Below are 121,896 nucleotides of genomic sequence, written 5' to 3'. Positions count from 1 at the left end.
CAGCCAAGAACCTGGGACTAGATAGGGAACTAGGGAGAAACCACCTATTACTGTTCTAATAATACATATATGTATATAATTGCATTATATAAATATTATATAGATAAATAATAAACATTATATATACATAAATATATAGATATAGATAGGCAGATCAATAAAATGACTCCAAAGACATTCTGTTATACTCACATTTCAGTGTTCTTGCTCAGCCATCCTCAGAGAAACTACCTTCTTCATTAGAAGAGAACAAATACAGAGACCCATAGCTGGACAATGTGTAGAGAGTGAGAGAGCTCCAAGACTCACTACTAAATGGGATGTCTCTAATTCCTTCCCTCAGGGAACCCTGCAGAAAGGAGGTGAAAATGATAGTGTGAGCTAAAGGGAATGGAGGCACAGGTCTGGGCCAGATGGGTTCCCAGTACTGAGACAGGCAGGACACAAGACCCACTCACGCCCAACCAGAAGATATCTTCCATTTAATTGATAGTCACTCACAAATGAAGAATTGGTTTTCTCCAGTGGGGGCTAACTCACTATACAAACCGTAGGCAAAAGGGGCCAGCAAAATAAACACACCCTGAACAGAGCCAAAAGAAACACACTTTGGCCCTGCAACCAGAGCCAAATCTGCCCCTGACTAAGCAGAAAACCAACCAATCCCATAGCACGAGATCTAGCCAATCTGAGCTCAGGGACTGAAAATCTAACCCTGGAAATCTGACTCTTGAAAAACTCTGTCCCTAAAACGCCCTATATAAACCCTGTTCCTGTTCAGTTTGCTACTGTCTTCTTCAATCCTGGCAGAGGCAGCCACTTATCCGGATTCTTCCCTCCCAAAAACTCTCTTGAATAGAGTTTGGCTGATCTCTGAGAGTTTGAGGCCAGCCTGGTCTACAGAGCGAATTACAGGACAATCAGGACTATTACACAGTGAAACCCTGTCTCGAATCCCCTTCCCCCTCCAAAAAAGTCATTATTTCAAATAGTAACAAAAAGAAATAAGAAAAATGCCACCCCCTAGGAATGCAGACAAAGCAAAAGTGATAAAGTTGTCACTGGCTGAGCGTGGCAAGTGTTCAGTACTTACAAATCAACCAGACTGCACTGGGGTCAGCCGCTCATCCCAGGTTTGTCCCTGCCTCGTGTAGCGTGTGACAAATTCGGTCAGGTGAAGAACTTGAGGAGGTTCTTACAGAGGAGTAGAAGGCGTGGTGCAGAGATCTGCACGACCGTAACGCAGCTTTCAGCATCTCAGGTCCTGGCTGGCTGGATAAGCATCTTGTTAATGAACCATCCCGGCTACATACCTAAAAACTCCAAAAGGCGGTTCAGAATCGGAATCCCAGACTTTGGCGTAAAGATACACAGCAACATCTGGCACGACTTCTGGAATCCGGAGCTGCAAGCCCTAGCCACAAGGGGCGGGGGGGCGGGGCTCCGAAAGGGGAGGGGATAATAGGCGTGGTTTTGGGAAAGGCCACGAAGTGGGTAGGGGTTGTAGGCGTGCTTTAGTAAAATACAGCGAGGGGCGAGGAATAAAGGTGGGGTCTTGAAAAGAGGCGTGGATGGAAGGCGGAGCTTCAAAGAGGTGCAGGGGCCGAGGGAGTGGCTTCGAGGAGCAGGCGTGCGGCGGGGGAAGTAGGTGGGGGATTAAATAATCCGCACGAGGCTGACTTTGTGTCGGGGAGGCGGGGCTATAGTATCGCGTGTCCTACAAACTTGTCCGTCTTCTCTTGCCTTAGTGCGAAACCGGAAGTTCTTATGAGGAGTGCTCTAGAGTTCCGGAATCGAGCCGGCACCATGTGGGAGCTGCTCTGAAGAGTTGTTGGTTGTGGAATCTTGCCGATATCCCGAGTTCAGGGTGAGGAGGAGCTCGTTCCGACCAGGAGCGTCCGTATCTTGGGACTGGTAGCCAGGGTGGGCTTTGCAGCCGTGGTCCCCGCCTGGGGAAAGCATGCGCTGCGGAGGTGTAGTTAATGCTGTTACCGGGTGATTGAGCTTGGGGGTTCTGGAGTGCCTGGGCGGCGGGTTTCTGTGTCCTCGAGAGTACTGAGTGCGGTGTTCCACGATGTTTGTTCTTAGCCCCTGTTTTGAGGCATCCTCTCCTTTGCAAGATGACGTCTTTAGCCCAGCAACTCCAGCGACTCGCCCTCCCTCAAACTGATCCCAGCCTCCTAACTAGACATGAAGTTGCCTCTCTGTTGTTTGACCCTAAAGAAGCGGCCACCATTGACAGGGACACCGCCTTTGCCATCGGTGAGCTCCCTTTCACTTAGTTTTTTCTGTGAGCTGTTCACTTCCCGAACAGTTTCTAGCTTGATTTGTCTCGTTAAGGGAGAGGGGGAGCAGTCTTGCTAGATACTTGAATGTATTTAAAGTAGTGGTATCTAGAATTTCACAAAGCAACTAATATGTAAAAGGGAAGAAAAGTAAGGAGAACTGAGCCGATGAATGGGGTGTGGGAGGAGTCTTCCAGAACTGAGTGTATTTATAATAAGTATTTAAAAGAGGGGTCAGGATGGAGTTCTTGACATGAAGTACTTTATTTTCTCCTAGTGAGTGAGATCAGATTTATCTTATACATAAAAACTAAAACCAGCGTTTGAGAGTGCATTACACATTATAACAGTTCTTGGACATAGGGGTAAGGAAAACTGTAAGACATCTGTTGAGTTTGCTTACAAAGAGGTTATAAGTGACTCTTTTTCTAGGATGCACTGGCCTGGAGGAGCTTCTTGGAATTGACCCTGCCTTCGAGCAGTTTGAAGCACCATTGTTCAGCCAGCTAGCAAAAACCTTGGAGCGCAGCGTTCAGACCAAAGCAGTGAACAAACAGCTGGATGAAAACATTTCATTGTTCCTCATTCACCTGTCTCCTTATTTCCTGCTTAAGCCAGCACAGAAGTGTCTGGAATGGTTGATTCACAGGTAGCTAACCATGTTAATCCTTTACAAACTTAAATATTTGCAAATACGTCTTAAAGCTGTGTTGTTAGCTGAAGCTGACTTAGAAGATTAATATGATATCTAGAATGTGAAGTGGACATACTCTTATATTAAACATGCTGATCTTGAGTAAAATGTCCTATTTAGTGTGTTTAGGTTTTTGGTTTTATGGTGTGTGTTTGGCTTTTGAGATCTGGTCTGGTCTCACCGTGTATCCCTGGTTGATCTCAAACTCATAGGCATCTGCCCCTTTCCTCCCCAATGATGGGATTAAAGGCATATGTCATCTCTTGTGTAGTGATACGTTATTTATGATTTGTTAAAGCTTGACTGAGGATTCAGTCACCTTTAATCCTTGGATTCAAGGTTAAGAGATAGACAGATCTGTTAGTTCAAGGCCACCCAGATCTACACAAGAGTGAATCCGTCTAAAAGAGAATTATAGCTCATACCTTTAATCTCAACATTAGGGAAGTATATAAGAGAGAAGCAAGGTCTCAGAGAGGCATTCATTTTCCAGCCATGCTGAGGAGAGTTTACAGTCTGAGGCTTGGGGAGAACTCCTGAAGATAGGATTGGCACGTTTAGCTAGTGGCCAGCTGCTTTTTTGCTTTTCTGATATTTCAGCTTGAAGCTTGAACCCCAATATCAGTCTCCTGGGGCTTTTATGTGTTAGTGTTACACTCTTGTCTAGTTTTGTTTAGGGATAGGGTCTCATTATAAAGCTTGAGCTGATTTTTTAGCTTTTTCTCTATCTTTTCTTTTTTCAGAATGTGTGTTTGTTTGTAGCCTTGACTGGCCTGGACCTGTGTAAATCAGGTTGACTTCAAACTCATGAATCTACCTGCTTTTGCCTCCCAAGTCCTGAGATTAAGGTTTTGAACTCTTGCCTCAGTTCTATGGTTATAGGTGTGTGCTGTCAGACCAGACTTAAATTTATCAGTCTGAGGAAAAATGTACTTTGCCATGCAGATTCATTTACAAGGGCAAAACTATTAAATTTCTTTCTTATCACACTAGAGGTTAAGACTATCCTTTAAAATATCAACCCAAATCAAGTATTATTAGTGATGTGTATTAAGCATCTATATACCAGGCCCTGTACTAAGCACTATGGATACTAGGAACCAAACTTTTGACCTCTTCATATAACTTTTATTCAGCAAACTTCATTAAGAGTGATAAAAACATCTGTAGGATGCTAGGCGGTGGTAGGACATGCCCCTAATCTAGAGGCAGGAGGATCTCAATGAGTTGAGGCCAGCCTGGTCTACAAAGTGTATTCCAAGACAGCTAGACCTGTTACACAGAGAAACCCTGACTCAAAAAAAAAAAAAAAAAAAAAAAACCCTGAAAAACTTACAACAACAAAAATCTTTAAGTTGTCCTTGGTGGCTGTCTTTAAATATATGCCTTAATAAAAGTTTATACAAGATTTAGAGAGGTAGCTAGCTATACCAGGATTTGTTGAGAAAGTTTCATGCAAGTAATGTCTTGGTTAATATTAAAGCCTGAATAAAATTATAGAAGGCAAGGTCTGGCACTATTAGAAGTACTTGTATGAGCTAAAGAAATGGCAGAGTGGTGAAGCCTGTTTTCTCAAAGAGGGGTCAGGTGGTTTTCTCAGAACTTATATCAGGGCCACTTACTGTTAGGATATACAGTCACATGGTGAACCCCAACTTCGCGTTTGCATTAATTAAATAAAATTAACCTTGGGTCAGAAGGCTGCACTAGCAACTAGTTGACAGAAAGTATTCAGAGGCCATCCAGGAGAGACAGAGAGACACGGGGGTTTGGAGTGGCGCAGGTTTTTCTGGTTTGGTGAAGTGAAAACGGCTCTTTTGGAGACACCAGCAAGGAGGAAAGGTTAGCTAGTTGCAGCCTAGCCCCTCTGAACTAGCAGGTTTTCACCCCAGCCTTTGAATCCTGAGTCTTACTTGGTTAAAGCTACCTTTAGAAGCAATGACAAGAGCAGGTGCCTTCAGGAACAGGATTCCCTCCTTAGTAGCTATGTCACTAGCAGCCATAGAAACAGACTGGTAACTTTCAGAGTTGCAATGACTGGCTGAGGTAGCAGTAGATTAAGGTATAGCCACTGTGCCAAGGGTAAAACAACAACTCATAACTACCTGTAACTCCAGTTCCAAGGGGTCCAGTGCCCTCTGACCTTTGTGAATATATGCAGGTGATACACAGGCTCATGTGGGCACTACTTTTTTTTTTTTTTTTTTTTTTTTTTTGGTACATGTAAAAGAACAGAATAGCTCAGATAGATTGGATTGGAGCGGTCTCACTAGGTGGAAACAATCAGGAAAAGCACTAGAAGGAAGCTGGATTATATAGATTGGGAAAGGTTCAATGAACCTGACAGAGATAATAAATGGTTCTTAACATAGAGGAACTGACAAATAGCTTTTTCAAGTTCATATGCAAATTGTATGTGATTATCATTTTTTTTCTATCTGGAGAAATTAATGCGATTTTATTAATCTTTTGGTTTTCATAGGGTGGTTGAGTCCCAGCACTTGGGAAGCAGAGACAGGCAGATCTCTTGAGTTCAAGGCCAGCCTGGTCTACAAAGCAAGTTCCAGGACAGCCAGGGCTACATAGAGAAACCCTGTCTTGAAAAAAACAACCAAAATTATTGTCATTGTTATTATTTTTGAAATATGGTGGTTAGGAAAGCTATAGAATGAGACTAAAGCACAGATAAACTCCACATTGTTGTTCCATTAGCCAGTTAGTTTTCTGTGGTTTGATGGTGATCACACAGTTTCATTGAAGTTGAAAGTGAATAGGGTATAAATTTTGATACTGAATATTCAAAATGTTATTACTTCAGAATTGATTGAACTATACTGAATCAAACTTGAATACAAAATAGAGGGTTTATCATCTAAGTACTGTTTATCTTGTGATTGATACTCATCCCTAGGTGTTTGTACTTCATTGATACAGGATCTGGACCTTTAGAAACATGTGCCTCCCAGCATGCTGATGCACTCTTGGGAAGGCAGGTGGATATCCAAGTTTCTCTGTGAGGCAAGGCCATCCTGGTTGTGTCTACATACCTAGTTTAATGCCACACAGGGCTACACAGTGAGATTGTGTCAAAAGAAAGGACAAAAAGCGAGTACCTGTGAATTTTGTATTTCGCGTTGACTTAATTGTTTCATATTTTTCTTAGGTTCCATATCCATCTTTACAACCCTGATAGTCTCATTGCTTGTGTTCTGCCATACCATGAGACACGGGTATTTGTGCGGGTGATACAACTTCTCAAAATTAGTAATCCAAAACACAAGTGGTTTTGGCTGTCTCCTGTTAAGGTAAGCTTTTCAAATGGCATATTCATTCATGTATATAATTCTTGTACATCATGATTAAGGTTTTTTGTTTTGTTTTTGCTTTTTTTGTATTTTTTTCTTTTGAGACAGGGTCTCACTATGAAGCCCTTGCTGGCCTCAAGTCACAGAGATCCACCACCTTTCTCCTTAGTTGCTTGGCTAGTTTTGTTTTGGGGGTAGGGTCTCAGTATACAGCCCAAGCTATTTTTGATCTTTATCATTTTGAGAAAAGTTCTCTCTGTGTAGCCCTACCTGGCCTGAAAATCACTATGTAGACCAGGCTGTCCTCAGAGTCACAGACCTGCCTGTAGCAAGAGCAATCAGAAGGAGCAAGAGGGAAAGAATGGGGGGTTTTGAATTCAGTCCAATTTTCATTTAATCTGGGAAGAGTAAAGCCCTTAGTAATCTTGGGGATAGTCCAGTATCATCTATACCATTTGTTTCCTAGCTTCCTGTTGAAACTCTTATTTATGACATCAAGTATTTATTTAGTACCTGACATTAGACTAGGCGTTTTACCTCATACTGTCTTGGAGTTTTATGAATTCTTTATAGAGGTGAGAACAGACTCAGAAAATTGAAGCTACTTACTAGAGTTCCTATAACTAAAGCAGGCACAGTTGTAATATTAACCCAACTCTTTGCACTGCACAGTGCTACTTTGCATTTGTAATTTTGGTACCAAAGAAATTTTTTAAAAGATGGGGGGAATGTAACTTTTAAAATACTTGTACAAATTAAAGGGATAAGAGCCAGGTGGTGGTGGCATACACCTTTAATCCCAGCACTCAGGAGACAGAGGCAGGCAGATCTCTGTGAGTTCCAGGCCAGCCTGATCTACACAGTGAGTTCTAGGGTGGCAAGGGCTGTTGCACAGAGAAACCCTGTCTCAAAAAAAAAAAAAAAAAAAAAAAAAAGAAAGAAAGAAAGAAAAAGAAAATAAAAGGGTGGGGGAATAAGGATAACTTGTAGAGCATCAGGAAATTGTTAAAATTGAATAATGTGTTTGAAATGAAGGGAGAGTTACCTGAGAAGAAGGGCCTAGTAAGATCTGTCTGCAACAGAGACTGCAGTAGGCGATTGTTGAAGGCAGGGACTTCACTGCATGTGAGTGTGCTAATGGGGCTGGGAGACAGCTGATCAGGGTGAAAACAGACCAGCAGACCGTGGGTCTCACCAAGAGCTAATGACAGGTGGTAGCTGAAGTTAGCAATCAAAAGGAACTAATGGGAGGGAATCCCCAGTTTTGAATTAAAAAGATTTTAGAATCTGGTTGTAAATTAGTCAGGCTAACTGAAGTTCTTAAAGTCTAGTCTATGCTAAAGCTACTGCTCAAGCTGCCTTGCCCAGCGTTCATGCTGCTCACAAAATCAAGACCATTTTCTACTGGCCTTCCACAGACTTCACCATCTAGAAACTCTTTCCAGGTAGCCAAGCCTCACTCTCCCATTAAAGGTTACTTGCAGTCTTCATTTAATTGTTTTATTAATGTTTCCTTATAGGCCATGGGCAGTAGTAGTTAGTGGGAATAGCAGTATGGGTTGGCCAGGGTCTGGGTCTGTTTCTGCTATTAGGTATGGTGAGGCAGAGACATAACAATGTGTCTTGAGTCAAAAACCAAATCCAATTGTGGAATGATTAAGAGCTAGAGAATTGAGATTAAATATATACATAAGTGACACATTATGAGTTTTTCCTTCACCGTTACCCTGCTCTTTGGAGTTTCTAAGCATTTATGTGTTAATTTCATCAGCACCAGTAATAAGGAGAGATTTTATCTGTGTGCATGACTTGCCACAATATACACATATTACTAGATAGATACTTGGAGTAGCAGTCAGTTGGCAGTTGTTTCTAATAGTTTGTTCTTTTTGTCAATAACAGCAATCTGGAGTGCCCTTAGCTAGAGGAACTTTGGTTACCCATTGCTACAAAGACCTTGGATTCATGGATTTTATTTGCAGCCTGGTGACCAAATCTGTGAAGGTGAGCCATGAGTGTGTTGTTGAGTGTGTGAACTCATAAATGATTGCTGGATCTGAGAAAGACATAATCAGTGGAACTTGGAAGAAGTTCCTATGTTGAATGGTCTGCTCTTGAGCAGGTGGAGAGGCAGTCTTTTCACCAAAAGGTATTTTCTCCAAAAATAAATAGTCTATTGCTTTTCAAATTTCAGCTATAGTGATTATGAAATAGAAACTATCTAAAAGTGTCAGGAGGCCTGCCATCCTTACCTAGTGTTGCATGTGATGCTTAAAGAGCCAGAGAGTGCTACATGTGTGCTGTGCTCCCTATTTCAGGCATTCGCTGAGTATCCCGGAAGCTCTGCCCAGTTGAGAGTGCTTTTGGCTTTCTATGCATCCACCATCGTGTCTGCTCTGGTGGCTGCTGAGAACCTATCAGACAGTGTAGTCGCCAAACTGTTTCCCTACATCCAAAAGGTTAGTGAAGTAAATCATTTTATACATAAAGTAAATTGCTTGCTTTTGAAAATTTCATGGAGAAAAATCACATTTTTACATTGATGGTTTTTTCAAATGGATGATAAGGTTCAATCTTTAGGTTAAAATAGACATCAGTTATTAAATGGGTATCTAATAAATGTTAGCTTTCTTTCTATGTCCCAGATTACTATTTTCGATTCAATAGTTTTTACTCCCTTCCATAGATGCGTGCTTACAGGTGAAGCAGAGATTGTTGCCTCTTGTTGGGATGTGTAGTAGATGTCTACGTTAGGAGACTTTTCTGAAGTTAGTCCCTTCTCATCCCTGTGTCCATATAGGAAAGGACGCGAGATGAATATCTTAATTTTCCACTTCTTAAGATTTATTGGTTGTCAGTGTACATTAGCTTTTATTGATCTTTTTTAACTTGTTTGAGCCTATTCTATTCTAGTATGTGTGCCTAAGGATTGAACTTAGGTCATTAGACATGCCACCGTGAACCTATACCCACTGAGCCATCTTGCTCACCTTAGGTTTTGTGTTTGTTTTTGAGAGCCTTTTGCTGTGCAGACCATGCTAGTTATGAACTCATGTTCATCCTGTCTCAGCTTCCTGAGTGCTGTGAAACCTGGCTTAAAATTTGTTTTTCATCTTATACACAGAAGCATAAGGATTGTGCATGACTGGTATACCATGTGATGTTTCAATATGTGTATTTACTGTGTTTAACATTTAAATCGGGGCAAACATTGACATTTGTAATTTGTTGCACTTAAGTAACATGTTAAGTAGAAGAACATAATTTTATAATTTGTCATTTTCCTTATATTTTAAAAATATTTAGGGGTTGAAATCATCTTTACCAGATTATAGAGCTGCCACCTACATGATAATCTGTCAGATTTCTGTGAAAGTAACGATGGAAGATACCTTTGTGAACTCACTGGCATCTCAGCTCATCAGAACATTGACCAAGGTTCCTTCTCAGGTCAAAGATGGATTGGGTTGCCTGATAATTCTCTTACAGCGACAGAAGCCAGAAGCACTTGGGAAAAAGTATGTATTGTTTTATAGTGGGAGGCTAGTGAAGTTGTTTTGAATAATTTTTGGTAAGATATACTGCTTTTTAAATTGCTACTTGTCTAATTTGTTGCTATCACGTATGCTTGCTCTTTACAGACCATTTCCTCACTTGTGTGGTGTTCCGGACCTTATAGAGCTACTTCACGGGATCTCTGAAAACTATGATGTCAGTCCTCTTCTGCGCTACATGCTTCCCCATCTGGTTGCCTCCATTGTTCAGCACATTGCGGGTATGTGATTTGCATTTGGACCTAAAAGCTTCCTAAGTTTCAACTATCTTCAAATAGGACAGGTACTTTAAACTATTTAAAAATTCTTCTATTCAATTGTTTCTATATAACTTGTCCATTAAGTGAGAAATCTTTAGGGTTGGACAGATTCACTGAAGGGGGAGGGCCATCATTCTGAGAAATGTCTCAGAATTGTGTTCTTTACATAGGCTTTGTAAAGTAAACCTTTGCTTCCCATCTAGATACCTTAAGTGTCTAGATGATCCCCAGTGTTTCATTCACAGTAAATATCCAGCTTCCAGAAAGTAAGCCAAGAAGATTTCATACATAAAAATCTAAATTATGAAAGAAAATGATAATTTACATTATTTCTCTTTGCTTCATTAAACAAAAGAAAGTAAATATTTAGTTCTGCTTAGAGAATACTAACAAAACATCTCTAAATTATGTTAAATTTGATGGATACTAAGAAAAGCATCTCTAAAATTATGTTGAGTCTGTTATAAAAAGGTTTGTGCCACCAAGGCTTGACTTAAAGCTTTCATTCCCGTAAAGTCTCAGAGATGGCATCCTTGGTTTAGTCCAGAGGCACTGACATGAACATGAAGCCTGCTCTCAGAGACCTAGGTTATAGCCCAACTTCACTAACTTTAGTGTGGTCTGGGAAAACTATAATTTCTGCACTTTTGTTTTGTTCTTGATACCTGTGTGGTAATTATGGTTATTATAAGTATAGAGAATTTCACGTGAAAGACGAATGAGTGCACAAACACAAAAATGGCTTGAAAACTGTACATTACTCAGTAGATGAAGTGGGCATATGAATATATGTAAAAGGAGGCTGGGAGAGACTCAGCAGTTAAGAACTCATACTGCCCTTTTGTAGTATCCCGGTTAAGTCCCCAGCACCCACACTGGACAGTTCATAGCTCTCTCTGACTTCCAATTCTGTAGAGAGCTGCCAAGTGCTGCGCCTTAAAGATGGCGCTGGCTTCTGTCCTCCACCTTCCTGATAGTGAGTGCTCTCTGTATTAAACAATTCCATATTTGGCTAAAAGCTGAGAATCTGGCTTGCTTCTGTGTATGTGGACCTGTCTGTTTTTGTTTTTCACCGCATGGCATTCTGGGGTTGACTGTCCAAGGGCTTTTAAGCTGTGGGCTGGGCTACCCTGGGGTCAGAAGATTATACAAGGTTCCTGAATAAACTGCTTAAAAAAGAGTCTGGGGGTTGTGTTTTCTTTGCTGGTCAAAGTAGACATGACACAGTTCCAGGGATCTGATGTCCTCTGGCCTCCATAGGCATCTGCATATATCTTGTACACATAAGTTCAATGCAAGCACATAGTCATCTACATAAATAAACAAACACTTTTTTAAGAGGTAATTGGTAAGAAGCTAGATATATTAGCATATGTTTTTAAGTTATTAATAGAAAAGTTTTCTGCTGTAAGTAAATTTAATCATAGCATACCCAAAAAGAATATCCCTAACTCAGCTTTCATCTGTGTACATATTAAGGAGAAGAAACTGAAGGGACTGACGGTCAGATCTACAAGAGACACTTAGAAGCAATACTTAGAAAAATACCACTGACAAACAACTTAGATCACCTACTGGCTAGGTAAGGTTGCTGTTAACATGCTTCTTTCTTATTTGCATATTTATGACTAAGTATTCATTTCAGGATTCATCAGTAGTTTTCTAGTTCTCTTTTTAATGTATTTTGTTTGCACTGTCTGTATCATTTCACTAATTTGGGGGTATTGAATCTAACACTGACAGCAAAAAATGCAAAAGTAAACCTTGATTGTCTTTAATGCTTATAGAAGAAAATGAGAGGATAGTAGCCCAGCTAAATTTGAGTTGTAACTAAGATTACAGGTGTTTAAATTTTTCTATTAATAAATGGGCCACAGTGCCTGAAATAGTGCATCAAAGCTGATACTTAGTAAATGTTGTTCAGAGTCTTAATATTTAGAGTAGGTATGCAGTGCAGATTATTTCCTCCTTTTCTCTGAAAGCTATTTCTGTCTCCCCCTTTCCATTTCCTATTTGATTGACACTTTGATGTGATGAATAGTGTTTAGGTATTGCAGTTAGACATAGGTTGGAATCTGGCTGAACACCACTTCAGTTGGAACAGAAGCTTTGGGAGTCAGTCCTTTTGGACCTGTTTTTGCCAGTGTGTTAGGTGAGAAAGCAGCCTGTCTGCAGGTGTGCCTCATTTGTATGCATGGAGGCTTAGTTTACGCGCTGCAATCAGAATGGCCTTTCAAATTTACAGCCCTCCTCCATTCTTTCTGGCATAGAAAGGGTTGCTACACGTTTGATTTCTGTTTGTTGTTTCATTTGACCTCAGGCAATTTGGAAGCTTTCTTATGCCCTAGTTTGTTTGTTTGTTTGTTTGTTTTTGTTTTGTTTTCCATCAGCAAAATCAACAAAATTTCTTTCCTATGGAGGTGTGATAATTAGAGATATGATTTGTAAAGCACTTAGTACATAGCAGGGATTCCATGAATGATAACACATGCCTGCTGGTGTTCTTTCTTTTGCAGCCTTCTTTTTGAAGAGTATATTTCATACAGTTCCCAGGAGGAAACCCATGCTAGTGAAGTAGCTGTGCTTAATGAGCAGTTCCTTCCACTTATCAGACTCTTAGAAAGCAAGTAAGTTGGGGGGGGGGGTGTTCATCTTCAGAGATGATCTGTTCTGCAAAGGAGAACTTGCAAGTCTTAAAGTGATGAATTGCAGATACTTTTTCTTACTTTTCTCTTTTCTGAAAAGGATAGTATATATAGAATGAGATATATGGAAAGACAAAAGGAAGTAGAGGTTGTGGAGGGTCTGTAGTCAGTATAATTTTTGTAAACTAGAAATTTTTATTGTCTTCATATTGACTGTTGGGTCTGGGGACATGCAAATAACAGAAGACAGGCCACTGAAGCCTATGAAACCAGAGGCAAACTTTATTCCCAAAATCACCTCTGGGCACAAAAAGATTACCAGCTAGTTGAAACCACAATCAGAGTTCAGGCTTCTGAAACTGGTTGTGGGAATGGTTTTGGGCCCCCTTTTTTATGGTAAGAAGTAAGTATCAGGCATGGAAAAAGAAATTTTACAATCTTGAGGTAAAGCTTAGAGTCACATGACATTGGCTTAATGGTGTTTGCAGAAGCCTGCAGCTTTTCTGGCACAACTGTTCTCCCCATAGCTTGGAAAGACACAAAACAATGCAAGGCAGACACTCACATGGGAACAACTATTAAACATTAACTTTGGTCCATGGGCTGTAAGGGGCAGGGAGGTTATCATTAGAAGTTAACCCCTGGCTGCTGACAGAGATGCTGGCTGTAAGGCAAAAAGCCATTGCTAAAAGTTAACAAAGCTGCTAGCTGCCAGTTCTTATTTCTCTAAGTTTATAATTTTATATTCCTATATTTCTAGACCCTTCAGTGACAGACTTGATCAATATTTTCCTTTATGTATGGTATGTGTTTTGTTCATGTGGTATTAGCTTTATCAAGAATACTGAATGAACTGTAATTCCTTCCTAGGTACCCCAGAACTTTAGATGTTGTATTAGAGGAACACCTGAAAGAAATTACAGGCCTTAAAAAGCAGGAGCTTTTCCATCAGTTTATCTCTCTGTCTACAAGTGGAGGGAAGTATCAGGTAGGTTGTCCTTTCCCAGCACTGCTAAGACCGGAAATGGTATTGTGGTTATCTGAAGAGTACTTGGCAGTCATTTCCTGCTTCCCTGCAGCTTTGAAAAACATCAGAGAGCTGAGGATTTATACAGTTTGTGTAGTTACTAGAAACAGAGCTCTGGGGCAAGAATCATAACTGAAGAAAAATGTAATATTCAGAAAGCATTGGGAATTTCATATGATGTTGGTTGTCACCAATGAGTGGCTTCACAGGCTTCTAGTCTGCCTTGTCACTCAAGGTGTGCACTTACCAGTGCAGGAGCCTGCAGTCACATGATCATGACTGTGACAAATCTTAAGACATTTTCTGGTGATTCAAGCATAAATACTAAGAAATCAGTTCTTATCATTAGCCTTGAAAATGAATATTGTAAAGGTAAATGCCCTTTTTTCTCCTCTGACACTGGGCTATTTTAGTGGTGTTGCATTTCCAAATTGAGTAGATGGGTAGATGTCCTTTGTAGTTTGATCTCATAAGCTGTCACCAGTTCAAGCATCTCTTTGTGATTTTTCTGGATTGCACTGTCTTCAGTGAGGTACCAATTTAGTACTGTCACTTATCATATCATAAAAAGTACTATTACTTTATGATGCTATTTCACTAAACTGAACCCATTCATCCATCCACACAAATACACACAACACACCATGTACAACATGTATGTTTTCATGTGTTGTAACTCATACTGTTTGTAGAGATGAACTTACTTTCTGTCTCTACATTTAGATGGTTGTTGCATAGTATATTGGGCAGTGTAAGGTGTTTTCTGTTTTCATTTTAGGTTAATGTTACACAGATTAGGTGAAATGATTTAATTGTCATGTTGGACTTAGTTTTTAGAAGACTCTGACACATCTTTGATGCTCAGTTTGAATCATCCCCTGGCTCCTGTGAGACTTCTGGCCATTAACTACCTGAAGACTGTCATGAAAACAGCAAAGGTTTGTGTTAGCCTTTACTTTCCATCTTTCCCCCTTATAATGACCAACCTAATTCTACAGTAAGAAATTGGAATTTCCATCAATAATTTATATTGGATAATTACAGATAAGTCAAATTTTTACTGTTTTTACTTCTTTCAAAATATCCACCTTGTTGAGTTTTGGGTTTGTTTTTGTTTTATATTGTTATCTTTTAAAGGTCATAGTTAATTTTTAAAATTACATTATTTATTTATTTGTGCTTGTGTATGTATACAAAGTGTTTGCACAGAGGTCAGAGAAAAATTTGTGGGTCAGAGAACTACCATGTGAGTATGGGAGATTAAACTCAAATTATCAGGTGTGGTGGCAAGGGTCTTCACCCATAGAGCCATCATCTCACTGGCCCATCATCTTTCTCTGGGCTCTTTATTTTAGCAAGGTCAACTCCTTAATTTAAAAGATGGCGTTTAGATTGTACATGTTGTGTTCAGGAGACTGGTTCTGATTTGTTGTGCTCTCAGAGCTGGGCCACGTCTTCACACTGCTGTTCCCAGGTGTCTTTTCCAGTGGAAAAGCTTGTGAGCCTTGTTGTAGTTGCTAATTTGCCTTTCTCTTACTCAGGAGGGCATTGATGAGACTTTCATTAAAGAAGCTATTTTAACCCGATTGGGTGATGATAACATAGATGTCATTTTGTCGGCTCTGAGTGCTTTTGAGGTGAGTAAATGCGTTCTGTGTGTGTGCAAATTTTGTTTGTAAATACTTAGTTTTTCTCATATGATGTTTGACTCTAAGAAATTAATTCATTGAGAGTAGTTTGGTGATGAGTCTCAAAGGCGTAGCCAGACTACACAGTTGCTGGCTAAGGAAGTACTGCAGAACGGAAATGTACTTTGTGAGTTCTTGTATTGTTGTAAGAACTTTGTGTCAGCAGGTAAAAGAAATCCTAAAAGAGAAATGTTCTCATAGAAAAGACATTCTACTGGGATTCTTTGGCAAAATTCTTTACAATTAATAAAAAAAAAAAATTTTCCAATTTTATTTTTAGAAACACAATTTGGCAAGTAAATATTTACTTGTGTTTTCCCCCCACAGATTTTCCAGCAACACTTCAGTGTAGAGGAGACCATTTCACATCTTCTGAATCTCTTCCAGAGGGCAGAACTTTCAAAGAATAAGGGATGGTATGTGCTTGTTCTCCTGTGTTCATGCTGTGTGATAAGGGATGGTATGTGCTTGTTCTGTGTTCATACACTGTGTGTCAGTGAAACTCTCAAGTTCACACTGCTTTTCTTCCTTTTTGATGAAGGACTTTAATAACTTAGTGATTGACTGTTCAGCATTGTAGGAGAGAGCTTTAAAAAAGATTGTGTGTGTGTGTGTGTGTGTGTGTGTGTGTGTGTGTGTGTGTGTGTGTGTACATATGCCATTGCATATGCTTGGAGAACAGAGGACAATTTTGTGGTGTCGGTTCTGTGTGGGTGCATCTGAATCTCCACTGTCTAGTGGGACTGAGATAATCTGATGTAATGTATTTTGTTACAGGTAAGGTTTTTGGTTTTGTTTTTTAAGATACCTGATAGAACAACATTATTGGCTAGATAACTCCTTTATTGGCATGGATTTGAGGGTGTGTCCTGGTGCTCTCTGAGCAATATTTTTGGTTAGGAGAGCAGGCAAGCTATTGCCAGTTGAGCCAGAACAGTGTAATATCTGCTGACTTGAAGTCTCTGAAACAAATGTGCTGTTATGTCTTCCAGGTACAGGGTGCTTGAGCTAGCAGCAAACATTCTAATTAAAGAAGAGGTACTGAGTAAAAATGATCAGTTGTCAAATCAGGTGGCAGTCCAATTGTTGCCTTTTATGGTCATTACTAATGATGACATAGAGTCTCCTGATATGAAAATTGCTGTGCATTTGTCTAAATCAGGAATCTGCTCTCTGCATCCTCTATTAAGAGGCTGGAAAGAAGGTAAGAAAGCCAGTTATTAGATAAAACAGGTATCTATTTTATAAAGAAGATAAATCAGTTAAAATTTGGCTCTTTGCTGTTTGCAGTTATATTTGTTATATGTCTGCATGATATTTTTATTTTTACTAAGTGTCTCAAAGACAAATTCAGACTTGGATTAAAAAGGAAAATAGAAAGCAAGGCTTTGAAGAGAACTAGTAAGAATTTTGTCTAAATTTAGCTAATTCTTTATATGAATGCGACTGATATATAGCTGTCTGTGTTTAAATTTTATAGCTCTTGAAAATATTATTAAAAGCAGAAAGTCAAGAGAAATAATTGGTGTAGGAAATCAGAAGATGGTCCAGTTACTGGCCAGCAATATAAGTTCAGGAGACCACTCTTCGATGCTGAAGCTGGTAGGTGTGCTGTCCACCTGTACGCTGTGCTTTCCTCTCATGCTCATTAGGTGCCCAATTCTGCCCTACCAGACTTTTTTTCTGTCTTTTTGTTGTTGTTACATTCTTTTGGCTTGTTTGTTTGTTTTTCGAGACAGGGTTTCTCTGTGTGTAGCTTTGGCTGCCCTGGAACTCACTCTGTAGACTAGACTGGTCTCAAACTCACAGAGATCTGCCTGTTTCTGCCTCCCAAGTGCTGGAACTAAAGGTGTGCACCACTACCTCCTGGCATTGTTGTTCTATTCTTAAACAACTGTTTTACTTTGAACAAATACAAAGGTAGTTTTGGGTATTCCTTTGAGGGCCATGGCCTAGAGTTACAGTTTAAGCTGACCTGGAACTCAATATGTAGCCCAGGCTAATCTTGAATTCCCGATCTTCCTGCCTCAATCTCCCAAGTGCTGGGATTATAAACTTGTACAGCCACTAATTTAGCAGTTCTACAGATTACTGTTTACTACATTTTTTGAACTAGTGAGAAACTCTGTTCTTTTTAATCTTTATTTTTCCTCATTTATATATAAAATATTAAAGTCTTTTCATTGTTAATGTAGCAAAATGAAATTAAAAGAAAATACTTTTGTAAACCTTTTAATGGTATTAGGTGTCTTGATTTATTGATTTTTGTTGCTGTTTGTATTTTTAGTATGTGGTTTAAATGCATTAACTTGTCAAGTGTATTTATGTACGTTATAATTTCTAAGTGTTTGCATAATTACTTAGTAATCAATGTCTACTGCTTTTTAAAAGTCTGTTTGCTGTCTTCATGTTATACATGATGCATAGATAGGCCTGCAACAGATAGAAAAGTTTGTTCTGGGAAGATCATGACTAACAGTAATGGAGTGTCTTCATTTCCCAAGGTGGAAGAGTTAGTAAGTGCTGGAGAAAAGGAGTCCTACAACCTGAAGCAGAAAGTGTCAGTTCACGTGACTGTGTCTGCACTTATCGCTTGCTGTTCATCATTTAAAGAGACCTGCTTTGAGTTTGCTGTACGGGTGTTCAGTTTGTTGCAGAAAAAAGTAAAGAAGCTCAAGAGCATCATCACCGTTGTGGTAAGGAGTCGATATCTGGAGAAAACTGAGTACTGAGTGAAGTTCACTGTGGCCTGTTGATCCCGGCAGAGCTGAAGCCCCGAAGCTGAGCTCTTGTGTCTGGATCTAGCTTGGGGAGTAGGAAGCAGTGATAGCAGTGGGTTTTAGACAAGGCACTCTCTTGCTTTTTTATTCAAATGACAAGATTTCAAAGTTGGAAGGTTTTCTGCCAGGTCATTATCCAAGTTCCACTCATAATTACTCTGGTAATGACAAACTCACTTCCAGAGTTAGTGCTCGAACAAAACGTGTTGGAGTATTAATTGAAAGCATAGTCTGTATATTTATTTGTGTTTATTTTGTGTGCATTGGTGTCTTGCCTGTGTGTATGTGTGAGGATGTCAGACTTGGAATTACAGACAGTTGTGAGCTGCCATGTGGGTGCTGGGAAAGGAACCCAGGTGTTCTAGAAAAGCAGTCAGTTATCTTAACTTCTAAGCCATCTCTCCAGCCCCCTGTGCACTTGAAGTTGTTGAGTGTTCTGCTAGGTCTGGCTGTCCTGCCGTTGTCTCTGACAGTGTTACTAAAAGTCATGTTTCCATTTGTATCTAGTGCCCTGTTTTGAGTTAAAAGATTGTTTTAGTCTCAGCTGTTTGCAGCAGTATTTTTATTTTATTTATCTTCTAAGCTTCAAAGGGGGCTGCCCATTACAGGATTTGCTAAGTGAATTACGATTTCTTCATATTTATGTATACTCTTAGGATTTTTATAAATTCTAATTGTAGTCATTGCTAGCTAAAATGTGAGCTTAGCACGCTTCTTCATACTTTAAAAAGTGGCCCAAATGAGCCCCTCGTAATGTCTGATTGTCTTCTGTAAGGTGCAGTAACTGGAGCTATTATTTGTCCTTGGTGTTAGCAGTATAGAGCAGCAGTGTGTAGGTGTTGGGTTGTTCCACGTTGCCCTGTTAATGCCCTTTCTGAGGACTAAGCACCTTTTCAGCTGTAGCAGCATATCCATCCATGTACACTTGCAAACAATCTATATGTCATTGTTAATTCACTCTCCCTATTAGGATGCACAATCTATGCATAGAGCATGTTCGGAACTTCCAGGATGTGCTAGTTTCTGTTTCCATTAATGTTTCAGGAAATCCCCTCAGAGTGGCACCTGGAACTGATGCTGAACAGAGGATTGCCAGAGGAGCTATGGGTGCATTATGTACAGCAGCTCCGCAGTGCCCAGAGGATTGCTGTGGAGGACTCTGTTTTACTTGTCTTTTCCCTGAAATGTTTTATTTTTGCACTGAAGGCTCCAAAGTCTTTTCCTACAGGTAAGGCATGGTCATAAATCTTTAAATGTGATGCAACACTGAGTTCTTAAGTCCATAGTTCACCTTCACTTGAATGAAAAGCTCCCCTAGCATGACTATGTAGGTTTACTTATTGCTTCTCTTTGTCACCATGTCTCTGCAGGTGCCACATGGTGGAATCCTGAGCAGCTAGATGATGACAGCAGACACTACCTGCACTTGCTCATTGGTGTCTTTGAAATGCTGCTTGAGGTTTCTGACGCCATGCATTTCAGGGTTCTGATGAGGCTTATAATGAAGGTATTTGGTGCTCTGCTCACAGGCATTTATTTCTGCTGTAGGTAGTGTAGGTTATTTTACTACTACAGTTCTAATACTAATGGAAGTATATTTCGTAGCAGTGAAGAGTGTGTGCTGATAAACATTCCTTCCAAAGTAGTATAGTAATCACCTCCAGGCAGCACATTGAGTAGAGCGTAACACTGCAGTATTTCTATTGATGGGCTAGTGTGTTTAAGAATCAAAGCAACGGTCTGGAGAGCTCTCAGGTTAAGAGCACTGGCTACTCTTCCAGTGGTCCTGAGTTCAATTCCCAGCAACCATATGATGTTCACAATTGTCTGTAATGAGGCCTGGTGCCCTCTTCTGGCCTGTAGGCATACGTGCAGACAGAATATCTTACACATGGTAAATAAATAAATCTTTAAAAAAAAAAAAAAATCAAGCAGCCCAGTTTGCATTTTAAATGCCATTTATAGCTGAGGAAAACTGGCTAAGTGCTCAAAGATGATATTCAGGAGACACAGATTTACTCGTGAAACTTATCCTGGGTTTTGTTACCTCCATTCTTTGAGCAGCGTGTTCTTGCCTTGTCTGACTCGCTCTTTCCATGGCAATTAGCATTGCTGGCATTGCTCATACCTTTTTTGGTAAAGTTTCCCAGGGCCCGTTCTTGCCTTTGTTTTTAATTAGTTCCCTGTCTTTTGTTCATTGTTTTCAAGTACAAGGTTATAGTAAGGCTTCTTAAATATCATTCTTCAGTGTCATCTTTCTAAATGGTTAAAATTTCAAATATTGAAGAAGTGATGCAACAAGGCACATCATTAAATCACTCATGTCTTGTTGTTGTACATTAATGAAAAGATCTCTGAGTGGTTTATCTGGGCAAGAATTAGACTTCACTTTGTTTTGCTTTCTTTTGATTAGGTGCATCTACAAGATGTTCTTCAGTTGTTCAGGTTCTTTTCTGTTTTGTGGACCTATGGTTCTAGCCTTTCAAATCCACTTAACTGCACTGTGAAGTCAGAGCTGCAGACTCAGGCTCTTTACATAGGCTCTGTGATGCTTTCTTCTCAGAATACACAGTATAAACAAAAGCTGGCATCTACTACATCTCCAGGTATGGCAAATTATATTTCATTTTTAAATTAGTACATTGTAGACATATAGTATATGGGGAAGTATAGCATATACTCTTAATTAGTTGTATAGAAATAACATAATTTTTTAAAATAATTGACTGTGTGTGGGAGATGGTGCTGAGGGTGAAGGCACTTGCTACCAAGACTTACAATAACTTGAGTTTAATCCCGGCCCACATGATGGAAGGAGAGAACTGACCCCTGAAAGTAGTCCTCTGACCACTACACTCAGCACATTAGTGACCACACACTACCACATATAGATACAGAAAGTACCTTTATTTTTATTTATTCATTAAAAAAATGTAACTTTAAAATGTAATTAAAAATTTACATAAAAAGCTGGGTGTGGTGGCACATGCCTTTGATCCCATCACTGTGGAGGCAGAGGCAGATGGATCTCTGAGTTCAAGGCCAGCCTGATCTAAAGAGCAAGTTCCAGAACACCCTGGTCTACACAGATAAGGCATACATATTTGTTTAGAACTCAGCATTTGAACTTTCCAGCTTGATACACATTTTCCATCCTTTGTATCAGAGGTAGTGGGTAGCCCCTACATAGTGTATATCACTCCACAAATAGCAGGGCTGAAGACTTCACTCATTCACTAGTGTTACTATTACAGGCTTGCTGCTGCTCTTGTTCTCTTGTGATCTGTCTCTTCCCCTGCATAAGTACTTCTGAACTTCTGCTGTCTAGACTATTCCAGAACTTCTCAGAACAATGGGGAAATGTACTTGTTCCATTTAGAAGCTTAAATCCTGACAGTAGAGGCTTCTTAGGATATCACTAGTCGTCACTGGGAGTATGTTCTGCTTCTAGACATTTCTGCGTGTGAGGAGTCCAGGAAATACTAGCTGGCATCTTTTTGCTTTGTTCTTTGTTTGAAGTGGGATCTTTCAGGCTGTCCTTATCATTCAGGCTGTCTTAGAACTCACGAGTAGCTCAGGCTTGTCCTCACACCTACAATAGTTCCTCTTTTGTCTCGGCCCTCCCAAGAGCTGAGATGATAGTTGTGAGCCACCACAGCCAGCTTTGTTTTAATATACTTACAAAAGTGTTACAACATTCAGAAGTAAGGTACAGAAAGTACTGTAAGAGTTGGAGAGATGGTTCAGTTGTTAAAGGACACTTGTTGCTCTTGCAGAGGATCCATGTTTAGTTATCAGCCACATGGTGGCTCATAACTGCCTATAATTCCTGTTCCAGTGGATCTGACACCCTCTTCGCCTATGGGTACCAGGCATGCACATATTGCATATACAAAAATATGAAGGCAAAATACTCATACACATAAAATAAGTAATAAGTCTAGAAAAATAGTGAAATATGCTTTTGATGCAAATAAGATTAATTGGGAGAATTGTGTCATATACATTGTTTAAATGTAAAGACATTCCAAAAAGCTGTTTTTTTTTTTTTGTTTTTTTTTTTTTTTCTTTTTCTTTTTTCTTCTTTTTTTTTTTTTCTCAAAACAGGGTTTCCCTGTGTAGCTTTGGAGCCTGTCCTGGAACTAGTTCTTGTAGCTCACAAAGATCCACCTGCCTGTCTCCCGAATGCTAGGATGACTGCTAGGATTAAAGGCATGCACCCCCACCACCTGGCAGAAGCTGTTCTCTTAAGTGGCATAGATTTAACATATTTTGGGCTCTAGAACTTGATTCAGATATGGTGCCCTTTGTAATAGCACTTTGAATGTCTTAAGATTGGAAATTTTTATAAGTTCTGCTTCACTATACAGGGAAATTGGCTTGAAACTGCCTCTTGAATGAATTTTAATTTTTCCGCTATTTGCTTCTGGCTTTGTTTTATAAATTGACCTTGGTGCAACTGATTTATTGCTTTCATAGTATAAGTGTTAGAAATAAAGCATGAGGAACCTTGGCAGATTCCATAGCAGGTGAGGGTGACCGAGGCAGGTCGTGGGGAACACAATGAGGATGAGGACAAACATGCCAGCCAGAGGAGAGCTTAAGTGAGAAGTTTTATTAGAAAAGGAAAGGGGAGGGGAGAGAGAAAAGAGGTAAAGAGACAGAGAGGACAAAAGAGAAGACAGGGAAAGTCCTGTCTGCCCCAGGGGAACAGCAGGAAAGAGAACAGAAAGAGCATAAGTGGCTGGAGGTCTGTTTTTTAAAGCGTCCTTTGCACCTGGAGTGACCAGGGTACTCTGCGTAAGTTTTTCTGCCAGGTGACAGAGACAGGCCAGCATAATGCCTGAATCCTTACAGTAAGAGATTTATAGGCAAGTCTGAAAGCTTGCCTAGCTCCTCCTCGAATTCTAGAAGTGGAATATTCACATTGATCATTTTTCTTTCCTTTTTTTTTTTTTTTTTTTTTTTTTTTTTTTTGATGTGTTTTGGTTTTCTTTTGTTTTTCAAGAGAGGGTTTCTCTGCATAGCTTTGTAGACCCGGCTGGCCTTGAACTCATGGAGATCTGCCTGCCTCTGCCTCCTGCCCGAGTGCTGGGTTTAAAGGCGTGTGTCACCACTGCCTGACCACATTGATCATTTCTATTCATGTAACATGAAAGGGATGTTGATAGCTTTTTATCCTAAATACAGGCTTGTTTATTGAAACAGGGTTCCACTTTATATCCCTGGCTGTCCTGGTACTTAACTGTGGTAGCACAAGCTGGCCTTGAAATTTCACAGCAGTCTTTCTACCTTTACCATGAAGATGTTATGATTATAAGTGTGGGCCAATGCCTGACTAATACATCTTTTAAAAACCCAGTGTAGTTGGTGTCATAATAGCCATCTTGTTTGTGCTGTTAAATAGAGCAGTGTGGTGATATCTTTAAGAATTCCTTTTACAGAGCAGTATATAAAATGAGAAGTTTCCAGATTTGTTCCCAAAAACTAGCATAGCATTGGAAGCTTGTGTGTAGAACAACACAACCACAGGTCTTTACAGTCTGTGAATGGTGCTCTGTAAGAATCCTGCACAAGGTTTTAAATTGGAAACATCTTCCAGATAGCATTTATATGTAAAATACAACATCGGTTTAATATAAAGAACTCTGTGTTGAAGGGGAAACCTCTAAGAATGTCCAAAAATCTGAAAAGGTATTAGACAAAACAGATAAATTCTTCTTGTTCAAAGGGCAGCAAAATAAAAGAACAGAAAAATATTCCTTGCCTGGGTGTTGGTGCATACCTATAGTCCCAGCACTTGGGAGGCAGAGGCAGGCAAAGCTTTGTGAGTTCAAAGCCAGCCTGGTTGTACAATCCAGGATAGCTAGGGCTACAAGAGAAAACCTGTCTCGGAAACACAAAAACTATTTAGTTATTAAAAAACAATAATAATCCTCATATCAAAAGCTAGCAGTTTTACCTCACAGTTACATTTGAGGTGAGGGACCACTCTTGGTAAACTCACTACTGTGAATTTGCTGACAGGAATAGGTAAATTTTAGATGTGTATGGAATGAGTGGATGGTACTGATACCCTCCTAGCCCTGGAATGGTTTTGTGGATGTTAAGATGGACTAACCATTACAAAATCTAATGCCATCCTCATTTCTTGTACAGAATCCCACCTAAAATAAAATGTAGCTGGCATTATAAGAAAACAGAATGCGTATGATCTCACTCTAAATACAGAGATTGATAACTTTTTTTAATGTTTTCAGAGTGGGCAGTACCTTTCCAAAACAAAAGTAGTAAAGTTTTTATAGACCAACCTCAGTATATGGATTATATTGCAGCCTTATCTCAAGGAAGAAAACAATAAAAACCCCAGCCAATCAAACAATAACCCTAGAAGGAAAAATATATATATAAATTGTAAGGTTTCTGCACTAAAAATAGAGTAAAGTATCAGGGAGCTAGCTTTGTTTGGCTAATGCCTGTAATCCTAGCACTTAGAAAGTAGAGGCAGAAGGATCTGAGGTTTCAGGCCAGTCTGGGCTACATAGCAAGACTTTGTTTCAAAGGAACAACCCCACACCAATCAGCAGTGATTTAAGTATTTGCAAAGCACCCATATAAACACTGGGTAACTTCCTACTGCTCCTAAGGCAGAAATAGATTTGGGAGCTGTTGCAACATTGTTCTGAAATCACTTAACCTTCACTACCATTTGATATCTTAAAAGTAAAGATACAATTTAGCTGGTTGGTGGTGTGGGGCACACCTTTAATCCTAGCACTCATCCTGGTACTTGGGAGGCAGAGGCAGATGGATCTCTGTGAGTTTGAGGCCAGCCTGGTTTACAGGAGCTAGTTCCAGGACAGGCTCCAAAGCTACATAGAGAAACCCTATCTCAAAAAACTAAAATCAAAAAAGTAAAGATACAATTTACATACGTGTGTACGTATTAGAGATGAAATGACAGTTGACAAAGAACAGATGTACTGGGCTCATTTGCATGCTCTGAGAAAACATGACCATTTTTCTGAAATGAGTAGTCAGTAAACAGTCTTCAGAGGAGGTAGTTTGAGAGTGATCTGCGTGCGTGTGTGCGTGCGTGTGTGCGTGTGTGTGCGCGTGTGTGTGTGGTGCAGGGTGGGAGTAGTGTCAGTGATAGTAAGTAGGCCAGATGCATGCTATGTGACTGAGCTATGCTCCCAGCCCCCAAAGGAAACCTGTGACCCTGTACCTTTGACACTGTCTTCTTCCCCCTTTGGTTTAGTGGTGCCATCTCTACTCCTCAATCTGGGAAGTCCTGTAAAAGAAGTCCGCAGAGCTGCTATTCAGTGTCTCCAGGCCCTCAGTGGAGTAGCCTCGAAGTTTCAACCAGTGATACAACACCTGGTTCCCAAGGCTGAAGAGATCACTTCAGACCCTGCTTATGTGGTTCAGGTAGACAGACTACTGTTAAAGGCGGTTGAGACAGAGGGACTGTGGAACAGAAATAGCCTGCTCCCTTCCTGTACCTTGTAGGAATTTGTGTGGACTAATCCACTAATTTAAAAATTTGTGTCAGCAACTGCAGTCTTTCTGCCATTTTTCAAAAGGTCACATATTACGTTTCAGTTCTGCTGTTCTTTCCTGCATGAAAGACTAACGCTCACCCTTCCACAGGGTGATGTTGATACTCTTCAGTTAGGACTTTATTTGAAGAGCAATTAAGAGATGTAAGCAGTGTCATGTCATTTGGGAAAGACTTCTATAATTAGAACAGGAGTTCTTAAACTTCCTTTTTCCCCTTTTAATGCAGTTTTCTTTTTTCTGATATCCTAGGATTTGGCTACATTATTTGATGAACTACACAGAGAAGAGAAACAGAGATCACATCAGAGGTTGTCTGAAACCCTGAGAAGCCTTCTTCACTACATTTATGGCTGCCCATCTTATGTTGCAAAAGACTTGATGAAAGTATGTCAAGATGTGAACAGTGAGGTATGAGCGATTTACCCAGGATGCAGTGGATTGGATGTTCTGTATGACTTTCCTGAGAAGTAACTGTCATATGAGGAAACAACTGTGTGCTCTCAGAGGGAGAAGTTCTTCACAATTTGGAAGGAAGAGTTATAGAGCAAAGAAGGATACAATATGCAAAAAGCACATATTATAAATGCCCATTCATTTTAAAATTAACTATGTTATCTCTCATCAGCTTTCAGATGTTTTCGTTTGTGCCCATGGTTCCCCCCCCCCCTTTTTTTTTAAACACTTTTTCCGTTGTTATTTTTTACATTCCAATTCCAGTTCCCCCTTGTTGTGTCCATGTTTTATTGTTTTGTTTGTTTTTTTTTTTGTTTTGTTTTTTGTTTTTGTTTTTTGTTTGGTTTGTTTTGATTTGATTTTGGTTTTCCACACAGGGTTTCTCTGCAGCTTTGGGACCTGTCTTGGAACTCACTCTGTAGACCAGGCTGGCCTTGAACTCACAGAGATCACCTGCCTCTGCCTCCTGAATACTAGGATTAAAGGTGTACATCACCACTGCCTGGCTTATGTCCATGTTTTAAGGAGAAATCCGCTACAAAGAATATTTGGAGTCTCTGAAATCAGAATTTTTTTTTTCTCATTTATAAAATACAGGGTTCGTGTATTTTCAGAAGGGAAAAGCACAGCCTCTGTTATGTCCTCAAGGAAGCCTGTGATGTGAAGGAAATGTCAGTTCTAACCAGGAGAATTTAAACTCCCTTCTTTCCACTGTCTTGAATGCCCCATATTCCCCATCACTCTTGACTGACCACAGATTCAGAAAATTTAAATGGGTACAATGGAATAAAAAATATTTGGATTATATATTTCTTTCAGTTATCAGCCCTGAGTTGTCACTGGCATCATTTATAAGTTGACAAACTTCTACAAAGGAGTAAATAGTGAATTTGGTTCACATTCCTACCTGTGAGGTTCATGTCTGGTTCAACCAGGCTCAAATTGCAAATGTTTGGGAGAGAAAATTTGTTTATAGTAAACAGGCAGGGTTTTTGTTTTGTTTTGTTTTCCCTTGTCCTTATATATTAAATAAGCGTGATTATTATAGTTAACTTCGAAGTGATTAAAAGTTTTTAGAAAGCTGTGACTAGATTACATGTGCACATTTTGCCATGTTATATGAAGGGCTTGAGTATACAGGGTTTTGTTTAAGGAGTGGCTCTGGACACTACTTTGTAGATATCAAGAAACAACTCTTGGGCTCTGTGGACCATCTTTCTTTGCAGTTGCTCAGATCTGCCAGTCTGAGGAGAATAGCCACAAAGGGAACGTAACTAGATGGTTATGGCTGTTGTCAGTGAACAAGTTAAAAAGGATAGGGCATCCACTGGATTTGTCATGATTTTCTGGCTTACAATTTAATTATTAAAGCTTTTATATACCTAATTTGAATTAATACTAATTATACCAAATTGGAAATGGTGGTTGAGGGAAATGCAGTACTTTAGCAACTGCTAAACTGTTGCTGTACTGATAATTCAGTTTGTAATTTCTGTTCTCAGAATGTCTTCAGCTCCAGTAAAGAATGTAGGGAACTGTCAGGTGAGCTGTCAGAGCAGACCTGAGCAAAACATGATCCTTGGTTACTACTAATAACCTTCTCTATCTTTAGACAGTGCTTGCCCAGCTGTTGCCTATGGCAGAGCAACTCCTAGAGAAGGTGGAGAAGGAGCCCACAGCCGTCCTGAAAGATGAGGCCATTGTTTTGCATCTCATTCTGGGAAAATACAATGAGTATTCGGCTTCACTTTTACATAAAGACTCAAAGAGTCTAGACCTGTTTATAAAGGCTGTGCACACAACAAAGGATCTTCACCCAGGAATGCCAACCATACAGATTACTGCTCTTGAAAAGGTCAGTGGCTTCTTTTAGAAACCCAAGCTTGATCATGCATGTAGAGAGTTGTAAGTTATTAATGGGTTGGGCATGCTTTTAAAGGCACAAGATAAAATTTACCTACTGTACAAAAGTTACATGCAGGGTGCAGATCATTAAAAAGAATTACATTTAAAAGCTGGTGAGGTGGCCCCACAGGTAAAGTTGCTTGCCACCCAAATCCAACAACTTGAATTTGATCATCAGAATCCATAGTGAAAGAGAACTGATTCCCAAAAGTGCTCTGACCTCAACATACATGCTTTACACACACAATAAATAGTCTTTTAAGCATCACATTTTTTTCTGCTCCTAGATTACAAAGCCATTTTTTGCAGCTATATCAGATGGGAAGGTACAGCAGAAGCTTCTGTGTGTGTTGTTTGACTTACTGGTGAACTGCAAAAACTCACACTGTGTTCAGACTGTTGGCAGTGTTTTTAAAGGGGTAAGTTGCAAACTTGTAACTTGTAAATGTTTGCTTTTTCCAGTTGACTGATTATACAACTATTGTGCATTTTACAGTGTTCCTATGGGGTCAGAAATGTTAACAAGATGCATAGAAAAGTATGTGCTCAAGAAGTATAAAACCCAAATCACATGTCTTCACCATTTTCCATTTTGTGTGTGGTGTGTGTGTGTGTCTTTGAAACTTTAAATTTTTCATAGATTATACAATGCATCTTTTTGTTGTTGTTGTTGTTGTTGTTGTTGTTGGGTTTTTTGTTTTGTTTTGCTTTTCGAGACAGGGTTTCTCTGTTTTGCTTTGGAGCCTTTCCAGGAACTTCCAGGCTGGCCTCGAACTCAGAGAGTTCCTCCTGCCTCTGCCTCCTGAGTGCTGGGATTAAAGGTGCGCCATCAACGCTCATCAGATTATACATTGCATCTTAATCATATCCACATCCTATTTCTTTTGACTCTCCTGCTGCCCCTGCCAATATATATTCTTTCCAGTTTCAAGCCCTCTTTTAAAAAAAGAACAGTCCACTGATTCCTGTTAGTTCTGCCCATGTGCAAATGGCTGTAGGGTCATACACTGGGGCATAGACAACCTGCTAGTGGCACCCTTTCTCAGAAGCCATCAGCTATCTGTCCTTATCCAGGCAAGGGGCCTCAGGAGCCCCTCCCCATTCATGCTGAATTTTTTTTTTTGTTTGTTTTGTTTTTTGTTTTTTGAGACAAGGTTTCTTTATGTAGCTTTGGCTGTCCTAGAACTCAATCTATACACCAGGCTGGCCTTGATCTCACAGAGATCCATCTCCCTCTGCCTCCTGAGTGCTGGGATTAAAGACATGTGCCTCTGCTGCCTGATCTTCATGCAGAAATTTTTCATGGGCATGATACTGTGCAGGTAACCACAGCTGCCATGAGTTCACGTGGAGAGGACAGCATTCCACAGCATGCTCCATCTTCTCGGTCTTAGATTATTTTTGCCCACTATCACAGTGTTCCCTGGGCCTTGTTATGGGGCAAGTCAGTATAGATGTCACTTATATGGCTGAACATGCACAGTCATTTACTCTCAGTATTTTGAATGAGTAGGACTCTTGCAATAACCACTGCCTACTGTGTAGGAAGCGTCTTTGAACAAGATTGAGAGCAGCACAAATGGTTGCAAAGGGAGAGTCCATAATGGTGAGGGAGGTATGGCAGCAGGCAGCTAGAGAAAAAGCTGAGGGATCACACATTTCCATCCACACGCAGGATATAAGATGGAGTTGAAGTTCTGCTTGTTACTTTGATTTGTATATTGAAACCTAACCATTATTGGAAAGGATTATTCCATTTCTTGAATTGACAATAGAGAATGGTAGGGGCAGTGAATAAAGTGATTGCCATAGAAGCATGAGTACTGGAGTTGTAGCCTACATAAATCTTAAAAGACAAAAACAGGATCTTGAGAGCCAAAACCAGACAAACCAAAGAAGACATGTTTTCAAGCATGCCATATCAGCTAAACATAAGCTCGACCTTGGTTGTAAGGCAAGTGTGATTACCAAAATACACTATTGTACACATCTTTGTACTTTGTGACAGTAAGTAAATATTGTATGATGAAATAAATACATACTGAGATGAGTAGATTTCCAAGGTACCAGAATAATTTTTTCAACTGAGTATTTGAAAACATCCTAAATAATATATATAGAGTCATTAGTAGTGTTTATATTTGGGGCAGGCCTCAAGTGGCATAATGACATAAAAGTGAAATGCTTTTATTGACCTGTGTAATCCTGTTTATTGAAGTAAAATTTTGATCTTCTTTTATTTTAAAATTGATAATTTATAACTATTGTTGTAATCTTTTTTCATTGAATTATATCACTAGCCATCCTTTCAATATTTCAGATTTCTGTAGATGCTGAACAAATCAGAATAGAACTGGAGCCACGAGATAAAACTAAATCTTTGGGCACAATTCAGCAGACAAGAAGGCAAAAAATGCAACAGAAGTAAGAGCTCTGAACACACCAAGGGGCCTGATCTTGTTCTTCCAGCTTTGACTGCTATGATTGTGATTTCTAGGTACCCACAGCTTTTTCATAAACAAGCTTTGCATTTTCAATTTTTTGTCTCCTCTGTTGACCAGAAAATCACAAGATGTAGAATCTGTCCAAGAAGCTGAGGGCCCTTACTGGCAGAGAGTCACTCTTATCCTGGAGTTACTGCAGCACAAAAAGAAACTCAAAGGCCCTCAGATACTGATTCCAACTCTCTTTAACTTGCTGTCAAGGTAATGACTTGGCTTTGATCTGTGAGATAATGGGGTGGTAAAAATTTGCCGTGTTGATTTATCTTCTTCTTTTGGAATACTCTTCTTGTTTACACTGTCTGTCCATTAAAGGAAGTTGAGATACTGTTGAAATACCAAAGAATAGCTTTAGTTACCCTTTACCAATTTCTGTAGCTGACCTCTCTATTGTGTAGTAGCTGACCTCATCTTTCTGCCTGTTTTCCTGCTTAACTTGCAGTATAATATCTAGGCCACCGTCACTTGTATTTTTTAAGGGTGCTGTGTGGCACCCTTATTAGAAAGCATAACAGTAGAATTTGCCACTGAGTAAGGAGTGTGCTGTCATTAGAGAAGTAAAGTAGTTATCCACATTGTTAGAAGGTTGCAAGTAGGTTAGTGGAAAGTACATAAAGAGGAGAAATAATCTGTGAGTTCGAGACCAGCCTGGTCTACAAGAGCTAGTTCCAGGACTGCCTCCAAAGCCACAAAGAAACCATGTCTTCAAATACAAAAAAAAAAAAAAAAAAAAAAAACAAAAAACAAAAATTCTGATATAGTACTTTGCTGTATGAGGTAAAAAACTAGAGCTAGAAATCTTACATGTTAGTCTGTTTAATGATAGTATTTTTTTTTTTTTTTTTATTTTATTCCTTATTGAGTAAGTTTTGGACAGTAGTCGTTCATGTGACTGGATTAACTTTTATGTTCCCAATCGTTTTTCTTCTGGGGTTCCTGAAGGTGTTTAGAACCTTTATCATCGGAGCAGGGGAACATGGAATACACTAAGCAATTAATTCTGAGTTGTTTGCTCAACATCTGCCAAAAGCTCTCCCCAGATGGTGGCAGAATACCTAAAGGTATGCACTTGGTGGAAGGGCAGGGCCGAATAACTATCTGCTTTGCGCATGAGTGTATTAGACATTTTCCTTTCCCTCCACCGTAGATGTCGTAGATGAGGAGAAGTTCAATGTAGAATTGATAGTGCAGTGTATCCGCCTCTCGGAGATGCCACAGACTCACCACCATGCCCTTCTACTCTTGGGTACCGTTGCTGGTATATTTCCGGTAAGTGAAAGGTATAAGTACCTGCTTTAGGGCTTTTATTCCCCAGAAATGCATTGGTGTGTACTGACTTTAATTCATTAGCCAGAGGGTTGGGGCTCAGTCTGGCAAATGTAAGACCCTGGGTTTAGTTCCCATTGTTGCCCAAAAAAGAGGAAGCAACAGCTTCAGTTAGTAAAGTAAAAATGGTAGTAACTTTCTCACTGGGACATGGTAAAGCTTCAGCTGGATGGTGTGTGATTAGTTCTTCATACAATATCTGACACACAGTAGCTACCCAGGAAGATTAGCCAGCCAGTCCCCAGAAGATCTTAGACAAGACAAAAAAAAAAAAAATGAAGAAGTGATAGCTATCCCAGTGGAGAACTCCTAGCCACTGTAATGGATGCAAAGTGTGTTTTATCATTTTATATCAGTCTCCCAGTCATGGATGGTGCTACATGGATGGTGCTTCATTCTTATGTACTTTGACCATTTGTGTGTTTGAAAACTTTGTTGTATGTTTTTATTTCTAGTGGTATAGGGAATTAACACTGAGCAGGCACTCTGCTGTTGCAATATAGCCCCAGCTCCTTGCCTGTTTTTGAGGAAAGATAGTTCTGTTTTTATTGTTGTTGTTTTTTTATTAATCTTTGTTATTTAAAATATAAAAATGATGACAATTTGTACTTTATTTCAGGATAAAGTTCTTCACAATATCATGTCTATCTTCACCTTCATGGGAGCCAATGTCATGCGCCTAGATGATGCTTATAGTTTTCAAGTTATTAGCAAGACGGTGAAAATGGTCATTCCAGCACTTATTCAGGTGAGCTGTGTGGATGCCACCATCATTGTTACTCTTTTTAATTTTTACAAATTTTGTGTAAATGCCAGTTGGAAGCACTCAGAGTCTTCTATATCTTGAATTTTACAAAGGTAAAGCCAGCAAATGGGCTTACAAATTAACTATGTTTTCTGGTACTACCGTCAAATATGTTAAATCTGGTTCCACTGAACGACAATAGTGTAGCCATGAAAATGTTTTGACATCATAATGGTTAAATTTATATTGGCTTTTTTATAATTTGATAATGAACTTTTTAGATTGAGAATACAATAAAGAAAAAATAGGAAAGAACTTTTGCAACTACAATGTCAAATTATTAGATTGCAATTTACCACAGGTTTTTAAAGCATGGTCTGAGAGCCAAGACTCAGAATGTTATCTGTACTAGTGAGATACAAAACTGGAAAGTGAAAAGAAGCTTCAAGCAAAAACGGGTGGTTATCTGTTACCCCTACTTTTTAATATCATTTGTCATGCTTTTGACTCTTGTGGGGGTAAATATATTCACACTTCTCCTTTTAATTCTTGGTGTCAGTTTGGTGTTCCTGTGTTCAATACATTGGTATCTATATAGGGTGTATGCCTGTCATCTGTTTCTGTGTGTATACATACATTATTTGCTAAAGGAATAAGTAAAAGCTAAAGAGTTGAGAATAAGGAAATGTCTACATGGTCTAAGGTAACCAGAAAAATTCATAAGAAGCAGGATCTGAACCAATGAAAGGGAGGACAGGGTTTGTACAGAAATATGAGAGCCATCTGTAGTATGAAATAGAGCACATGCACTGTGTATGTAAAGAGGGACAGTGCAGGTCAGCAGGGAAATTGCTGATGGAATTAGAGGGCATTAGGGGTTAGTCTTTCAGTTCTTTATTTTATTCTCTCACTCAGTCTCTTTGTTTTGATTGTGGGTACCAGAGTGATGTTAGTTGAGCTTGCCTCTGGAAGCAGTGGGAAGCTATTGACCTCCTCTGTACTATGCTTTCTTAGATTCTGCCATATGAGGATGCTTGTGCGGCTGTCTGTCATTTCCTGCCTTCTGTTGTCCTTTGTGTGTGCATCTTGTTTTGTACAGATGATAGATAATTCCAGGGAGGCAAGGCCAGCACTTTACATATGCTGTATTCCCCTTAGAGCCAAGTAGTACCTGAAATAAGACAGGTGCTCACTGAACTTTCATTGAGAGGCCTAGTCCCTTTGCAAGCTGCTTTTGAAGAAGAAGGTTGTTTATCTTACTCAACTCCCTACTTCATCTTTTGCAGTCTGATACTGGAGACTCTCTAGAAGTCACTCGAAACGTTGAAGAGATTGTGGTGAAAATCATCGGTGTATTTGTGGATGCACTTCCACACGTGCCGGAGCACAGGCGCCTGCCCATCCTTGTTCAGCTTGTTGACACACTAGGTGCAGAAAAATTCCTGTGGATTCTCCTTGTCCTGCTTTTTGAGCAATATGTCACTAAGACAGTGCTGGTGGCTGCTTATGGAGAAAAGGTCAGGATATTGGTGGGATGGTAAAGAAGGAATGGGTGGTTTCACATGGGCTTTGGGGTATTGTTCAGCTTACGTATGGAACTAGCCTGCTTAATGTGCGTTATTTGACAGTGCTTGTCCAGAAGCCTTTTCAAGATAGTTTCTGAATTTCCTTTCTTTCTTTCTTTTTTTTTTTTTTTTTTTCAAATTTATTTATTATGTATACAGTATTCTGTCTGCATGTTTGCCTGCAGGCTAGAAGAGGGCACCGGATCTCATTACAGAGGTTGTGAGCCACCATGTGATTGCTGGGGAATTGAACTCAAGACCTTTGGAAGAGCAAACAATGCTCTTAACCACTGAGCCATTTCTTTAGCTTTCTTTAAGCTTTTAGGATGTGTAGACCCAGAACATCTTTAAATAGCAGCCAGACATCCTCTAAGGGCCCTCTGGAGCCTCACTAGTGGTTCTTTTTTAAGCCCAGCAGAATGAGCTGTTGAAACATGCCCTCTGAAAACTGCCTGTGGTGGCACTATATGAAGGGAGGACCTGGCCAGTCATTTGGAAGAGTCAGAGCTTACAGACCCAAAATTGATGGTCCTAGAAAGAGGCAAACACCTCTTGTACCTCAGTCATCCTGTGAAGTTCCTCTGAGGTCTTACTGCATGCTGTCCTGGGTTCCTGTGCAGTTCTTCACAACTTTCTCATCTGATGACAGCTTATACGGAAAAGTACACTTTGCTGAAGGCTCTTTTCTAGCTGTGTCCTTAATGTATGTTTACTATGTGCTTGTTAGGCAGTTTTGTGACCTTTCCCCTTTCTTTCCAAACAGGATGCTATTTTAGAGGCAGACACTGAGTTTTGGATTTCTGTCTGTTGTGAATTCAGTGTCCAGCATCAGGTTCAGAGCTTGATGCATATCCTCCAGTATCTAGAAAAGCTGCCAGAGGAAAAAGAAGGTAAGCATGGGCCAGGTGTTGGTTACCATCTGATCTGAGAGCTGAGGAGGAGCAGAATGAGGCATTCCTTGGAACCCAATGTAGCCGTAGAAGGCCAAGAGCTATGGATTTTCAGTGATCTACCAGAGACCCCTGACCACTGTACCTCTAACACTATTAGCTATAATGGAAGTTTGAGGTTCTGAGATACACATCTTCAGTTTTTAGACCAGTGTTTCAGGTGGAGGTGTCCTTCAGCCTCTGGGCTCAGCCCTCTGGAACTCATGCAGAGCCAGGATGTCTGATTGTCTCCACTTTCCCGTTTTGTTGTATTTTCTGCTTTGGCTGACCCACTCTTCTTAGGCCTGTTGGTCAGTGTGCTCCCATTGCTCATTGATCTGGCAGAGAAAGAGTTTGCTGTCCTCACCAAGCACTGTTTTCCCTTTGAGAAGGTGTCCATTCACCATACTACACCAAAAGCTCAGTGGGCAAATTAGTCCTTGAAGATGAATAAAGTTCATTATGTTTTTGTTGCTGTTTTCCAGACGCTACTACCAAGACAGTATCTAGTAAGAGTGAAGTACAAGAAGAAATGTTACCAATTTTTAAGGTGGATACTCACACAAGCAAGCAACTTCGGCATTTTAAATATTTGTCAGTGTCCTTCATGGCCCAACTCCTGGCTTCCAATCATTTCCTTAAAAAGGTGATATGTTTTTAAGTGTGTTTATGCTAAAAAGTGGTCTTTCTTTTGCTAAAGAACAGTGTTTAAGCTTGGCAATGTCTTGTGAACTATGGGGCATGCCTAGAAAGATAATGAAAAACAGTACACTTCTCCATGATGGCCTGTTGGACTCTATCCACCAGAGGTGAGACCTGGGAACTTCATTCTCAGGCAGTATGGGCTCAGCAGAGGCATGTGAGGATGTACTCCACCAGGCATTTCCAGGCAAATGGGGATAGCATTGGTCATGCCAGCCCCAAACTGCTAACAAACCAAGTGTCTGCTAGTGGAGTGCATAAACCACCTGTTTCTGAGGGGACATGGTGAACAACACAGCCATCCCTCTCTTAAGGAACTATGGTTCATATCATGGTCATGGGTAAAGTGTTGGTGTCTCTCTAAAAGTCAGGAACTAAGGTACTGTCTGTCGTCCTTTCTGTGCAAGAAGAGAAATGGAGTGTGAGAATCAGGAAAAAGAAGGATCAACAGTCTCTTAGACCTACGCCTGAGCACTGTAACTTCCTGGTAGAGATGGTGTGGTGGGGTTATCTCCACAAGATAACCAGCTCTCTCACCCCTATAGAATGTTGTTACTGTTTTTAAGTTGTAGGGAAAGAACTTCATAAGCATAATAATAGAGCATAAATAAGGTACTGAAATGTTGACAAAAATATTCTGAGAGAATTTTTAGGATTTTTTCCCCTCTTAGAGACAGTTTTGCTGTGTAGCTCTGGCTGTCCTAGAACTTCCTCTGTAGGCCAGGCTGGCAGGGAACTCAGAGATCTGCTGGCCTCTGCCTCCCGAGTGCTGGGATTAAGGGTATGTGCCACCACCACCCAGCTAATTTTCCAGAATCTTAAAGGGCACAAAAGGATACTTGAAAAACAGGCTGTGTACATGCATATGAGCTGGCGATATGGATCAGCTGGTAGACGTTTCCTACCAAGCCTGATGATCTGAGTTTGATCCTGGGAACCCACATGGTGGAAGCAGAGAACCCACTCCTGCAAACTGTCCTCCACATGTGTGTGCACTGTAGCACATGTAAGAGCACATGCACCCATATCAAATGTGCTTTCCCAGTTGACTTTTTAAGAAATGGTCTTGATATGGGGAGAGTGTTAGAGAAAGAGTAATCAGTGAGTCAGTAGAATGACCACCAAACTGAGAAACGCAGCTATGTGGAGGTAGACAGGAAAGGTAGCAGGAGGTTTACAAGTCCACAAAGAAAGAGCTGTTCAAGTACTAATGCTGTCATGGTTTGTTTCTGTTTACGGGGAGTCTGTTTTCACACCATGAACATCGAATAATTTTGGTTATAGTAAAAACTTTGATGTGGAAAGTAACACCTAGAACCTTTAAAAGAAAATCAAGGAGAACAATATTGTGATCAAAGGAGAAATAATTTTTCTTTCTTTGATTTAACAAAATACCACCATAAGCAAAGTAGAAAGAAAGCTGTATTTTTTGGGTAAAAACATCTGTTTCCACTGACAAAGAATAGTTTTGGTGAAAAGGAACCACAGCTGGCTAGTTAATACTCGGTGCAGTTCAAGTGCCCTAGTGAGCAAAGCACGAATGTACACTAAATGAGAAGCTGCTTTGCTACCCACCAAAGGGGCAGAAATGACAAAGCTGTTCATACCAAGAGATGCAAGGCTACAGACAAGACGTGCAGTGGTGGGCAGTGTGTATGTGTGCGCACGCATAGACAGCCATTCAGAAGGCAAGCACTTGGCAGATAACAGTGAGGTCAGAGGTGAGTAAAGCCTGCCTAGATGCTTAAGAGAACTATAAAAACATTCCCAAGCTTTATTAGTTAGTGCAGACATCCCCTAATCTGAACTTGGCAGAAATGCCTCAAAACTTTCGAAACTACTTACTTGACACTGTAAGTAGAAAATTGCACTCCTGACCTCTTGTGTCAGGTCACCATCAAATCAGAAGCACACAAGAAATACAGCATGAAATTACCTTCAGGCAATAAGTTAATTTCATGTTTAGACATATGTCTCATCACTATCATTTGTATGGAAATTTTCCAAAATAAAAAAACAATTGAAGTTGAAACAGGCCTCAAGCATTTTAAGTAAGGGGAAGTATTCATTCTATGAAAGGAAAAAATGGACATAAATTATCTAGCTGTAGAGGGAAGTAGATAAATGTATCTACAGAGGACCAATATGAATCATTGGCCTGCAGGAACTAGAACAAGATAGGTTTCCATACACTGGTCTTAATAACCTAATATATGTACTGTATAGAAACTTATGGTTTGGTTTGGATGTTTTGGGAGATTGGGGTTGGTTTGGTTGGTTGATTGGTTGGCTAGTCTTTGAGACGGTTTCTCTGTATAGCCCTGAATGTCCTGGAACTTGTGCTGTAGCCCAGGCTAGCCTCCAAGTGCTAGGATTTAAGGTGTGTGCTGCCCAGGCTCTGTTTAGAAACTTAATGGCAGATTCAGGCTGTCTTTGGTTTGGGATACAGGAAAGGTGGACCAGGAAGCAGTTACATGGTGGACAACAGCTGTTTCCATAACTGGATGAGCTCACAGGGTCACATTTCCATAAAAGAAGCATTGCTCGATGCTGTGTATTTCTGAATCTTGCTGTGTTAGGAATAGGTTTTCTAGTCCGGTCTGGTTCCAGAGTTGTGCCAGCCCCAAATTACATACTGAGACATTGTATTTGATATAATGTTGTTAGCCTATTACTAGTATTTTTTATTGGCTAGCTATGTCTTAAATATTAACCCATTTCTATTAATATAAGTATTTCCACGTGGTCTCATCTTAGCAGAGAGCTAAGTCTCTCTGTTCTCTCAAGTCTCTATCTACATCTTTACTCCTCCCTACTACTTCCTCTCTCCTCCTCTTCTCTTAGTCCTGCCTATCTTGCTTTCCTATTGACCAATAATGCTTTATTCATTAACCAATAAGAGAAACACATTTACAGAATGACATCTCCCATCACTGCTGTGCTTTGTAGATATGCAAACCCAATTAAGTGGCTGCAGCCAGTGAGGGTGATCTGAACTTAATAACCTGTAACATGAGAAGTTTCAGGGGAAAGTTTGTGAGAATAGTCTGTTTCTTTAACCTATGTCAAATGATGTCATCGTCAGCATCCATACTATTTTCATGAGCTCCTTTCATTTGTAGGTGGTTGAAAGTGGTGGTCCTGAGATCCTTCACGGCTTTGAGCAGAGGTATGTTGATTGAGACTTGCAGAGGTACTGGGAGAACATAACAGACACACTGGCCATGTTCACTGCCACTTTGCACCTGTGCTTTTTCATTCTTGCTGAAGACATTCTTGCCCTGAATGCTCCAAGCCAGCGTGAAGGTTTCCCTTTACTGCTTACCGTCTAGATAGCCTAGTAATGACCCTGCCCCTCCTATCCCTCTGAGGTAACTCTGAAATACTAAATTGCCTTTTCTGGGTGTGCCTCTGTTTTAGGTTGCTAGAAACAGTCCTGGGCTATATTAACACAGTAGCACAGTCCATGGAAAAGAATGCGGACAAACTGACTGTGAAGTTTTGGCGAGCCCTACTCAGCAAAGCTTATGACATGCTGGATAAGGTAGTCTTTTACTTTTCCTTAGTATCATGTTTGTTGCTAGTTTTCATGCCATTGTAGAATTATTTAACTTAAACTTCCATTTTAATAATACACTTAGAACTATATTTTTTCTTGATATGAGAATTTCTTTTTTCTTGTTGGAATCTCTTAGTGTCTAGAAACAAACTTGTCTGAAGAAAAGTGTTTGCCTACCAATGATAACAAGTGCCTCAATAAATCTGATGAAGCATTGATCACGTATATATAATGCTCTGCTTCATTGAAGTGGGATAATATAAAAGGCCACTTAGGTGTAATAGATGCATGATTGGCTTTGAAGTTAGGGCATGGCCTGGAGTAGTTTACTTCCCTTTAGTGTTGGGTTTTCAGTTTTGTGTGAGATTAGTAGTAACTACCTGAGAGCTGTTGTAAAAATTATGTATGAAAGAATGTATAAATAATGGCTGGTACCACAGGGCTTATAAAAACAAAGAGTCTGAGTTGGACATTGTGATATATGTCTATAGTCCCAGCATTCAAATCTGAGTTCAAGGCTAGCCTGGACTGCATAGGTATACTTTCAGTCAAAATAACAAAAATTCTATATTACAGAGTTGATTTTTCTCTTTTTCCCCCTTTTGTGTTAAATACTCCCTTCTCTATAGGTCAATGCCTTGTTGCCGACAGAAACATTTGTCTCTGTGGTTAGAGGGCTAGTGGGCAACCCCCTGCCATCTGTTCGTAGGAAAGCTCTTGATCTTTTGAATAATAAGCTACAGCAGAACACATTCTGGAAGAAGAAAACAGTAAGTGAGGACCCTTTTGCAAACCCATATCCCTTCCTCTGCTTGTTAGAGAGCCACATCTAACTCCCCAACAGTTCCCAAGTACACCATTTAAAATGGAAGGATATTACTAGCTGGGTATTGTGTATGTGTGAGAGACAGAGACATGCGTTCATTCTCATGCTATAGCTGTGTTAAGGAAGATCAGAGGATGGAATTCAGCCCAGTGCACTTCTGCTTGCTGTGACCCATGCAGCCATTAGTGCAGCATAATTTGATGTTTTCTCACTGGGATGCTGTGTGTGGATCAGAAGTAGGTCAGGCAGCATATGCACTTGCTTAGCAGTGAGGAACATAGATGGAACTAGGAATAGTGGCACTTAAGAGACCAAGACAAGAGACTCTCAAGTTCAGGTCCTATCCAGACTGCATAGTGAGTTCAAGGTTAGTCTGGGCAATTTAGTGAGACCTTGTCTTAAAAGTCAAATGCAAAAAGAGAGCTGGGGATGTACCTCCATGGTAGAACATTTATTTAACATGATCAAGGCCCTAGCTAGTGTTGCTAGCTAGGGGATTGGGGAGGAACAGTCACTTAGATGTGGTTGTGTGGCTTGGAATTTGGTCTGGATTTTGATCAGATCAAACAGACCCAAGCAGGGGATATGGGAAAGGAGACAGCGCCTTCTTGTGGTTCTGATTATTGGTCATTTTGGCCGCCTCTTCAGGTTCACCGCTTTCTAAAACTGGTCCCAGTTCTTCTGGCCATTGTGCAGCATAAGAAAAAAGAGGAAGAAGACGAACAAGCGATTAACAGACAGACAGCCCTATACACTCTAAAGCTCCTATGTAAGAACTTTGGAGCAGGGAATCGAGAGCCTTTCATACCGGTTCTGAGTACTGCAGTGCAGCTGATAGCACCAGAGAAAAAGGAGGAGAAAAATGTCCTGGGAAGTGCCCTGCTATGCATAGCAGAGGTGACCTCCACTCTGGAAGCGCTGGCCATCCCTCAGCTTCCCAGGTAACTTGGAACAGGAGCCACACTACAGCAGAAAAGGTGAAGTGCCTTGTGGACTTTGTGGCTTCTTGAATAGAAAGTACATGAAAGTCGACTGGTGAAAGAGTTGATCTTGTCTGCTCAGTGGAGAATGCACCATTGCTGTGACCTGCAGACACAGATGCTCTTCCTTTGTGGCATCAGCCTGCTTAGGGTGCCATGGTGTAATTCCCTATTGAGAAGCAGGACCAGGGCAGCTTTTTGCTGCCACAGGAGGAGGCACAATGCTCCTGACTCTGCTGTTGGCTCTGACCATAACCAGCTGTGCAGCTGTGGCAGGTCACATCTTAAAACCCTGCCCGTCATTGTGCAGAGGTGTTCCCTACCTACCCCTCAGGGTTTTTCTTTATAGGGCTTGCCATACTTTGTACAGTCTTGACACCTAGCACATGTTCCTTGGTTGAAAACATCCTTCAGTAGTTACCATTGTGTGAGCACTGTTGGCACCAAGGATTTCTTTTCTGAGTGGTATAAAGTATGTAGGCAGGATTCTGCTTGCTCTGGGTCACCGTGTTGTAGCAAGCACAGCTGCCTGAGGGCTTCTCTTCGTGTCCCCAGCTCCCTTCCTCAGTGTGTGTCTGAGGTGTAAAGCTGCACTAATGCACTTGCTCCTTCTTGCTAGCCTGATGCCGTCGCTGCTGGCAGCCATGAAGAGCACCAGTGAGTTGGTCCACAGCGAGGTGTGCCTGCTCAGCGCCCTGGCTGCCCTTCACAAAGTTGTTGAGACTCTCCCACACTTCATCAGCCCCTACTTGGAAGGACTGCTGACCCAGGTAGGCTTTGGTCGACTATGATTTGCTAGGTGTCTAGGGAAAAGGTTTTACCCATTCAATCCTTTTACTGGCTCTTTCTTCATTTACTGTTTGACAGACAAGATTCTGTTTGATGAATATGTATCTTCTTTTTTCTTTCATTTTGTTCCTTATGCTTCATCATGAAACTAACAGGCAAGGATCCTTTTTTTTTAGTAGGGTGGTTCTGTTTTTCAGCAGTATAGAATGTATTGCTTTTATTTACCTCAGATCTTTGGGAATGGCAGAGAGAGTTGCCTACTTACTTTTGGAAACCAGTATGCTGTGGTTTTGATGGAAAAGTTCTTAACTGTAAGGTGTTTCGTGGACTTCCTCCGCTATAGGTGAAGCGTTTGGTTGCCTGTCAGCTACTTGTTGACAGTGTTATTACTGTTTAATATGTTATCAGTTGCCGTTTGTAAAGCTCAGTCTTGACTGCCATTGTGCTAGTGACTTAAAATTCACTGACTACAGCTTGGGGCTCAAGGTTGCTGTCTCTCAAAAGGCAGCTAGGCTGCTGGAATCATCCTCAACTGTTTTCAGTTAGGAAGAAGCTTAGTTGTAGGAAAACCATCAGGCCAAGAGTCCTTTGTGTTTTTGTGCTTGTTCACCTTCTTCCCTGGCTTCCGGTTAGGAGAAGCATTTACCTGGTATTATCTGCCGGTAGTCAGTTTGCTCTAAAATTCTGTGCTCTGGCATGTGAGCTGGCTGCATGCTGTCACCAAGCCTTGCTGTGAGTGTGGTTATCAGCACAGTGGCTGACAGTTTTTCATTTCCTACAGGTGATTCACCTTGAGAAAATCACTAGCGAAATGGGTTCTGCCTCGCAGGCTAACATCCGCCTGGCATCTCTTAAAAAGACCCTAGCTACTACGCTCTCACCTCGAGTTCTACTGCCAGCCATTAGCAAGACTTTCAAGCAGATCCAGAAGAACTGGAAGGTGAGGTCCTGTTGACTGTTGGACTTTGGATGGGGAATGTGGTACTAAAATGTAGAATGTTCTCTTCTGGGAACATAGTATCATTCACTTCCTGTGAGGATTCACTGAGCTCTAAAACAAAATTTGTATTTTCTGCTGCATTCATGGTAGAATCACATGGGCCCATTTATGAGCATCTTGCAAGAGCACATTGGGGTGATGAAGAAGGAAGAGCTCTTGTCTCACCAATCTGAACTGACCACCTTTTTCCTGGGTGCCCTGGACTTCCGGGCACAGCACTCAGAAGTAAGCTGGTCCCTACTCCCCCTGCCCTAAAACTGTCATCTCCCTGTCTGTGCAAGAGGCAGATTAACATGAGCTGTGCAGCATTTGTCCTTGTCAGAGCATTAGTCCATGCTGTCTAATTAGTTCCTTCATTTTCAGGATGATCTAGAGGAAGTTGGGAAAACAGAAAGTTGGATCATTGATTGTCTAGTGGCCATGGTGGTGAAGCTCTCTGAGGTCACATTCAGGCCTCTCTTCTTCAAGGTGAGGCCTTCTTCCCTGCATCTCCTGCTTACTGTAAGTACTAGAACAAGGAGATGACATCACTGTTCTCTTATGGTTTTAGCTGTATGATTGGGCCAAGACAGAAGATGCCCCAAAGGACAGGCTGCTGACATTTTACAATCTAACCAACTGCATTGCTGAGAAGTTGAAAGGCCTTTTCACTCTGTTTGCTGGCCATTTGGTGAAACCTTTTGCAGACACCTTGAACCAAGTAAACATCTCCAAAACAGGTTGGTGTAGCTCTTTTGGGCCAGTACCAGCCTTGTCTATGTGTCTGACACAGGCAGTTAGCATGAGACCTGGAGCTCAGAAAAGATTTTCATGTCCCTTTTCTGCTAAGGATGGTGAATTGTTACTTTATTATATTTTCTACTATATTAGAACAAACAGTAATCAGTTAACACAGAGAAAGAATAAAGTGGACATTACTACTCATTATTGGTAATGACTTTGTAATAGTAAATCTGAGGCTGGAGACAGTTCATTGGTAGAGTGCTTCTGCGATACAGGTGAGATTGTGGGTTGTATCCCTAGGTTTGGATTGGTCTATTCCCCACTAATACACAGCTAAAGTGACTGAACTTGCCCAACTAAGCATCACAGTCTTCACTGTGAAGGAGAGCCCCATCTCTGAAAGGCCATTGTTTGTAGCTCACAAACTACAGCTTCTAGGGCATTTCCACAATCTCTTCTGGTTGTAATTGTGACAGTGTTCATAAACACCAGGAATTAAGTAATGTTTTCCACTTGTACTCTTTCCCTGCATACAGATGAAGCGTTTTTTGACTCAGAACAGGACCCTGAAAAGTGCTGCTTATTGTTGCAGTTTATCTTAAACTGCTTATACAAGATCTTCCTTTTTGACACCCAGAATTTTATGAGTAAAGAGAGAGCAGAAGCTTTGATGATGCCTCTGGTGGATCAGGTAACCTACTGGATAGTCTTTGGTCACTGAGGCTGCCTGGACCATTCTTGGCAGTTCTATACATGCTGCATGTTAGCTTGCAAGGCTTTTTTTTTTTTTTTTATAAGGTGTTTTTTTAGGGGAGAGATCCGTTATGAAAATATTATTCAAAAATGGATTTTTCATGGTATGACTTGTCTTCATTGTGGTATTCATTGAGTTTTATTTGGGAATTTTTCAAAAGGAAAGAAATGGGATTTCATTGTGTTTCCCATTGAAAAGGTGTTGACTGTCAACTGAGACTCGCTGGGCATGGATGCCCTCACAGGAAAGTACCGCTTCCCAAGTCTTCCAGAGGGAGAGCTTGCTGCTAAGGCCTTTTTTAGCTATTTGAGCTCCAGAGGGAAGAAATTGGCCATAGAGACAAGGCTAGGGTGGGGGAACCTACTTTTGAGCCTGCTAATATTATGAAAGGTGGTAAAACACACACCAAGGGTGTGTTCAGGCACAACAAAAATGTGGCCTGTTGCTGACACCATGTGTCTTTCTTCCCAGCTGGAAAATAGGCTTGGAGGAGAAGAGCGGTTCCAGGAACGGGTGACCAAGCACCTAGTACCCTGCATTGCACAGTTCTCTGTGGCTGTGGCAGACGACTCCATGTGGAAACCACTGAACTACCAGATTCTGCTGAAGACAAGAGACTCCTCCCCTAAGGTGAGGACATGGGTCACAGTCTCTGAAGCTGAAGCTGCATCCCATGGGTGTGGCCTGAATGCCCACCTATAGGGCACTGATAGGGAGAGCCTGGCCCTAGGCTCGTTACTAGAGGTCTGAGCTACTGTATAATAGAGAATTCTAACCTTTAAAGAATTCTTGGGCTGGGAAGATAGCTTAGTTGATGAAGTGCTTGTTATGCAAGCACATGACTCAAGTTTGATCTCTAGAACCTACATAAAAAGCCAGCATGCTGGCGTGTATCTCGAGTTCCATGTAAAAATAAGAGACTTGCCCGAAAACATTAAGGTGGTGGCTCCTGAGAAACACTTGAAATTGGCCTCTGGCCTTCAGGTGCACGTGCACACAGTGTATATGGCACCTACCACACACAAATTCATATACCCACATATACAATAAAGAATTCTGTGTTTCTTCTGCAGGTTCTTTATAAATAGCTGAGTTTCCCAAACCCCTAGGCATGGTAGGCATAAGCATTAAAATCGTTTCTTAATACCTCTGAGTCTTAAGTAGTAAAAACTCCAGGGGTTGGAGAGATGATTCAGGGCTTAAGAGTGGTGCCTGCTCTTCAAGAAGTCCTGCATTCAATCCTCAGCAATTATATTGTGGCTCACACCATCTATAATAGGAATACCTGCATGAAGTACACTGTATATGTGATAGATAAATCTTTAAAAAAAGAAAATTCCAAATTATTCCTTTTTTTAATGTCAACTGTGCCCTGAGATAAATAAATACTCTTTACTTAGAGCAGAAGTAAGTGCCATAGTACACTGGGTGAAGTTCACATTCCTTACCTGGAATTTTCTAGCAGTTTTATTAATAAATCACCATCTCACAAACTTTCTTATGACAATCTCACTGGGAAACAGCCCAAGCAGAATTTTATTACGTTTATTAGGAGTTCTTACACAGTTGTAGAAACAAATTTATTTTAGTATTTTATTTTGATTACATATTAAGAAAATCTTGATCAAATATAATTAGGAAAATTATTTCAAACTAGAAAAGGGACTGTTTTATTTCAGTAGTCTGCTGTCGATACCTCATAGTTAACTTGCATTGCTCATGATAATCAAGGTATGTGGAGAGAACACCCAAACTTTTATTCAGTGCTGAAATGAGACTAGCCAAGTGGGTCTCTTGACATACAGGCACTGCTACAGAGGGCCAAGGTCTCCCATCACCAGGTTGGTACCATCTCTGGCAACCCAACAAACTACCCCCAGTTTAGTTACATTTATGACTTCCTTAAATTTGCATGTGTTACATGTGTGGAGGTCAGAGGCCAACTTGCAAGAGTCCTTTCTCTCCTTCCCTCATTGTGTGGTCCTAAGAACTGAACTTGGGCCACCTACTAAGCTATCTTACTGGCTTTTGCTTTTTGTTTTTGTTTGTTGTGAAGGTTTTCACATTTTAAAGTGCTGCAGTACTAGAACACAGTTTGAAAGCACTAAGAAGCCGATTACCCATATTCTAAATAGCTCTCAAATGGGCACATGAAGTGTGTGTGTGTGTGTGTGTGTGTGTGTTGCACACTGAGCGATCACAGTGAGGAGGTAAAGCAGTCCTCAGTGTCGGTCAGGTCTTACGGCAATGGACATCAGCAAAGGACAGTTGAAACGGCCTCATTCTTGATGCCTATTCCTTCCAGGTCCGGTTTGCAGCCTTGATTACTGTCCTAGCAGTGGCTGAAAAGCTGAGAGAGAATTACATTGTTCTGCTTCCAGAGTCCATTCCTTTTCTAGCAGAATTGATGGAAGGTAAGTCTGAGGCCAATAAACAGTGATGCAAAATCCTGTGGCTACAGGCTCCCTGACACAGCACAAGTCAGGAAGCTGTCACCTCACCGTCACTGAGAGCAGCCTGCAGTACATGACTGGTGTCTAGCCCTGTGTTTGTACTGCTCATGTGGGCCATGGTATTATTTATGAAATAACTTCAAATATTTACATGAATATTTGTGCCATTACATCATAATCAGTTGTCCACTAGAATGACAAGCTGTACTTATTAGTACTCGGTGTTAGGTACTGACATAATCTTACAGTAGATTCACACTGCCCCTCTAAGAAACTAGAAACTCAGAAAGCTAAAGACGTTGACTGCACTAAGTGGCAGGTGGGGCTTCTTTAACAGGAACACCTCTTCACTGACATGCCTCCTCCTCATCCCTCCTAATGCCTTTCATATTAATTGGGGATGGAGGAAGGAGAGGTAATTTTGTGTCTCACTGCCCGTGCATCTGGTGTCTAACAAGAGCTCTAGGGCTTGGATTTGAATGTGGCCCCTTTCTTGTGACTTGATCCTCTTTGGCAGCCAACAAGAACATGCCTGTGGAGGAGTGGGGGTCAGTGCTTCTGTGCCCAGTGGAATGGTCTGTTAGGCAGGATGGCTGCAGGCCCACTCATAATTCTGGGTTTTGTGTGTTAGATGAATGTGAAGAGGTGGAGCATCAGTGCCAGAAGACCATCCAGCAACTGGAGACCGTGCTGGGGGAGCCGCTGCAGAGCTACTTCTGAAGCAGACTCGAACCTGCGCCCTTGTGCTCTGTTACAGAGTCCACCCTCTTGTTCTTATGTGGGGGGTGTGGTGCCATATTACTTTTGGTACTTTCACATCTGCCAATATTTAATGTTTTTACAAAATCCCTGCCTGTATAGGTTCCCACAGAAGCCTCTCCTGCCTTTTGTACAGAGTTACTAAGGAGTAAATGGGATGGTGTTTTATATGAACTATTTGATATTTGTCTTTGTCCTGGCTGGTGTTCCGGGTGAGATAGGTGTGTTTAATTTCAGTACTGAGATCTAGTACTTCTCTGAAGCACGGGATCTCGCTGTCCCTTGCAGTGCCTCGTGTGTGGTATACGTGTTGTAAGTACTACCACCCACAGTAGCGGTCTGGGTGGAGAAAATGGCATCATGCCACAACATTCATTCAAAAAGAAATTTTTGGTGAAGATGCAATTTGACTCGGGGCTGTGCTTGTCTCCACTGTTCATCTTTTGTGTTTGTAGGGAGATAAAATATGCTGTTTAGGAAATAGCCCACACCTAACTAACAGCTCTCAGGAAGGATAGCAATGTCATCAACAGTTTTGTAGTTCTCTATCTAGTATTGTTACAGTGAGGCTGAAAATGAGAGTTCAAATAGAATTAAACCAGTTTGCCTTCAGGACCTACAGCATGGATGAACTATTCTATAGAGTATTCATTTTAATTTAATATAAAATTTTAATGTAGAATTATGATAAACAAAAAATATCATTTTGCACTTTAGAGATAAAACTTAGAATTATACAATGAAACTTAAATTAAATTCCAGCAGCTTTTTTTTTAAAGACCAGAATCTGGGAATTAAGATTGATTCTATTCAGAATCAGTCCTAATAGCTTTGTGTAAAACAGAAATGAAAATAAGCTTTTCTATGAATGGGTTTTATTTTTCCCCCGAGTGCTTTTCAGAACTGGGAGGTTCTAGAGCCTCCTGGGTTCCCCACGGATTGCCCAGTTATACCCACCAACCCATATCTAGAGCCTCCTGGGCTTTCCACTGATTATTTGGCTCTATCCCCTCCCCGTCATAACTTGAGGTTTTCAATAGTCAGCATACTGAATTTCCATGAAAAGAATGAAGGACTAGCAGTTGCTGCATTGAGCCCTTCCTAAAAAAGAAAGAAATGATGACAATATTATTTCCCATGTATGAATACATCTGTCTGGGAGAATTGGCTGTGAACACTCCTCAGCCCTGACAGAATTCCATCCTGTGGCTTAATAATAAAATGACCTGATGAAACTAGCTCTTCTCCTCTTCACACCATAACTTTGAAATCTGTAACAAGATCAGAACTTTAAAGACTTTATGTAGGGCTTCTCCCAGGTCCAGTCAAATAGTAGAAGTTACAGGTGTGTGGCAGTTGAATTTGCTGATGCAAGTTGACTTAGCAGACAGAGCAGTGCCTGACCTCACAGCTGATGTAGACATGTCTTCAGACCCAAAGGGGCAAGGGCTGGTTTACACACCAACTCAACATTACCCTCCAGTGTAGGTTTTGCTTTGATAGTGCCTGTTGTACACATTCACTAAGACTCATTTTGATGTCAGTTACCCAAGAAGGTTTAACAAACTACATTTATCCATTCCTTCCTACACTTTGCCACAGGCACACACAGACTTTAGTGCCAATTCAGATTTTTTTTTTTTTTTTTTTTTTTTTTTGCCTCAGTTTTTCTGCCATGTTCAGCATATTAATTATTTTATAAAGCTTAAAGCAACAACAGCTAAATAAGGGTTATTTGGTAGTCTTATATGGTAGGATGTTGATTATGAAAAGGATTACTGGGGAAGTAATGTTTTCTATCCATTAGTATATTTTTCTGACCTAACTACACATGCCCCCTAATGTGGTTAATGCAATGTCAGCAGAAAGACCCTACAATGGGAGATCTTGAGTACCAGAAAACGGGGTCCACACTGGTTCTGGGCACCTCTGTGTCTATGCCCAGCTCAGAGAACATACACAGGAAATATGCCTTCCCTACCAATTAACTAGTATATTAAAGTAAGCACTTAAATATTTGTTGACTGTGATTTTACAAGAGGGGACTCATGTGCAGAGCCTCACCAGCGGTAAGTTGAGATTGTCCCAGATTTGTTCCTCTGAACATAGACATAGCCACACTGTGTGGCCAGACCTGAGAATACCAGGTAGAACATTGATGTTGTATGAGCTCAACTTAACAACATAAACAATGTGGTAAAAGCCAGATGCATTTGACATGGCCAGTATCACATGAGCCATTTGTATTTTAGGGTTTTGGCAGCCATGGTAGCTACCAGCTCCTTACATCCAGCAAACGGATATCACCATCAACTGCTAATGTATCAATACTGCTTAGCTCTTTAAATCTGTGTTTGTACTCCAGGCTATGCACACCATTTACCGCAACCTTGAATTCTCGGACATCACAGTAAATTATCATCTGAAAAAGAAGGAGATATACCATCAATAGCTGCCCTTCGTTTTAAATTTTGTTTCTTTTATACTAACAGAGGGTCAAAAGGAAAGCCATTTGGCTTGCTTGGAGATGTTTCCCCCAGACTTCTATCATTGACTTCCCTTCTGAGTGACTTCACAGGCAAGGCAACCCAAATCCCCAATGTATTGTGTGGCATCTCCTTCAGTCCACTGTGTCTCACCAGGTACCTTCTCATCCAGGAGTCCTCCTCCCTCTCCCCCCTTCTGTTCTCGACTTTTAGAAGGCTGGGAAGTGTCTCTCCTTGCGGTATTTGAGAATTAACAGAAAGCTGCTGATGACTGTCTCCCACCCATTCCCTGAGAAACCGAGCCTGACTATCCTACCTCAGTGCTAGGGTCTTGGCCATGTCAACTGATGATGTTCCAACAGCTCAGGACACTCGGTAAGGAGAGCAGTTAGTTATTCAGTAATCCTAACTCTGTCCTCGCTCAGAACATACTGGCCTCTCTACCTGTTTCCAAAAAGCTTGTCAGGGTCAAGTTTCCAGGCTCTGCAGCTATTGGCATTTTGGCAGATGCATCCCTACTGCCCATCCTTCCGATCACTTTCCTAGCAGTAAACCTAATATCCAAAGCCAGTACCCTGTTACAGTGCCTAAACACCTGCACTTCACTGCCACACTCTTAAGGCCAGGAGGGTCACTAACTATACCAAGTGGCCACTCTGAAAAGGCCAGTTTGGTGACTCTTCACTGTGCTGTGACTTTAGAAGTCAGCACAGCCTGGCTTTGGACTGGCTGAATTCAAAGAGGTAAGACTAGAGTATCAAACATGAATCTGCAAAGAACCTTGTTATGGTTCTATAGATGGTAGCTATGGGAAAACCTACCACAGGAAGTCAGGACAAGGGGCAAGTAAGCACGTAACATAATTGACTAAACTAAACCGAAGTAGTGCTACACAGGGTACTGGGGAATTACCTATTACTTGAGCTATCTCCCCAAGAATGGGGGAAATCCCAAGTTCAGCTAGCTGGAAGGGATCTTGTGTGCCATATATTTAATCTTAAATCATAATACAATCTCCTCTTGTATGGCTCAATAGAAAAGGGGTAGAGATGCAGGGCAAGAAGCCAGATGCAATCCTAGCAAGTTCCCCTGCTGTATCAAATAAATGTAAAAGCAACAAGTGAAAACACTGCAAGAAAACAAAAACAGGAAGAAGGCAAATGACCTGCACGTGTCTCCCAGAAGAGGAAGAGAAACAGCAGAGAAGCACCCCCGCCCCGCCCGCCCCACCAGTGACCTCGGAACAGCTGGGAAAAGACAATTTTCTGGCTCAAATTCTGCTTGCTCTGGCCTTAGCCCTTCAGAGGTAGTCAGACTGTGTGGCCAGGCCAAACAGCATCCAATATAGTGAAGTTGATGCTTTGTAATCTCAGTGTTACATAAGCTATTTTGTATTTGAACAGTGCATCAGTGCAATCAGATACTGAATGAGATTTTAAAACAGAACTAGGGGTGGCAGCTTAGTGACTCGGTGTGCTTGCCTGTGACGTCCAGCATCGTTTTTAAAGAGTGAGGCTGGAGAGATAGCTCAGCGGATAAGCGCACTTGCTGTTCAAGTGAGTGTGAGGACTTGAGTTTGGATCCTAAGACCCAAGTAAAAAGTTTTAATTATTTGTGGGGTATGTGCCACTGTGGCCAAAGGTATTTCCACAGAGCTAGAGTTACAGGTGAACCACCCAGTGTGGGTGCTGACTGGAAACTGAATTTAGGTGTTCAGCAGGAGCAGTACACACTCTTAACCACAGAGCCATCTCTCCAGCCCCTGCTTCATCTAGTCTTAATATCCTCTAAATTATAAGTCAAATTGGAGTTAAATATTTTAATTTTCATTTTTCTGTTTTTCAGCATTATTTTAGCATCATAGATTGGGATCAAGTTAAACCACTGTTTTCCTCTCAGACACAAGGACCAGCTTCCTTTTAGAGGTCCCCACCCAGGGCACCCCATATCCCTTGGGACCTGCCAAACACAAACTCTGAGCCACATACACCTCCCTCTTCTAGTGACTTGTTCAAAGTACCCTAAACTTTCCAGATCTTGCTCAGCCTTCTGAATTCACAGCCAATACCCACAACTTCATGGAACCTGCCATGTCTAGTTCACATCTACCCACCCTCCAAGCTCTAGAGTGCTTCCTTATCCCAGAACTTGGAAATACTATGACTATCCAGTTGACATATTCTGGTCAGCCTGGCATTTGTGCTTCAACAACCAGCTGTATGAGTCCCTGATAATTCTAATAGTTTCAACATGTAAGTCTAAAATGTAAAGCATGACCTAAACTAATGATCCTGAGGGACCATGAGAGGTGGTCACTTAAGCCAGTGACCAGACACCTGGCATCTATATTTCAAGGAGACATCACTCTCCAATCAGAAAGCGCCCCAGAAAAGGTGGCTTTGGGAAAAGCCATGTATTAACATAATGCATACTGGGAACTTATGTACAAGTCTTTACTTACAACAGGACCAGCTTTTAGAAAGAAATACTGCCATCTGGAACTGTGGAGGCCATGGATAGTACAAGCACACAATTTTAGGGTTCTCATGTAGCTACTTACAAGTGGGGCTGGGGAGATGACTCAGTAAATAAAGTGTTTCGCATAGGACATGAGTTAAGTGAATCTCTGGGTGTGGTGGCATGTACTGTTATTCCCAGTGCTGGGATGCAGAGATGTAGATCCTAAGGCTTGTTTGCTAACCTAGCCAATCAGTGAGCTCCAGGCTCGGAAAGAGATGTGTCTCAAAAATGGGGAGAGCTACAGAAAGAGGCCTGACATAAACCTAACAGCAACTGTGTGTGTGTGTACACACGCGCGTGCACACACATACACGAGTGCACACACGTGTATACACCTACACAAGCACATGCACTCAGGCAAAAAAGAATAGATCTGTATTTTTGGTCCTGAGACAACGTTCAGGAACTTGGGGTTACACAGATATTGTCAATATGACAAATGTCAAGTATTCTGGGATGTCAAGTGTACTAGCCCTGCTGTTTACACCAATGGCCTGTGTTCATATTACTCCCTCCACAGTGGCTGAACACAATCCCTATATAGAGGATTGGGTTTGATTTAAATGAAAGTTATTTTTTTACTATGTTCTCAGGATTCTTTTTTTCCTGCCCCATTTCAAAACAAAGCAAAACAAAAACCATAATCTCACCTCAAAGTACATTCCAGGGCTAAATGGGAAGCAGGTGATATTTTTCTCCTCTTCTCCCCAGGCATCCTGAAGAAAGGAATTTCTTACAAATGCTTTCATGTTCAGACGTGGGTTCAAGTGTAGAGCGATATCCCTTGATTTTCCTGCCACTAGGTCAACGTTAAAGCTGTAAAAGACAGAAAAAAAGAACTTAGACTGGAACTGCAGTTGTAACTACAAACCCTGCACATGGGAACATTGGGAATGGGCTTCTAACTCTGAATTTGCATGCCACTGACTCATTTGCAACATGAGACTAGGATCAGTGCTGAAACCAAGAACAAGTAAACAAGTACTTCAGGTTGCAGGACTCAGGGTCCCTCAATGCAGGCATTCACGATCAATTCTACATGTTCCCTTTTTGAAAGCATGCTACTACCTAAGAAATAGATCTCATTTCAAAAGCATTCAAGAATGTGGACATCTTAGAAAAAAGTGTGAGTGTGTGTCTGTGTAATACGTGGGGGTGGGTGTGCACACAAGCCAGAGGTTGACACTGGGTATCTTACAATACTGCTTTCTAACTCACTCATTTTTAAGAATTAATTTTATTATTTTTAATTATGCATACATGCATGGCTACGTGCATGTACATAATACCAGTACCTGTGAAGGCCAAAAGAGGGCACCAGATGCCCTGGAGCAGGAGTTAGTGGAAGCTGTGAGCTGCTTGGCATTGGTGCTGGAAACTGACCTCTGCAAAAGCTGCACAACTTTTTAATCACAGCCATCTCTAACCCTTCTACCTTATTTTGATAAAGAGTCCCTCCTGGGATCCTCCTGTCTGCCTCCCACATCCTGGGATTAGGCCCGACCCAGAGAAGATTCTTAAAGTAGACTATTGTGTATCACAGAAGAGAACCTTCATCTGGGTGTGACCTGGGGTGACTGTCCTGGCAAAATGAAGGTATTATAAAGAGGGACTTGTGTTCCTCAGCTACCAGACTGTTGAAATAATGAACCCAGGAAATGGGGATTTCCCAGGAACCTCAAGCTAGGAGAGGGAAATAGCACTAATAAGAGTGGGGACTTGTTGCCTGGAAAAAATATTTGCAACTTGTTAACGGGACGAGACTGAAGCCTCAACAATAATGGGCCAGTGGTGGTGGGACCACACCTTGACTAGGACTGCTGAGATGTACAGGTCCTTGGCCCTCTATTTAAACTAACTGTGCCACAGGACCCCACAGATGCACTCTAGGGGTCACTGGTCCTCTTGCTCTTCCCCATGTGGCCACATTGAGTAAATCCTCTTTCTGCATTGAATAACTCCTTTTCTATTTTCCACTATTAATTTGGCTCTTTTCATTGGCTCCTTGAGGATGGATAGCTGAACTTGGCTTAGGATATGTGACCCCAAGTTTCGTACAGTGAGTATACCCTAGGCAAGAGGAGCCTCGTGAACAAAAATCCCACATACCTGACTAAAAGGGACCCCAGGCAGACACTGTCCCTAGTTCTGACTCTACCAACAACTCTTTAGTGGGACCTTATACCACTCTGGTCCCTCCTTTCAGGAAAGCACACCAGCTCCACCAACATACCCCAAGTCCATAAGGCAATGGCGAAGCAGCCATACTGACCCTTTGGCATTTGTATTCACTTCTCCTTTAATGACAACGGTTCGTCCAAGGCCCATGGAGGCATTTAACCTTGCTTCAAATGGCAGGCTCTGAAAAGAGGCCATAGTCAGAATTGAGACAATCTTCCAACAAGATTCCTAACAACATGGAGGAGGGTTAAGAGTCTGTGGTACCCCAGTAGGAGACAGACCTTTGCTTTTATCTCAGCTGGATACCATGCAAAGCTCTCTTGGCTAACAGGAAACACTTGGTGATTGTTTTCAAAGCATGGGTGACACCTCCTGCATGAGATGTGGCTGCAGAGCTATCACTTTGTGGGACCTAAGTTCTAATGGGACCAGCAACCCACATGAGTGGTTCTGACACATGCCTGAGGATGTTCCTTTCCAGGGAAAAGTACAATAGGAAGGGCTTCCTTGGGCTTCTGCTGTGAGTAGAGTTTACATTGTAGCAGTTAATTAGAGCCTAATTTCTTTCATTACGCATGCACAGTGTGTGCTTTGGGCCGTTCAAGACAGGGTTTCTCTTTGTAGCTTTGTAGACCAGGCTGGCCTGGAACTCACAGAGATCTGCCTGCCTCTGCCTCCCGAGTGCTGGGATTAAAGGTGTGTGCCACCACTGCATTAGGATTTAATTTCTATACAGAGTTAAACCATTGTCTCTTCAAACCTTAGACAAACAGCTGGGAGGTGGGATTTTAGTGTGACAGTTCAGTCTATGCTCTTGGTGTAGACAGTTCCGGGTATGATTTTAGAAGTGTCTCCTCTATTCCCAGGTTACAGGAAACAGTTCTACAGTCAAGAGTGTAAAGAATGCAGCTGCCTTCAAGGTTCAGCTGTTCATGCTCTGGGTCGTTTAGAAAATGTCCTGCAAGGGATGACCAAACAAAAGTACTCACCAAATGTGTCTTGCCAGACTTACAGACCTGGTGGGAGAGAAAGAAAAGTGAGGCTGACAGGCTTGCAAGGAGCAGTCTGATGACTGCATGTATCAGTTTCTTATGCCTCGGTATGAGACACAGGTGCTGTGCTTCCTGACAGGCGCTGTGGGGCTTAGGAAGAGCAACATGGACTGGGGTGAAGGCTGTTGTCCTTCATGTGAATACATTAGCATCCACAAATTAATGGTTGTTCAAAGGTTTACATGTGAACTTCAAACATATCTTACCTATCCTCCCCAAGAGCCCTCCAAATACTGACATTGTTATTCCAACTGTAAGCATGTGCACAGGTGTAAGGCCTTGCTTTCTTCAGAGCAGTAAAGTGTCAATTTTAAAACTGCTCTTGTTGCCACAAAGGGGCAGAGTTCATCTGCAGTGACCTGGTGTTCGGGATTTACTACGGCTTTGTTTCATTATCTCTTAAGAAGTCAGGGTGACAAAGTGCTTTTTACATGACCACAGAGTGGTGGCCATTTAACTGACAATATGCTCCTTGGTTCTTAAATGACTGCTTCTGTCCTGACCTCACATAAGAAACTTTGTGAAGCTGGGGAGATAGCGCAGGTGGCACGGTGCTTGCTATGCACACATGCAAAAGCCAGGCATGGGAGTTGCACACTTGCAACCCCAGCATTGGAGAGGCAGAGAAAGGAGGATCTCTAGGGCAAGCTGACCAGCCAGTCTAGCCAGTGGGTCAGTCCCAGGCTCAGTGAGAAAGCCTGTCTCAAAAAGATAAGGTGGAAGCAGTGGGGAGGTCCAGAGGAAGGCACTTGCAGAACAAGCGTGAGGGCTGGAGTTTAAGTCCTCAGCACCCATGTAAATGCTGGGCCAGCATGGAGGCCTGCCTGTAATCCTAGCACATGACAGGAACTCTGGAGCAGCTAGCTACTTACACTAGCTGAATTGGTAAGCTCTGGGTTCAATTAAGAAATTCTGCCTCAAAATGCTGAGAGCAACCAAGGAAGGGATCCAATGTCTATTTCTGGCTTTCACACACATGCCAACACACGTGTGAACATGTATACACATGCATATACTTCACACATATACATGCAAAACTAATTTTTAAAAAAAGATGTAGAATAATTGATGAAGACTTCCAGAGTTGACCTCTGGCCTCCACATACATGTACACACACATACATACATGTGCCTGCACACACATGAGTGAATACAGTAATTTCAATAAAGCCTTCCTTCCACTGATGGTAACTAAGAACATTTTTAAACTGCTGGTTCATAGAGCAAATATTTACATTTTCTCTACTTATCTGTGTCAGTCCCAGAGTAGATGTTTCCATACTCTGTAAATCCTACAAAAAGATCATAGATTAACTTTAACATCAGAATCTTTTTAAAATAGTGAACATAATAATTAAAAAAAAGCAGTGACACTGAGCATGGAAAAGTACTGCGAATTATGATTTTTCAAAAATACAATTGGACACTGGGGATCCACCCGAAACTGGCAAGTTTGTGAGAACAGGATCTGATGCTTACAGGATCATGAACACATAGCAGCTGGCACAGCTGCCAAGATGTGAACTGTCCACATCCTTGGGAGCAAGCTATCAGTGACAAAGAAACTTAAATTCCAATACTTAGAAAACGGTCTTAACAGAAATAATTATTCACTCTCAGTAACAGGAAATACACACTAACCAGCTAAAAAGGGATCCACTCTGCAAGCTCACTCTAGATTTGAGGTCCCACAAATAACAAAAGCCTGGTTAAGTGAGCAGGCCCCAAGTAGTCTGTAATATATATGTTATTTTTACCTAAATGGAAGATGTAAATTTTAAAAAAAAATCCTACCATTTGGTCTGACTGAATGTGAAAAACGCTTTCCCCACAGCCCCCAGGTATGTGTGGAAGGGCACTTACCGAGCTGAAGCTGAACCCAATGGAGTGAATATTCACTTTGCCATAGATGCCCAGTGTGTCTATCTTCTCTGGGCTCATCCTGTGGGCATACAGCAGAGTATGCTTTCCATTCACAGCCACCTGCAGACACAGAAGGCAGTGCCCTCAGAGCATGTGAACAGGTCAACCTCATCCAAATACAAATGTCTCCATATAGGGCAGGAGTGGAGCTGTGCTAGTAGAATCTTTGCCCCACATAGACTTCATCTCCAGCACCACAAAAATAAGTGAATGAATGAATGCCTCCTTAGGTTTATTTTCCCACAGATCTCTACTTACACTGTGGCTAAAAGCAGCTGCCACCACACTAGCAGGAATCCTGAACTTCTTGAGTCTTGTCTGATTAAGTGCCTGGGTCATCTCTGCAGGCATATACATTTGTGAATATATGTCTATCTGTGAGTGTGCCCAGGAGATGCTCAGGGCCCCAAGGATCACACATGAGGTCTGAAAACCTAGAAGACAGGTTAGCTCTGCCAAACTACTACCCCAACCCTCTTTGAGGGCCACACTCTGACAGAGCCCACCTGTATAGGAGGCACAAGTATGTGCTGACTTCACTAAGTGAATGCACACTGCCCCCAGGCATGGTGGCGCATGCCTTTTATCCCAGCATTCAGGAGGCAGAGGCAGGTGGATCTCTGTGAGTTTGAGGCCAGCCTGGTCTACAGAGTGAGTTCTAGGACAGCCAGAGCTATTACCCAGGGAAGCCCTGCATCAACAACAAAACAAACAAAAACAACAACAAAAGCACACAGTGAGCTCTCTGATGTATCTAAGATTTCTTATCTCTACATTGTAAAAAGCTTACTCAATGGGCTAGCTAAAGTTGTGTAGAATGGTAAAGTGCCCTCTGTGAGTGCCTCCTAATGCCAGGTGGTGTGTCAAAGTCTAGTGGGGGAGACATAAACAGCCCACAATAGGGCCACAGTAGGGTCTACAGTAGGGCCTCTCAAGGAGCTTTAGAAATCCCCACATACAGCAAGCCCAGGGAAACATGGTGGGTACAGCTATATGGCCAAGACTGAAGGGGAGAGCTCCAAACTGAGGAGTGCAGGAGCCTCCAGAGAGCAATGTCCCACAGGTACCTAGACCAAGATGTGCACACACTCCCGGAGCTGGAGGATCCCTTGTTTACAAGCCCTCTGTGGGTTTCAGGGCTGGCACTCAAAGGAATCTCTGGAGTCAAAGTGCAGCTCAGGAAATTAGTGGTTGAGTTCACAAGACCTCCAGAGCCCTACAGCAGTATCTGGCTGTGATCCAGGCCTGCCCTTTCAGGTACATCCTGGCCACCAACAATCTGCTCGTGCAGGTTTTCCCACACCTTAGGTAAGGGTTTTTGTGATCCACACCCCTAACTGTAACATGATGCTGTGTGGATCCAGAACTTAGCCCTCCTAGAAGAAAGAAGACCTAAGAAAGAAGACCTAAGAAAGAGTATCTGTTCTGGACCTGTGTTTCCATTTGGACAGGGAATGACAAATCTGATGCCTCCAGTCTCCTCGGAGATGGCTCAAGCTCACTCACTCGCACTCTCCCTGGCTCTCTTAGCACCTACCTGGAATTTGTTCTTCAACACCATGATCACTATCTCAAAGGACTTTTCTTTCCGGAAGGGCATGTCGTAGGTGATCTCCTCCCAGCCCCATTTCTCATTTGTCAGCGTGTTACAAACAATGCAGTTGGACCTTTTGAAGCGAGGGTTAAAGTGGAAGGCCACATCAGCCCTCGGCTTCAGGCTGTTGCCGTGCTGCAGATCCACCTGGAATCTGGACAAGGGCAGAGAAGAAACACATGGGCCTATAAAGGTGAGCCATGGGGAAGTACAGTGCCCCCAGCACCCCTTCCTGCATCCACAGCACCTACAGGCAGCCCGCCCATCTTCCCTTCCTCCTTCCTCGGTAACACAGCCCAGTCTGAGCTGAGATATAGGAGCCCAGAATAAGACCTTTCCTTTCGGGACTGCCCTGGATCCTGGCCTGTCTGTGTGGCCAAGTCTGCTGATGAACAGAAGGTAAGTTCCAGGGAGACTCCTGGCCCAGAGGAGTGTGTTCAGAGCGAGTAGCACCTGATCATCATCCACTCCCACTCCATGCCCCAAACCCTGCTGCACATACACCTTTGAAAGCATGAAAGTGAGGGTGCATTTTAGCTGAGGTTCCTGATTCTGCCCCCAGGGGTACGCGAGTCACAAGCTGATGGGTCAAAATGACCACAAAGCTCAGGGATCTCTGTGAGATCTTCTCCACACATTTAAATCAACAGTGTCAGCCACTCAGAGCTGAGGTCAACTCTGACACGATGGTTACTCTTGTCTACCTAACTGCATTTTGGGTCACCTAGGAGACACTGCACTTGGTGTGTCTGTAAGAGCATTTTCCAGAAAGATGTGACTGAGGAGGGAAGACCCATCCTGAACATGGGTAGCAGACAAGAGTCCCTGACTGAATACAAAAGAAAAAAGGAGACAGTGAGCTGAGTGTCACCTTCCTGACTAGGGACAAATGTGATCAGCTGCCTTAAGATCCTGCCACCATGGAACAGTTGTTCTTATTCTCCACTGGGATGGATGGTACCCTCAAATCATGAGCTAAAGTGAACCTTTCTTCCTTTTGCTGCTTTTCTCAGTAACAAGAAACCAACACACCCTGCGTTTATACCCAAAGCAGACACTCAGCAAAGCCACCGAGACTGTCTTGAGAGACACTGTGACAGTCCTGTTATAGAACAACCCTCTTTTCTATCAGTGCATCTGTTTATATTGAAACCAGACTTACAGCAATGATATAAAAAAATTCCAGTAACCAGTTGGGCATGGTGGCACATGCCTTTAACCCTAGCACGCAGGAGGCAGAGGCAGGCAGATCTCTGTGAGTTTGAGGACAGCCAGGACTATGTAGAGACCCTGTCTCAAAACAAGGAACAGCGGTAACCTTCACCCCGTTACTCATCCTCCTCACACCCCAGCAGGGCTGCTAGTGAAACAGCAAGACTCAAAGCATTAAAGTGGCCTCTCCATAGTCACTGGGGGATTTCCACAGGACACAATGAGCTTACCTGTCCACATCATTAGGAACATGTCCACGGATTACAATCAAAGAGCCAGGCTTCAGCTGCTCAGAAATAGTGCCAACATAGGGGATTGTCTACGGGAAAGAAGTTTGACAAATGTATTTTCATAAACAAATTCAGTTACAAGGCGATTATAACTAAACTCAGTGAACAGTGGAGGCTAGTAACAGATGGCCTTGAACTTCTGACTCTCCAGCCTCTCTGCATCCCAAGCACTGACTGCTGGTAGGCACTATGCCCAGCTCACAACCTGTATTTTAAAGGCTGAGTAGAGATGATGAATGAGATACTGTAGTAGATTAAGAACTGAGAGTGAAGCAGAGCTCTGCCCTTGAAATGCTGGCCCCTGACTGGGGCCTACACTTGAGTTTCCAAGAAAACACTTATTGCCCTCAACAACAAGACACCTGTAGCTTTCATCTGGGTGTCTGCAGTAATCATGTGTGTGAGTGCCCATGTGACCAGCACTGGATACAATCCCCAAGTCTTCAGAGCCTCCCCACCAGACGAGTCCACGTGGAGGATCTCAGAGGCTGGGGGCATGTACCGGCTCTGCCCCTGTGCCTCTCCTCTGGCAGAGCTGCTCCCTGCCCTTTGGCCGCAACAACTCAACAGCTATGATCATAAGCCTGTGCTGGTGACTCAGCACAATGGGTGTAGCCTTAGGGACCTGCTTTTAGAAGGAGCCATTCTTCAGCTCCAGCTGGGGTTAATGGCGATGAGTGGTTTATGAATGAGGAGTACCAGCCAGCCAGACACATGTTTACTAACTTCTTGCCTTCAGCTCTCTACAAGCCAGGTGTGGTGGCTCAACTTGCAATCTCAGCAGCTGGTAAGCTGAGGCAAAAGACTGATGTATGATGGAGACAGCCTGGGCTACAAGGTGAGATGCCAGCTCTCATCTCACAAAACAAATACAAGAGTACCAAGAGCAACAACTACAGAATCTATGGGACAATGATGAAAATCCCACAGATTCCATGTGACAGCATTTCTGGTGTGAATGAAGACAACATCTTAGATATTACTCAATTTGAATGGAGAAGAGTGAGTCTAGCTTTTAATTCTTCAGATTCTTTCAGTGAAACTAATGAAAGAAATAAGCCAAATAGGAAAAAAGGCACCACCACAAAGTGTACTTTGTTTTTTCCCAAGAAGTGTTTGTTTTAATGTGGACAGAGCTTGCACCAGTCTGGACTAAGAACACTAAAACATTCACGAGGTCAAAATGAAAAGGTAACAGTTCCTGACTTCATCACACCATGTACAGAAAAAAAAATCATATGCACATACACTTACAAACACATACACTTACCATGTACACATACACACATGCACTCTCTCATACACATGCTCAGACACATACACACTAACACATGCACAGAAGCCCGGTCTTGTTAATTTCCAGTCCACAACCTTGAAATATTTTTAACTATAACATACATAAAGTCACTTGAAGTCACTAGTGTCAAATTTTGTAGACCTTCCCTTTTGAACCCTTTGCCACGTAAGGCTATTTCTCCCCAAAACTCAGTTTGTTTGGTGTGATGCTAAACCTTTCTTTCCCTATGACTCTATGAAGATTAGGGAGAAAAATTACAGCTACTATGTCCTCAACACAAACACACAACTGACTTGGCACCTTACTTCAGTGACTTTTGCCATTTCCACTGCCCAAGAGTCTCCTTGGAGGTAACCAAAAAAACCATGGCCCTATGTCAGGCCTCTGTTCACACTGCAGTGGTAAGAAGAAATCAGGTGTATCTATCTCACAAGCACAGAAAATCAAAGCAGGCACTTCACAGGTTTCTGAAAGGACCATGATGTGGAGTGCATTTTTCAGCAATTAGTCAGGGACTCTTAGCAGCAGCCTGAACTGGACAACATGCTTTGTATGGGCCTCTCACCACTGATATTTCCCCTCCTACAGTGTCCACTACCAAGCAGTATTGGAAAAACAGAGGGGAAGCCTGAACATTAACTTCTTGTGGACAGTTCTCATTTAAAAGCAATGACAAAAATCCAGGTGTGGCAGAACACACCAGTCTATAAATAATCCCAGTACTAAGGCTGAGGCAGGAGTTCAAGTTTGATCTCAGACTGAACAGCAATGCCTTATCTCAAAATAAACAAAAAACCTAACAAATGAACAGTGGAAGGGTGGAAATGTGGCTTAGTGGTAGAATACACCCAAATCATGAAGCCATAGGTTCTATCCCATACATAGATAGACAGACAGATAGATGATATATAGATTATAGATGATAGATAGATGAATGATAGAGGATAGATAGGTGAATGATATAGATGATAGATAGATGATACATGACAGATAGATGATAGATAGATGGATGACAGATAGATAGATAGATAGATAGATAGATAGATAGATGATATGTAAACAGAGGTGGAGCTTTTCTTTTGTCCCAGCTGCCAGCTGTCTGGTCCCAATTAATCACACAAAAACTTATGTTAATTACAAAATATTCAGCCTAAAGTTCAGGATTGTTATACCATCTCTATTAATCAACATTTGACACATGGCTTAGTGGCTTTACCTCTTCTCTAGCATGTCTTGTTCCTCTGGTGGCTGGCTTGCATCTCTCCCAACTCTGCCCCACTTTCTCCCTATATCCCTGTTTGGCTTTCCCATCTAGCCTCATTCTATCTGGCTATACGCCAATTTAGCTTTATTATCAGCCAATGAGAGGAATACAAATTCACAGCATTCAGAAGGATTATTCCACAGCATAGACAGAACAGACAGATGGTAGCTAGAGATAGAGAGATGAGAAAGAAGGGAATAGCAAGCAAGCCAGTAGGACAACTCAGCCAGTCAAGGTGCCTGCTGCCAGATCTGACTACCTCAGTTCAACTCTGTGAACCAAATGGTAGGATAGAATTTCCCAAAAGTTGTTCCTGGACCTTCCCTTCATGCGTGTGTTCTGGCATCAAGGTATATACATGCACACATACCATGTACACAGCCAATAAAAACATAAAAAAGCAAGAAGGAAAAAACTATGTAGAATAAGAAATCCATTTTCCTTTAAAAGTTATGCTTTTGGTCTGAGACATGCCACCTCCCAGGGCCCTTACATTACCTGTCCCACATTTCTCATTGCCCTGTACTGTCATTGTTCACTCACCTGAAAACAAGAGTCCCATCTACTTTTCAGCCAGTACCCATCACAGTGTCAATCTCCCAGGGAAATGTCATACATGCTAACTAACTGAATTGTGTTCATGTCTGGCCCCCAATGGATAATAACGAGTGCATTTTTGGTCACTCTTACTATAGGCAAAAAAAAAAAAAAAATTGCCAAACATGTATTACCGGGTTATAGATGATATTTTGCAGGTTGTTTAAGGACAACATCTTTCTTTTCCAACTTTTTATTGATATTGTTGATTGAAGTCTGTCTTCTTTATATCAGGCTTTATGAATGTTTCATTTAAAGAATACTCAAATTGAAAACTTGCCCTGTGTGAAAACAAAATAGAAAAGCAAGCATGCATAATTTTTCTACACATCAGACTTTCATATACAAATCCTATTACTTTACCAATAGCTACCAAATAATAGGATGTTAGTATAACCAAAGACCTACCCTACATTCTTTTTCTTTTTTTCATGGGGGTGGGGGAATGGAGGTTTGAGACAAGGTTTCTCTGTACAGACTGTCCTGGAACTCACTCTGTAGACGGGGCTGGCCTCAAACTCACAGAGAGCTTCGTGTCTCTACAGACATCTGTGGTCATTTACATTGTGCTTAGTATGCCTAGAACCTTGGGTTCAATCCTCAACACACACACACACACACACACACACACACACACACACACACACACACAGTTGGGGAAAGGACTTAGGGGTTGTCTAATATGCTCAAGGTCCTGGGTTCAATCCCTAACGCAAAAACACTGCAAAACCCTAAACTATAACAATGGCAAGTACTATGCAAACAGTCCAATGAAACTATGAGAATAGTCATTTAACTTTTCCTGTTTGTAGAACAAGCAAGAATCACATCATAGGACTGCTGTGAGGATTAAACAAGCTTAAATAGTGGAAAATATCTCAGTATGTGTTAGCTATTATTACTAGTAAAGATTGTTCTTCTTCAGTTAGCCAAATTAAGTAAGTTGGAGGTGGGGTGGGGAGGTCTAGCCACTCCTCTGAATACTACATAAAATGTTCTGCATCAACCTGGTTCTTAAAGATACCTCCAGTACTCCTTTCCCAGTAATACATTTTACTCCCTCTAGGGCTGATGACTCAAACCAGAACCAAGCCAGAAAAACGAAACTAGAGTTTTCCGCAGTTTACTTCCTACAGTTCTGTCAGGCTGTATGACACCATGCACTCACCGACTCTGTCAGTTTTTGCTGGGAAAAAAAAAAAGAAAATTGGATCTTTCTTGGTTACACCCTAAAAGACAAACTTGGGCCCCTACCTAGTATTTGTCATTGACTATCAATTTATTCAAAACCTCCGAACCTTTAGTTCGTCCCGTGCAATTCAGGAAGCAGGAACCAGAGCAAAAAGGAGACAAGAATTGCCATCACCACATCCATAATTGATATCTTGTCCAGAGAGAGATCCAGATGACACAGGCTGGCATTAAATAACTATTCCCCGAAGTCTCTAGGCAAGTCTCACCATTGCAGCCAAAAGAAGTCATCGCTTTAGATTTTACCATGAGCCCCAAACCTAGAGACCTTGCGTTTTCCCCACGTTCAACATTGGGGTCGAATGACTCAGCATCCTAAAGTGCATGTCTGGGATCACAGAGTGGCAGAGCTGTCAATCAACTGCCCCGGGGCCTGTCATTCTTGGGAATCCAGGTGACTCTTGCCCTTTCCCCTGCTGGGGATGGAGACCACAACTGGGGAGGCGCAGAAAGGAGAGGTCTCACCCGCGGCTGGCAGCGCTGTCCCGACACTCCAGTCGGAGGACAAGCCTACAAGCATCAACCCACTACCACCTCCCGGTGCCCGGAGCCCAGTGCGCGCGTCGGATGGGGACGGCGGGACGGCGTGTCCACACTCGAACCACCCTTCGAATTCCTATCTGGAGACCGTGACAACCCGAAGACTCTTGAGTCCGGCGTCGTCCGAACTCACCCCAGTGCGGTGCTAGAAGGCGCTGCGCTCTGACGTGTCCCCTGCAGGACACCGTCCGGGTTCCCCACACGGCTACAGGCTGCGGGCGGGGTTAGTCCGCGGCCGTTTCCGTGTGCACGACGGCAGGGGCGGGGCATCCGAGTGCTGCGAGGCAGGGCGATGGGTTCTTCCTGCCTCCCACGCAGACCACTGGATTGCTGCGGGAGGTGGGTGGCTGAGCTTGTTTACCTATCGTGCTGGAAGCCTCCAGGTTCATTTCTAACCAACTCTACACTAACTGATCAGGGTGTATTGCCTCGAATCCCAGCCCTTTCGAGGTAGAGGCAGGAGGATCATAAATTTAAGGTCATCCTGGGGATCTTATTGGGGGAATTTAAGGAATTCTGGGTCACCCTCGGACACACACTATATCTTAAGGGTGATAAAAACGCATTTAAAGAGTAATCGTGGCCAGATGTGTTTGGGGCCAGGGCCCTCCCGCTTCTTTGTCCCTTGCAGCCTTGGGCCAGAGACGAGCAAAGCTACGAGCCAATTGTATTTAGCAGCCTCTCCTTTTTGCCTGCTACTCGCCCTAGGTGTAGAAGAAATCGGTTCAGTATTGCCCCCGCAGGAAATCCCAATCTGTGAGCAGTGGTCTGGATGCGCCGACAGTGGGACTCGCCAATTATTCTGTGCTGGGTTTTGCTAAGTGGAACGATTTGGTGCTCGAATCTGAGCAGAGTAGATAGTCAATAAGCAATTTCACAGTCAGGGGCCTGCACTGCTGACAGTTTGGCCTGCTTTGTACAAACAAGAATACAAATAAAAGTATACTTTGAGCAGCTGCCTAGTTTTGGTGTACTAAAGAGTTCAAAGTTTTGTTCTTAACTTTTGCCGGTGTTTGTTTTTGAAAGACATGTTGACATGGCCATTTGTGGGTTTTCCCCCCCTCTGGTTGTGCATTTTATTTTGTTTTGAACTTGAATTCATTTCAAGCCTCGTGTTCCGATTCACTGTTATTTTTTCCTCTTTCTTCCTCTTGTCCCTTTTCTAAATTTGATTCACTCCTCAAGATTCTACTTGAATAACTGGATTTATGCCTTAGCATTGTAGTTGTAACTGTATTTCAAGTTTTGATTTGAGAAAGGGATTTTGCCATACACATTCCTAATACCTTGAATAAATCCTCTAAAGAAACACGTCCCTAATCATTGGATGGACTGCTACATTATTGGTGAGTAAAGAGCAATCGAGTATCCAGTTTTGCTTTAGTCTACAACTTCTTCACAAGGCTAAATGAAGTTAAGATAAATTTACCTCAATGCTGGATGCATTTCAAGTTATGGGAATGGCTAGTGCAAAAATGCTCATGGAGCTGAGGCTGGCAGTGGAATGTGAGATGAGGTCATGGGAATGAGGTCCCCCAGGAGAGCAGATAGGAGAAAATAGCCTTGGCTAGAGCCCTGAGGAGAAAATTCCAGGAAGAGAGAATGTAAGTGGCGCTGTACTACAAGCACACAAACGAGAGCATACAGGTGTGCTAAATTCTCTGAGGGGTCAAACAACACAAACAGGATCAATGGGCATAGCAGCAGAGGTCACTGGGATCTGACTTTAAAGTAGTGAAGAAATGAGAGGTTAAGAAATGGTGGAAATAGTAGCCTTAAACATTGAAAAGCACTCTGCTGGGAAGAACTGAGAAACAGCCATAGCAACAGAATGGAAGGGTAAAGAACAGTGTTCACTGGGGCTGGAGAGATGCCTCAGAAGTTTAGAATATACATGGTGCTTGCAGAAGACCTGAATCTGGTTCTCAGCACCTACAATTGCAGTTCACAATCAGTTGCAATGCTAGGTCCAAAGAATGGTACTCACTTCTGGCCTCTGCAGCTTCCTCCACTCGTGTGTGGGTGTGTGACACACAATACACACAAATACAATTATACACACAAATTGTTTTTTTTTTTAAAGATTTTCATTTTTGAAGGGTGGGTATTTTTGAGATGCTGTGGTTCTATGTAGTTCAGATTAACTTTGAACTCCTCATTCCTCCTGCTTCATTCTCCCAAGTACTAAAATTATGTGTGCATTCAGTTTTGTTTTTATCTTAAGAGATAATACAACAGTGACAGCTTTTAGACTTTGTAACCACGAACCACACTGAGAACTGTTTCCACTGTGACTTCTTATGTTTCAATGAAAAAAAAACATGTTTTCACAAACTCATTCTGAGATTGATTTGTCCATTTAAAAAATGCTATTTGTGTACACACATGGTGCACAGACATATGTGTAGTCAAACATACAAAATAAAAATATTTTTAAGATTAAAAATGCAGCCAGGAGGTGGTGGCACACACCTTTAATCCCAGCACTCAGGAGGCAGAAGCAGGCAGATCTCTGAGTTTGAGGCCAGCCTGGTCTACAGAATGAATTCTAGGACAACCAGGGCTACACAGAGAAATTCTTTCTCAAAAAGCAAACAAAAACCCAAAGAGTTAAAAATGCCATTTATAATCCACTAAAACGTTGGCAAGACCACTAGTAACTAGTGAGTTGTAGCCAGAAGTTCAAGAACACTTAGTGAAGATTAACGTCTGCTCATCCCAGCTATGAGGACCAATTTGTGCTTTCACACTTGTGTTGATACCTGGGCCAGGACAAGACTCTTTACTAACTAAGAAAATAAGCAAGTACTCCCTCTTAGGTCTTTCTCTTGAAAGCCAGATGTAAAACATTTACTATCATGTGGCTACCTACCAAAATGCCGGTAGAGTCCAGAGCTTAACCTTGGGTGTCGATTCTCCAGAGCCATCCACCTTGCTTTTTGAGACAGGTGTCTCACTGGGAACTGGAGCTTTTGGATGTGGCTAGACTAGCTGGCCTGCACGCCCCAGAGATCCTCCTATTTCTACCAGTACTGAGATTATGAGCATACACACCACACCTGGCTTTTTAGGTGGTTATTAACATCGACCGCAGGCCCTCACGTGTGACAAGCATTCTGCTGATGCCTGTCTCCCTGGCTCAGAATCCTGTCACTTTGCCTAGATGTCCCCCACACTTGTGCAGCATCGCCCAAGAGCACCGAACCTCTTCCCCCCCAGCCAGGCCTCTGTTGAGATTCACAAAGCTTACCTCTTATGTTCTACAGGTTTCATGCCCCACGCCTTAGTGTTTCAGCTGAGAGAAGCAAGCTTCTAGAACTGGTTATATCATAAAATAATAGAATCTTAGTGATGGGAGAGATCTCATGAAAAGTGTAAATTAAAGTGGCACCTCCTGAAGGATGACATATGGTCCTATTTCTTCAAACATTTCCCCCGAGTACCTTCAAGGTTATACCATGCTAGTACCAGAAAATACTGAGGTATTTGATGTGGGAAAATGTATCTGAAATTGTATAAATGTAAAGGCCTAACAACAAGATACTGTAAAAGAATCTAAAGATTTCTCTGTACAGTAGTATATATAAATATATATAAAGGGAGACCCAAGATGGGTGGACACTAGAGGTAGAAAGTACAAAAGAAAAATGGACTTTTCTGAGACACCAGAGTCAGGCTGTTGTTACATATATATTCATTTATTCCTGTCAAATCACTGGGATTCTTAAAAGGATTCCCTTAGCAACCCAGATTCATTACTGAATCAGACCTTCTAGTCAGTCAATCTACTTCTGGCTTGTGTTTATACAGCTCATTATAGTGATGACTGAGACACTAATAATAAATTCAGTGGTAGGCTGAAGCAGATCAGAACTCAAGGTGATTTTTCAAACACAACAGTATTTTTTATTTTATATTTATCTGTGTGTGTGTGTGTGTGTGTGTGTGTACGCGTGCGTGCGCGCACACGCACATGCACTACCATGCACATGAGTGTGAGTAACCTCTGAGGCCAGAAGAGGGTGCCAGATCCCCAGAGCTGAAATTACAAGTATTCCAAGCCTATTAATGCAGCAAGCATTCTTAACCACTGAGAAATCACTGTAGATCCCCTAAGTACTCTTTTAAAAAACTTCGTAAGTTGCTATAAATTGTTATGTATAGTACGATGAATGTCCGTGCACTCACTGTCTACCTGTGGCAATGATCAGTGTGACTTGTCTTATTTCAGATAAACCTCACCTACTTCGTGCCCACTACTGGGCCATTTCACAAGCAAATCCACAAAAAATTCAAAAGCAGCTTGTATACTCACAGGTTTGAAAACACTCCACTTTCTCTCTCTCTCTCCCTCCCTCCCTCCTTCCCTCTTTTCCTCTGTCCCTCCCTCTCTCTCTCTCTCTCTCTCTCTCTCTCCTTCAATGTAACATTCTTACTGATTATTTGGGAATTTCACACAATGCCCCTGTGGGGTAAATGAGCATGGAAAAGAACACCCTGACCCTGACTTGACCCCAAGCCCAAGACCTCAAGACTAGGGCCAAGAAATAGAATCCCACCCATCCTAGGCCACCCTGGAATGTTCCCCCCAGAAAAGAAACCCTATATAAATCCTGCCTTCTGCTCAGTTCCCTGCTGCTCCCCACCTGAGGAGAGGCAGCCATCCTCCTGGTTTTTCCCTTTCAATAAATCTCTTCTGTGAAGTTTGCTGTGCCATGTGACTTTGTGGCATTCCTTGCCTCCCAATTGCCAGGGTACCTTTTCCTTCAGAGCTGTAACACTTAACCACACCCACTTCCAGTTCTCCCAGGGCCACCCTCCCACCCTTGTGAACTCCTCCCACTGAGGGGGGGAGGAGAAGGAGAAGAAATGAAAAAGTACCAAGTTCAATTTGTGTTGCCCATATGATGGGAGATGTCATCCTGTAAATATGTTTCTCATACTGGTTAATGAATAAAGCACTGTTGGCCAATAGGAAAGCAAGATAGGAGGGACTAGGAGACAAGGAGGATTCGAGGAAGTAGTAAGGAGGAGTCAGCATGGAGAGACTGGGGAGAACAGAGGTCCAGGCCTACTCTCCGGTAAGATGACACCACGTGGAAATACTTAGATGAATAGAAATGGGTTAATAATTAAGACAGAGCTAGCCAATAAGAAACAAGTAACTGGCCACATAATTATATCTATTACAGCGTCTCTGTGTGTTATTTGGGGCTGGTGCGGCTGTGGGACCAGCCGCAGGGAAAAACCTTACTCATAACACCCATATACTCAATAGAACATGGTTGTCTTAGGGTTTTTATTGCTGTGGACAGGCACCATGACCACGGGGATGCTTATAAAGAAAACATTTAATTGAGGGAGTCTCACTTAACAGTTTCAGAGGTTCAGTCCATTATCATCATGACAGGGAGCATGGCAGCATGCAGGCAGACATGGTGCTGGAGCTGAGAGTCCTACATCTTTCAAGCAACAGGAAGTCAACTAACAGACTGAGTGAAGCATGAGAAAAAGACATCAAAGTCCACTCCAACAGTGCACATCCAGCAAGATCACACCTACTCCAACTAGGCCACACCTCCCAATAGTGCCACTCCCTTTGGGGGCCACTTTTTTTCAAACCACCACAATGATCAAACTTCCAGTAGCCAGCCCCTTAAAGAAAACTGAGTCCTTCCTCACCCCCATTCCTACCATAAGCCATTAACTGTGGGAAGCAACACTTCAGCTTCCCTCTCACAATGTTTTGGGAATTTTTTGAGACAGGGTTTCTCTGAAGCTTTGGAACCAGTCCTGGAACTCACGCTGTAGATCAGGATGGCCTCAAACTCACAGGGAACTGCCTGCCTCTGCCTCACAGGAGCCACCACTGCCTGGCCCCTCTCACATTTTTAAGAGTTCTCTTCGATGGCTTCCTGTCTAGGCTGTTTATTGTTAGGGGATGGGGAGAAGAGGTTGTCATAGAGGACTTCTCAACAGTGAGTCTGCAGTCATCAATGCAGTGCAAAGAAGCTCCCTTGTCCTTTACACTCAGTGGCAGCACAGACTGTGGACTCCCACATGGTTTCTGGTGACAGTACAGACCATGGGTATCCACATGGCTTTTGGTGTATGGTGTGTATGTGATGTATGTGTATGTGGTGTATGTGCATATGGTGTGTGTGTGTGTATGATTTATGTGTATATGGTGTGTATATATTTGATGTGTATGGGGGTGTGTGCACGCACACCTGCTGTGGTCACGTGGAGAGGTCAGAGGACAGCTTTGTGGACTCATTTCTCTCCTCTGACCTTTACTCAGGTTTCATCAATCAGACTCAGCAAGGGCTTGCACCTGGTGAGTCATCTCACTGCCCTATTTATTATTCTCTCTCTCTCTCTCTCTCTCTCTCTCTCTGTGTGTGTGTGTGTGTGTGTGTACACTCACATGTGTATGGACATGTGTTTATTCAGAGGCCAGAAGGAGCCATTGGGTGTTGGCTTTTTGTTGTTGTGTTATTAACTTGACATAAGCTGGGGTCATGGGGAAGAGGAAATTCCAGCTGAGGAATTGCTTCCATTTCATTGGCCTATTGGCATGCCGGCAGGGCATTCTCTTGACTAATGGTTGATGTGGGAAGGTCCAGCCCACTGTGGGTGACGCCTTTCCTAGGTTGATGGTCCTGGATTCTGTAAGAAAGCAGACTGAGCAAGCTCTGGGTAGCAAGTCAGTAAGCAGCACTCTTCTGTGGCCTCTGCCTTAGGCTAGCCCCCAGAGCTGCCCCTGCTGTAAGGATTCCCTACCACCGACTGAGCCTTCTGGGAGTAGAGTCCCTGACTGAAGGTGGAAGAGGCTGTGTTGTTTCTGAAAACAGCACCATTTGTTGGAATCGGATTTGGGGTTAAAGCTCAAGCCCAAGTTGACCTTTAGCACTTGAGGCAGTTGGTATATGCAGTTATCTTAGCAATTCTTCATAATGGCTGGATGACTCTAGATCACATTCATGTACATAATGTACATAATCCCCCCACTGGGGGATCTGGACTCATCTCCTGTCAGTCCTTCTGGCATGGATGAACCCCAGAGTTTTGAGAGAGGGAATTACTGCACAGGGTTCCAGCATCTAGAGCTGGCCTCATTCACAGATTCAGTAAAATGCTTGTCACACAAGCATGAGGACCTGTAGTGCCCCACACATAAGCCAGGCGCCTTGGTACACACCTGTGATCCCAGCACCTGGGAGGTGGGAGACAGGTATTGGTCCTGATGCTTACTGGCTGGCCAGCCTAGCTCCTACCACCCTGCAGGGAAGTCATGCAGCTTTAAAATGGACTTTCTCCTTGATCAGGCTTCAAATATGGGTGGCTCCGGGCCAGGGGAGGGGCAGGCAGCTTGATGTGACATGGAGGCACATTTGTTTAATTAAGATCAGAGGTGGAAACTGTAAGTTTGCTATGGTTTGAATATGACACATCCCGTACAGGATCATGTGTTAGGACTTTTGGTCTTCACTGTTTGGGGGAGATTGTGGAGCCTTTGGCGGGGGGGATAGGGCCTTTCTAGAGGAAGTGGGTTGCTGGGAGAGGGGGTCCTTGAGGGTTATATATTTACCTTGTTCACCTGCCTGTGCACATGCACACACCAACTAGATATGTGGAGGCACAGCTTTGAAGATTCCCTTTAAGAAGTCCCTGATGTTTTAAAACATTCAGTATAGAGTTGATAGCTTTATTTTACTTACTGATTTTACATGTGTATGCCGAAGTACACTTGTGAGGGTCAGAGGACAACTTGTGGGCGTGTGGGGGTTGGTTCTCTCTTCCCACCAAGTGGGTCCTGGGGACCGACCTCCATCAGGCTTGGTGGTAAATTCCTTCACCCACTGAAATACCTTGCAAAGTGTCTCTTTACTCAATATAATGGGGGGGGGGGCTGGCTCCAGTAGACAAGCTGATACTTCTCAAAAGAGATTACAAGGCCTGAGAGATCACAGGCCTGGGTGGGGGACAACCTTGGGCAGGCACCTCCCTGGTCTAGATCAATAAGGAGCTGAGCTTTTGGTGTCAACAGTTGCTTGAATGAATCTTGAAGGAATCTGGCCCCATCTCTGAAATCTTCCCAACCTAACATTTAAATATTAATTCATCATCTCCTTGGTTACCCTGCTTGTTCCCAGTTCAAGAAGCTTTGCCAGAAGCAGACAAAACAATGTCCATTTTGTTTCTGTCAAGTGCTGTGTGAAAGAACCACCTGTTTTCATGAAGACTAAAGGTGAATCCATTGTGGACTGGAACACACTTCTGCTTCGAAGTCCCAAGGGCATGTTTTACTTAGACTGCATTTTTTTTCTTAATTTTTTCTTTGTTTTGAAATTGCATTTCACACTGAGCTGTAATTAGGCAACCATGATCATTGCTAGTGGCTTAAGTCAAGCTGTGATAGTTCCAGAACAGACATATGTTAGGTCCCTGGATAGAGTCACCAAGAGTCTTCCTCATTTAAACTGACAGAGATAATTTTTTCTGGATGTGATGAGAGAATGAGGAGAACAAGGAATTCAAGCAGGTACCAAGGCATTTGTTTAGCAGACACATGAAAGATAAGCTGCAGAGGGGTAGTGAGTCTAAGTGGTGGTTCTCAGTCTGTGGGCGGGACCACTGTGGGTTCCCAGATCAGATATCTACATTATGATTCATAACAGTAGCAAAATTACAGTTATGAAACAGCAAGGAAATAATTTTATGGTGGGGGTAAAGTCACCACAACATGAGGAAGTGCACTAAAGGGCCATAGCATTAGGAAAGGTGAGAACCACTGGTCTAAAGAAAGAGAGGCAGTTCCCATTATAAAGTAGCTAGATAAACTGCATGGTGAGATGTGGTAATCCTAATCCTAGCAATTGCCAGGCAGGCACAGGAATCTCTCTCTCTCTCTCTCTCTCTCTCTCTCTCTCTCTCTCTCTGTGTGTGTGTGTGTGTGTGTGTGTGTGTGTGTGTGTGTGTGTGTGTGTCTTTGCTAGCCAGCCAGCTCAGGCCAAGAAGAAATCCTGTCTCAAAAAAAAAAAAAAAAAAAAAAAAAAACAAGGTGTGTTGGGAGGTGGTGTCACATGCCTTTAATCCCAGCACTCAGGAGGCATAGGCAGGTGGATTTTTGTAAATATGAAGCCAGCTTAGTCTACAGAGTGAGTTCCAGGATAGCCAAAACTGTTGCACAGAGAAACTCTGTCTTGAAAAAACAAAAACAACAAAAAACAAAACAAAACAAAAACCAACCCAAAACTAAAACAAAATAAATTCTAGAGAACTGGAGATTGACCTCTAACCTCCACATGCATGTATACCTGCATACCATGTGTACCTGTAATATTGTATATGTGTGCTCATGGTCTCTCTCTCTCTCTCTCTCTCTCTCTCTCTCTCTCTCTCTCTCTCTCTCACACACACACACACACATACACACACGCAGATGCATGACATTGTCTCAGATGGCAGAGGTTGTTTCAAAAACAACCCAAAGAGAAATAGACCAGGAAGAGGAGGAGAGTCCTAATGATCCCTGAGCTGCTGGTGGGCTCCCTGAATGACACAGGGAACTCTGGTGGGACACAAAACTATGAGGATGAATAAAGGATCAGGTTGAGTCTGAGGTGTTGATAAGGCTCCAGTCAGAGATGTTAAGCCCATAGGTAACTTAGAGGATGGACTGGGTCAGAAGAGGCAGGCAGGAATGGTAAAACAGCTTTTCACATACAGACGTACACTGGAGACTCTCCCAGAAGGCTAACTGCTCATCCTTCCTCCTGTGCAGTGTACCTGGACCATCTTTTCCTTGGACCACCTTTTCCCACATTCTCCAGTCCTGTCAGTCCTTTCCTTCAGTGACTTGGCTTGTCTATAGGTCCTGGAGTACAGGGCTGTGTTGTTTATCTTAACATCTCCAGCATCTGGGACACATTTCAGCAAACCACTGGGTGTTCAAATAATGGATGATGGTGCTAACAAGACATGAGCTGATGATCACATTGAAATCTACACAAAGTAGGACTTAAGAGATGGCTCAGCCAGTAAAGAGATGTTTATTTGATGATGAGGACCTGAGTTTGATCCCCATAACCTATATAAAAATGCTAGACATTGTGGCATACCCTTGTTATTCCCACACTGGGGAGGCAGAGACAGGAAGATCTCTTAGACTCATTGCCCAGATGGCCTGACCTAATTTGTGAGCTCCAGGCCAATGAGAGACCTTGTCTCAAAGGACATGAATGGTGTGTGTTCATGAGGCTGACACCAAGGTTGTCCTCCAGCCTCTACATGCAATGCATACACATGCAAAACACCCCCTTCCCAAAAACACATAAACATTCAAAAATGAGGCAGCCATTGGAACAGCAGTTGACACCAGACTTTAATCTTATAGCACCCATTATTACAGGTATAAAAATCTTTCCTTATTCATACAAAAACCAGAATCATACAGAAGATGAAAACGTAGATAGTCACAGGGATAGCACCAAGGTATACAGATGGCATTGGGGGACACAGGGATTAAAGATGCTTCACCTTATATGTTGAAATGTCTAGCATAAGCTCTCAAGGGGGTGCAGCAGGAGACTGGTTACTAAACTGTCACACAGAATGGAAGTGCATAGAGTACCCAGGAAGTATTGAGATGCTTCCTCCTTATACCTCCAAGAGAGCTGGATGATTTCATCATTTCGTTCCAGCTGCATCACTGACTACTTCAGTCCCTTCAGTACACCTGATCGCCTGGGGATCCCCTGGCAGACATAATTCCCAGAGACATTCCCCTCCACAGGCACAGGAAGGAAGGCAGCAGGCCATGCTCCACCAGGTCCTTCAAGTCTAGGTCTTGGGTGTCCACTGGTGCTCCATCCACCAGCACTGGGACTTCAGTAGCCCCAGCACCTGGCCCAGCATCTTGGCTTTGATTCTCTCTAAACACAATAGAGGCAAGATTCACCCTTCCTTGTGCATTTATAACCAAGTACTCAGGAGATCCAGGGTGGGGTCTTCCCAGGCAGCAATAAGACTGCAAATGTTTCTTAGTCACTGCCTGGGCATAAGCAGGTGTTGTGCCCTCCGAAGGTGTGTGTTATGAGAGTTGGCATCAGCCTTTGGTTTTGTAGCACCCAGAGTAGAGAATGGTTTGGCATTGCTAAGTCCACAGCATTGCTGTTTCTGTGTGCACACATGAGAACAAGAAGCAGATGTTTGCTGCAGTTCAGAAGGGGAATGCTGTTGGCCAGTGGAGGAAGGTGATTTGAGATATGCATCTCTCTCTCTCTCTCTCTCTCTCTCTCTCTCTCTCTCTCTCTCTCTCAATCAATCAATCAATCCCATTGTTCCTGCTTTGAAATTTTCCTCCCATTTGAGGATATGATGTTGCTGTCTGTGCCACTTGCCCAGAGGTAGAGGAAAGAAAGGCTTCACTAAAAACCAAATGAGATCTGTTTTATCACCTTAAAAGGGGAGGACAGATGAGAAAAATCTGTTTCATCTTTGTTATTAATCCTGTCTTTAGAAACACACCTTTTTGTAATGTAGATGGTTGAAGACAAGTGAGGGGAAGACTCCAGCATCATGGTTTTCTTGGGTGCTAATCTGGAAGAGGAAGGGACCTAACAGACACAACTGTGCCTTCATCCTGTGGGGACAAGTTCATCTAGGTGCTGATTGGTGATTACTAGGCCACGAGACTCTTCTGCAGCCACTGTGCCTGGCACATCCTGGAGCCAGGAGCCCCCATCTCAGCATGCCATCCTTATAAAGTGTCTATGTGTGCCGAATGACAGAATAGTCATTCCCTTTCTCTTTCTGTCTTGGTGGGGCTGCTTGGAAGGCACCTAACCAAGCCAGACTCTAAAAGGAAATTGATTTAGAGTGTATCTTCCAGCAGGGGGAAGCACTGTATTAAAAAATTACTGTTCAGGATGAACTGCAGTCTTTGGCTAGATTTCCTGTATTATTGAGTTTTACTATTCATTGCTACAGAAGTAGGTGGCTGCTTTGTACAGGGTCTTTTGGGGAATCCTAGCACAGCTGTAAGCCCTGACTAGTTAGACCCTCACCATGCTAATATTGCATACCATGTTTTTGTCTGCCTCCTCTAGTGTGGGGCCTCAGAACATGTAATCTGTCCCTGTGTGGCTTTGAGTCCTTCCCTTTCATTTGACTCTGCACTATTGCAACCCAATAAAATGTACACTACATTTAGCCTCATCACAGACCATCACAGATGGAAATTTTGCTTAAAGAAAATATTTTTTGGAAACATAGCCATTCTTGCTTGATATCCCTAGGAGGCTGGCTCTTTTCTGGAGGGGAGTGGAGGAGTGGATTTTAGGAAGAGAAGACATGTGTGGAGGGGAATTGGGAGGAACAGAGGGAGGAGAAACTGCAACTGGGATGTAGTGTATGAGAGCAGAATAAGAAAATACGTGAATGACAGGGGTGCAGGTGTAGCTCAGTGGTAGAGCCCTGGTTGAGCATGTTCAAGGTCTTCAATTCCATCCCTAGCACCAAAAAAGTGAGGCACAGAAACAAGAAGGCATTGTGTGTGTGTGTGTGTGTTGGTGTTGTTGTTGCATGTGGGTACAAATACACATGTACATGTATGTGTACAGAGTTCCAAGGCTGCTATTGAAATTTTTCTTCAATCTCTATATTGTTCATTGAAAAAGAGTCTCCAATTGATCCCAGCGCTCAATCACGTGACTAGTCTTAGCTAGCTCTGGGGATCTCTATCTCTCCCTTCTGAGTGCTGGATTCACAGGTAGCCTGCCGCACCATCCCTTCATTTATGTTGGTTCTGGGGACCTGAAATCAGTCCTCATGCTTGTGCAGTTAGCACTTTAACCACTGAGCCATCTCCCCGGCCCCCAAGAGGGAACACTGAGTACTAGTCTTTGTTAATGCCATTCCCATGACACTAATCCATTCTGCTCCCCTACAAACCATACATTTTGTATTTCTTTTAAAAATACTAAATCCAATGACAGTATTGATAGCCCATAGATTACAAAAGTGTTTGAATAGTAAAGACGGCCTTTGTATCCAGACCACATCATACAGTATCCTCTTGATCTCCAAATCCTTTTTGACAGAAACAGTAACAGTGAACAGGTCAGGGTAACTTCTCCATGTTATCTTCCACTAGGCCGAGAATGCAAAGGTTCTGCACAGGATGACGTGGGTATGTCCAGAGATACCAACAGCTTGGGATCCCGCTTCAATCTTTAGCAGTATCTAGGGAGAGGGTTGTTTTCTTTCCATGCTGGCATGATTCTGTCCCAACCATATGTATGATTTGGCGCTATGCAACCTATAAAATATTCCTCCCTAATCCCACACTCAAATATTAAATTAAAACAGATGTGCAAAAAGAAACAAATACCTGCCACCAAAACAGAACCCATCCTTTCACAAGCCACCAGCTTCAGGGAAAACCACTGCCCATTCCACATCCTCATCTGAAAATCTTAAGAGCAGGTACATACTCCCTGTGACCCATGCTGGTCCAGCAAGCAGAAAGGCTAATGCCAGAAGGGGATTCTAGAAGTGCATGGAATTGTCCGAGTGTCCCCGGTGGGGCCACTCCTCATCCACCCACCTGCGCAGGATCTTCTCTACATCAGCCCTGTGGTAAAGTCGGCAGAGCTCCATCAGTTGGACCACAGTCCTCTGGCTGTTCCGGAATAAGAACTCTAACGTGGGGCTCTGGGGCCTCTGCTCCAGGAAGCAGAGTTCGTCATAGGGCATGCCCCATTTGCTGGCAAAATTCCTCCAGTTCTTCACGGTTGGGTGACACGGATCCAGCTTTATCCTGATCACGTCTAACAAGTCCTGATCATTGAGCAAGTCGCTGATGGTGGGGACCCGGGGCAAACAAGAGGAGCAAGAGCAACCTTCCTTACATGGCTGGTTTCTGCTGACACCTGCAGGGTGACAGAGAGGCCACAGGTTAGCCAGGGGCCTGACACACACAAGCAATGCTCCCTTTATTTTCCTACTGCATTGGCAACATCATGTAAGTGTTCCACAGCCTTCTTTGGAATAGTCCAGAACAGCCATTTCTCATTGCTCACACAATGTTGTTCTGGGTGTATGCAAGTGTGTACAGATGTGTGGAGGCCAGAGAACAACCCTGGGTGTCAATCCTTGGGTGCCAACCCCCTCCCAGCACACACCTTTAGTGCAGGATCTCTCACTGGCCTGGAATCAACAGATTAGGCTAGACTGTCCGGTTAGGAATCTGGACCCACTGTTCAGGCTCCAGATAGGCATTGCCTCTGAGGCACCTGGCTTTTACTTTTAGATAGGTATACAGCGAGAACTTTATCCACTAAGCCTGTTTTTTGTTTGTTTGTTTGTTTTGTTGTTGCTGGTGTTATTGTTTTAAGACAGTGTTTCTCTCTGGCCTGGAACTTATTAAGTAGGGTAGGCTGGCTGGCAAATCCCAGGGATCTCTTCCTCCTACAGTGTTACCCTTTACAGGAAAAGAAAGGCTGTTCAGCTGAAAGCACCAGCAAGAGTTGATAAAGCCAACCTCTATCCATCTGTGCTTTTCCCTGGAGGGCCATTGGCCAGGTTGAGGGTTCCTGGACCAGTTCGTGCTTGTGCACACATCCCTCTGCTCCTGACAGTTTTTTAAATTTACATTTAGTCTTCTTGTGCATGTGCACAGGTGCCTGCATGCCACATCCTGTGAAGGTCAGAAAACAAACTGCAGGACTGCTTCCTCTTCCACCATGTAGGATCTGGGGCTTGAACTCAGGTTGTGAGGCTTGACAGCAAGTACCCTTCTCTACTAAGCCATTTCACTGGCCTCCCTGGCAGCTTTTAACACCAAACCTAGCATGTGAAGATGTCATTGTGATTGCACAACCCCTCAAAAGTTCTTGAAAAGAAAGAAAACCAGTCTGCCTGCTACGTATGCATATCTGAAAACAAAAAGCGTATCTGTCATGGCTAGTGGCAGAAAGCTGACTTTCGGAATTTATAGCCTCCTTATCATGCCTCTGCTTTATCTGTCTTCTTCACTCACAGAGACTCTGTCTGAAGTATGGCCAGCAGCCTCGGGGTATGCAGGGAGCTGGAGGCAGGCCGAGGAGTGCACCAGCTTCTAGCCTGGGCCTTACCAAAAAAAAAAAAAAAAAAAAAAACTGGTTCCCACCCCAGAAAGGCAGCCTTCCCCATTTCAGTCCTCTAGGTATTATTTACTAACAGAAGGTAAAAACACGAGTGGGAGGCGAAGATAGTGGGGAAGAAGTAATAGAAAGTCACTCACCAAAGCCCTTGGTGGTACCACTCTGTGGACACGTCCACTGAGCGTGTCAACGACACAACTCTGTTTCCAGAGTCTGCATTTGGGTTTAAAGATTGGAAGCTTGGAAAGCTGTAGGGATGTGACCTTACTATAAGATGATACATTACTACACAAGATGCCACTGCGTGGTGGCTATAGGAAAGTAAGAAATTTCAACAGGGACAGGGTAGGGAGATGTCTCAGCCGATAAAGCATTTGCTAGCCTGAGTAACCAGGTCTGAATCAAATGCAAATAAAATTGGGGTCTGGGGAGATGGCTCAGTGGCTAAAGCATTTGCCAAATGAGTATGAGAGGAATTAAATTCAGACTCCATCCCCCACCCCTGATCCTGTGTAAATGCTGTGTGAGTGTGATAGCCTCAAAAGGTATCACAGGCTCCACAGAGCAAGCTGCCTGGAAGGATTAGACCCCGCCTCAGTGAATAAGGCGCAAAAGCAAAACTGGGATCCATATGAACTGATACATGAGAAGATTTCAAACTACCTACTAAACTCATAAGCTATGTCAGGCTCGGTGACACACACCTCTAATCCAAGCACTAGGAAGGCAGAGACAGGAAGATCTCTGTGAGTTCCAGGCCAGCCAGGACTACTCAGAAAAACCCTGTCTGACTTAGTTGACATTCTAGGGGAGGCTTTACTCTCTCTGAGGAGCAGATGGGAGGTAGGATAGGGGAAGGAGAGGAGGGCAGGGGAGAGGGAGGAGGAGGAACTGGGATTTAAATGTAAAAAATTAAATATATATATATGTATGTATATATAGATACATACATACACACACACACACACACACACACACAAAGACCCTAAGAGATTGAAAAGAAAATCATAAACTTTATATTTATCCCCTCCCCCATACTTTAACTACTTCTCACATCTCATGCAATATTCTATCTGGAAGGACAAACTTTGAGATGCCTTGAGGAAGAAACAGAGACTTGAGAACAAGAAATCATCAGGCATGAGCTCTCCTGATGATAGAAAGGCTTGGGTATACAGTAGGCATTGATACATGACAGCTACTGTAAGGACAAGGAACCAGCCCTTCCTCCAAAGACAGATTCTCTCTGGAAATTAAACAGATAGGGGCTGGTAAGATGACACAGCAGTTATTCACCACCTCCTGTAACTCTAGCTCCAGGGGAGCTCATGCCCATGTCTGTCTCCTTGGGCACCTGCATTCACAGACACATAGCCCCACCCACTGCCACACACATACACATAATTAAAAATTAAAACTAAATAATATTATAAAAAGAAATTAAATATGTATTTGCCAAATAGAATAAATGAGGATTTTGCTGCTCCAGGGAAGGAGGTACAAGCACATGTCACTTCTAGCTGTATTTCAGAAGTGGCAGGGATAATTCTTGGAGGGAAGAGGAAGCCGGGACATAAATGTTGCTGGAAAACAGTACAGGCCTGCTCTCCAAATAAAAAAGATGGTCACTTCTAAACAAGGGATGGAGGTGTAGCTCAGAGAGTAGAGCGCCATAGATATGGATATAGTGTTTGCACAGCTGCTTGAAGGCCTGGATTCAACTCCTGGCACTGCATAAAACTGGTGCACACCTGTCAACCCCAGCACTCAGGAGGTGGAGATAGAAGGGTCAGAAATTCAGGAACATAGCTAGCTCAAGACCAGCTTGGACCACGGAGACCCAGAAAGAAAACTAAAGATGAGAGAGTGTTGCTAGGGAGAAGGCCCCCTGTGAGAGTGTTGCTAGGGAGAAGGCCCCTGTGGCTTGGAAGATTGCCTGTTGCTAAGCCCTTGTCTCACTCTGTGAACACAGACACTGGTTTCAAAAGTGGCTTCAAGGATTAAAGACATCATCCATTAAAGCCTCCTTCTAACACACAGTTAACACGGTCCAGTGGACAGCTGTGGGTGTGGGATAATGGCTCTTGAGGAGCAATTGTTCCTCAGCTTCACTTGGGATGGAACCCACTGATCCCCTCAAACCCCTGGGGAAAATCTTCCTCATATCTGGGCTGACCACCAAGGCCCTATTTTAATTAGTGTGGAGTGGCAGCAGGACATGGGCGTTTTCACAGCTCCCTCAGAGACATCAGATAGATGCACAGCTGTGATGGAAACCATAGTCTCAAGGAGTAGCTATAGGTCAGTGGCTGTCAGCAGAGGAAGAGTGCAGGGTCGTGATGGTGCCCAAATACTAAACTTGCCAATCTGCCTTTCTCAGACAAAGGAGGGCCAGATCAGAGAGAAACCTCTCTAAACACTTTCAGGACACGGGGGCTGCAGCTCAGAGGCAGAGCATTTAGCTAACATGTGAAGGCCCTGGGTTCCATCCCTAGTACTGCATTCAGGTGGTGGGGGGAGACTTGGATGAAGACACACTTTGCTATGTAGTTGGTTATGCCAACTTAGGATGCAAAGTCACTCTATTCTTCATGCAGGTTGTAAACAGTTCTGTTAGGTTTTCCCCTCCCACAATCCCTTACCCTCTTTGGCGTTACTTGGGCCTTTCAGAAGAGATTATATAGAGAACAGAAGTGACTAAGAATTCACCATCAAAAAGATGGGTGAATCCCTCAAGCACTCAAAGAGATTGGGACACGTTCGTGAAAGATGGTGTTCCAAATGTATGTACTGACACCAGGCTGCACAGAGATGTTTGGGTCACAGGACTAAGGAACATCCCCTATTTTTCCAGAAAACATAACAAGTATGAAGAGTCACTGGGCAAGCTCTATGCGTTGGTTACCTAAGCACATGCTATTGTTTTTTGTTTTTGTTTTTGTTTTTTAAGAACAGTTGGGGATAGAGAGACAGCTCATTCAGTAAAGCACTTGCTATGCAAGCTCCAAGCACCCAAGTTTAGTTCCCAGAACCTATGAAAAAAGCTAAGTATGGTGACATGCCCCTGTGGTTCCAGCGCTGGGAAGACAGAGGGAGGAGATCCCAGGCGATGCTTAGTCTTGTCAGAGATCTCTAGGTCCTAGTGAGAGCTTGTCTCAAAAGCTGAGATACATACCTGTGCACACAGGAATGCACATACATGCACACACAAAAACATGCATGCACACATGTACACACATGTATAGACACACACACATGCATGCGCACACACACTATTATAATCAACACAGATGAAAGCTAACTGCTGAATGTCAAATAATTATAAAGCCACATGCATAGCACAAGTTAATGATACACACATTCACTGAATAACTCTAGTGTATCTGCCCAGCTATTGCCAATGCCTAGTGACCCCAGTCAATCCTTTACCTGAAAGGGGATCTCCAGTGCTGTCTGGAAAGTCATTTTCTTTTCCCTAAAAAACAAAAAGTGACCTTCATTAAAATCATGGCCATAAGTAAATAACAATGTCAGTTCTTCCTGTTAGTTAATTGCTACCAAGTGTGAGGGCCTGACTGATGCTCAGGGATGGTTCTTCAGTGGTGGTGAGCTAGAATGTGGAACTAGCCCAGATCACAGCTGTTCCAGGAGACACTGGACAAAGGTAAAGCAGACATAGGAACTTATTTCAAACATCTGAGGGCATGTAACCACTGGGCAAGCAACCATGGTTCCTGTTTTATTTTATCCTTATTATAAACCATTTTCTTTGTTTTATTTTCATTCTGCCTTGGATTAGACCTGCCAGTCTAGGCTAAAATCCGTGTGTGTGTGTGTGTGTGTGTGTGTGTGTGTGTGTGTGTGTGTGTGTGTATGTGACTGTGATGTGTTTGTACATGTGTGTGGAGGCCAGGGGTTGATGTTGGTGTCTCTCACCATCTCTCTATATCTTTCTTATCTTTTCAACAGTGTCTCTTAACTCTAGCTAGACTAGCTGGTCAGTGAACTCCAGGAGTCCACCTGTCTCTATACTCTGCTCCTAGCCAGTGTCAAGGTTACAGATGTATCAGCCACACCCAGCTTTTAACATCAGTGTAAGGAACTTAACTCATGAACCTCAGTTCTCTGAGGTGTATCTACATCTATTAATCCCAAGAATAGTGTTCCACCTACCACAGGAGCATTCCTAGTCTTACCAGCCAGACCTTCCCCTAGGAATTGAGACAATTCTTGCTTTGCTTTTTCTCCTTTCTTGCCTTCCCTGCCTCTCCAAGGACAGCAACAAAGTCAGTATGCTTGGGAGCCATGGGATTTCTGCAGGGCTTTCTTCTCCTTTCTGAGAGAGAGAGAGAGAGAGAGAGAGAGAGAGAGAGAGAGAGAGAGAGAGAGAGAGAAGAATGTGTGTGTGTGTGTGTGTGTGTGTGAGAGAGAGAGAGAGAGAGAGACAGAGAGAGAGACAGGGAGAGAGAGAGAGAGCTATAGGAAGCCCCCTGAAGGTCTCAGCACAGCCTCACACAGTCACAAGGTGAAGCCCCCACCCCCATAAGACTACACTCAATGCCTTGAAGGCCTTGTGGAGACCTGCCCTTTTCTATCTGCAGACTTTCCACAGGCCTGGGCAGGCCTGTTCACTCTTCCATCAACACAGTCAGCTCTACTGACTGAATCGGAAGTGTGGGCCACAAGGACAAAAACAGAAACCCCAAGTCAGAGAGAGAGAGGAATGGTAAAGTCTATAGATTTTGTGGTACAGAGGTCACTGATAAAACACAGTGTTTCCCAGAAGTCAAAACTGTGTTGCCTGGCTATTTGAGTTCTCATCATTTAGAGAATAACAGGCCAATATCAGCTGGTGAGATTCGCCCTCAGGATGTGGGCAGAGAGAATTACTGTTAAATGATTGAAGACAAAAGAGTACTCAGGGCGGCCAGGTATAGTGTCCCATGCCAGTAGCCCTACAACTGTGAGGACTTCCAAAAGAGTTCTGGGCTAGCCCGGGCTACCGAGCAAGACTTTGCCTCAAAGGATAAAATGAAACATAAGATGAGCCAGGACCTTTGTCATCCTAAAACAGCATGACCCTGGTAATAGAAGCATAAGAAACATAAGATGTGCACAGGTCTGATAACTGTGCCACTTCAATGTGAAATTCCCAACAGTGAAATCAGAAAAGACTTAGTTCGTGGAGCTTTATTTATTTGTTTTGGTCTTGTTGAAACAATGCTCTTGGCTTTATTCCACATTTGTTTACTGAGATGCTAATGTGTGGAAGCTGCATGTAGAAACTCATATCCACAGGTCCAAGGGCCTGGGCCCTTGACCGGATGTACGGGGGAGAATCACAGGCCTAACCAAAGCCCAGGCTGCAGATGACGAGCACTCAGGAGATATCGATGGGGTACCCCAGGAAGATGTCTCCATAGACTGAAAATGCCAGAGGAGCCTTGGGAGGTAGCTCAGTGAAGGAATGCTTGCCTAATATGTGCAGGCCCCGGGGTTCAATCCTCAGCATCCCAAAAAAGTTAAACAAAACCCAAAACTGGGCATGGTGGTCCCTAGAGGAGGCAGGAGAATTTGCTGGTCAGTCTGGGCTAAGGTGAGAACTTATCTCAACACACCAGACACAAATTGGGTGTGGTGGTGCACACCTATATGACCCCAGCACTTGGGAGGTGAAGGCAAGAGGACCAGGAGTTCAAAGCCACTCTAGGGATTTGTTTGAAGGGCTTTGGGAGAAAAGGCAAGGAAGAGGAAGGTGGGGAATATAGCCTCGTTGGCAGAGTGCTTGTCTAGCATGTGTGAAGCTCTGGGCTGGATTTCCAGCACATGTAAGACCAGCAGCATTGGTGCATGTTTGTAATTCCAGTACTTGAGAGGTGAAGGCTGGAGAAGAAGTTGGAGGCTAGACTGGGCTACCTGAGACTCTGTCCCTAAAAAACAAACCAAACAACAAAAGCACAAATAATAATACCACAAAATCTATAAATAAGATAAAATAAATCAGAGACTGATCCTGCTGAGGGTTTTGGAAGTAGACAGTTGCAGAATAGGGCATTTGCCTAGAGCCTACAGCAGTTGACAAGGACACAGAAAAGCAGGACATCGCTCTGTCACTGAGTCTTAGACAGAGGTGAGAAGAGGAAGGAGATAGCAGGCAGAAGGAAATGGCTGATGCCCTTGTAAGTACTGGACTTTATCTACGCACAGTAAGGTTCACTGTGGGCTCTCACTGGAAGAAGGACCAGTCCATCCAAAACAGTGTAAAATTAGCAGGAGAAGTACCTGACTGGCTGCAGGTACAGATACATGGCAGGCAGGGGCTGAGTCTGGGATACAGACTCTGTATCTGGGAGGGAGAGGGAAGCAAGAAGACTAGAGGTGAAGAAGACATAGGAGTTGAGCAAAGGAGGTGAAGAGAAGGCAGAGCAGGCTCTATAAAGGTTATAGACAAGGACAAGGTCAGGTCCACACACAGTAGCCCCTAGAAACTGAGAGCAGCTGAAAAGACTGGTCCCCTGACCAAGCCCTGGAGTCTCCTATACTCCAATCTATCTTGCTCTAACCTGCTATGCTTTGATGGAAAAAAGAAAGCTACAAACCTCACACATTCATGTTATCTGATATTGCTGTTTCCTACTCATTCTAGGATCCTCCTATGTGACATTGTCAACTTGACAGGATCTAGAGCACCCCAGAGGCAAGCCTGTAAGGGATTGATTAGGTTATTTGAAATGGGAAGACTCACCCAACATATGGGCAGGACTGTCCACCTGTGGTCCAGACAGAAGGAGGATTAAGGGAACTATTTTTGCTCTTTGCCTGCTAACTTCACATCTCACTAGCAAGTTCATTTACTGTGTTATTGCTGTGACTGTACATGCTACCTCTGTTGCCATCTTACCCTGACTTCAATAAGTAGCTTCTTTAAACATGAAACCCTAGGCATTCCAGGAAGCCTTCAGGTCTTCAGTACCAGATTGGAACTGCTAAAGCTTTCAACCATTGCAAGACCACCCAGACCATTCCCTGTAAGCCAATCTACTAAATCTCCCTTTGCTATATATTCATTCTGCCAGTTCGGTTCCTCCAGAGAACCCTAACTAATACACCAGCTGACTATCCTGAGTTTTACTGGGTCCTGATGCAGACCCTCCACTCACCATTGAGGTCCCTTCTCTTGCCCTTACTTCATAAGGTACAGGCTGAGCCGGTGGATTCCTCCTATCCTCAGGAGTCTCTGCATTTGCCTTAAGTTTCTAGAGAGATGGTGTCATTGTCTCCAGTAACTTCCCTTGCTCCTTGGCTTATAAATTTTGTGCATACTTCTGTTACAGATCTACCACAGCAACCACATCTTACTCATCTTCATATCTCTAGTGCTGAGCACAAAAGCTATGTTCAACACAGGTTTAACTAAGTGCTGAGGATGTAGCTCAGGTGGTAGAGTGCTTGCTCAGCATGCATAAGGTCCAGGGTTTGATCCCCATCCCTGCATAAAACGGTATTAATAACACGCGTCTGTAATCCCAGAGTTCAGGAAGTGAAAGGAGAGTCAGAAGTTTGAGATTAGCCTAGCTTGCAAATTCCAGGCAAGCAAGACAGATTCTGCCCCCCCCCCACCACCAAAAAAGAAGTTAACTAAGAGTGGAGGTGTTAGGAGGTAAGAGGCTCATACGTGGGAGAGATCTTCAGCAGAGTGGGAAGGCCTAGAGTGAAATACCACCCAATAAAGTATGAACGAGGATAGTGGGGGGCAGGCTTGGCTGGGTTCAAATAACTACAGAGACAAAAATGATGCATTCAAGTAAAAGAATTAAATAAGAATATTTAAAAATTAAATAATGAATACTTAGTTTCATTCTGCTGGTGGAGGTTCAGTTTTACCAACACCATTTATAAAATAGGCTATCTCCCCCCATCACTATGTATTTTTACCTGTCAAGAATTAGGTGGCCATAGCTTTTTTGATTTATTTCTGGGCCCTCTATTAGTCTGTCTGTTTTTGGGCCAACCCAGGCCGATTTTGTCACTCTAATTCTATAGTGTAACTTGAAGTCAGGTACTGTGATATTTCCTGCTGTAGTCTTACTCCTTGGAACTGCTTTGGGTATCTGTAGTCTTGTGTGGTTCCACATGAATTATTGTATTTTTTTTCCTTCTAGATTTGTGAAATATGACATCAGAAATTTGATAGGCATTGAATTAAATCTATAAACCAATTTTAGTAGCATAGGCATTTTCACAATATTAATCCTGACAATCCATGAGCATGGAAGGTCTTCCCAATATCTAGTATCTTATTTGATTTCCTTTTTCAATGTCTTGGAATTTTCATTGTAGAGGTCCTTTTCTTTAGCTGGTGTGTTCTGGGTCCTTTTTTCTGCCTAATTTGAGTGGGATATTTTTCCTGATTTCTTTCTCGGTAGTATATTGTTGCTATCTAGGAAGACTATTGCTTTTATTTTTTATATTGATTTTTGTATCTTGTAACTTTACTGTATTTATTAGACACAGGAGCTTTCTAGTAGATTTTATAGGGCCATCAGAGTAAGGTCATGTAATCTGTGAATAGGGATAGCTTGATGTCTTCGTTTCCCATTTTTATTCCCTTTATGCCTCTCTCTTGTGTAATTGCTACATCTAAGACTTTGAGCATTATATTAAATAAGAGAGGGGCGAGTGGACCATCTTGGTCCTGATTTTAAAGGAAATGCTCTCAGTTTGCCTCCATTTAATGTAATGTTTGCTCTATATATAAAGACTAGCCTCTTGGAAGTCATGTATTAAAAGCCCAGAAAGAAAGAATCGTGATATGATCTCAGGAGAGGATGAGTGAGTCTGACGTTCTCAGTAAGATAAGACCATGTAGAAATACATATATTCATAATTATGTATTTAAGACAGAGGTAGCCAATAAGAAGCTGTAGCCATTGCAACAGCTTTATAACAAAAAAAAAAAAAAAAAAAAAAAAAAGCCAAACCAAAACAAAACAAAAAAAGCCCAGAAAGAACAAAGATGCCAGGGATTCAAGTGAGGCTGGCACAGGGATGTCTATACTGTGGATGAAAAACTAAACATAGAAGAACAAAAATTTGAAAGAAATGCCATGGTTGTTGTTCAATTGAGAGCAAACCTGCAGATCTGTGTGTATTTATCTCTCCTCAGTGTTTTTTCTATTCGATGGCATAGAGTGCTACAGCTGGAGTTGAGGTGTGGCTTAAAAAACCTTAGCTGCTGCTAGAATTGGGAGGCCAGGGTGCTGGTGTGATTCCAAACTCACACTACAGGCACAGAGATAAAAGACTGCAGGTTTCCCCTTCGTATATTAAGTAGAGCTGATTATTGTTCAGAAATATCACAGAACACTTCACGGGTGACTACGGTCCATGGATGCAAACACAGGTAAAACCACAGGACACAGGGATTTCAGGGTGGTAGGAGTTTCTCTTCAGATCTCTTTCATTCATAAACCCCAGGCTTGCAGTACCAGTGATGTTCGGAACAGAGGCTTGTGGGCCGTGTGTGAAGAGAGTAGCACCATACATTGGTTGTTCTGTGAGTTTCCTTACCTGCATAATAGTGTGTGGGCCCAAAGACCACATCATTTCATGTGTTAACATGAAAAAAAGTTTACATTTTGGATGACTATTTCAATGTATTTTAAATATTGTATTTATTATTTAAAACAGTTATTATATTTTAAAATTTTTATTTATTGTTCTTTAAAATTATTTTTGGATTTATTTTTATTTTCATTTATGGGTATATACATGTGTGTGCACACTTGAGTGCAGTGTGCTCTTGCAGGCCAGAGGCATCAGATCCCTCAGAGCTGGAGTTATAGGCAGTTGCTATGGGTGCTGTAATTTGGGTGCTGTAAATTGACCTCAGATTCTCTCAAGAGAATATATACTTTAGTCACTGAGCCATGTCTCCAGCTCTATTTTTGGTGTGTGTGTGTGTGTGTGTGTGTGTGTGTGTGTGTGTGTGTGTGTTTGTGCATGTGTAGGTACCTGAGGAGGCCAGAAGAGGGCATTGGATCCCTGGAACTGGAGTTACAGATAGTTATGTCCTGCCCAACATGGGTGCTGGGAAATGAAACTCTAGTCTCTACAAGTGTAGCAAGTGCTTATAACTACTTAGCCATCTCTCCTATGGTCCAAGAGATAGAAATATGGTTTTCAGCTTTAGCAGTTGGCAGTTACCTCCTGAGCCAACTCACAGCCTGGTTTTCTCTTAAAGCCAGTCAGTCCATCTGTCTGTCTATCTGAGATAGGTTCTCATGAAGCTTGGGCTGGACTTGAACTCCTGATTTTCTGGCTAAGTACTGGGGTTACAGTCACGAGCCTCCATGCTTGACTTTCTCGCCTCTTTTTAATAGTTTTACATAGTTTAATAGTGTGAGTGAAGTTAATTTTACACTGACATACTCAACCAGTCTCAACCAATAAACATGCAGATGTTTGTAACTCAGTTTCTAGTATCACCATGTGAATCTTGCCCTCTGCCTTCTCCGGGGTCCTGCCCTTAAAGCAAGACTTCTCACTTGATTAGCAACAGGTAGGACTGGATATTTTTTTTTTTTATAAAATTACATCTGTTTCCACTGTCCACAGTATATGAAGGTGGTTTTGCTAGACACCTAGATCAACTGAGGCCCACAGGGAATTCTAACCCACTCACGAAACCCAAAAGTATTACAATCAACAGAACTCTGAAGAGTGACAAGAAGAGAAGGCTTGATGTCAATTAATTAGAAAAGAGTTCAATTTTATTAATAAGGAAAAAATTTTAGACTATCATAGGAAAACAACTAAGTTCTAGAAACCTTTGACTTCTCCATGCCTACTTCCATGAATATATGTATATGGGTATACACATGTGTATATGCACACATATATACATTTACATATGTATATGTTTGCGCATGTGTACACGTAAACATACATACATACATATATATACACAAGTATGTATGTACATGTGTGTACATATACGCATACATATTTTTTTAGTACAAAGGGTTGAACCTAGGGCCTTATACATACTAGGTAAGTGTTCTACCATTGAAAACTATCCTCAGTTCTATTTTCTTCATTTTTAAAAAAATTTGAGGCAGAGTCCCACCAAGTTGCCTAGGCTGGCTTTGAACTCATCTTGTTGCCCAGGCCAACCTCTAACCTTTGATCCTTCTGCACCAACCTCCCAGTTAGCCAGGATTACAGGCTCTAACAAGACCACAAATATTTAATTTTGATTTGGTCCAAAAAACAAATAGTAATAAGTCAAAGTGGTTGGTCTTAATAAGCCATATCAAGTCAAAATATTACAATTTTCTTTTAGATGTTTATTTCTGTGGAGCTTCATTATGAAAAAAGCCTCAGATTTGAAATTGCCATTGGGGAGCATAGGTTTGCTGTGGCACCAATGGGAACCAAGGTTGACATTCCAGTATTCCCAGTCATCAAAAATAGGGACAGTAAGCCTAAGAAGTGACAGGGCAGAATTTACAGAAATGTCAGTGATATTATCACCAAAATGCCTGACCAGGGCATTAACCTGGACCAGTATCAGGCCACAGGAGGGTTGTGGGGGCCAGAAATGACAAGAACATCTTCCTACAGTCATGAGCAAGTCCAGAAGGGCAAACAAGGGAGGTGTGAGGGCTGCCAAAAGGCAACAGGACCTGCAGAGAGGGGCAAATCTGAGGCATAGAGGAAAGCCTCGGAGTATGGGCTGCAAGGTTTGTTCCCAGTACAGCCATGACCTAGGAAAGACCATCCTGTGGGCAGTGCACAGGTGGGGGGAGGTGTGGGGAATCATTGCAAGGTCAGGGTCTGGAGTACACACCTGTAGTCTAGAAAAAGTAAGCTGGTGTACTCTGAGGGCATTAAATACAGGCAGGAGAAGATGGCTATTGGTTTTGGGACAGGATTGTCTCTGCTTGTCATAAGAAGGAAAAAGAAATTCTTTTTTTTTTTTTTTTTTTTTTTTTTTTTTTTTTTTGAGATAAGGTTTCTCTGTGTCACCCTGGCTACCCTGAAACTCACTTTGTAAACCAGACTGGCTTGAAACTCACAGAGTTCCTCCTGCCTCTGCCTCCCAAGTACTGGGATTAAAGGTGTGCATCCCACCTCCTGCATGTGTGTCTGTGAATGTATGTCACATGAAACCAGAAGAGGTCATAGGATCCCCTGTATTTGGAGTAACCACTATGTGAAAGCTGAGAATCAAATTAAGTCCTTGGGAAGAGCAGCCAGTGCTCCTCACCACTGAGCGATCTCTCCAGCCTCTATTTTTTTTTTCCTTGATTTTTCAAAGACAAGGTGTCATGTGGCTTAGGTTAGCTTTGAACTGACTATGTAGCTGAGGATGACGAACTGAATATCCTGCCTTTACCTCCCAAGTGCTAGGATTTCAGGTGTGAACCACTATACCAGGCTTCAATATTTTATTTATTTATTTAATTTTAAAAGGTTTTAATAATTACATCTAGTGTGTGTGTGTGTGTGTGTATCTGTGTGACTCTGTGTGTACACAAATGTCATAGTACGAGTGTGGGTGTCAGAGGACAATATCTGGGTTTTCTCCTTCTATCATGTGGGTCCCAGGGATTGAACTCAAGTCATCAGGTTTGGCAGCAAGTGTCTTACCTACTGAGTCATCCTGCCATCCCAGCTCAAGTGTTTTTAACATCAAAGTGTCTGTTCAAAGGTAGCATCTTCAATCTGACATGGACTGCTTGTCAGCTATCTCAGTTGAGACAGGGACATGGCAAGACCATGTGCATAGCACCAAACAGGTGATTTCCAACCCCTTGAAATTCATTCTCTCTCCCAAGATGCCCAGACAACTGTGTGTCAAGAGACCTTTTTTGGCCTGGCTTAAGGAAAAGGGGTCTGTTTGGAATGGCAGGCTATAGTAGGAGTCTCTCTTATTAGAGCTAAAAGTACCATGTATGTGCTCTAAGGAAATCTGCAGTCTTACTGGGTAGTGCTGGTTCCTTGTCCTACAAACTTCACACTAGGGGTAAAGTAAGAAATTGCCAAATAAGCCAGAGCTATCTGATTTTCCCTCAGAGAAAAAAGTTCAAGGACCCGCCAATCTATGAAACAGATCTTGTTGGAGCTTGAAAGGATTGCTGCATGTCCAGAATTGCAGGCAGGGGCCTGCCAGGCTGACTAATGGCAGATAGCATCTGCAGCCTTGCTGGTCCCTGCCATGCCCTGTTATTACCATGCACTTAATGGCTCACATCTGCATATCTTCTGAGGAGCCCATTGCTTTGCCAAGACAACAAGGTTGCTGGTTAGAATTCTACCTAGTGCCTCACAACCTAATGCAAAGAGCAAGCCCTGAGTAAGGTCTTAGTCTGAAATGTCACCTCCAGACTCACCTGTTCCAACAGGTGGTCCCCTGGGTCTGGCACTGTTTGTGGACTGTTTGCAATGCGAGGCCTAGCTTGGAGGACTTGGGTAACTAAGGCCAGACCTTTGTAGACCCACTTCTGTTGCTAGTTCTTTGCTTTCTCTGCAGAGCTGCCATCACGTGCTCCCACCCCAAGGAAGTCCACTATGTCTTTCCCACCATGATGGACTGTATCTCTGAAACTGTGACCCAAATTAATTCCCCCTCCCTTAAGATGTTTCTGTTGGGGTTTTAGTCACAACAAGAAAGAAGCCCATACACCCTGCATTTACTAGGCAAGTTCTGGTAGCACAAAAGCTATTCCTTCAGCCCAGTGCCCTTCAGAACCAGAGGAAAACCTACAATCTCTCTAGGTTTATGTGGCCTGGTATACCAATGCCTCTGGGGGGTGGCATTGTGGGAATGGCCAAGACTAACAGGATGGCCATCTCTAAAGCGCTCAGGTCAACCATAGTGCACTGCTAACATTTTTTGGTCAAATCTACAGAAAACAGGTGATGTTTTCTTATATATATATATATATATATATATATATATTACAATGTAAACAAAATTAAATTCTCATTTATTAGAAATTATTTACTACAAAGATATTTTTCCTGGATAGTCCTTTTTTCCTATTCTGTAATATACTGTATTTTCATCATTTGTAGAAAAGCTGGTAAAGATGTGATAAATCCACAGGGCCTTCAAACACAGGTCATTATGTAGAATGTGCAAAACATACTGGGCTATATAGCCAGGATTGTAAGAAATAAGGCCACCCACAGAGTATAGAAGGGATACCTAAAGAGGTCTCCTCAGTGCATGGTGCCTGCCATCTGTGAAAAATTGGGGAACAGTAATTGACACAGGCCATCAGTTCTACCCAAGTGGGCCCACAGAGTCAACTCAATCCCAGGCAAAGTCCCAGCAAGCTATTTCTGAATTGATTCTAAAATTGATACAGAAAGTGGATTTGAAGAAAGCAGTGGGCTTTAATCGCCTAACTTTGAAACACACTATGAAGCTACAGTTATCAAGATAGTGTGGTATTGCTAGGTATCTAGTCAGATATCACCTCGTTACAAAGTTGTAGTCAGTAACTTAACCCAAGAATGGAAACTGCTGGACTCAGATTATTAGCCAGAAGAATAGAATTTGAACACTACCTCTGTACCTGGGTAGACTTGATGTTTAAAATGTCAAGAAAATTATAGGATATATGCCTCAACCTCCTGAAGGAGACAAGATTTCGTGTAGTTCTGGTTGTCTTCAAACTCACTTTGCAGCTGAGAATGACCCTGAGCTTCCTGCCCTTCTGCCTCCATCTCTCAAGTGCTGGGATTACAGGTGTGTGCCACCATGCTGGTTTTCATGTGGTTCTGAGGATGGTACCCAGGGATTTCTACATGGCAGGTAGAAGGTCTACCAATGGAATCCCATCCTCAGGCCAAGATTATTGTCTTGGAGGCTTTCAGGTAAAGAGCAAATAGGTGCCACTGTCTCTTAACTTAGGGAACAGAGGAAGGTAACAGGAAACATGTGTTATGAAAGTAGAAAGGGTAGACTGGGGTAGGGAGGTACGAGGGCTACGGGAGAAGGAAGGAGGAGTAACAAAAACAAATATGTTTTAAAATGCCTTCCTAATCCTATCGTTTGTACATTAACTTAAAAAAACAAATATTAATATAAATGGTCTGCCAAACACTTAGATAGGTAGATGGGTAAATGCCCTCCAGCCTCCAGGAAAGCTGTATGTTCCAGAGGCTTTTAATTAAGATCACAAAGTCTACCTCAACATGAAGGTTGGCACAGTAGTCTCCTTGGCCCTGTCCACTGTCATACATTTTCCTACTCAGTGTTCCCTGTGGACTTCATTAAACAGTGTCTGAGCTGGGCAGTGGTGGCACATGCCCTTTGATCCCAGCACACAGGAGGCAGAGGTAGATGGATCTCTGTGTGTTTGAGGTCAGCCTGGTCTACAAAGCAAGTTCTAGGTCAGGCTCCAAAGAAACCCTGTCTCAAAAAACAAACCCCTCTCCAAAAAAACAAAAAACATTATGTCTGCTCCACTAAAGGACCTGTCCAAAAAAAAAAAAGGAGAGGATGACCCACACACCAGGAGAGAATTATTTGCAAAAGATACTTTGAATAATGAATTATATAAAATATGCAGAGACCCAACAAAAAGGACACAAAGAGCTAATTTAAAAACAGGCAAAACTGGGCTAGAGAAATAGCTCAATGGTTAACAGTCCTGGCTGCTGTTGCAGAGGACCACATGGAGCAGTTCAGAACTCTAACTACAGTTGCAGGGAACCCTACATTATCTTCTGGCCTCTGCAGGCACCAGGCATGCTTGTGGTACCCTTACCTAAATGTAGGCTACACACACATAAAGTAAAAATAAATACATAAATGCATCTTCAAAATATAAGCAAGATCTCTAAATACACCTTATAAATAAAATATACAGGTAGGAAATTAGCATATTAAAGCTGGGCGTATGTGGCGAACGCTTTTAATCCCAACACTCAGGAGGCAGAGGCAGATGGATCTCTGTGAGTTCGAGGCCAGCCTGGTCTACAGAGCAAGTTCCAGAACAGGCTCCAAAGCAGTACAGAGAAACCGTGTCTCAAAAACCAAAACAAAATAAAATAACAACAAAAAAGAAAATTCGCATATTAAAAGACACTCCATCCACACTACCTGCCATTACAGAAATGCAAATTAAAACAACCAGTATACACCTATTAGAATAGCCAAAAGTATCAAAACACAGGGAGCACCAAATGCTGGAGAATATGGTAGACTAGACTTTATTAGCTTCTGGTGAGAACTCAGATTGGAGCTGTCACTCTGGAAGCCACACTGTGGTGTCAGCTTCTTACAAAACTGAACTTTCTCAAGTATTTGAGCCAGCCCGCATGTTCTTGGACACTCATGCATGCCTAAACCTGCACACTGGTACTTAGAGCTGTTTCTTTCCTAAGTGCCAGAATATTGAGGCAACTATTGTGAGACAGAAGACCCTCACTCTGTAATGACAAATTCAAGACACTAGAGACACAGAAGCTGATTTTATTTTCTAATTCTGTAGAAGCTGACATCAGCCTACAGAAAAGGCAAAAATGGCTAGCACACCTGACTTAAGGCACACAATGCTTTTTTTAATGACCCTGATCTCTAAAATTTCCTGCCTTGTCCGTCCCATAGTCTAGTATGCCAGTGAGCTACAATCTCCATGCTCATTTACCATACTCCCCACTAAACTTTCCATCCTAGTGGTTCAGGATGCAAAGCTTTAGTTAACATATATCCAGAGGTTTTCAATCTCCCCCTTTTGATTATGGCTTAGCTATATAGCAGACTCCTTGTAACTTTTCAACCAAAAACAACCTGGCACCAGTGGCCAGTTAGGGGAAACAAGGGCCTAATACCTCCTACATATCTGTGATTCTTTGAAAATGGATCAAAATGGTTTATTTCTTACAACCATGATATCCTTCAGTAGGTAAATAGATAATCAGCGGTGTATCCAGATAGTGAAATACTACATAGCACAAAAAAAAAAAAAAAAAAAAAAAAAAAAGCAATGAAATACCAACCATTAAAAGACACAGAAGTTTATTACTAAATGCAAGAAGCCCTATGGTGCAATCCCAACTCTGACATTCTATAAATGGCGAAACTATAGAAATGATGAAAAGATCAAAGATTGCCAGGAGCTGGGGGAGGGAGGGCTGAGCAGCTGGGGGAGGGAGGGCTGAGCAGCTGGGGGAGGGAGGGCTGAGCAGCTGGGGGAGGGAGGGCTGAGCAGCTGGGGGAGGGAGGGCTGAGCAGCTGGGGGAGGGAGGGCTGAGCAGCTGAGCACAAAGGATTTTTAGTGCAGTGAAACTGCCCTGTGTGATGCTGTCATGGCAGGTGCATGGCATTAACTACTCAGCCAAAGCCACAGAATGTACACCACCCAGAATGAACTCAGTGCACATGCTGGCATGTGGTTGATGATGTGTCAAATGTGAGTTTACCAGCAGTAACAACTGGGTGATCTAGGTAGAGGATGTTTGAAATGTGGGAGGCTATGTATGTGGGGAAGGTGTTAGGTGGGAAATCTCCGTACCTCCAACTCGGTTCTCCTGTGGACCTAAAACTGCTCTGGTAAATAAATGACTAAAATCTAGAAAAAGAATTGATCATAGGTTATTTCTAGGGATGGGGGGGGGGGGATGAACAAAAAAAAAAAAAAACCCAAAACTCGAGAGTTAGCTAATTCACCAATTAGACCACTAATTAGACTGTAGGAAGTGTCAAAGTCTTCAATTCCTATAACACTTCCTTTTCCCAGAGCCAAGAGAAGCCACTTTCCTGTTGACAGTGGCCCCCATCAGCAGCCCAGACTCTAACACACATGTTCAGCTCACCTTAACTAAACCTGACAGGTCCTTTCCATCCCTTACTCAAACATGGTGTTGTTTTTAAAGCATCCCTAAACAAAACATGCTAGTCATTAACTTGGTGTGTGAAGGCAAAGGCATGAATCAGCCTGTCTTAAAGACACACTTCTGAGACACTTAGTGCTCTAACTGTAGTTTAGGAGATTGAACTGTAAACAACGTTGCTCATGAGCACTGAGAAAATGAGCAGATGCGAACCCAATAGGACCAAGTACTTCCCATCTTATTTTTTGAGACAGGGTCTCTCACTGTACCTGGAGCTTACTGATCCACATGCTTCTTCCTCCCAGAACCAGAATTGTGGGTACACACTTCTGTGCCTGGCTTTTTACATGGGTGCTGGGCTCTGAACTCAGGTCCTCATGCTTGCATGACAAGCACTTTACTGACCAGGTCATCTCCCCAGCCCCTGTCTTTTTGATGATAAAAGGCTTAATATTTTAAAGCTTAGATTGTATGAATAAAACAAAAAAAACAAAGGAATGGCTGAGAACTACTGCAAATTCACTGTTCACCTTTAGACACTCACCCTTGTGGGGCTTTATTGAGTGTGTGTGGAGGTCAGAGCCTGACATTTGGCGTCTCCCACTGTTACCTTCCACCACATATATCAGAGACCTCTCACACTCAGAGTGTCCACAAGTCCTTCTAGACAGCTTACTCCTGCCTCACCCCCCATTTCTGTCTCCCTGTGGGTAGGATCATAAGCAGGCCACCACATTCACCTGCATTTACATGGGTGCTGGGAATCTGAACTCAGGTCCTCACGCTTGCACAGCAAGCATCTCCCCAGGTCAATTCTTGTCTTTTGAGAAGGGCCTCACACAGCACAGTCTGGTCTTGAAGCCATGACCCCGGCGTCTCTGACCTCTAGATAGAGGCAGGCATCCATCTGCTACATGCATCCTCATTTTTATTTTTAAAGCTCTTTCAGATCATTCCTATAAACGTTCCAGGTATTTGCAGTTTAAAAAACAGTCAATATTATTCTTACCTGATGTTGATCATCAGAATTTGGTGGACAGTTAGAAGTGACTGCATCACATTCCTTAGCTGGGGTGGGGGTGGGGACAAAAGGAACAATATACAGCTTGGTAAGAAAAGCATATACTCCAACCTAAGATCTAAAATTAATACTCAGAATTAAGAGCTGCCTTGACACCTGGTAAAACTAGGATGGATCTGAACGAGGACAAGTTCAGGACCTGACTCTTCTCTCCAGCTACACACTGTTCTTATTTGGAGAAGGGGATTAGGCATGATTTTGCTGATGTTGGAGAAGCAGGGTTCCTTTCACTGCCAACAAATAGAAATATTCAAAGAAGGCAATAGCCTTTCCAGAGGAACCAGAGACACCCTACCCTGTAGATGCCACAGAGCTTGCCTCTCACGGCCTGCATTCCCTTAACTGTTCGATGATCCTGAGTGCAAGCTGGTGTGAGTCTGTACACTCTGAGCTATCCTTGTTCCCAGGCTACAAATGTATGTGACTCTAGCTTCACCCCCCATTTCATCTGTTCAGGGCCAGGCACCATGTATTTGGCCAGCATCATTACCTTAGGGCAACATCGTGCCTTCAGGATATAGAGAAAGCAGTCCAAACTACTTCCTGGTCAATACAGTGGCCAGGTCTTGGTGAGAATGAATTATCTGTTCTCAGCTAACTAACTTCACTGGTGACAGCTGCATGGGGTGGACTTGAACTTAGCCTGTGTGGCTCACTGAGGCCATCTCTCGCCCCAGGATGCAAACTGTTGTTAAGTGGATGGAGAGAAGGGTGGTAGGTCACTAACTTATTCTAGCAGCGAGGGCATAGTACACTGGCTGACTGCTTCTTGGGTTCCATTAACCAAGGGGATCTTCTGGTGCTACCTGTACATGGTGACCACATGAGCCACCTGTGCCAAACATGATCTGTGAATGTACAGTAGCAGCAGCACAGGTGTGGTGTGGCATTTTGGTTGATGTGGCTCAGGGTAGTGACCTGCCTGTCCCTGCATTGCTGTTTCCCTTGACCTCTCAGGGCATGGAAGTGAGCAGGCCGGGCAGGCTGTGTTGATCAAAATAGAAAGGAAGCAAATTATTGGGTGTCCTAGCTCTCCCAGCCAGTGTGCCCATACTTTGCTCAGCATTGCTGCTCCCTGTACCCAAAGAGCAAATTTTGCCATCAGGGAGTTGGATAGCCCCACTCAGGCTACACACAAGAGCACTCAACTGGATGGAGTCCAGACCCCAAGAGATCCATGACTAGTCCAGGAGGAAGGACGATCAAAAGTTTGTTTAATTTGAGCATTCCTTACAGCAGGCTACATGCCGTTGATGCTCAAGTTATAAAATGAACATTCCAGACGCTGGGAGGAAGTGGCTCAGTACAGAGTGTTTGCCTAGCATGCACAAGGGTCTGGGTTTGATCTCCAGCATCACAATAATAAATAAATAAATAAATAAATAAATAAATAAATAAATAAATAAATAAATAAAGTGTGTATTCTGAGTGCTTAAAATAATAGCAAATTCCTTGGCTATGGATGTATCTCAATACTAAAGCATTTCCCAGGCATACATGAATGCTCAGATTCATAAACAACTAACAGAATCAATCTATATCACTTTTCTTTGTATTTTTATATTTTAAAATATTTTATTTCATTGTGATTTATGTGTGCATGTGTGGGTGCCTTCAGAGGCCAGAAGAGGGCATCAGAACTGGAGTTTCAGGCCATATATGGGTGCTGGGAGCCAAACTCAGGTCCTCTGGAAGAGCAACAATTATTCTTAAGCACTGAGCCACCACTCTAGCCCCTGCATCTTAAAGTTACCATGACATCCTTTTGAACAGTAGGAGAAAGGCACTCCAAAGGAAAGGAAAGGATTATGTTTTTGTATGCTTGTTTGTTTTTTCAGGACTGGGGGTTGAACTAAGGTCCTCACACATACTTAGAGGATTTTCTACTATTGAACTTGTCTCTGGGCTCCTTTTTTTTTTACTGTTTGGGGACAGGGTCTTACTAAGTTGCCTAGGAAAGCCTCATTCTGGAACCCTAGGCAGGCCCTGAGCTCTCCATCCTCCTGCCTCAGCCTCCCCAGTAACAGGCCTGTACCACCCTGCCAGCCAAAGATGAATAGTTTCCTTGATTTACATGAGGGCTTGTCTGTGTACAGTTGTCTCCTGCTGTGAATATGCCCTCAAAAACCAGAATTTTTCCCCCCAAACACATCTGCAAAAGTGACAGGAAAACACATCCTCTTTGGGATGCTCAGGGTAGCAGTTTCTGGGAGAAGTCAGGAGATTTGTGATGAAAATGTGGTTTCCCTGTGAAGAATTGGATCCTGAAACTTTAAGCAAAATAAGTCCTTTCTTAAGTTGTTTTTCTTTTTTTGGGGGGGCGGTCGAGGTTTTGGTTTTAGTAATAAGAAAAATAAATAATCCATTCCCCATGTCAAGCTCCAAGTGGAGCTGCTGGAGAAGGAGACCCACAGAATGCCCCCAAAATCCCTGAGCCTAGGGACAGGGGCTGCCTTCAGAGGAAGCTATGCCTTTGCTCCTGAAGAGAAATGGGTGTGATAAATCATATGCTGATTACTGAAATTACCCTAGATTTCCATATGACTTACAGCAAAACCACATCATTCAAAAGCATTCAAGCTTGGCCGCGTTAAAGAACAGCTCTAAGCCATGCGCAAGTAATATAGGATTCTAGTGACAGAAGAGTCTGGAGGCCTCTTCAACAGTAGGGAAATTGTTAAAGCTAATTACCCATGACCACTATATTAAGTAAACCAGGCACCCTCAATTCACTGGAATGCTGGAATTATAGCTGATACTTGATATAATTATTTTATATAGATTTCATATCCCTAAAATTGATTTCCTAAAAATTTATTTATGTATATATTTATTTATATATTTGTGGAGGCCCGATATCAATGTGAGGTGTCTTCTCTCCACCTTATTGCTTTGAAACACTGAACCTAGAACTCAATGTTTCAACTAGGCTGGCTGACCACTGAGCACTGGGGATTCTCCTTACCACACTGGCTAGCACTAGGTTTGCAGATTCAAATCCCCTTGCCTGTTTTATATGTAGTGCTGGGATCTGAACTCTGGTCCTCATGCTTATGCTTATGTAGCAGGCACTTTGTGAATCATATCCCCAACCCTTTGTTTACTCTTTGGTCAGCATATAAAGTAACAGCTTTCACTGTGGTACATTTTCATACATCATTATACTTTGTTGTTATTCCTCCTCAGGCTGTCCTCCTCTACTCCCCTCTCCTAAAGAACAAATTCCATGAGAAAATTATTGGAAACATCTTATGATGAATTTGTCCTCATTGAGGAAGATAAAGGAAAACACTATTAGATTGCATTATTACTGAATTCAGATTTTAAAACTTCTAACCAAGATTCATTTGCCTACAAGATGGTGCATTTATTTGGAGACTTAAAAATTATGCACTTTATATAAGGAAAAGTCTGCTACATGATTTCAAGGTCATGCCTCTCGTAAAAGCATGACAACTCGAACAAAAGATGTGTAAAGCTCGGATTTTAGGAGAAACCTGATTGTATCTCTAGTGTAGGATCAGGTTGCTAAGCAGTGATCTTTTCCTTTCAAAACAGAAAATCACATTCAAGGGCAAAGAAGAAAAGATCTTTATGACATGTATCCAAGTGTTCCCCCTTGGCCAATCTACTTAGAATCATTTGTCCGCCCCCAAACTGATTTCTGTGGGGTTTGGGCCAGCCTTCCCTCCATCTCCATTTAATGTTCATGCTCATTAGAATGTGGTCTAGAACCTGGATCATTGTTGAATTCTCTTTTTTAAAATGTGTGTGTGTGTGTGTGTGTGTGTGTGTGTGCGTGTAACAGACAGACAGACAGACAGACAGACAGAATATATGAATGAGTGTTCACATGGGGAGGCTTCGGCCTCTTCCTGGATCCCATAGTCACTCCAGGAACATGCACAGTATATAGAAGAGGACTGACACATTAATGATGTCATTTTAAGGGACAGGAGATCTTGGGGCCAGAGAGGAGACAGAACAGTGCCTTGGCTGAAACCTGGACATATCCACTAATGGCTCTGGTGGGAATCTCTTATCTATTCCCACCACCAGGGGACATATTATGAACCTAGGCAAGGGTTTTACAGGCCACCTCTGCACAGAGACCAGACAGCCAGGTGTCCTACCATCTCTAGAGCTGGGATGATCTGATTGTTCCTGTCCCCTCAACTCCACGTTGTCCACAGGGTACAAGGTCAATGTTGTGATATAACAAGCAGTATGATGGCTTAGCAGACACCCCACAGGGCCATGGAAAGCTAGGATAAGATCATTTTTTATCCTATCCTTGTTTGAACTTGAGGCTACAGGTTATAAAAGCCAACTTCGGGGGTGACTTTTGGGCCTGACAAGAATCCCTTGCTGTTTATCTGGCCACAAAACACTGCTGGGTTTCAGTGAAATCTATTACAGGCCTTCTTCCCCAGCCAGAGCCCAGGGCTCACTCACATTCCCTATCCTCTTGATGATAACACTGATTCAGGGATGGGCATGTGGCCCACTCTGCCAGCATCATGGTTCTGAGGAGGCCCCTGCCTGCCTCTTTCCTTCCTCAGCAGAAAGTCTCACCCCAAAACAAGGGCAGCACAGAAGAAAACAGAGCCACAAGGTCAATGGGCAGAGCCACAAACACCCTTAAATGTGTGGATCTAGAAGTCCCTTGAAGCCCCTGAGCTGACCAGTGTTTTCCTTCCTTCTTTTCCTCTCTATTTCTCCATCTCCCCCCCCCTTGTTTTTTGAAACAAGAGTCTCACTTTATAGCTCAGGCTGGCCTAGAATTTATGTAGTCCAGCCTACCCTTAAACTCCTAGCAGTCTTCCTGTCTCAGCCTTCTGAATGCTAGGATTACAGGCATGAGCACCCAACTCTTCCCTTCCTTTTGAGCAAATTTGAGTCAGTTCTATTACTTGAACACAGTACCCGGCTGGCTTTATTTCTTGCCTGGCAAAATAAAATTTATAATCTGGTATAAAATGATTGACACATTTTAATAAAAAAAATCATTTCTGAGGACAATTGTGTAGCCAGTCTCAAGCTAAGCTATCGGTCTATTTCAGTTTTACCATCTTCAATAAGGAAAACTCTATTTTCAACAGTGCTTTGTTCCAGATACTCAATTAGTCATGAGTTAAAGTCCTTACATTAACTGTTCTTACCTTTAGGGAGGCCGGTGTCTTGAATGGGATACTTGTCTGACTGTAGAAACGGACAAAAGCAGAGTTATTTTATATGTCAGCTCTGAGATCAAAGTGAAAAGAGAGCTTTGTGTTGGGTTTCCGTTTAAAACGTTGGAAGTGGACTAGAGGTAGCTAGCTCATTGGCAAAGTGCTTGCCTAGCATATAGAGGCCCCAGGTTCCATCCCCAGGGTGGCAATATAAAGCAAAACTAAACCTTCCAGGTCTTTAGCCTCGGGCTTATCAGCAGGCCTGACTCACTGTTTTTCTTCTGAGCTGATAGGAATGAATTCAGAGTCAACAGGTTAATGTTGGAACATGAAACAGAATAATCCCCTCTTAACTTCCTTGGCTCTGACCGCTAAACCACACTTCCTCCCTTCTGAGCTGTGCTATTCTTCCTCTCAACTTCCTGCGGCCTTGTGCTTAGATTTTTGTCTTTGTTCATTCTGGCATATTTCTTCTTGCCATTTCTGTGACAGTTATTTGGGTGGACATATATGTGTTCTGGGCAATATTCACTGTTGTAGGACTGTTTGAATCCTGGGACAGTAGTCCATGTTAGATATTTTGAATGCTGGAAGTTAATTAAAATAGATAGTATCACAAGCGGACACCAGACAAAGACCCAGGAACATCTAAGAAGGTCACTTATGGTATGCATGAAGCAAGAAGAGGATCTAACATCACTTTGTGGCTGTTTCAGAGGTCTCACGTAGCACAGGCTGGCTTCAAGCTTGCTATATATAGCTGAAAGTGAATTTAAACTCCTGATCCTCCTGCCTTCACCTACAGAGTGCTAGGATTACAAGTGTGTACCACCTTATCAGTCTATGTAGTACTGGGGATCAAATCCAGGGCTTTAAGTATGCTGGGCAGGCACCCTGTGCACTGAGCCGCATCCCCAGCACAGGCTCTAACACTGTTTTTGGCCTGGAGATGATGACAACACAGAGGATGCCATGAGAAGGAGGTATATCTTTGGGAAATCTTACTCTGGGGTTTCTGAGATTTCCTGGAAATGCTTGGTAACTACAGTGTGATATAACAAGGCATAGTGAGTCAAAGTAAAAATTGCCACCTACCATGCCAAAGGATAAAGTGCTGGGGTCTGTGTCCTCCACTGGCTCCTTTGCCATGTGATCTGGGAAGACACAAAGGGACAGCATTGTCATTGAGACAAAAGCACAAATGAGGTCTTCCCTGTCGTTTTCACATATGAATGAGCTTTCTTTTCCAGGCAATATAAATGCACTGTCAACTATTTCTGAGACCCAAAGAGACCTGTGCATGTTACTTCAAAGAAGAGAGCAAGGAAGAGAAACAGAAAAAAACAAAACTATGGCATTCAGGACTTTGAAACAAACAAATATAAGTTATTTATTAATACGTTCAAATACTGGGAGTTACAATCAATCTCAAATTATACAAACTTAATATGGATCCCCACAAGTATGCACATGTATGTTAGGCCAAGGGACAACCTGAGGTGTTGTTTGCAGCAGTCATCTGCCTTCTTATTTTGTGAGATGGGTTCTCTCACTAGCCTGGAATTCTCCAAATAAGAGAGGTTGGCTGGATAGCATGTCCCAGGGATCTGCCTGTCTCTGCCTCCCTGGTGCTTAGATTGCAAGTGTGCTATACTGCACCTGGCTTTTGTACATTGATTCTGGGGATCAAATCCAGGTCCCCATAGTTGCAAGGCAACTGACCAGACTATCTCCCCAGCTGCCAACAATTCTACCTGCTTGATTGGGTGTAACCATTTAAGGGTTTTATTCTGAATTCTGTAGATTTATTTATTTCCTAGTCTCTGTAACTTGCTTTAAAAAAATATATAATTATTTTAGGGGGCTGTAGAGATGGCTCAGTACTTAGGAGCACTTGGGGCTCTTGCAGTTTGGTTCCTACCACCCCCTTGGAGGTTCACAACCATTTGCAACTCCAGTTCCAAGGCATCTGACATCCTCTTATGATTTCTGCAGCATACACAGAAAATAAAAATTCTAATTTTTAAAAATCACTTCAGAATATGAAGATTGGACTGAGGAGGTGGCTCATTCGATAAACCATTTGCCATGCAAGCATGAGTTTGAATCCCCATAACCCAATAAGCCAATTGGTTATAGCTACTGTCTGTAATCCCAGCCCTGGAGAGGCAGAGATAGAGCCCAGAGCAAGCTGGTTAACTATACTAACTGGAATTGGCAAGCTAACTGGAATTCAGCAAGAGACCGTCCCCCAATAAACAAAGGGAGACCCTCCCTCAGTGAATATGTTCAAAACAATGGAGGGTGGTTCTCAACACCAACCCTGGGCTTCTACATACATACATGTGTACATGTACCTGTGCCCACACATGGAAAAAAATGTATATACACAATCATGTCACACACACATGGGGGAAAATAGCTTACTTCTGAGACAGACTGAAATGGTCTAGAAAAAGTATGCATTAACACTTGCACAAGGATTCTCCTATAATTTAAAAAAAAATCATACAAGGGAAAATAAACAACTTTCTTTGTTTTGATGCTAAGTAGCTATGATTCCAACACTTGGTAACTGAGAAACAGCAGTGCTGGCTGGGAAAGGAGCAATGTCACCCACAGCATCGCTGAGGAGAAAGCAGGTATGTTAAAAGAACAGAGCACCAGTCAGCTGTGGCAGAGGCCTCATCTGGGTTCCCATTGACTGTGGGTAAACCTTGAGGTGTGGCCTTGGGGGAGCATCTGACTGCCCTCAGGTGAGGTGAGATGTTGGTATTAGATCTGCTTTAAGCTACCAACACCTTGGAATGTCCTCTGAGACATGAGCTCATATTCAGATCCTCTGGTCCCTGTATGCCACATGGCCGATGATCACTATTTGGGCTAGACATGGAGGTCATGCTGCAGGCTACCTTCTGCTCCTCAGAGCCTCCCGACCATCTGCGATAGCAGTTGGGTCTGAGGGAGCTCACTGCCAGAAAGACTTTGGCTGCTTTGCTTTCCGAAACACAACAAGGTCCCAGAAAACTCAGGAAAGGTTTGTTGAGAACTGGGTACAAGAGACATGTTCAGGTTTTTTGTTGTTATTTTTTGTTTTGTTTTGTTTTTTGAGACAGGCCCCCACAGAGTTCAAGCTGGTCTTGAGCTTTCGATGTAAGGGAGAATGCCCTTGAACTTCTGATCCTCATTCTGCCTCCTCAGTGCTGGGATGACATGTGTTTGTCATTACTTCTGGTTTTTGAGATCGTGAGGATGAAACAGGGTCTCATGTGTGCTAGGAACACACTCTCCCAGCTGAGCTACACCCTCAGCCTCTGCGTGTCTTTTCTTATTTTCACTCTAAACACTTGGCTGCCCTGGCCTTTGCTATACATGGGGCTTTAGATCAAGCTCTTATTCATATGTCTGTCAAATGCACTCACAGACCTAGGTCCATGGTGCCCCACATGCTACCTCTGATCCAGTGCCTTCACCCGGCAGCTGTTTTAGGTCAGACCCAGCTGCTTTTGTTCTCACAGGCCCAAAGCTGTGTGTGCCAAGGAGGTTGGGGGGGGGGTGTTCCTGGTTATTTGAGACAGATCTAGAAGTAGAAAGTTTTCTAAAAGCTATACCTGGAGGCCTTGAAGTTGAATGTTTACAATATGATTAAGTATAAAATCAAATCATTTATCTAAAGCTTGAAAATGTTTGTTTTTACAAGCCCCAGGTATCAGCAGGTTGAGCCCACAGGCAAAGCTCCAGTGCCAGATGGGATGTGAGGCACCAAGGGGCCTGAAACAGAAACGGGCGGGGTTTGTGAGCCCCAAAGAGGGCATAGCTAATAGTTCTTCTCTGGGGTGATGGAGACATTCTCCTGCCCCCAGCTTTCACCCACTGTCTGGCCAAGTTTCCCTCCCACAGCTGCCTCAACCACCTGGAGCAAGTTCAGATCACCGCATAGCAGCTGGCAGCTGCCTGACACAGTAACTGATGCTCCACCCTCACAAGCACCTTCTAGAGAGTTCTACCAGGCTCTCAGCACTCTGATTCAAATCAGAATGAATAGACTATGCCATCATTTAAAATTTCTGGACCACATTAGCCTGTAATGTCAGGAGCTAAAGAGAGCCAGGTGTGATAGCATATATCTGAAATCCCAGCATTCTGGAAATGGAAGCAGAGGGTTCACAAGTTCAAGGCCAATATGGACTACATAGTGAGCTGCAGATCACCCTCGGCTACAGAAAAATATTCTGTTTCAACAGTGACAACAAAAGAACACCTATGTCCCTTCCCATATTAGTCTGTGACAGTGACTATGGGAGCCCGACAGTGAAAGGCATCTTTTTAAGCTGAAAGTCCCTGGCCCTACCACCTGAAGTAAAAGCTAGAATGTCTCCTTCCCTCACATCCACTCCACACTGTACTGCATGTATGGGCTCTGTGATATCTTGACATACATGTGTTGCTTTCTATCTGGCTTCAAAGTACCTTCCCAAGGCAGCCAATCTGACCTCCCGACCTCTGTCTAGGAGCTGTGCATCAAAAGCTCTCTGCACTACCTCCTCTGATCTTGTGTTTGAGAAGGGTCCCAAATTGGAGAGGGGATAGGGACAGTCCAGAATGTGAGCTGAAGCCTCACTGGAATCCTCCCTCAGTCAGCCTCTTTGTCAGGCCATATTTTCTACACACAGGGTCGTTCAGGCTTCAATCAAGTCCCTGCAATGAGACCTCCATATAGATTCCATATAAGAAAGAGAGATGGCTCAGTTGGTAAAACACTTGCTTAGCATTCACAAAACCCTGGGTTTGATTTCTAGCATTACATAAATCCTGTGTAGCAGTGATGATTATAATCACAACACTCAGGATGTCGAAGCATGAAGATTAGGAGTTCAAGGTCATCCTTTGTAGCTAGCTCAAGGACAACCTGGGCTACTTGAGATACTATCTCAATTAAAAGAATAAAAAAAGAATTATTTCAAGGAGCTTGTGGTCAGCCGAGCACAGGGGCACCTGTGTGGATGGTGGCACCCAGAGGGGGCTAGGAAGCTTCTTTCCCCACACCTCACTCTGAGCATTTGTCTCTATCTGTGTCCTTTATAGAACCCTTCAAGGGCTTGGAAGAGGATGGATGGCTCTGTGATACAGCACTGGGTTCCATCCTCAGCACTACAGAAACAAACAGAAAAAAACTAGTAAAGACTGGTAATCAAGCCTCAGAATTATCAGAAGCACAGGTTCACCAACACAGACGTGCAATCTTAGGGGAGGTGGCAATCTTGGGGACAAGCCCTCCACCCAGGAGGTCTTCCTCCACCACCTTGTAGTGTCAGAATTAAGTTGGACGAGAAGAACCTCTGCTGGTGCCCACCAAAGACCTGCTTGCTGAAGAAGGGAACCATGCCTTTCATGGCCACATAAGTGACTTATGTGAATGAGAAAGTAATGAGAACTCCCCCTCCTCCCAGTGTGTGCTCATACTCATGGATACATGGAAGAGGCAAGCTTTGAGTCTGACACCTCAAGCTTGGCTGGTTTCCTAGCACGAGGCTTCTAGAAGGTCATTCAGGCCTCTTTACCAGACATACTCAGCTGGGGACGTCCTCATGTTCAGACTTGTCCTATTCGTTTATTTTCAATAAAGCTTTTCCTTTTTAAAATTTATTTGATGTATGTGTGTTTGTACACAACTTTGTGGAGTTGTCCTTTCTTTTTATGTAGGTCTAGGGGGTCAAACTCAGGTTGTCAGGCTCATACACCAAGTGCCTTTACCCCCTGTACCATGTCACTGGCCCCGTTTCTCCTTTTTAGAAACAAACATCATATTGGTTAGCAGTCTGCTCTATGACCTCAACTTAATGAGATTACCTTATTAAAAACTCTGTTTTCCAAAAAGTCTTAACTGGGTGTTAAGACTTCAACATAACCTTTTCTGGGCTGCTGGGGTTAGAACTTAGGGTCACAGTCCACTCCCCATTCCTATCCTGCCCACTTGCAGAATACCCACTCTTCCCCAAGCCAGAATCATTGTAACATTGACTCTAAATCCAAAACTCCATCCACTCAACCCAGAGATGTAACTTCCTCACCTCCAGAGTCAGGGGGGAGCACTTGGCACCCGGAACCTCTACAGGAGGAACCTGATGCAGCCGCTCCACATCTCCCTTCTCCTAGCACATTCTGGTCCTAAGCAGCAATCTGTCCCAGAAGGTTTAAATATCCCCAAAGACATCTACTAGAGAAAATAAAGAGGGAATCGTGCTCAGCTCCCAGTTCCCCAGGCAAGAGCGGGCCCTTTGTGTGTTCCAGTGCTGAATGAAGGCAACTCTTTGAACTTGGGATTTCAGAGGTAAGTTTTTTTTCTCCTTTTCTTTCTTTCTATTTATTCCCCACCTCCAAAGCTTTCTCTCACCCACAGCTGTTTTCGTTCCTGCTTGTAAAAATTCAGGATCACAGACACTCTCAAAGCCGCAGAAAGGCTGCCTTTGGCATAGCTGCCTTCTCTCTCGCCTGTCATGTGACTGAACTAGCTGGGGAAGGGGCCTGTGTCAGACAAGTGTGTTCCTATAGGGTCCTTGGAGAATGGCCTTCCCTACTGACCCGGTGACAAGAATCAAACTGATCAGGGAAGAGATGAAAGGATGGGAGGGGAGAGCCAGAAGAGTATAAGAAAAGTTAGGAAGCATTGTAAATAAGAGAGGCAAGTCATCCTAGATAATTGCAAGGCCGAGGCAGGAGGGTGGAAAGTAGAAGGCCTTCTGAACTACAAAGTGAATTCAAGGTTGGTATGCAACTGAGTGAGACTCTGCCTCAAAACGAAAAGGAAACAGAGGACTGGGATGTAGCTCAGTGATAAAGCACTTGCCCAGCAGGAGCAAGGCCCCAGGTTCCATTTCGGGTACCCCCAGTACCCTAACAAAAGGAAAATGAGATGAAGGACACATTGGGAAACACCACAGAGGAGGAGATGGGAAAATGAACAGATGCCCACCCTCTCCATTCTTGCTCCCTGTGGAGCCATGGAGAAGTAGCAGACTGGACCAGCTTTGCACACATGACTGATTCTGGAAGTGGATTTAGCCAGGACTCATATATACCTATAGCAGGGTGAGGAAGGGCTGAGGACAGGTGAGACACCTCCAAAAGCACAGTCCTAGGCTGATAGCTAGGACCTGGACGAGGGCTTCCACAGGACATCCAGGTTATACAGAGAAAATGGGACCTTTCCCCGAAAGGGAAAGCTACATGACTGTACTCTGCCAGCGTGGCATTTAGGTAACAAGGTATCCCACCTCCTCACTGGGTCATGCTTTATTAGTCCTCAATATCCAAATAAACATGCATAGCCAGATTTTAGTCACACAGACAGACAATGGTAGACCTAGAAACAGTGAGAGGAAGGTTCTGGAACAGCCAAGAGAGTGATCTTGGGCTGGGCTGGGTCATCTTTCAAGCTTGGAGAAATAGGAGGCTCAGACAGGGAAGGAAGGGTGCAGGAGCTTTGCCGGCAGTGGAAACAATCTTCCCTAGGGCAGGGGCAGAGGCCAGCAGGCACATACAGTGGAACTTTTCAAAGACTAGAAAGGAGGCAGTGTGGCTGTCATGCCAAAAGCAAGTGACCAAAGGTGTGGAAAGGACAGGGAAGAGTGTAGCAGGATGGATGGTGGGTCTGAGAATCTGTCCAGAAGTGAGTCTAAGCAGAAGGGTGACAGATGTGACTGATTAAGAATTCACCCTGGCCATTGACATGAAACATGCACCAGTGTGGGGACTCCAGCTGGGAGGCCAGTGCGGAAAGGCAGGAGAAAGCATGGTCTGAGGTGGAGAGCTAAAATCTTCAGTCAACCAGCTCTACGCACCAATACCACATGTGTTCACACTTCAGAAATGGAAGGGCCAGGTGGGGTGTCTGGGTGGAAGTGCCCACGTGTCCAGACATGTATTACACGGAGAAACCTCTTCGACTGACAGATTCCCAGAATGGGAAAGGATATTCTTAATATCTCCCAAGCCTGGATTTGTCTTCACCATTCCCTGCCAAAGGGATCCCTGAAGGAGGCCTCCTTCCCCTTTGCAGCGAGCCCCAGTTCAGCTCTCCCTGAAGAGTTCACCTAGAGATGTGGGTTCTAGCTCATGAAGTGAGAAACACACAGTTGACAGGACACCTTCTGTTCACACCATTCCACACATACAGAGAACTGATGGCCCCTTTACTGCAAGTTTTGCGCATCCATTCTATATGGGCCAAGCTAATTCAGACTATAGCTGCAGTTCTAATCCTAGACCATATATCTAACCCCCCACAAACATGGCTTTATGTGTGGGGTTACGTGTACATGTTCATGTGGGTATATATACATGTGTGCAGGTGCTCATGCTTCTTTGTATGTACAGACTAGAAGTCAACTTAGGGTATCTTCATTAATTATTCTGTTGTGTATGTGTGCATGTGTGTGTGTGTGTGATGCATGTATACATGTGTGTACAGGCATATGCACCTGTGCATGCATGTAAGCTAGAGGAAGATGGCAGGCATCCTGTTCTCTCATTCTCTACCCACTTGAGACAGGGCTTCTTACTGAATCTAGTGCTAAGCTGGTAGCCAACAAGCCCCAGGGAACTTCCTGTCTCTACCCTACTCTCACAGCCCTAGGGTGATAGGTATGGGTGCCATGGCTAGGCTTTTGTATGGATGCTGAGAATTTAAACTCCAGGTTCTCACACTTGAACAGCAAGCTCTCTTTACCCACACAGCCCCTTACCTGACCTCTCTCCACATTTTCTTTGAGACAGGGTCTCTCACTGAACCCGGAACACATCAGTTTGCTTTGGCTGGCTGGTCAGTGAGCTCCAGGAATCTGTCTGTCTGTCTCAAACAATCCTCCCAGCACTGGGGTTACAAATGGGTGACACCATGGCTGACTGTCGATGTGGGTGCTGGGATCAGAACACAAGTCCTCATGCTTCCTTGCTTGGCAGGCTCTTTACTTTATTAACTGAACCATCCCATCAGCCATACCTGAGGCTTTTTACACTGATGTCACTACTGAACTTGTTTCCACCCCGCACTTTCTTTGGTGCCAGTGATGTTGGGGTACAGCTCAGGCAAATGTTAGCCATATCTTCATCTAGTAAATCCTCTCTCTCCATCTTTTAAATTCCCCCCATCAGTATCATTTAATAAGCCTGGGACCATTATGACTAAAATTATCCCCAAACACCCCTTGGCACCTTATCAATAAAGTTCTCAGCATAGGCAGGGTAGTGTTAGGAGTAGGTCCGGGATGAGAGAATTGTTCCCTTCATTTCCCATTCTGTTCCTACAAACGATGGGAGGGATGGCCAATTCATTACAACTGATAGTCTGTTGACCATGCCACACTTGAATAATTTAGTTCTTTCTTCAGTGTCACCAATAAACAGCCCCCTCCCCTAATCAGCCCTTCAAGATACCAATGTGGCCTTTGGGCTTAATCTTCTGGCCACTACCAGATACATGGTGTCAAGCCCCTAATAAGGCTGAACAGCTGAACTCTGTCCCTGCTCCAGCTCAAGAAATGAAATACGAAACACAAGCAGTCACATCAATCCCAGCAGTCCCAACTGGTCTGGTTCTGGGTGGCTCTCACCAAAACTTCCAACCTCAACAAAACCAGAGAGACCCAGTGTACTCTGAGGGACACATCATCCATTCATCATGCATGTCCCACAGACACCGATGAAAGATGAAGTTTTTAAGCTAGGTTGCAGGAGAACAGAGGGGATCCTTGGAAGACAAAGTTTAAAGGGAATTCTAACTTAAATGCATGTAGGGAGAAGCGATAGAAAAATCTAGATGCTGGCCTCAGGCACAACGTTTTTATGTACTAACGGGACTAGAGGGCTTCTCCACAGGTGGAGACTGCCACGACCTCATGGCTCTGTGGGTAGTATAATAGTTTATAGAGCGCAGAGAGGTGAGACAAACAGAAGCAAAACCATCTCAGCAAAGTGGAGCCAAAAGGGAGAAGGAGGATTAAGAAGGTGCATGAGTGGCCAGCAAGGCAGAGTTTGGGAGGGGGCGCAGAATCCTCCTGTGTTCTTTTCTGCCAAAGGTTGGCTGACTTGTTTCAACCTGGCACCCGCGTGGCCCAGAACAAAAGCGCTCGCCTGGGCCTCCGCGTGGGGAGAGGCACTGAGCACACCTTACAGTGTGCAGGAGGCAAGCAGGTCAGGGGCCACTCACAGAGGGGGAAGCACAGGTGTGGTTTTGTGAGAGATAGGACAGAGCGCCACCACTGTCCCCATCCAGCCTGGCATACATCTGGAGCAGGTACTGGTGTCCTGAAGCGCTCTCAAGGGTGACTGAGGTTCAATATCAAGAACCTTGCTGGTGGTCACGCTCCAAGCGTGGGCGCGGCAAGGTACCACTTTACCTGAGCGCAGAGGGTCATCCGGAGAAGCCATGAAGACCGAGAAACGAGTGTCCGAGCCGGGCTGAGCAGCCTCTGGGACCCCAGAGAACAGCAGGATCTCCGGGACCCAATCTCCTGCTGTGGCAATGAGCGATTCTAAGGCTCTGCGGGCTGCCGTGCTGCTGCTCCTTCTCCTCTCCCTCCTCCTCTTGATCTCTGCCACTTCTTCCTCGTGCTCACTTCCTGCAATTAGCAAAAGCCCCTTCCCGGCGCGAGCCTCTCTCCTGAAGTCTGGAGAGGATCCCGTCGTTGCGGTTGAGCACAAGAAGACCGGCGGGGCCCGGCGGGGCCCGGAGCACGTGTCCTGCCGGTACCTAGGACCCAGTGCGCACTTCCCACGACCGGGGCACACGCGATCGCAACTGGAAGGGCCTTTCAGCCAATCTTGCACCCGCTGCCACACGCGCGGGTGGCTTTCCTGGTTCCTAGGACACCAAAGCGCTCCCAGCGAGCTTCTTGCACAGGCCCGGGCTGGGACGCCTGTCGGCGATCTGATGTTTGAACAGTTTCCTAATCTTCAGGCAGCCTGAACGGCTGCATGACCGCACACGCTAGCACTTTCTATTTTGATGTTTCTTTGGCATTGGTTACTGCCTGACCTCCTGGGTGAGCGCTACACAAAGGATCGGGAAGAAAAGTCAGTAGCAAGGTCTCTTGCTCACTCCTCTGGAGAGAAAAAAAAGAGAAAGAAAGAAAGGAAGAAAGAAAGAAAGAAAGAAAGAAAGAAAGAAAGAAAGAAAGAAAGAAAGAAAGAAAGGAAGGAAGGAAGGAAGGAAAGAAGGAAGAGAAAGAAAAAAAGAAAACCCAAAGTGTAGAGTTCTGTCAAAAATGCAGAATCCACTGGCTCTTGAGCGAACTGAGATTTAGTTTAAGTGGGTTTTTACGCTAAGTGGACAGAGAATGTGATCGTTTAAGGTGGCTATATTTCTATATCTTATTTTAAAACTTAAAAAGCTATTTTAAAGCCATATGGGGGATTATTTACACGTGAACGCAGTGCCTACGGAATCCAGAAGAGGGCGGTGGATCCCCTGGAGCTGGAGTTGCTAGAACCTGAACTTGGGTCCTCTGCAAGACCACTGGATGCTAAGCCACCTCTCAGGCTTTAGTGGCCATGTTTCCACTAACTGTATCTGCCATATACAAAGGTTACAGACGACTTAAATTTAATAGGAATCTCTGAAAGGCATCACATAATCTATATCTGCCCTTAAACAGAACCATAGCACTATAAAAAGGAGTTTAAAAAAGACAACAGCCAGGGATATCATTCAGTAGTAGAATACTTGCCTGGCATGTTTAGGCCCTGGGTTTAAAAACCTAGTACTGCAAAAATAAAAATGTTTAATTAAAATTCATTTTAAGTCCTGCCTGATGACGGATGCTTCTAATCCCAGTACACAAGACTTTGAACTTTATGGCCTGATGCTATCTTAAAAAAAAAAAAAATGTTTTGGTGGGGAGGTTACAGGGTAGGACCGGGTTTTCAGTAAGAAGGCTACAATAAAATGTGGGACTGTGTGGAAGGGAAGATCATAGTCCTCATCAGAGCTCATGTAAGATGAAAATTATTTTAGAAAGTGTATTTTCTCAGGGAATCTATTCTGAGGTTTGGTTTGTGGTTCCTTCGGTATTTCACATGAAGATGGAATTCATTTCTGAGGTTTGATCGTTAGCACAAGATCAAGTGGTTTGTTTTTCCAAATGAAATTGTAAGTCATCTTATGAGACCCATCCTTCATTGAATAGATGATTCTAGAAATGTGTGTCGTCTTTCTGTCTTTCTCTGTGTATGTCCATGGATGAGTGTGTGCCATGGGAGCAAATGCAGAGGTCAGAGAGTAACTTGTCCAAGTTAGTTCTTGTCTTCCACCATTCAGGTCAGGGAGATCAAACTCAGGTCATGAGGCTAGGCCTCAAGCATCTTCCTTTACCTGCTGAGCCTGGCCTCACTGTTTCTCCTCTCCTCCCCTCCCTCCCCCAACCCTCACCTCTTCTTTCTTCCCTCCCTCCACCTCTTTCTTCTCCCTTTTCTTCTCCTCCTCTTTCTTTCTCTGCCTTCTTTTTTGGACAGTCTCACTCCGTAGATTAGGCTAGACTCAAACCTCTTCCCAAATGTCCCAGCCTCAAGAATTCTGGGATTATAGTGAACTTCTACACAGACTAAGGTTAATTTAATTTTTAAAAAAATTTTCATGTGTGGGGTGTTTTGCCTGCATGTATGTCCGTGTACAACATGTATGTAGTGCCTTCAGAGGCCACAGAAGAGGGCATCCAACCCCCTCATACCTGAGTTACAGTTGTGAGCTACCATGTGGGTGCTGAGAATCAAACCCAGTCTTACATAACAGCCCTTAACCTAACTGCTGAGCCATCTCTCCAGCCCAAGGTTATTTATTTATTTGTTTATTTAGGTTCTTCAAAACAGGGTTTCTCTGTAGCTTTGGAGCCTGTCCTGGAACTCGCTCTACAGACCAGGCTGACCTTGAACTCAGAGATCTCCCTGCATCTGCCTCCCAAGTGCTGGCATCAAAGGCATGCTCTACTATCTCCTGGCTCTCTCTCTCTCTTTCTCTCTCTCTCTTTTAAGAAAGATGATCTCCTATTTTAGTGTGATTCTTTGGCTTTCATTCTTATGAACTGCAACTCTGACCATCATCCTCTATTCTCCCCCACAAGTTTTGAGGTCAATGAGGTATAATAGGAAATATTTTTAGTATACAAAGTAATAATGAACAATATTTCTCATCCTCTGAAGTTTCCATGCAATCTGTTTATTGTCATATTATACTTCTCAGGGTCTGCTTCCATTGCTCCTAGAGAATGTCATACTAGGTAGTGGTGGGGGTGGGACTAGAATCACAAGACCCTTTCAAAAGTGTCTTTTAAGACCTACTTATATTTGTAAAGTATGTGCATAGTTGTATGTCTACATGTGGTCATGTGTATGTGAGTGCAGGTGCCCACAAATGGCAAAAGATGACATCTGATTCCTCAGAACTAGAGTTATAGGTGATGTGAGCCACCTTGCATGGGTACTTGGGAACAAAACTCAGGTCACCTGTAAGCCACCTCTCCAGCCCCTAAAATAATATTTTGTTACATTTGCCAATTTGCTGTGTGTGCGTGTGAGAGCTTACATGTATGTGTGCACACATGGAGGCCAGAGGACAGTTTTCAGGAGTTCTCTTTTCTCCCCGTGGGTCCTGATGCTAGGACTCAGGGCATCAGATTCAGCAGCAAACATCTCTAGCACTGAACCATCTTGTTGGTTCCTATACTTGTAAAACTGGGCATTGTTGACCAAACCTCATCAATCTTGAATTCATTTGTTAAGTTTCATATTTCCCCTTTTTAAAATTACTTTTTGTTTTGGTTTTGTGTATGTGTGGTTACTTTATTTGGGGGGGGGTGGGCATTGCATGTGTTTTATGTGCTTGAACATGAGAGGCCAGAGAAAGATGTCAGGTTTCTTCTTCCTGTATTGCTCCCTTTCTCCTTCCTTCCTTCCTTCCTCCCTCCCTCCTTCCCTCCCTCCCTACCCCCTCCCTCCTTTCCTTTCCTAAGACAGTGCACCTCTCTGAAACTCATGATTCTGGTTAGGCTGGCTGACCAGCCAGCTCCGGGATCTACCTGTCTCCACAGGTAGTTGTGGCCATGCCCAGCTCCTACAGAAGTGTTGGAGTTTTGGATTCAGGTCCTTTTGTTTTCATAGCAAGTGCTCTTACCCACTGAACCATCACTCTAGCTCTTTGGTTTTTCAAGACAAGTTTTCTCTGTGTAGCCTTGGCTGTCCTAGAACTCACTCTGTAGATCAGGCTGGTCTCAAACTCATAGAAATATGCCTGTCTCTGCCTCTCAAGTGCTGAGATCAAAGGTGTGCGCCACCACCACCTGGCTCTTTGAGGGGAGAAGGGTTGATTTTTTGCTTGTATGTTGAGAAAGGGTCTCGTGTAGCCCGGGTTGGCCTTGAATTCTCTATGTAGCTGAGGATGACCTTAAACATTTAATTCTCTGCACCTCTGAGCTTACAGGCATGTGCTACTACACTCAATGTTGCTGCTTTGCAGCTTTTGAATTGGCCTCCATTTGTTCTATTCTGACTTGGTCACCTTCGAGCCAAAACCAGCTGGCTTTGACTGTTGGGCATGAAACCACAAGCAAGGAGCTTACTCTGAGGTGGTTTGTGGGATTGTGAACCTTTACCAAAATAATAAACATAAGAAAATATCTAGGGACAGTGGGTGTGACTCAGTGGTAGGACATTTGCTTAGCATGTTGTGGGCTGTTGGTTTGATACCAGCACTGCAAGAAAAGGAAAGGAAAGAAAAGGGGTAAAGAGAGAAGGTGAAGGAAGAGTGAGAGAAAGGAAGAACAGGAGAATAAGGAGTAAACCAGTGGCTGTCACACAAATAGCTGGCTGTCAAGCAGGACACATTTTCCTTACAAATTAGGCTACTGAGAGCAGCTTTTGTTTTCTTCATCTACTAAAAATTAAATGTAAATATATCATCTTCCCTTCCTTCTCCTGCCTACAGTTTCTCCCCTTCCCATGCTCTTCTTTGCTCCCTTCCAAATTCATGCCTCCAATTATTATTGTCACACACACACACACACACACCAACACACACACACACACACACACACGTTTGTATTACCTTCAGGATCCTTTTAATGTTTCTCGAGTGTATGTGAATTCATGGTGACCACTTGGTACTGGATAACCAATTAGTGGGCTCATCCCTGGGGAAGACTATTTCTCCCAATCTTAGCATTTTTAGTTACTTTCAATTCTTTATCTAGGGGTGGGGCCCTGTGAGATTTCCCCCTTCTACTTTTGCAGGTCTGTTGTTGTTGGTGGTGGTGTTCAGATCTTGATTAGACAGCCATATTGTTGAGGTATCATGGGTGTAGCGTCTTTGTCATCTCACAGCAAACTTAAGCTTTTATTGTCCTTTTCCAATAAATGTCTCAGTATATTTTGTTTTTATATTGCAGGGACCAGATAGCACCTATTCATTAATGATTTTGAGAGGGATTGAATCTAGGCCCTCATTCTCGTTTTTATTTTGAGATAGAACCCTGATGAGTTCTATCTAGTTCAAGGCTAGCCTTGAACTAATACTGTAGTCCAGGCAGCAGTCATGAACTTGCCATTCTCCTGCCTCAGAGGTGCTGGGATGACAGTCCTACACCACCAGAACCTGCAAATATTTTCTTAAACTTGATTCCATGCACCAAGAAAAATGCCAAGCCCTGGTGGCTCCTCTCTGCCTTCCTCTCCCCAGTCTTCTCCTGGTTTGGTAGCCCTGCTTATGCTTTCTGCCTGGACATTAGCCAATCAGTGTTTTATTCATCAACCAATAAGAGAAACATATATACAGAAAGATATCCCCCACCTGTGCCAGGTAACTCACAATTGCCTGTAGCTCTAGCTCTATGAGGAGCCAACATTTCTGGTCTCCACAGGTGCATGAACTCACACACACACACACACACACACACGCACACACACACTCAGAGAGAGAGAGAGAGAGAGAGAGAGAGAGAGAGAGAGAGAGAGAGATTAAAACAAATCCAAGAATTGTATGGTCCTTTGTGGTTCAGCATTTACCTATCATAGGAAAGATTTGAGAAACAGTTCTCAGCACTATCAAATAAGCATCTACATTTTAAACTCTAATTCGTTATAATTAGAGTGTTACAGCTCTGAAGGGAAAAGGCTTCTCCAACAGAAGTGTTATAGCTCTGCTCCAGCTGGAAAGGTTTCCCCAAGTGCAAGTGTAACAGCTCTGCTCTGGCAGGGGAAAGTTTCCACAATGCAACTGGTACAGCTCTGAAGCGAAAGGTGTCCTAGCAGTTGGAGCCAAGGAATACCACAAAGTCATGCCCCACAATGAACCTCTCACAAGAGATTTACTGGGAGAAAGAAAACCAAGTGGGTGGCTGCCTCTTCTCAGGGAGAAACAGCAGGAAACTGAGCAGAAAGCAGGGTTTATATATGCTTTCTTGGGGTGGAGCTTTCCAGGGTGGCCTGGGATTGGTGAGATTTTTGTGGTCTGATCTTGAAGCAAGCTCAGGGATTGGTGAAATTTTATGATCGGATTCTTGGGCAAGCTCACAGATTGGTGGGATTCTATTTATTGGTGTTGGTCTCCCGGCCAAGTTAGGTGTTCTTTCCTTGGCCCTTTTCCCCTACATTGGATATATAGGTTTTGTTTATGTTATA

General features: G+C 43.0%; 3 protein-coding genes across 6 annotated transcripts; 1 reads left to right on the top strand and 2 right to left on the bottom strand.

Moving 5' to 3' along the window:
* Nucleotides 1-1,801: 1,801 nt before the first annotated feature.
* Nucleotides 1,802-47,944, top strand: Heatr1 (HEAT repeat containing 1). The gene is made up of 45 exons (XM_051194736.1): nucleotides 1,802-1,867; nucleotides 2,089-2,262; nucleotides 2,718-2,934; nucleotides 6,143-6,284; nucleotides 8,187-8,288; nucleotides 8,603-8,743; nucleotides 9,591-9,802; nucleotides 9,926-10,059; nucleotides 11,578-11,680; nucleotides 12,615-12,725; nucleotides 13,614-13,731; nucleotides 14,601-14,708; nucleotides 15,312-15,407; nucleotides 15,786-15,874; nucleotides 16,451-16,662; nucleotides 16,939-17,060; nucleotides 17,963-18,154; nucleotides 19,283-19,466; nucleotides 19,609-19,745; nucleotides 20,652-20,844; nucleotides 25,500-25,669; nucleotides 26,051-26,209; nucleotides 27,867-28,109; nucleotides 28,447-28,578; nucleotides 30,480-30,583; nucleotides 30,721-30,864; nucleotides 31,603-31,721; nucleotides 31,808-31,929; nucleotides 32,606-32,734; nucleotides 34,018-34,248; nucleotides 35,060-35,186; nucleotides 35,711-35,871; nucleotides 39,050-39,096; nucleotides 39,348-39,471; nucleotides 40,116-40,256; nucleotides 40,961-41,253; nucleotides 41,912-42,062; nucleotides 42,863-43,021; nucleotides 43,172-43,306; nucleotides 43,445-43,549; nucleotides 43,632-43,800; nucleotides 44,341-44,495; nucleotides 45,030-45,188; nucleotides 46,864-46,972; nucleotides 47,643-47,944. Exons 2-45 carry the CDS (start codon nucleotides 2,121-2,123, stop codon nucleotides 47,729-47,731), a joined length of 6,432 nt encoding a protein of 2,143 aa, XP_051050693.1. The 5' UTR covers nucleotides 1,802-1,867; nucleotides 2,089-2,120; the 3' UTR covers nucleotides 47,732-47,944.
* Nucleotides 47,945-49,435: 1,491 nt separating this feature from the next.
* On the bottom strand, nucleotides 49,436-69,292 carry Lgals8 (galectin 8). 4 transcript variants are annotated; one of them, XM_051194743.1, is made up of 10 exons: nucleotides 69,228-69,292; nucleotides 64,321-64,467; nucleotides 60,969-61,057; nucleotides 59,470-59,680; nucleotides 57,873-57,992; nucleotides 57,245-57,301; nucleotides 55,947-55,973; nucleotides 55,049-55,137; nucleotides 53,427-53,592; nucleotides 49,436-50,192 (listed from the first exon to the last, which is right to left on the bottom strand). In XM_051194743.1, exons 2-10 carry the CDS (start codon nucleotides 64,360-64,362, stop codon nucleotides 50,043-50,045), a joined length of 951 nt encoding a protein of 316 aa, XP_051050700.1. In that variant the 5' UTR covers nucleotides 64,363-64,467; nucleotides 69,228-69,292; the 3' UTR covers nucleotides 49,436-50,042. The 4 variants fall into 4 exon arrangements, with proteins under 4 accessions (XP_051050700.1, XP_051050699.1, XP_051050698.1 ...); XM_051194742.1 differs by lacking the exon at nucleotides 69,228-69,292 and adding an exon at nucleotides 66,111-66,212; XM_051194741.1 differs by lacking the exon at nucleotides 69,228-69,292 and adding an exon at nucleotides 65,706-65,953.
* Nucleotides 69,293-79,215: 9,923 nt separating this feature from the next.
* On the bottom strand, nucleotides 79,216-115,729 carry Edaradd (EDAR associated via death domain). Its single transcript, XM_051194748.1, has 6 exons — nucleotides 115,629-115,729; nucleotides 106,327-106,385; nucleotides 105,223-105,262; nucleotides 99,989-100,047; nucleotides 84,556-84,601; nucleotides 79,216-79,914 (listed from the first exon to the last, which is right to left on the bottom strand). Exons 1-6 carry the CDS (start codon nucleotides 115,657-115,659, stop codon nucleotides 79,532-79,534), a joined length of 618 nt encoding a protein of 205 aa, XP_051050705.1. The 5' UTR covers nucleotides 115,660-115,729; the 3' UTR covers nucleotides 79,216-79,531.
* Nucleotides 115,730-121,896: the final 6,167 nt, after the last annotated feature.

The sequence above is a fragment of the Phodopus roborovskii genome, unplaced genomic scaffold (genome assembly GCF_943737965.1).
Source record: "Phodopus roborovskii unplaced genomic scaffold, PHOROB, whole genome shotgun sequence".
NCBI lineage: Eukaryota > Metazoa > Chordata > Mammalia > Rodentia > Cricetidae > Phodopus > Phodopus roborovskii.
This window is presented reverse-complemented; position numbering and strand designations above follow the sequence as displayed.

What these genes read in the sequence shown, in the direction of transcription:
- Heatr1 (XM_051194736.1), top strand. Translation starts at nt 2,121, where the DNA reads ATGACGTCTTTAGCCCAGCAACTCCAGCGACTCGCCCTCCCTCAAACT. An exon ending in CATTGTTCAGCACATTGCGG is followed by an intron (nt 10,060 to 11,577) that starts GTATGTGATTTG and finishes GTACATATTAAG; the next exon opens with GAGAAGAAACTGAAGGGACT. An exon ending in AGATTACTGCTCTTGAAAAG is followed by an intron (nt 28,110 to 28,446) that starts GTCAGTGGCTTC and finishes TTCTGCTCCTAG; the next exon opens with ATTACAAAGCCATTTTTTGC.
- Lgals8 (XM_051194743.1), bottom strand. Translation starts at nt 64,362, where the DNA reads ATGTTGTCCTTAAACAACCTGCAAAATATCATCTATAACCCG. An exon ending in CACAGATAAGTAGAGAAAAT is followed by an intron (nt 55,974 to 57,244) that starts GTAAATATTTGC and finishes CTCTCCCACCAG; the next exon opens with GTCTGTAAGTCTGGCAAGAC. An exon ending in GCCCTGGAATGTACTTTGAG is followed by an intron (nt 50,193 to 53,426) that starts GTGAGATTATGG and finishes CTTCTTTTTCAG; the next exon opens with ATGATAATTTACTGTGATGT.
- Edaradd (XM_051194748.1), bottom strand. Translation starts at nt 115,659, where the DNA reads ATGGCTTCTCCGGATGACCCTCTGCGCTCAG. An exon ending in GCACTTTATCCTTTGGCATG is followed by an intron (nt 105,263 to 106,326) that starts GTAGGTGGCAAT and finishes CCGTTTCTACAG; the next exon opens with TCAGACAAGTATCCCATTCA. An exon ending in CACTGGAGATCCCCTTTCAG is followed by an intron (nt 79,915 to 84,555) that starts GTAAAGGATTGA and finishes GTCACCCTGCAG; the next exon opens with GTGTCAGCAGAAACCAGCCA.